Genomic DNA, 140,617 nt, shown 5'->3' with positions numbered 1-140,617 from the left:
AGCTGGACTTGCCTGCTTCAATGGAGAGAATCCATCCGGTTTTCCATGTTTCTATGTTGAGAAAATTCGTGTCAGATCCGGGCAAGGTTCTTAGTGAACCTGATGTGGAGATCCAAGAGGATCTCACCTATGTTGAGCAGCCAGTACGGATCTTAGACACCCAGATCAGAAAGCTGAGAAACAAGGAAATCCCGATGGTGAAAGTCCTTTGGAACCACCACAATATTGAGGAATGTACTTGGGAGACACGGGAGTCCATGCTCCAATAGTATCCCCATCTCTTTTAAGGTTAGATCTTTATGTGTTTATGTATGTATGTTATGTTGATTGTTATGCATGTGCTAGTTGAGGAACATTCGGGGACGAATGTTCTTAAGGGGGGGAGAATGTAATACCCGGCTAGACTCCGGTATCGGAATTCCTACCGTCCGGTGGAACCTCGGATGTCGGAAACCTCTAGAAGGGGTAAAACTATGATTTTATGAAATGTTTTCATGTATTTCATGTTTTTAAGTAAGAAATTAAATGAGTTTTTACATGAAAAGTGTTTGGAGGAAAACCCAGGTTCGGCCGCCGAAAGTCAGGTTCGGCCGCCGAACATGCATGCGTTTTGGAGGCACGTTAGGCCCCCGAAAGCATGAGTGAGGGAAGTCAAGGTTCGGCCGCCGAACCTCAAGTTCGGCCGCCGAACATTGCATGGATGCGGAGGCACATTCGGCCCCCGAACGTGGTCTGGCCAGCCACTATAAAAGGGTCCCTTAGCCGAAAACGGGCGAGCTTTTTTCCCATTTTCGGCCAAGGTGAGCTTTCCGCCGTCCCTCACCCATTTTCAATGTTCTTCCTCTAAATCTTTCAATATTTTCACTTGTTTTCACTTGGTTTTGAAGATTTAAGCTTTTGAAACAAGTTTTGGAGCTTTGGGAACTCAGGAGCTCATTTTCGTGGATCTCCAAGTTTAGGTCGTCTCCCTCTCGATCTTCAAGAGGTAAGAGCCGATCTTAAGCTCCTTATGAGTTTTAAATAAGTTTTATGCAAGATCTATGGGTAGAAATGCATGTTAGGTTAAATGTTGATGTTATGGGTATATATTAATGTTTTGAACAATGTAGCTTGTTTGTGTGTGATTGAAGTGTTGTAGATGGGGTATATGTATGTTTGAGGCCCCTAGGAACTTGTATGCATGTTTTGGTTGAGATATATGCATGATTTGTGGGTTTGGGAGGCAGGAGGTTCATGTGAACCAAGTTTATGCCCATTTGGCAGAAACCAGGTTCGGCAGCCGAAGGAAGTTTCGGCCGCCGAACCCCTCTTGTGGAGGCAGCATTCGGCTGCCGAAGGTGCCCCCGAAAAGAGACTTTCGTCTCTGTCTGGCACTTTCGGCCGCCGAAGGTGCCGCCGAACCTAGCTGAGTTTCGTCTCTGTCCAGGACTTTCGGCCGCCGAAGGTGCCGCCGAAAGTGCCCTGTTCAGCCATTTCATGCATATTTTCTGTGATGTTTTCAAGATGTTTTAGGGGGTTTTTGGGGAGTATATTAGAGTTGTATTTACATATGTTTGGTCCCTCATTTGAGTCCACCGGTGTAGGTTCGGACCCGAGGAACCGAGGACCCCAGCAGTGAGTTCAGCTGCTTCGGTATTGTCAGAGTCAGCCAGAGGTGAGTAGGACTAACTCAATCTTTTAAAATTAAATGTTTTATCATGTTTCATGCATCATGATTATGCAATAGGATGATTGCATTAGTATCACGAATATGTCGCATTGCATCTATTATTGTTGATGTGGGTGAATGTAGGATGACCCAATTAGTCCAAGACAGGAAGACCAGGACCCCATGCTACGGCCTGGCACAGAGTAAGCAAGTCCAGGCCCCAGTCTACAGGCCTGGCACAGAGTAAGGTATGGTTATGGGACTCGAAGACCAGGAGCCCAGAGGAGGCCCTGGGAAAATGGTAAGTAATGTATGATATGACAGGAAGACCAGGCCCCATTCTACAGGCCTGGCACAGAGTTTACTTGGACTATTTGGTGATGAGTTCACCCAACCCTTATGTGAATTGTTTGTGTTATGATGCATTCCATTTAAGCATAGTGTTAATGTGTTTTACTAGCTCTACTCACTGGGCTTTTAGCTCACCCCTCTCCCTTTTCCCCCAGGCTTACAGGTACAGGATATAGTGCGGGAGTTCGGATAGAGAGAAGGAGTTATGCTTATGTAATAGATAGAAATGGACATGATCAAATTGTAATGTAAAAGTACAGTATTGTTATGTAATGAGTTTTATGGATGTTAGTATGTGCTTGACCATAGATTGTTGTATCCCTTTTATACATGATCTTAGAGATTTTGTAAATGCTTTTGTAAACCAACTCAACAGATGTATGTTACCCATTGAGGGCACAGATGAGATCCCACAGAGGGATCAAAGTTATGTTTATGTTATGCACAGGTTGAGTTTGGTTGATGTTAAATGGAAAGAAAAGTTTTAATTCTTATGTATATTGTTGATCATGTATGGGATTATACAGGTTTACAGGTTTTATGTCAAGCTTGCTACGGGTCCCGGCGGCCTTAAGCCGATCTGGATCCTAGCGCCGGTAGCGGTCCGATTTTCGGGTCGTTACAAAAATGCACAAGGGAGCCAAGTTTCTGCCCTTGGGCAGAAACCAGGTTCGGCAGCCGAAGGAGCTTTCGGCCGCCGAACATGACTGGGGAGGCAAGCCTTTCGGCTGCCGAAGTTGCCCCCGAAAAGAGACTTTCGTCTCTGTCTGGGACTTTCGGCCGCCGAAGGTGCCGCCGAACATGCATGAGTTTCGCCTCTGTCTGGGAGTTTCGGCCGCCGAAGGTGCCGCCGAACCTGCCTGACTTTCGGCTCTGGAGGGACTTTCGGCCGCCGAACCTGCCGCCGAAAGTGCCCTGTCCAGCCATTTCTTGCATGTTTTCATGTGATTATTCCATGATGTTTTAGGGGGTTTTTGGGGAGTATATTAGAGTCATGTTTATGTATGTTTGGTCCCTCATTGGAGTCCACCTGTGTAGGTTCGGACCCGAGGAACCGAGGACCCCAGCAGTGAGTCAGCTGCTACAGAGTTTGTCAGAGCTAGCCAGAGGTGAGTGGAATAAACCTTAAGTTTTAAAATAAATGAAATGTGAATTTTGAGCATGATCCATGCATCATGAATGCCATGAGATATAGTAGGTTGATGCATTAGTATTCACGAATATGTTGCACTGCATTTATGATGTTGATGTGGATTGGTTATTGGATGATCCTTTAGTCCTCATATGATATGATGATGTTATGGCATGATATGGTATGGAAGTCCAGGTTGTACCCATTCTACGTCCCTGGCACGATGTAAGAGGAAGTCCAGGTTGTACCCATTCTACGTCCCTGGCACAGTTGGACTGTATGATATGTTATGATTAAGAGAAAGACCGGTTGTACCCATTCTACGTCCCGACACAGTTGGACTATGTAGAGGACTATAGGTGACAATACCATCCGAGTTGTGATTTGTTGTGATGTGTTGCATTCCATGAAAGCATGAAATTTTAATATATTGTTTTCTACTATTCTGCTCACTGGGCTTGTTAGCTCACCCCTCTCCCCTAACCCCAGATGTGCAGGTACAGGGTAGACCAGGAGGTTAGCCAGAGTTTTTAAAGTATGTTGATGTAATAGTTAGATTGTGGACATGACAATTGTACTAATGTAATGTAAGAAATTCAGTATGTTATGTAATGAGGTATATTGAGGTTATAGATGTGCTTGACCCTATGAGTATTGTAATCCCTTGTTGATGCATGATCTTAGATATTTGATGATTCAGATGTAAGCCAACTCATCTCATGTTTACCGCCCTTTGGGGCATTGATGAGATCCCACAGAGGGATCATGATTATGATCATGACTATGTACATGTATGTTCAGGTTGAGTTGGATGTTTGAAAGAAAAGTTTAAATTTTTATGCATGTTGTTGATCATGTATGGGATTATACAGGTTTACAGGATGTATGTTTGGCTTGCTACGGGTCCCGGCGGCCTTAAGTCGACCCGGATCCTAGCGCCGGTAGCGGTCCGATTTTCGGGTCGTTACAACCAGCTCCTAGGGGCTTCAAACTATCTTAAGCCCCATCTACAACACATCAAATATGCATTTGCAAGCCACATTGTTCAAAAACACAACATAAACTCATAAACCTAACCATAAGCTAAACATGCATTCTACCCCATAGATCTTCATGAAACTTACTTAAAACATGCAATGAGCTTAAGATCGGCTCTTACCTCTTGAAGATCGAGAGAGAGACGACCTAATCTTGGAGATGGGAGATTTTTAACTTCCTTGGGTCTCCAAGCTCAAAACTTGCTCAAAACTTGAAAATCTTTAAAACAAGATGAAAACTTGTGAAAATCATGAAAGATTTGAAGGAAGAACTCAAAGATTGGTGAGGGACGGCGGAGAGCTCACATTGGCCGACAATGGGGAGAAAAGCTCGCCCGTTTTCGGCTAAAGGACCCTTTTATAGTGGCTGGCCAGGCCATGTTCACGGCCCCCGCATGCATGCTATGTTCGGCGGCCGAACCTTGACTTCCCTCACTTATGCCTTCGGGGGCCTAAGGCACACCCGAAATGCCTGCATGTTCGGCGGCCGAACCTGGGTTTTCCTTCAAGGTTGTTTTCATGCAAAAACACATTTTCTTTCATGCTTAAAACATAAAACACATTTAAACATTTTATGAAAACATGGTTTTACCCTTCTAGAGGTCTCCGACATCCGAGATTCCACCGGACGGTAGGAAATTCCAATACCGGAGTCTAGCCGGGTATTACATTGTTCAAGAAGAATGGTCATCTCAGTATCAGTGGATATACGGATGCTGATTGGACAGGAGACCCTACCGACAGACGATCCACTTCAGGATATTTTACCTTCGTTAGAGGTAACTTGGTGATATGAAAGAGTAAGAAGCAAAAGGTGGTGGCACTGTCCAGTGCGGAAGCATAATTTAGGGGAATAACAAAAGGACTTGCAGAGCTACTATGGATTATAAAGTTGATGTTTGAGCTTGGATTTTCATCAGGGGACGTAGCTAAACTTCATTATGACAATAAGGCAGCAATCAACATTTTCGAAAATTCTGCTCAACATGATCAAACAAAACATGTTGAAATAGACCGACATTTCATCAAGGAAAAGTTGAACAATGGTTTGATATCGTTACCGTTTGTTCGATCGAAAGATCAGTGGGCATACATCCTAACTAAAGCAGTTACTGAACGAATATTTCATGAAGTTTTAGGCAAATTGGGCATATTAAATCCATATGAACCAACTTGAGAGGGGAGTGTTGGAAAGAGTATTCTGCCATAATTGTAATTAATCAGTGATTAACATTACCATAGTTAGCATGATCCTAACATGATTTTAATCGATAATTGATAGTATAATCATAGGCATAATTGATCATATCTTGTACTATATAATTCTTATATCTTATTACACAGAAAGTAACAAAACACTTTTCTTTCTATAATTCTAGAGTCTGAAATTTTCGATTTGTTACGCAAGCTTCGGTAGAACTCTATAATGGAAATCTAGAATTCTTATTGTATATATTTTAAAAGAAAATGATTATTTTTTGTTTGGTTTGATTTTAATTTAATTTAAACATAATTAAAATTTTTTTAAATATAATAATATTTATTTAACTTTTAATTTTATATTATTATTTCTTTTGTTTTGTAATTTTTATTTCTTTTATTTATTTTTTATATATATTAAAAAATATAATTTTTTTATTAAATTTTTAATTATATTCATCGTGAAAATATTAAATTTTATTAGATATTAAAATATATTTTAAATATTTATTTAAAAATAATACTTAATAAAATATTATATTAAAAAATAAAATAAAATTATAATAATTAATTATATATTAATTATAATATAAAAATATATAATAATTTTAAAATAATAAAAAAATAAAAATCATGAGACCAGGAGGATAGAATGTTATTTTGATTCCAATCCATAGGTGATATTTGTACATTTACAGAAGTTAAACTGATTCAGATTCAAAATTCAAAGGCAATAATGGAGAATTTTGATTCCAACCCATAGGTGACATTTGTACATGTACAGAAGCTAAATTGATTCAGATCAAAATTTCAAAGGCAATAATGAAGAAACTTATTTTCCACATTTAACAGATGGCTGTCACCTCATCCGTCACTAAGTTCCACGTTTAAAACGTTTCGGGTACTAGCTTAGCATAGCAGCTGTTAAAGTTGCGTATAAATGAATTAAATTATTTATGAGTTATTTGAAATTTAATTTAATAAATATTTAATTAATTTTAATTTAATTTTTAAATAAATTAACTTTTAAATTCGTTTTAATGTATGAGTTAAATTTAAATTTTATAGTATTTAATTGGTTAAAACTTTTGAATTTAATTTGAGTTTATGAACAGATTTACGAATAGGTTTATAAACAGTCTTATTAAGTAAACTGAAATTATTATTATAAGAGAAATAAATTTAAATTCTGCATATGCGCCTATAAGATAAATTTAAATTTTTTAAAATTTAACTTTATATAATTTAATTATATTTTTAAATTTATATATATATTAATAATTAAGATTTAGAACTCATATTTATAAATATTTTACTTTTAAATTAAAATTATTTTAATTTTAAATTAAAACTCATTATACATATAAATAAATTGAATTATTAATGAACTATTTAAGACTAAACTCAATAAAAATTTGATTCGTCTAAACTCGTTTACTAAACGAATTAAATTTAAACTTTTTAATACTCAAATTGAGTTCAAAATGAGTAAAGTTCGAATTCGGATTGATCTAAAAAAATTTTAATAAATCAAATTTAAACTCTTTAAAATTCAGTTCGGCTTGATTTATTTACATATGAAAGAGAGTCACACACTTTATGTTGGGAAATAAAACATAGAAAGAAAAATAAATTTATTTTCATCTTTTTATGTTTGGTCAAGAAGAAATTGAAAAGGGCAGAAAATTTTAGAAGGAAATTCCATTCACTTTTTTCTCTTTAAATCGGGGAAAAGTGGGAGAAATTTTTTGAAAATGAATAAAACCTCCCTATATTTTGTAGATTATTTTTAAAATTTGAGATATTTATTATTTAGTCAATATATATTTTTATTATTTATAAATCAATATTTACATTTTAATAAAAAATTTATTAAAATATTTTTATTTTTTAGTCTATTAATAAAATAGTAATTCAAAATCTATTTTATTTATTTTTTCTGTTAAAAAATATTAAAAAATTAAATTACTCTTATTATTTAATTAATTTTTTTTTCACCGTCGTCTTTCTCCTCTTGATGATTCAATTTATTACCAAACAAATCACTCTCACCCATACCAAATTTTTATTGTACTTTGCTCTAATAACAATATATGCTATTATTTTAATTTTGAGAAAAAATTATTAGAAAAATTAAAATATTATAAAAAAATTTCAGAAAAAGAATTTGAGAGTTAGGAATTTTATTATAAATCAAAGAGCGAGGATAATTTAGGATTTTAAAATTTTCTCTATCCTTTTATAAGATTTTAATGAAAAAAAAAAGTTAAAAATGAATAAAATGAGTATTTCGTGAACTATTAAAAAAAATTAATAAATTTTTAAAAATATAAAAATTAATTTATAAATAATGATAATATCTAATTAATAAAAAGTAAATCTTTTATCATTTAAAAGATAGAATTATAATTTTATTATTAAAAAGATATTTGCTTCTATTATTTTTCTTCCTTTACCTAAACACACTTAAATAAATTATTTTTTCTCGTAATCATTATTTTTTTATTTTTCTTTCGTTATTTTTCCTTCTTCCTATTGTATTAAAATAGTTGGATAACTAAGGCTATATATTAACTCTTATTTAAAAGAGAAAACAAAGAGAAATATTTGTTTGTCTAGAAAGAAAATAGATTAGAATTTTCTATTTAGTCACTTTCTTTTTATGAAATTAGTAAGCACGAACAGTAAAATAAATTTGAGAGTAATCTTCTCATTAAAAGTTAACAATATAAATATTTAAGACGAATTAATTTTTTAAATTACATTGCATATTGTCCCCACCCATCGCATGCACTCATATTTTAATAATTACACGTTTTACATTAATTTTAAAAATGTCTTTGATAGAATTTAAAATAATAAAGTCATTTTAATAATTTTTTTATAATAATTTAATATCTCAAAATTATTTTAATAATCTTATCCAAAATTTACCTTATAGGTTGTGTATATGTATATTCCAAATTTAGAGTTTGTAAATAATAAATAAGATATTGATATAATAAAATTTTTTATCCAATTCATAATTCAAACATTATTGGTAATAGTTAAAATAATTAAAGATATTTTAAAAAATTCTATTATTCCTCCTTTTTATATATACAGTTTGTACATATATAAAATTGAAATTATCATTTAAATATTTTTCAAAAAATAAATATGTTTTGTAGTTATATTTTTATTTTAAAATATATATATTTTTTGTGCCGATTATAATATAAAAAGCAAAAAATTAACAAATATATTTATATTTACACGTCACGCTAAATATATACTTATATATCTATATTTTAGTATTTTTATCATTCAAACAACTCAATTTTAATCGTGACTTAATAAATATTTAATTTTTTTAAAAAATATTATTTTTATATATAATTTTATCAAATTTATAGTTTAAAGTTATATTTAAAAATAATTTTTTGAAATTATAATTAAATTCATAATTTTAAAGTTGTATTTAAAAGTAATTTTTCAAATTTAAATCCATAATTAAATTAATAATTTTAAAATTATATTTTTAAAAGTAATTTTTAAACCTATGGTTTTAAAGATATTTTTAAAGTTTAAGTATTTAAAATAATATTTTTTTAAATTTAAATATTCACAAGTAATATTTTTTAAAATTTAAATATTTATTAAATTAAAATTTTTATAATGTCTAATGAGTAAAATATTAAAATATAATTGTGTAAATATGTATTTTTTTTTCCTTTCATCATGTTTAAAGGAATACATTGATTCAATAATTTATTTTCGGATCATGTTTCATGAAATTTAATTATTTAATCATTGGTTATATACATAATGATTGATTTAATTTTAATTAATTTTAAATATATATAATTTTATAATAACATTTGAATTTAATTGGAAATTAATATAACTAATTCAAAAAATAAAATTTGAATGTTTGTATTATTTTTTAGCAAATCAAAATAAAATATCAATTTGTTAGTATCAAATTCAAACAAGGAGTAATTAGTTAATTCCATTATTCTCATTTTTATATATAAATAATAAAAACAAATAAATGTGAGATTAATTATTTAAACTTTAATATATTAAAAATCTTAATTAAGTAATAATACTTATAAGTATAATTATACAAAATACATATTTTTTATTTTTTTCACAAAACCAAAATATCGTTCAATTAATATTTTTTAATTGAATTCTAAAATAAATAATTAAAAAGTGTTTAAGAAAAAACATCATTAATAAATTTATTATAAATAATCTCTCCTAAACTCACTTTACATTTAAAAAATTTTAATAAAACTATTTATTTTTTAATTTATTTTTTTTTTATATTCTCTTAATCAAATAATATTTATTAAAATTTCTAGCAGAATCTAAATAATTTTTTATACCCATGAACGATAAAGAGTTTTTTTTTTTAAAAATAAAGGAATCTTATGACTTTTTAAAAAAAGAACACAAAATTATGATTTATTTAGAAAATTTTGTTTATAATAACTGAATTAAAACTAAGTTTATCATGTTTTAAAAAAAAACAATTTTATCACTATAAATTAAAATAATAACTAAAATCATAATTTCACAACAATAACAATTCATCCAAAGACTTTAATTTAAAAAAGGGCAAGGACTCCAAACACAATATTTTTTAATATTTTTTATTTGTCCATTACAAGCTTCACGTTTTTTTCCTTTTTTTATCTACAGCATTAACGTATAAAATAATGTATATCTTTACGTATGAATACACATTTTTAATATATTAAAGATGACTGTACATATTAATAATTAATATTCACATACCAATGCACATTTTGAGAGAAGTATTTTTTTAAAAATAAAATAATCATCAATGTTTAAAATAATTAAATTTAATTTTTATATTTTAAGAGTTAAACATTACAAAATCAACATGAGATTCATATTTAGCCCTCCCTCTCTATATATTAAAAAGGCCACTGGTAACGGTGCTTCCATCAATCGGTTATTTTATCAATTTGTTTTTTTTATATATGTATATTTTTAAGTTATTAATACTCAATATTTTATATTATAAATTTTAATTAAATTGTAATTGATCAAAATTAAAAATAAAAAAGACAAATTTCTATAGTTATAATAATAATAAGCACATTTACTTTTGGGCTTTTTAAAAGTGTGAAAAGATGAGAAATAATTAAATAAATTATAAATGTTTATTACAATAACGAATACTATTAACGTCGCGAGCGGTGGTACATTTGGGCTTTTTAAAAATTGTGAAAAGATAGAGAAATAATTAAATAAATTATAAATATTTATTACAATTTTATTTTAGAAAAAATTTATTATTTAATTTTTATATATTCATCAATCCAACATTTTCAAAAATATATTAAAATATTTTTATTTTTTCTTCCAATCAATAAAATAGTTTTTTTATTATTTTTTTCATTAAAAATAAATAAAAAAATTAGAGAAAATTTTTTTAAAATTTAATTTTACTATCAAATAAAATATTTTTTTTTATTTTTAGATATTTTTTTATTAATAAGTCAGTCTCTAAATTTTTAAAAATCTATTAAAATATCTTTATTTTTTTTTTATCAATAAAATAATCTCTCATTCTCCTCCTCAAGAGAAGAAAGAAAAAAAAAAAAAAGATAATGATAGAAAAAATAAGTCAGTTTCTATATTTTTATAAATTTATTAAAACATTCATATTTTTTTTTATATCTATTAAAACGTTATTATTATTTTTTTTCATCAACGAAATAATCTCTACTCCTCATTTTTTAAAAAAAACAAAGAAAAAAAGATAATAATGAAAGAGAAAAAGAAAAAGAAAAAAAGAATTACCTCCTTCTCTTTAAAGGAGAATAGAAGAATTGAAGAAGAATCAGCAAAGAAGAAAAAAGAAGAACTAGAGAAGGAGGATGGGTAATTTAATTTTTTGTTATATTTTTAACGGCATAAATAAATGAAACGATTAATTTATTAAAGGAGAAAAAAAAATATTTTAATAAATTTTTAAAAATATAAAAATTGACTTATTAATAACAACGATAATATTTAAAAATTAAATTATAAATATCTTTTATGTTATAATAATCAAATGGATAAATATCCTTTTATGTTATAATAACCAAATATCCATTAATAAAGCGACGGTCGTGAGAGGTGGTTTATTTTCTTATTTCGGCAATGTGTAAGGTTATTCAATTATTTTCTTAATCATTAAAGCTAAGTAAAAATCTTTAGAAAGCATTTGAAATTAGATGCGAAGATTACATTTTTAGTAAAAATTTAAATAGAGAAAAATTATTTTAAGTAATGTTATTTTTAGTTGAACAATATTATAAATTAGAAAATAAAATTTATTCTTTTAGTTGAAAACATTTTTTTAATCTATATGAAATAAAAAATAAAAATTATTTGTGTGATGGAGAGAATAATATGTTTCATTTACACACAATCTTAAATTTAATATTTAATATTTAATAAATTAATATACATGCCTAAATGTAAATGTTCAATTTAATAACTCTCAAATACATTCTTATAGAGGAAGTTAAGCTCTCTCTATATCCTTCTTTATTTATGTGGGGATTTATCGTTTTTTGACCTTTTAGTTCAAGATTGTAAACTGCTCCTATCTAGTTATGAGGAAGCAAAGTGTGTTTTTGTTCATAGATCTGCGAATGATGTCGCTCATGTTCTAGCAATATCGGCTCATTTTGAGTCAGGTCAAGGAATTTGGATTGATATCCCTTCTCCTCACATTGTTTCTTTATTCTCCTTTAATTAATAAAGTTTTCTTGTTATTTCAAAAAAAAAAAAAAAATTTATGTGGAAAATTGTCAATAAAATTATAAAAATGCTATAATTTAGTAGTCATTTGCTAAAGGATTGAAAGAGAAACACACTAATTTATAATTAAAAAAACGTGTTTAAGATTGCATTTGTTTCATTAAAAACCATCAAACCATTTTTTAAGAAAATAATTCATTTTCTGCTTTTTTGCAATATCAAAACTTTTAAATTTTTTTTGATAAAATGGATATAGAAAATCAAGGGATATTATGGGAGTGTTTTAATTTTCTCTTAATTTTTGGTTATAAAAATATTTTTAAAAAAGTTCTTTTTTTAAAAAAAAAAAAAAAAAAGTTTACTCTATGATGAGTCTTGGCTGGCAGGCTTATTGGGCTTGGGCCAATTGAAAGATCTAGATTTAGATTCTGTGGAAAGTTTAGCCTTCTAGGGTTTAAGACTTGGAAGCACCGGAAAATATTCAAAACGGAGAAACCTCACCTACAGTTACCTTAAACCCTAATTCTTCACTGGAAATGGAACTGCAATCAGTTTGTCGTGGGTTTACCGCTCCCAAATTCAGATTAACACCCAATCGTCTGTTATATAATCAAATTGTAAGTAAATTTTTACACTCGAATTGAATCTTAGGCTTCTCATTCTTGCATTTGTTTGGCAGAGTAATCCTCATCTCACTTTCTCTGTTTCTGGTTCCAATTTTACAAATATTTAGGTTCATTCAAAGCTTGGAAGCGCCTCAAAATGTACGTTTTGCTCTTAAATATATATATTTCTTTACCAGTTTATTCGAATTCGAACTCCAATTCATACACCATTTGATTGTTGAGGGAACTGAAGAAATCAAGTAAATTTAATTTATGTGATATTCATTATTATATATTGTATTATTAGGTTCTACTGAGTTCAAATTTATATAAATTTTACATTTTGAATGGACGAAACTACGTTTAAGGTGAATATGGTCAGCTTTTGTGCTCTAACTTATGGTTTATTCTTTCCCAGCATTTCTGATTGCTGGCTTCGATAATGTGTTTAAGGGGATTCCATCGTCAAGCTTCAGCAGAGGACTTATCATACGAGCTTCTAGTTCCAATTCTAGCGGAAACAGAAATTTGAAGCTTTTGGGTCGAGAAGATGCTGCTGTACCTGCTGATAGTTTTTATTATTTGGAACCATTTAGAGGTAAATCAGGTTCTGCTTCCTTTTGTGGGTTGACTCACCAATCAGTGGAGGAAGGAAAATTGGTGTCAACTCCTTTCGCTGAAGAAAAAGGATCACTTCTTTGGGTTTTGGGGCCAGTGGCGTTGATATCTTCACTGATTGTGCCCCAGTTCTTCCTTGCAAATTCAATTGAGGCTTTCATCAAGAATGAGGTTCTTGTAGGTACTTACTCATTCCTTCAACCTCCTTAATCCACCTTCTTTCATTCCTTAGCTTGTCTTATTATACTTTTGTGCTGCTCAATCTTGAAAAGGTTGAGGCAAAAGATAAAGTGTTATTTTCTTTGCTTGGAATTATATTTTTGTGTTGTAGGACAATTTTATCATGAGTCTGATTTTCCATGTTTAGTTGTCTCTCTGAATTAGTTTAGGTCCCAAATTTAAGTAGTATTATGTAATTTGAGATTTGTGAATGGTTTGAATTATTCATTTCTGGTTTGTGTTTTGGAAAGAATCCTTCAATGCAATGAACTGAGAAAAATTCACGTAGATCTATAAGTTAAAGTTTGAGAAATGTTCCTATTACAAGTGCCATTGTCATGATATTAAATAATGAGCTACCAGGTCCATGTTATAGGACAATGTATTTATAAATTGAACTTTTCTTCAAATAAATATGTGTACTAGCTACGTTTGTCATTGCTTTAATTCAGTAACCGGCTATTCTGCTGCCTTTTTTTTTGTGTTGGGTGCAAGCAATAAGCTCATGGTTGGCATATGTGCTTCAAAAGAAAGTTATTTGTCATCTTTTCAATCAATAATACTGTGTTTGTGTATAAGCAATTTGGCAAAAAGGAAGCGTAACATATTTGTGATGATTATTATGCAGAAATTGTGGCCTCATTTTCTTTTGAAGCTATGTTTTATGTTGGTCTTGCAATGTTCCTGTTTGTAACTGATCGAATTCAGAGGCCATATCTGCAATTTAGCCCAAAGAAATGGGGTCTTATTACTGGCCTTAAAGGATACTTGACATCAGCCTTCTTTGCCATGGGCCTGAAGGTCATCATCCCTCTTTCGGTTGTGTATGTAAGCTGGCCAGTGCTTGGCCTGCCTGCTTTGGTTTCTGTATTTCCCTTCCTAGTCGGCTGCATTGCTCAACGTGCTTTTGAGATTAGTCTGGACAAAATGAGGTCATCTTGCTGGCCTTTAGTCCCTATTATATTTGAGGTATGCTACTGCAATCCATTGCCATCTTTTTATTCTGAAGCCAGAACTTAAGTTTGATGATTTGAATTGGCTTGCAGGTTTATAGAATATATCAATTAACCAAAGCTACTCATTTTATTGAGAAATTGATGCTATCGATGAGGGGGCTTCCTGAGTCTGCACAGTTGTTGGAAAGAAACAACGCCTTAATTGTTATGATAGTGACCTTCCAAATTCTGGGTGTGATTTGCCTCTGGTCATTGTTAACCTTTCTTTTAAGGCTCTTTCCTTCTAGACCTGTAGCAGAGAACTATTGATGTCTGCAATGGCTATTGTATATTCTGTTTCCATGGGTTTCGTGCTTATTTAATATCTGCACAGCACGAGATAACTAGAAGGTTGATGGACACAAGTTTAATGATTGTCATCCGTTATCATTTCTATTAAATCTTGGTTACCAAATCAGGCCCTGTCTTGGATCCAAGGAATCCGTCGTTAACGGCGTTCCTTTTGGCACAAATGTTTCATATGCAGACAATCATACGCGCGCACACACTCATAATCCAGTTAGGTCAATTTCCGTACACAATTAACTATGAGCATTCGTCTTCTATGTGAGCTTCTCTAGGATTTGACAAATTAAACTAAGTGCTACAATAGCCATTGCTGAAGAGTCGGGAGAACTAAGCAATGAATCAGGAATCTTTCTTCTTCCGCCCATCCGCAAGTTCGCCGACTACTATTTCTTCGACGCAACCACACGAGTTCAGGTTTGATTCGGGTCACAATGAACCAAAGGAAAATATGCTTCCAAGCCCGCGATTGAAAAACGGAGCAACAGAAAAAGGATGCGCCTTGCCACGTGTTAGGCTCAAAACTCTTATGACCCCACGCGTTTGTGGAAAAATCCTCACGTGGGGTTAAATTTTCAACAAATCTAAGTCGGACCACCTCTCCAAGAGAAAGTTAGAACTGAGAAAAGTGTAATTTACCATAAGATTTAATGAAAATTATAATTTAGTTCATACATTTTTAATAAAAAAATTAGTGCATAAATGTATATTCTATTAATAAATAAGCATTTTATTAATTTTCATATTAGATTATAACAATTTAAATTACTTTCACTTTTTATAATAATTAAATCTATATAATTAGTGCCTTAAATTTGGATAAATTTTATGATCTATAGTTATTAACAGTGACTTTCACACAAAACTATTTTGTTATTAAAATGAAAATTTAAGAACTAAATATTTTTTATTTAAAAAGTAGAAATTAAGTATTATACAAGAAAAGAAGAAAAAAATGCAATTTTAATTAATTAGTGAATTAGTATTTATATTTTTAACAGTCCTCATATTTTTAAAAAAAAAAAATCAATAAATTAGTTTATCCCAAAAAAAAAAATAAAGAAAAAACATCACTGTTATGTTGTTTTTTAAGGAATAATTTGTTGCATGTATTTGGATTATAAAAATTGAATTGTTGGAATGGAATATAGAAACTAAAAGTAATTTTGCTGTTTAAGGAGTAATTTGTTAGTTTTTAAATTACAACAATTAAATATCTGACTTTTAGAAGAACAAAAATTAATGTATATAATTTTCTAAATTATATGGACAAAATGAAATTTCATCCTGAAAAAAAGCCAAAAAAAAAAAAAATCCTCTCCTCTCCACTTGGCGACGCTCTCAGCTAATATGCTTCTCTTCTTCACACTGTCCCTATAAAGGCACGAGAAGTCACCAAGCAAATGGCTAATACTTAAAAAGCCTAAAACACAGAAACTCCAAAAGGCAACGCAAGCACAGGCCAGAAAATTAAATTAAATAAGAGCAATGGCAACCACAAGATCTTTACGTTCCCGTAGGCCTCTGGGTCACGTTCCTCCTCCTGGTTCAGCTTCATCACCTGTTACGGCTGTGAAATGTATCGGCAAGAGTACTGCAGGGTTATTGGGTGGAGAGAAGATGGTTTCAGGAGCCGATGATGAAAGGAAATCAACGGCGACTGCTGTGAAAGCATCCGTGGCTGTTAAAGAAAGCTTGATCAATGCAGAACCAAGGGTTGATGAGGGAATAGATTTGGCTTCTTTGCTTGCCAATGTTGGTAATGCTTTGTTTAAGGTGTTGAGGCCTGCTGTTAAACGAAAGCCCTGGAATTTACAGGTCCAGATGTTGGGCTTTTTGTAAATTTAGGGGTGGAATACTTTTTATTTGTGAATTTAGGGTTAGGATAAAAATATTTACGGATTTGGGGTTGGGGCGGCAGGTGGCAGCCGAAAAGCTTGTTTGGCGCCTGTTTGACAGGCGCCAGAGCCTGGCGCCACTTTAAGTGGCGCCAGGCCATTATTTTATTTTTTTTAAATGATCTGGCGCCAGACCATTATTTTTTTAATTTTTTTTTTTTTAAAAATGGCCTGGCGCCACTCAAAGTGGCGCCAGGCCTTAATTTTTTTTTAAATTTTTTTAATTATTAAAATATTATAATTATATTAATTAATATATTATTTTTATATTATATTTTTATTATAATAATATTTTATAATATATTTTATTAATTTTAATATATTTTTATAATAATATTATAATTAAATAATATTAATTATAAATTTATTTATTTGATATTAAATATGTATAAAAATATTAAATTAAATAATTAATAAAAAAATAAATTAATAAATTAATATAAATATTTAAAAGTATAAAAATTAAATTTATTTTTATTAAGCTGATATTGTGCCGCGGTACATAATTACAAAATAATATGAATTTTATGATAATGTATATAATCACATAATAATATTAATTTTATAATTACAAAATAAAAATATTAAATTATTTATAATTTATCAAAAATAAATAAATAAATTAATTAATTTAATCACATAATAAATTAATTATCTGTATAATTTTATTTTATCTAAATATTAATTTATATTTTATATATTAATATTTAATATATTTTATTATTAATATTTAAATTAAAAATATTAGTGACTCTATATAATTTCAGTACCATAAAATTAATATTATTTTGTGATTATGTACGGCAGCACAATATCAGCTTAATAAAAATAAATTTAATTTTTATAATTTTAAATATTTATATTAATTTATTAATTTATTTTTTTATTAATTATTTAATTTAATATTTTTATACATATTTAATATCAAATAAATAAATTTATAATTAATATTATTTAATTATAATATTATTATAAAAATATATTAAAATTAATAAAATATATTATAAAATATTATTATAATAAAAATATAATATAAAAATAATATATTAATTAATATAATTATAATATTTTAATAATTAAAAAAATTTATAAAAAAATTAAGGCCTGGCGCCACTTTGAGTGGCGCCAGGCCATTTTTTTTTTAAAAAAAAAATTACAAAAATAATGGTCTGGCGCCATTGTGAGTGGCGCCAGACCATTTAAAAAAATAAAATAATAAAATAATGGTCTGGCGCCACTTAAAGTGGCGCCAGGCTCTGGCGCCTGTCAAATAGGCGCCAAACAAGCTTTTCGGCTGCCACCTGTCATCCCAACCCCAAATCCGCAAATACTTTTATCCTAACCCTAAATCCACAAATAAAAAGTTTTCCACCCCTAAATTTACAAAAAGCCCCCAGATGTTCATTGAAAAGGTTCGTTGGTCATCTTCTGTAATTATGATTTACTGTTAATTATTATAAAATTTTAGAATAATTATAAAACTAGATATAGCTAGGCAGTTAAAATAATTTAATTGTTTCTTAATCAGTGCCTTGAGGGCATTTGTTATAAAAAAAAATCTTTTAATTATTCTAAAAATGGACAAATTTTAATCACTTAGCTCCTGTGGTAAATATGGATCTATGCTTATTCTATTGCAAATTTTTTTGTCCTCATGCAGGCCATAATTGGTTGTGGGTTCTTTACATTGTTTGCAATTGCAGGATCCTTGCTTAGTTCAGTATTGTGTTTTCTGGAGGTAATTATCATTTTCATTATTGAAAATAACCTAACTGAAAGAAAAATCACTTGTGTTTTGTTTAAAATTTGCTCTTTTTTTATCATTCTCTAACAAAGACATTTTTCACATCAAATATTGCAGGGTTGCTCTCTCATTCTGGAATCATACTTTCACTATTTTAGTTCGTTATCTCAGAGTTCAGATCAAGGACAAATGGTGCAGTTGCTTATAGAAGCCATTGGTATATATATTCTACCACCTTATAAACATTGATTGTTTTCTTTCACCATCTCTATGGTTCAGTTCACTGAACCATAGAGTTCTTTCTTTTATGCAGACCTATCCTTGGTAGGCACAGCCATGCTTATATTTGGGGTTGGGCTGCATGTCATCCTTGTAGGACCAAATCATTCAAAAGCAAAAAGGCAATGGCTGCCAGAATCAAACTTTTTTGGACTTTTCTATTTGAAGGTAAGCGCGAGTTTGTTTTTATCTTTGGCTCTGATATTGCTGAATATTAAGGTTTTGACTGAGCACCGTGTCTGTTTCAGTTTCTTCCATCGTGGGTGCAGATGGAGTCAGTTACCCAAGCAAAGTATAGAATTGGGTATGCTGCAATTATGATCCTTCAAGTGGGATTGTTGGAAAAATTCAAGAAAGTACCTCTGGTTACGAGTTTGGATCTTGCCTGTTTTGCTGGAGCTGTGCTTGTTTCCTCTGCGTCTATATTCGATCTCTCAAAACTCTCAGTTGGTGATATTGGCGGAGAAGGCAGGTAACAGAGGAATGTGCATGTCATCAGTGCATATATACTTGGCACCCATGAAGGCCGTTGTATATGTACACACAAGGGTTACATGAAATAATTTTTCTTATAGTAAGGATCACCGTGCACCGACAGAAGAGCCATTGTCATCAGAAGAAAAGGATTCAAACAGACTATAATTACAATCTCTAACAAGCTTCTATTTCCCTACGGATTTTAGACTCATCAACGAACAGAAGATCATTAAATTTGCTGCCTCATCTTTCGATATAGAGAGGACACTAGAGATGTCAGAGATATCTTCTTCCATGCGTTGGCGTGTATCTTATTGCTTAATGATCCTACAGTTTTGTGGCTTGAAAAGCTCGTAGGAATCATGATTATTATAATAATGATCATGAACCAAAAACATATAGATGATTTTCCTTCATCCATGAATAACTTTTACATGCATCCAAGTATGTATCTACTAATGAATAAACAGGAGCTAAAGTCATAGTATGACATAAATTCAAATTAATAAAATGCTATTTTGATGAGTATGCATACAACTCGGTATAGATAAATATTTCTTTCATGTCAGCACAATCCATTTCAATATTACAGCTGTAGGTCTGGCCATGGTTTGCTTCAAACTGTGAATGGAACGAAACTGAACCTTTCAAATCTGGGATCCAAACTATACATATGTAGATGTGGTTTATGTTATCTATATTAGACATTTGAGTTTCTGTAAATATATAAACAAGAGTGATTGGTAGCAGAGAAAGAGGAGGAAAATGGGGAAAACCAAGAGAAACATAGAGAACGGAAAAGGGAGAGCTGATTAACAAACTCTGCCTAGTCTTTACTCTCATCTCTGAATACCTAACGTTTCATGTGAACACAAAACAGGAATCAAAATTAATTAGAATACAAATCACCATAACATATATTCCTTATAAGGATTCAAATTGGTTAAGTAGGTTATTTCTAATTGATAAAAAATAACCAAAAATAGCAGCGCTCATTTCATTGTGCAGCTCATGGAGTTTAAACATAAATAGCAAGTCTTTTAATGGTGATGCTCTTGTCCACCTAGAACTCCCAACACAAACCTACAGCCCCAATTTTAAATGTTTTTGCTTTCTTTTTTCCGACAAGAAATAGAGTGCACTTAAAAGTCTAGCATTTGAGTCGTAGTGAAAAACTAATGAAATTTGGAAAAAAAAAAAAAGAAAAGAAACAATGGATGGTGTAGCTATGATTTTTCTAACACAAATGAAAAAGCAGAGACAGAATTTCCATAATAAATGGGAAAAGATCAGAGATAGCATTAATACCCATTTAAATTTCCCATGATCATTGAGCACATCCAAATTTTGTTTCAGATGACTGTCCTTTTGTTGCCTATCGAATTCCCAGTTTTGGGAAAAGAGCAAAAGTGTTAGAAACGAATTTTAAGCAGAACAGAACAAAAATAGAAAAACATTAGCTCTTGTGGGCAAACTGGAAAAGCATTCAAATTGCTGCAAAAGGCAAACTTAAGGAGGATAAGTATCATGTAAATCTCAGAAACATATATTTAAATTTCAAAAGATATCAATGAATTTAGAGATGACTTGCAATATGGATTGCCAGAAAAGGACTGGGGTTCAAGTTTACAAGATTGCTCATAAACTTCACTTGCTCAATGATAAAAATTGGGGTGAAGATAATATGAGCTTTATGCAATTGCTTCTAATCTAAGCATAGTTGATTAGCAGAGAAAAATTGGATATATGCTTTCAGAATTTGTGCATGCCTGATCAATCAAATACCTCCATTATTCCTGGATATTGCTACATAAGTTGCAAAATTTAAAATCTTGACAGAAGCATGAAGAATATTTTAATATGGCAAAATAGAAATGGTGTTCTGAGCATATACAAATATATATAGGATCAGTAACAAAGGCACAAGTTATTCCTAAAGGCACAGGTTATTCCTAAACCTGTCTGGCCAATCGAGAGTGAGACTACAGAGAACTTAGCTAATCTAAGTTGCGCATGTATCTTGTACTGAAGAATCTTTATCTCTAAACTTCATCTTCATCAAGCGAGACACACATCTGGCATTCCAGGACAGACCCAGGATTGGCATAAGTGCAAAGATCACAAAACCAATAGTCTTCTGCTTCCTCTGGCGAGCTGCTAGCCCCGTGAGAGACCACATCAGATAGGCCATTCTCCAATACTCTTACCAGCTTCTCAAAGTAGTCTCCAGTAACAACGGTAAGAGTAAGTAGCATTGTCCGGAATTTAATGAAATCCTTTGATAGGCCATCAGAATCAAGAAACTGTTCCAGCTCTTTTTCTGCACAATCATGAAGCTTTTCCAGTCTAGACTCTGCCTCCCCTTGCAAGTACTCAAAAAACTGTTTCTTAGCAAGCTCATTTTCTGGCAGGTAGTATCCATATGCATAACTCCATTCCAGCACTCTCCTACATTCAACCACCTGCAGCCATGCCTTCGTTATGAAATCCATATTGTCTTCAGGTATGCCTTGTATCTCACTAAGCCTTTTAAATTTCACATCCTTTATATGTTGAAAATCTGCAAGTGCTTTTAGTTTTGACTTTCGATTGGCATCCCATCGTTCAAAATAATGTGTATATTTCTCTAAAGATTGCTTTGCCATCTCTTTTTTCCTCACTGCATTATCCAGATATCCATTACATTGTCCATGATTTTCATATGGAGCAAGACATAACCAGCAAAAGCTATACATACAGACCCTGCAAGTCATGTGCATACAACCCTGGTTCTTTTCAATTGGTCTTCTGCAGTTAGGACAAGGCTTGCAGTAAGTTAGTATGTAATTAACGTTTTCAGATTCTGACTGGTTCTTGGAAATCCACTTCTTCACAGTCTCACAATCCACAGGACGGTGACTTTCATCATCGCAATTCCAGCAAAAACTAGTAAAACAATGGCAAGTAACATCAAAGCCTGCATCCCCATCAAAAAACTCGATAGCACAATCACAGTCACGACCAGGACACCACTTAATCTTCTTCTTTTCTAGGATGTAAGACCTAACAAAGCACCTAGCATACTTGTTTCTATCTTCTCTGGACACCAATAAATCGACCATGTCCTGACCCACAGCAACACGACAAGATGGGTCAGGACATCTAAGCATCAAACAACCAAGACCATCATTATTAATAGAAGTGCTAATATAACTAGACCAGCAAGCGTTGCAATAAGGGTGGCCACAGGCAGCGGAGCTGATACTATCAGAAGGGTAGGAATCGAAACAAATACCACAAGTGATGATTGCAGGATCAATTGAGAAAATTTCATGATGCAAAAGTGGTTTATGAAACAAGCCCACTTTTTCTCGGACACCAGACTCATCAGAAAACCAAGAATCATGGAGTTTAGTGGGGGACCAATTGAAGAAACAGAGTAAGATACTTGCCTCATGTTTGGGAAGAGAAAGCACAGAAGAGACTTGAGCAAGATCATCCTCCATGCGTTGATGGATATCATCCTCCTTGAGAATCCGGTAATTTTGATGCTTAATAATAATATGGCTGGAACTGGAATGACTGGCATGATGATCATGATCATGACAATCATCAGCATAATTAGATTCCAAGAAGAGATCATCAGTGCTAACGGCATCATCGAAATAAGCATAATCGAAGCCATCGCTGAAGCAGTCAACGGAAGTCTCCTCCTCCTCTTCTTCTGGAGCATTAGTTTTAGCGTACATGGCTTATGGTGATCAGATTGATGGGCTCTGAGTGAAGATGGAGTCTTAACTCGTAAGATATTCAATAATTCCCAGCACTTGCTAACTACGCAATTATAATATTTTCTTTAGCATTACCACTTTTCAATTTTTTCTAAAAAAATTCAATTTCTTTTTGCTAAAATTAGTTCCGTAGGAGACTGAAAACTCGAAATCTCCTATAGTCTAAGAAACTTCTGAAGGTAGAAAAGAAAATTCAACGACACTAGAACACACCATATATTATTTATTTATTTATTTATTTTTGAAATATTAATAAAAAAAATAAAACTATTTAATGTTAATAAAAGTATTTATAGGAAAATTTTCTTTCCTTTTAACATAAAAACTAACGAATTATTAGTGGGGGCTATGGATCCGGAGCAGATAAAATGTAATTTCAGTGAATTGTTGTTCAATTTTTAATATTCCATATTAAAATTCTCTAGTGCAGCGTGTCTGTCAATATAAAACTAACTTGGTAACCATGCAACAAGCCAACCGAGTGCGAGTATTAAAAAAAAAAGAGACAAGTCCTCTTTTTTTATTCTAATTGATTTATTTGATTTATATTTCCTTTTATTCATTAAGCATTTAAGCTTTACTCGCCATTTACCATCGTGGCGCCCCGGCAACCAGTGGCACTGGCCACAGAATCGGAAAAAAAGTCGCCCTTCTCTAATTTCCTAACACCACCACCACCACTAAAGCATCAGAAGTTGATCTAAGTAAAGCATAAATTCAAAAGGGCAATCGAACCCATTCACCAGACTCATGACGGCCGGATATTTATGGGTCAATGAGGCGATAGCCCATCCTACATACAAAATATTGTATTTTTACATATCGAATATGCTCGGTTTATTCATATTAATAATGATATTATTATTATCAAGAAAAATATGACGCACGAGACGACCAACTCAGTTTGAAGCAACAGAGTCAATCCGGTGTTGGGTCCCACATCAAATACTACTCCTTTATTTAATAAAAATATTGTATTTTTCTTTTTCGACAAAAAAAAGTTGCAGTCAGTCAATTTGAAAAAGTTTACTAATATTAATATTCTCTTAACTCTTAATCATTAATATACAACCAAAGTGTTTAGTCCTTTATTTTTATAACTTAAAACTCTTTTTCTTTTTAATTTTATTAAAATGTTAACTATTTTATTTTACACATTAAATCATATAAATAATTACATTACCAATATTATGCATTAGTTGTTGAAAAAGAGAGAAAGGGAGACGAAAAGGCTGTAGTCGTTAGCATTATGTTTGGCCGATGTCTTAACTGAATGCATGTCCTCGTATACTGCAACTCAGAAAACAACATTGGATTTTACAACTTTTTACCTCATAAAGATAATTACTGGAATCCAATATGAACATGTTAGGAAATTTTACATCATTTACTCTCATCCAAGAAGAAGCATTCCCTTGGTACTTCCATTATATCAATAACAAGTTCCGCACAGTGCAGTTCTGCTATGTAAAACTTGTCCAATGAATTTAATAATGGGGAAAATTTTTTAACGGCCAACAATAAAGAATAATTACATCAGGCTAATGCAATTCTATACTAAAAAAAAAGAAAAGAAAAGAAACAAATAGAAGGAAACAAACTTCTAAGCATTATACAACAGAAAGCCCTCTTTACAAAGTTTACATGGACGCCAAAAGATCTCTCATTTCTGTCGCAGAAGGGATGGTTTCATTGGGGTAGATCTTCGTAACCAGCTGGACAAAACTTTCATACTTGTCCAAAAACTCCTTCTGTCGAGTCACAATAATATCAGATATGTTATTGTAACAAGATTCCTTTCTCACTATATTAATCGTCTTAGAACATTAGACACCATACAATCAACATTACTACAAAATCATAGGAAAACAGATTGTTGAAAAAATTATGAAGCTGTAACAAGCTGTGCAAAATCATTCACTTGGTAAACTTGAAAAATAAAAGGGTCATTTTCATTTTGCACTATTGGGCTCTTCAAATCATAGAGTTCAGACCAAAACCAGTTGAGTTTTGAGTGATATAGCTACCATGTTTTGAGATTTAATGGTTGAGTATACCTTGCACTTGTCCCATAGAGAAGGTAACAATTCCTCTGAAGTTAAGTTCTTCTGCAACTTCTTATACATTGCACTAATAGACTTGTCAACCTGCCATACAAGCCGAGTAATTAACAAGTCTCAACACTACCCTAAGGACCAGCGCAATACATTTTGGAGGCATTAAATGACATACCCCAGATAAACTAGACTTCAACATCTTCCGCAGATCCATTTTTGACAATCCAAGCTGGAAAGGGATCTGAACAAAAAAAGAATAAAGCCAAGAGATGGAGACAAGTTAATACTTTACATACTAAGCAAAAGTAAACAGAAGTGGCAAAAAGAAAATATATAAAATTAACATATTCATGTTTCTTTGTATTATTTATTCTGAAAAATGAACTTACATTGCTCAAAAACCTATAAAAAATTCACATTTCTGTGAAATTTCCTTGGAAACTGGACCTATAAGTTTATTGCTTTCCTTATTTAAATCTGTTATAGAAATTACCAGATGCATAAACTGTGGCCATAAGCGTAACTTTAACATGTGAATAACGAAAAAGAGATTGACAAACCCACCATCAACGTGAATGACAAATGTGCCCATGAAACAAGAAGGTGAATAAAACAATTATGGCTGTCCCTTGCTGCCGCCCCCACCCTCCCCCCCCCCCCCCCCCATCCCCACAACAACCAAAAAAAAAAGGAAACTCGGGATTACTTCCTATTTCAATTTCCACGAGATTTATTCAAAAACATGTAATGGTACTGCTATTATTCATCTCATTCCAACTCTGCCATACAAGAGACAAATTTGACAAACTCCATCAGTCACCAACCAAAATTCCTATAAATAATTATTATCATTTAACTTGAATCTTTCACATTTATGTTAACAATGGGAAAAAGGAACAAGTTCCCATGCAATAAAACCCAATGCAGAGAAATCTACATAATGTATTTAAATATGAAATTGTCAACTAAGGATGTTGTTGGCCAAAACACTAACCTCTTCTGGTGTAATTGTGTACATCAAATCCTCAATCCTGCGGGCAAACTGGAATAGCCGTTCGAATTGCTGCAAATGGCAAACTTAATGAGTACATACACAAATAACATAGAAGAACAAATTAGTGTTTCATGAAAGGGTCAGATGCAGGAAAAACTATAAAAGAACTAGAATTTATTACATAATAAATGATCATGCTGATATGACGAGTACAGGCTTGCTCATAAGCTTCACTGGCCTGGTGATAAAATTTGGCTAATGTCGGAACTACATTGGCCAGGTCATACAAGCTGCAAGCAACAGCTTGTAATCAGCAGAGGTAACATCAAAAGGAAAAAAGAAATAGGTTGATAACCTAATAAAATTTCCACGAGAAAAAAAAAAAAGAATACCTATTCTGAAATGCTGCATAGTTCTCCAAAAGAAATATGTCCGAATATTTTAGATCTGTCTGTGCAATTTTCTCCAATGTTACAAACATTATGCTAACCTGTCCAACAATATTCACAAAGTAATTGGACCCACAAAAACAAGGGGAAGAAAAAATATCTGGCACTGTTTCATGCACTAACACTATAACTACTCAAAACAAGAACACGAGCACATGCTCAAAACACTACTCACAAATTTTGTATAAGCCTGATCAACCAGATCCCTAGATTGTCCCTGAATGTACTGTTCCATGCGAGTTGCAAGAGTTGCAAACCTGTGAAAAAAACAAGACCAACTTCAATATGATTTAAAATCAATTTTATACATACATAAGTGCAGAAATGTATGCCAGACTTGTATCAATGCCCGATTAACCCAGAAATTGCACAAGTCAACACCTAATGATAAGTTAATCCAATCAAAGACATTTGCACTTATATTACTATTGAAAAGCATAAGCTGGAAGTTTACCCAAAAGAACAGACATCAGATATATATTACCTTGGTATGTATGATAAGACACCCATTTGCCGCACATTACGCTCATTTCTCTCAATCTGATGGCACGCTTCATCAACAAACTGCAACACACATCACTTGATAAATATTTTCTAACATTGAAATTGCTCACCCATAACTCATTTCTATTGAGAGCGAAAACATACTCGGCTGAACTGCATAGAAATTCTTGACTCTAGATCACCAAGTAAGAGACGCACAAATCCTGCGGCATCAGCTTTCTGACCAGATAGATATCGCTCTGTAATCCCATGCATTGATATGCATCGTAGAGGATCTATCTTGTATGCCCAATCAACAACAGCATAAAAATCTTCCTACAAGTCATTAAAAGGAAACCTCTTAAAGTTAAAACCAATAATTTTGAAGTAACCTAAAAAAGTGCTCTCCATATCACCAGCAATGCCTAGTAAACAATAAAAAAACCCTAGACAAGATAACAAATATATGTATCATATATTATATATATCTGAGTTAGTGCCACGACTCATAACCCTTTTTTCTCTTATAGAGTGCTTGTGAAATTCATTTTCTACATTCTTCCTGTGGACTTTGGATGACAAGTACTTGTTCCCATGACCAAAATAATGACAACATGAACATAACACATAATTATCTAACTCATAAGACTAGTATGTGGACCATCCTAAGAAATTTATCAGATCCTGCAATAATTAGCATGCTTACAAAGGAGATTCTAATGGAACAAGCCATAGGTGGAGGGTTACGTTTCAGGAAAATTTGTCCAGTCTAAACTTTCATGTCTCTGCATCCCTCATCATTTGAGGAAAGCTTGCATGAACTTAGCATCAGTATAAAACGAGTTCTGAACATAGTGAACAGAACATAACATGAACTTCAAAAATACGCCCATTTTTTAAGAAATAATACTCAACCCAAGAATTTATGGAGACCTTTTTCCTAAGTGGAATCTTATATATGGAGTGAATCCAAGTGCAGCACAGAGAAACAGTGAAAGGATAAATTACTTGGATTCCATCAAGCAAATCCTGAAGAGCTTCATTCAGAGCAGCCAGATCTGCAGAATTTTTACCTGCAAAAGCAAATATATTTACTAAAATCATCTGCAGGAGAGGAGCGGCAAAGTTACATGATCACATGCACAGATAGAATTGCATTGAGGGAATATCTGAAAGGATTACCAGCCTTATTGTCATTCTCATCAATGTCCATAATACCCAAATCATCATCATCATCATTGGCACTGTCATTGTAATTTCCACTCCTATTACCATTAGCAATACCACCCGGGGGAACAAGTGCAGGAACTTCAAAGCACATGAAATGTGCAAAAAAAGAACTCTGCAGTTTGGGACACCACAGGATAAAGTCTCACTTCAGAATCTAACAATAGTTGCAAATTTCCAATATTCCTATGTAAAGTAACTACCTCATCCACAAGCAGTGGGATAAAAATTGTCAGCATTTTGGCATAAGCATCAGAAACTGATGATGTATCTGCAGCATGTGCACTTTGATTGGAGGCCGTGGAAGCTTCAAGCCAGACAGTTGGATTTCTTGATGTTTTTGTACTAGCACGAAGCTCATTAGCAAACTCGCGAGCCTGCAAATGAATGTGAAAACATTCAAAACAATCTTAGAAAGCAACTCCTAATAATATGCTTTCTAGCATCAAGTCATCAACTATTAAAAAACTCCAAAGAACCATCTACAAGTTGAGCGCATGAGAAAAAACTTCACATGCATCATGCATAAATAGTTAAGGAAGTAACTCGATGATTGTCCAGTAAAAAGAGTCTGTTGCCTGACCTCTCGACGAAGAAGCAAGTTAAGGGAGCAACAATATGCTTTCCTCAAAGGCCCCAAGCAATTCTTATCAAGACTCTACCAGCAAAAAAGCAAAAAGGCAAAAAGAAAAGTTTAGAAAGGGAAAAGTGAAATGCACACTTATAAATTTTACTTATGCCAAAAAGACAGGAAATCAACCTTCAAATGTTGCAATAAGCGAGCATATGTTCTGCATTTGTACCGTAAATCTGCATGATCAGGCCTCTTCAACTGTCCCCGCTGTTTATGTGATCACATAAGCAAATCTTATAACCACCAGCCCTAATATTCATACTATTAAGATGAAAGCAAAACAAAGATTAATTATACCTGTGAAAAGTAACTCTTGTCGCTTATCATGAAATCCACCAAACTGGCAAAGTAGTTTCTCAAGAACTCAGAAGCTCTCCTAACAAATGTAGCTTTTATTATTTCAAGTTCTCCCCTCTTTTCTTTAACCTGTAAGACAGTCTCTACATTAGAAAGACAATTCTGCCAGCTGAATTTATATAACCTGTAACTTCCTAAAGCAGCTTTGTGAGAACGTTTAATTCACAAGATTTAAACCATATAACCCAAGGCAACAGGAAAGGGTCAGTCCATGAATTTGTGTTCTTTGGTTTCAGTGTCATGAAAAAAGCAAAACAACATATTGCTAAACATAAGGGCCAAACTATGAAGACATACAGCTACATATTTAGTTATTAGAAATAGAAGCATTACTAATTAACTCCTTACATAATCTTTTTAACAATCTACTTTCTCATTAAGTTGGTATGGAACAGTAGAAGAAAGAGTACATACAGCTCGCATTTTTGCAAAGGTAGAATCCAGTGGAGGCACTTGAAGCCCCTGTAAGCCAGCAGCCAACCATTCACATGCTTCAATATTTTGAAGCATGTGTGCCTCATCAAATGAACCTCCAGTTAGGCATGCTGAATACTATAGCCAATGGAAGTGGAACAATTATAAGAAGAAAAAAAAAACTCAGAACACTTGGCCTTGATTTGAAAACACAAAAGGAATAACATACTTCAGAAGGAACCCGCAGCCGTTCAAGAAGCTTATCAAGTTCTTCAATGAGTGCTTTATTATTTACAGACTGCATCTCCAACTTGTTATTGCGAGTTTCTATCTGTAAACCACGAAAGCAACAATAGCATGCAATTGATCATCAGGCATTAAATTTAAAATAAATTTAAATCAGAACATTCTCCCTCTTAGAGGCAAAAATCATCACTTAATTGATCTATACAGTGAGCCATTATCATCACAAGCTGTAGGTGAATAATCTCCTCCTAACAGATCTTCTAAAGAACATCAATTCTAAATCCCAGATGGCATGAACTCCTTTTTCACCTTAAGTAAGAAATAAAAGCAATAAACTAAAAATGAAAGAGAATAAACACTTCACAAATACCATTTTGTGCAATAAACAAGCCACGTGCATCAGGGTGGTGGTTTAAATGAATTTAAAGTATGATGTGTATTTAGAAGAGGAATCATGTACATGTAGGTGTGCAACAGTCAAAACAAAAAAAATGTAGGTGCGCAACAGTGAAAACCAAAAAAATGTAGGTGTGCAACAGTGAAAACAAAAAAAAAAAAAACTGCTACAAGAACCGGCATAACAGAGATGTCAAGACATGGGAGATACCCCAGGAACATGTAATTTACTACTTTTATGCAAGCATGTACTTACCGACTCAATGTCTTCTCTCATGTGTCTAAGTTTCACATTGAAGATGCCTAACCATTCATCCATATCATCAACACAATTTGTTGCTACCTCAAGCCCTTGCAGCACCTAAAAGAACCCAACAATCAATTATGGATGATAGAGCAGTCTACTGGGCATAAATTTTCAAGCAATACTACCAAGTAGTAAGTAAACAAAATAAAGAATATCACCAGTAAATGAAGCTGTTAAATGTAAAACGATGTCAACCACAAGGGAGGGGAAAAATCCAGAGTGCATAATTAATTTCATATCAAAAACTCAACCAAAAAATTTGGATATCAAACATAGTCAAAATAAAAAGACAGAAAAATAGAATAACACAATAGAGCCCAGTATAATATTGAAAAGAGAAGTTCAAACTCCTGCATGCAATTATGTTATCAGAGGATATACCTCATCTATCAAAGGTTCACTTTCCAATATAGCATGCACATTTGCAGCTTCAAGGGCAAGAAGTTCACGCTTTAACCTTTCAGAAAATGCCTCTGCTTCACCAATACCCATAACATATGTATCAAGCAGGGCCTCCATATCCTCTTCCTCAGCCTGGGATACAAGTTCTTTTTCAACACTGACTTTCAAATCACTTTCTGCCACTCTAGTGGTAACAGGCCCATCTTGTTGATGCCTTTCCTTGGTAACTGCAGGTGTATTTTCCTACATCAAATTAACAAGCAGAAAGTAATTACAGAATAACTCGTGCATAATGATCTGCACTATCCAATTTTGTTGGGGGAATTTTAACCCTATGAGTTTCTACCTTACCAGATCCCCTCCCCCACCCCCCACCCCCCAAAAAATAAAAAATAAAAAAGGAAAAAGAAAACACACACACACAACAACTTTCTCTTACAACCACACCGCTAGATTGCCAGCAGTTACATTTGAACCATGCACAATCTGTTGTCCACATGAAAGTGCATACTAACTTCATAAGCAATACATATATAGAACAATATTAATGTAAATACTGTCCAAAAGTCACATGCGCAAATTGATTGGTTTAACCATAGTTGTCAAATCAAGAATTGAAGTCCTCATATTTTTAAATTGAGAATCAAATCGAATTGTAAGATTCAATACTACTTTTTAAAAGATCAATAGAAAATCATACATGTACATTTCAGATGTTTTTTCCTACGAATTTTATCAAAAGATATTAAACCCTCAATTTAAATAATGTCTATATTTTAATTGCAAATCATATATTAAACAATATCAAAGTGAGCCTAGCAAGTTAAGATTTTAAAACAAAATTAACTAAAACTATCTTAGGCCGTTTAACCCTTCTTTTTCATTAATTTATTGTCCTCCTTTTGGATTTTGTCTTTTGTCTTTTCCTCTTCTTTTATTTTGAGTTCAGCCATTTGCTTTCCTTCTATTTGCGAATCGATGAATCTAATTGATTTCTAATGATTCTTACAATTTACCTTCAGTTCATGCAATTCTTGTTTGATTGTTGGCTTCTCACAATTCATCCATCAGACTTGTATCGTTTGACATGGATCTAAGATTCATTACGCAAATCAATAGGATTCTAATAACACTGGTTTTAGCCAAAATGGGTCATCAGGCTGAACAAACAAGAGTGAAATTTCATATCTTATGACCATACAAAAAATAGAAAATGAAAATGATAAAAATCTGTATATTCCAGCCAACTTATTTAAGATCGAAGAACTGGTCAAATCTATTGCACATATTTCACTTTTGACAAAAATATACAATTTAAAACAAGATGCTACAATCTAGAACCTAAAAATTATGGCTGAGCATCTAGTTTAGAATTCTAAAGGCAAATCAGGTCAACTCTACTTAGCAAGAATTTCATGCAGTTCTGCTAATTTAAAAGGTTAAAGGAATGCAAAACTAAAGCTATGCCCTTTTCCAAAATTATCTAACTTAGCAATTAAAACCCCAGTTAAAAATATAGTTTTTCATTGAACACCACGCCGTAGAAGATATTATACAGTTTTAGCATTAATAACAGTAGCTAACAAGCTTTTGAGAGCCAGCATTATTCAGGATGTTCATCAAAGAGTTCCTAAGAAAACACAATGAGTAGTAATAATACTAATACAACAGGCGAGAAAAAAGGAAAGCATCTTTGAAACTAGTTTTCCATTGAACACCACCCCATAGGAAATATTATACAGTTTCAGCATTAACAGCAGCAGCTAACAAGCTTTTGAGAGCCAGCAACATTCAGGATGTTCATCGAAGAGTTCCTAAGTAGTAATGATACCAACACAACAGGCGAGAAAAAAGGAAAGAATCTTTGAAAATAAATAGTTATATGCTAGTAGTAACAACACCCAAGGATAGTAAAGTACAAAGTCATTGCGTGTACCTTGGCCCAGAGTGCCATCTCCACAACGTCTATTCCAACTACCTTAGGCAGACGGCCGAGTACATCTTTGCAGATGTTTAAGATGCAAAATATAAGGCGATTCCTACAAGAGAAACTTAAATGAGAAAAGGTGAACTGAAAATAATCACTCCAATAAAGTAAATTCAAAAAAATAAAAAAAAGAATTACATCAGACAGAGATCATGTTCTTTTCGTGTTATTCCTTGTTCAGCAAAGAAAGAACAAAGAGTTGTGAAGAGTTAAGTTTACCTATCATCAACATTGCGCATAGTCCATTGGGGTGGAGAAACACTCTGGCTTCTAAGATTATCAAATCCCTGCAAGTTCAGTAAGAAACTGTTGCTCAAGGGATATATCAGAAAATTCAGAAATAAGAGAGAAACTTGTTTATCTTTTGGTCAAATGATTCTTTAAGTCAAATAGTCACTTGGCAATAGACTAAATGCAACATCGAACTTTTCCCAAGGAAATACCAAAGAAGCATTACCAGGGTAAATGTACATCCACTAGGATCATTAGTTATAACCTCCACCTTGGAAAGATGCTTCAGCTTGTACAACTTTGCAGGCTGCACAATTAAATCAAAACATAATCCTAAATCAATATATTTATGAAAATCAACAAATATCAACAAATTCTATAATGTCAAAACACTTTTTCGCTTTTATATCAGTGGTCCAATTTAAAGCTCTTGTTTTTCTTTTTCTGCAACACACAAAAGAAAAGGAACAATTTAAAGGATTTGCACAATCGACCACTTCAAATGAAAGCTTCATTCATAATAGGTGAAACACATCTCAGCTTGCAATGAAGGCCAGACCAAACTTATTTCCAACGAAAAATTTCTAAGACTCTAAATTACACCAAGAAATAAAATGGCAAATCTTGTTATAGTCAGGAACACTCACCGTTTACTGCTTGAGTTAATTTTAATAAGTCCCACAGTGGAGGTTTGGATAAGGTTGAAAATTCAATACCAAAGAATTTTGCTCATGCAAGACCCACAGGCCTACGGGCGAGCAGAATTCAATTTAAACAGAATGTGCCAACCAGACCAAGATAAAAATTTGGTTACATTTTTTTAGAAAATTCATTTCAGTTCATTTTGAGGAAAAAAAATGGAAGAACCAAACCAAATTGCAAAACACATCGACTATGCATAGAATATATAGCCTTGAGCCTTCCAAAAATTTCTTCCCCTCAGTCTTCACTTCAAAGTCTAAGACCTTCACAACTTCTCACCCATGAACCACCAGAGACTAAACACAGCTGGCCTTTTCATTTCTTCTTCTTCTGCTTCTTTTTTGCTGAATCTTCACACTCACCACCCTCTGAACCCATGGTGCCACCTACAGCCACAATCCCATGATTGATCCACAGCCTTCCCTCCACTCCCTCACTCTTTTGAAGCCTCAAGGCTCTAGATCTATCCAACTCCCTCCTTTCTCATCCTCGGTCAGTCCTCCTCTCTCTCCTACACTACCTCATTGCTAAGATGAAAGGGAAAGACCCACAGACTGCTTGCATCCTGCATTGCTCTCCCGGTGCCCCCTTGCACACCAGCTGCCTACATCTCAATTGTTTTGCTGGCTTGTTGTTCTTGGTATGTGCTTTTGCAGGATCTCCAGATGTGTGGGATGACTGGGTCTTGCTGAAATGCTAGTTTTCTATTTGACGACATGATGATGGAATAAACTGCAGTTTCCAGATCTGGGGTTGACTGGAATGCTGGTCTTCTTTGTAAATGTAATTCTTAGATTATGTTTATTTTTTAATCAATTATATGTTTAATTCAATTAATCATGTGATTGTTAATTGGTTTGATTTTGACATGTGTTATGGCTCTGTGATTGTGAGGTTGGGAATGGAGAAAGGGAGAAGCTGTTATTGATATTTGTGAAACAAATGGAAGCAGAAGAACCTAAGTTTTAAACAGAATAGAATCCATACATTTCAGTTTGGTTCAGTTTGGCTATTTTTATATTTCAATTCAATTTTTTTTTAAAGTTTTGATGAAATTCGATTTTTGGTTTATTCGGTTTTGTTCTGCCATTTGGACACCCCTACATAGGCCTATATGCGTGACCAAGGCCATTAAGGGTAACGCTGATTACAACTCTTTAGTTACCTGAGAAGCATGCTCAAATTCAGTACCCTACAGTTGTGCTTGGTTGAACTTTTTCACGATGCAAATACTTTGGCCAACTGAAAATACAAGCAAAGGTTACCTCAAGAACTCCTCCAGTGGAATATTTTAAGACTCGAAGAAATGCTTTAGTCCGAGTAGCCTTTGCTTTTGCTGCAAGAATTAAATTTGTCACTGAAACTGCCATGCAAATCAAATGACACTATATGATCTGTCATATGTTCAATTGAAGAAGAGGATCAATCTTATAGCATCTTATCAACTTCCTTGTGCAATTTAGCAGAGGGTAGCGAGATATGAAATTTCCAGACACTAACAAAGTACAGTAAACTAAAAATTAGAAATAACAAAATCAAATCTACAACAGAGCATGTCAAAATCTCCCATGTGCAATGCTAAAACTCTTTCCTTTACTGCTTCAACAGCATTCCATTAGCAATGCCAAGTCATATGATTAAAGCATCACAAGTATTTCCCCAAGGAAGAGTATTTGGCTATTTGCAGAAACTAATTGATACTAGAACCAAGAAAATAAAAATACTTGGACTATATCACGCATGCTGATAACATTTTTGTAAGTCATCCAAGTTTCCAATATAAGCACAGCATGCAAAATACATAAGTACATTATGTTGCCAGTTGTTCAAGTTTCTTAATCGTATTGTTCTTTTCATAAACCAAATCATTTGGGCATCCAAGCAATCAGTTAAAATACACCAGCCCATGATAACACAATAAAATTGAATCCCTCAGCAGCCACACATCCCAACCATTTAATCGAGTTCGGATGAATTTGGCTAACTTTTGTGTTTATTCATTAGCACCAAGTCCCGTTTTAACAGTAGCTAGACGTCCCTAATGGATTATCTCTATATTGCTTGAAATTTCCTTAACGCACAAGAAAACAAGTAACCACAATCCGAAAAGAAACAGATCGAGAAGATCACGTGCAAGCAATAATGCGAAAGAATGATCAGAAGAAAAAAAACGGAAAAGGAGGAATTGACATACTAGAGATAGCAAGAACCCTAGGCTTGGCCATTTGGCGACCCAATTTGCCAGATTTGCCCCAGACCCCTCGGCTCTTGGCGACGCGGATCGACATGACGATCCTCTGCTTGGTTCCTTCGATTGCTGCCTCGCAGGCTCTCCTGAGCTCCATATCATCGGCGCTTGATTTCGCCATTTCTGTTGTTCTTTGAGTTGCTTAGCTCGTCCAGGTATGAGAGATTGGGAAATAGAGAGAGAGGGATAGAGAGAGAAAAGGAAGAGCAGAGCAAGCGTGTTTTTTTTTTTTAATGTTATTTCTTATCGTTAGTTTTAATTGATTTTCATTTTTCCTAATCCTGGAGTCGGGACTTCAACGACTGTTTTCGGCTTTTCGCTTTTGTTGCGTTGTCTCTAATAATGTCCTCCGACTTCGGTTGGCTTTTTTGCATCCGATTTTCAACCGGATCTTTTATTGGGCTTCTTTGGGCCCGTCTGATGAGCTTCAATTTTTTTTTCCTTATATCTTTTTATACACACTTGTGCAGGGGTGTAATCGAGCCGAACCGAGCCGAATTTTGTAAAATTCAAACTCGTTTATTAAAAAAGTTTGGAAGCTCGAGCTCGAGTTCGAGCTCGACTCGAGCTCTAATATTTGATTCGAGCTCGGCTCGAGAATTAAATATTATAATCGAGCTCGATTCGAGCTCGACTCGTGAAAGGTTCGTTCGATTTAATAACGAGTCTAATTCAAGCTCGAGCTCGAAAAGCTCGATTAAGAAACTCGTTAATAAAACTCGAACTCGAACTCGGAAAACTCGATTAAGAAACTCGTTAAAAAAGCTCGAGATCGAGCTCAAAATTAAAAAGTTTAGTTTGAGCTCAAGTTCAGGCTCGAACTCGAATTAATAATTACACTTTAATCAGTTTTTAATCATCATTAATTTAAATAATATAAAAAAAGAGAGTGTACATAAAAAAAATTACGTAACACAATTTATAACTAAAATAACACAAATAAATATAAATTCAACAACATAATAAAATTAGATTACACACAAAGTTTAATATCAAACGAATAAAGTTGATTCCAACTTCTAACAGTTGAAACAAGCTAATATAATTTAATTATCTTCATAATCATTTTCATGCTTGTTCAATTAGTTAACTTGAATTTCAACTTCAACATTTATATAACCTTAATTAATTATTATTAATATACTTTGATAATTATTATCATCTTTTATATTGTATGCTTAATTATATACAAAATTTTTTTTGTAATTATACTTTAATTTTAAAATGTATATAATTTTTACAACTCAATTTATCATGTAGTACTATAATTTTAAAGAATACTTATTATAATAATTAATATTAATTATTTGTGATTATACATTAATTTTATGGAATCTTATTATAATAATTATATACAAAAAAATTTTATAATTTAATTTTAAAGAATATTACTTATAATAATTAATTTTAATTATTTGTAATTTTCAATACTATAATTTTCAAGTATTTATAATAGTTTAAATTTTATAACTTTATAGTTATTTTTATTTTTTTTAATAATATATGAACTTGTTCATAAATTTATTTAACGAATTGGTTCACCAATTTATTTAAACAATATTACTCACGAGCCTATTTAACGAGTCTGCTCGTAAGCCTTCTCAACGAACCTGCTCGTAAGCCTTCTCAACGAGCCTGCTCGCGAGCCTAAAAACGAGTCAGCTCGCGAGTCTTAACGAGCCGAATACTATGGAGCTCAAGCTCAGCTCGTTTAAGTGACGAGTTTCAAAATTGAGCTCGAGCTTGGCTCGTTTAAAAAACGAACCGAACTCGGTCGAGCTTTTATCGAGTCGAGTATCGAGTAGCTCACGAATAGCTTGGCTCATTTACAGCCCTACTTGTGCTTATAAATTATGATATATCAAAATTATGATTTTAATGATTTATGATAAAAAAAAATCTATAATTTGAATGAATAATTTTGTAAAAAAAAAAATTTAATAAATTTTTATAAAAATTATAATTTTAATGATTTATGATAAAAATAATTTATAATTTGATGAATGGATTTATAATAAAAAATTTTAAATAAATTTTTATACAATTATTTATGATTTTATTTTTATATATGATGAAAATTTTTAAAATTAAAAAATTTAAATTATTTTTATTTTAGATAAAAAATTTAATTAAATTAAATTTTTATAAAATTTTAGATTTGAAACGGAAAAAATATAAATAGATTTTTATATTAGTTTTAACCAAATAAAAATAGAATATTTATATATTATACATTCAAAAGAAAGTACATCAAACGTATGATGGAGGATGTACACTCCATCTGCTCGAACTTGCATAAAAGCAGCAGATTGGGTAAAATATAAGCACACTGATATACAAATTTTTTCACAAACTAATTATGTAAATACAAATAGTAAAAATAAAATGGTCTAATAAATTAATATTTGGTGAAGTAAAATTTTTAAATTTAAAAAATTAATTCATATCTTGCTAACATTTTTTTTCCATAAAATTTTATCTTTACCTCTTATGAAATATCAACCACACAATAATATTTGAAATTATATTTTTGTCGTTCTCTTTTAGCCACACCTCTTACCCTTATTGTTTACTCATACTCTCGCAACATACCTTTCGAGTAATATAAATTTCATTAGATGTGAAGTAATTGAACGTCTCAATTACTATTTTCTCGCGCGATAGTAAAAGTTTAATAATGAAGTTACGGCTTTAAGCGAATAGTGATAACAAAACCATTAACTCTTATTATTTTACTCTAAAATAATGATCATTCATTGCATTTTGCTCGACTGAAAATTATTAATTTGATCTAATTTAAACAAATTAAATTATGAAATTGATGTAACTGAACTAAATCTAACAGAATATGATCTTGATTTCAATAAGGAATTGGAATATGAAAAGGTCGGCAAGAGATAGTGAGGTTGAGTAGTAGCTAAGGGCATTAACGAAGTTAGCCAAATAGTGGGCAACTCCATTTTTCACATTTGTTGAGGCAGACCAATTAGGCATTTTTAGAAAAAGAAAGGAAACTTCTCACGGATAGAATTAATTCATACCCTGCGACACTTATTTTTTGCAAGTGCACTTCTCATTTTTTTAAGCTAACTGCAAGCAGAGTGTATTCGCACATTGTTTTGAAATTAAAGATTTCATTTTTAACTTTTCTAGAAAGAAATTCCTCTCATTTTTATATATCCATTTTTCCTTTGTGAAGATATGTAAAATAAATTGTTTTCCTTAAAAGAAGGGAGGGTTGGAACCTGTGTAGATATCGAAATCTTCTAAGTTTCCATTGTCTTCCCTTATATCAAATGGCTTCTAGCTTAGACATGAGTGAAATTTTCTCATGTTCTCCTTCTGGAGCTGATTCGTTAACAGTGGTGAAGCCTATAAATTAAATTCGTCGAGTTTGAATCGAGTCAACCATTGGTAAAAGTAGCTTGATTTCCCATGTGGCAGTCAAATAATTTATTATAGCCATTGCGTTGTCGGTTGAAGTGTAAATGAGGAACCAGCAGAGGTTGATTGTTTCCTAGGCTTTCCAATTAAGAAGAAATAGTTTTGGTTTAATATCTATGGGTTTACTTTTAGTTGGTTTAATTTAATCCGACAATATCCTCTTTAAGCAAACCAACCAATTTTCTGTATAGATCTCGTTTTTATTTAATAGGATGTACATATAAATACAAAATCAATGTCGATAAACTTGTACAACGACCGATAACCCAGGCCAGGAGATTGAGATTCAATTGAACTATTATACAAGAGCGCAATTGACAGGATAGGATCACGCCCAAATGAAAAGCTTCAACCAGGCAAATACCTTTCAAATATGTCATGCCATTACAGCTAGAAGAGATTAGCCGTGGATGGAGACATCACCAGGTGCTGCACACCATGTTGCGCTGCGCAATTCTCTAGAGTCACCAATCAACTTCAAATTAATTACAAGCCCAAAGCCGATTCCAACACTAAAAGACAGAATACAGACTGCTACTTGCTACTTAACCAAGCACAAGCAAATATGCAACCCCTCCTCCTTTTATCTGGGCTTGGGACCAGCTGTGTACTTGCGACACAGGCGGAGTTACATGCATTAAATAACCACACAAATGCTCAGGATAAAAAATAAGAAAAAAAAAAAAAAGGAAAAAGACAGACATGCTGGACGTTCAGTAAGCACATCAAACACATTCAAACAACATATATATCAACTATAAAAAGCAGGAAACCGATGAAGCTAATCATAAATCCCGCTTCGAGAAGGCATGTAAATGTCAGATTAAGAAGGCCGCATTATTAGATGACGTACGCCATTATCAAAGTGTGTCTTAAAGAAGTCTATGCAGTCTGAATAAACCAACAGTGCAAGCAAGTGGAAGATCATCAGCAACATCATTCAGCCAGAGTTATTAACATCAAAGCACTAGATCATCACCAAAACAATAAACCTCTTCCATCCAATTTTTCCCAACATATGTGCAACTTCACAAGAGCACCTGATTGAGAGACCAGATAGCCAAAGATCCATCTCATCATTACATAAAGAGTGTATACAGAGCCAAAAAGATCATTCCAATAATGACTAAAACATGTCGCCTTGAGATATTTGAGATGCACAAGGATGAATGTTCTGCCTTAGAGATGAGAAGCCGTACAATCAGAGAAGCAAAACCTAACGAATAGGTCACAGGCACAACTTTGAAATAATAACAAAGTTTTAGTCTGTCTCATCATCACCACTAATTAAAGAATGATGCAGACAAGATAACAGCTTAGATAGTCTCATCATCACCACTAATTAAAGAATGATGCAGACAAGATAGAGCGAGAAGAAGAAACGGCAATGTTCAGATAGATTACCAGCTTAGATTACCATCTCATAAACCAACCAGCTTCTATTTTCTTGCTGCCTTTTTTTCCCTTATCAACATCATGAAAGAACCTCCAGTGAACGAAATAATTGCAAAGTTGTCATCATCAGAAAAATAGGCCATGGCATGATATACATTGCTTGTAAGACAGAGAGAGAGATGGAGATGACACAAGCCAACAGATCCAAACCCGCATTCTCTTTCCAGGACTAAAATCAATATAACTATATGATAAAAAAACATACAAGATGTACCGTTCTACTTCCAACCCATCCAACAACTGCAAAAGAGCAAATTGTTCCAACCCATCCAACAACTGCAAAAGAGCAAATTGTGTAAACTTGAGGACCCAACAAACAGGCTCCATCTCAACCACTTCATATCTCACCATATCTAACAAAATTATGGAGAACAAAGGAAGGATGGATTAAAGCAACAACACTATAATCAATCCATCATAAAGCAGGATCCTCACGAGTAAAGAAATATTCACCGTATTCATCCGGTTCAATACTGGAAAGTGGAAACACAAGATCATCTATAAGGAACACACTGCAATTACTATAAACAATTAAGATTTTAAGCCCTATTCCCTCAGAAAGCTGGAGCACAAAATGCATATGAACTCAATTGCAAACATAAGGTGGGAAACCTGGGAAAACCAAGTACGTTAGACAGATGGCCAGAACAATCCTGCATCATGGAAGGAAAAGCTAAACTCAGAGAGGTCTTGAGGTTCCAACATGCCCAATTTATGCCAACAAAACTAATTATACATCAAATAGTAAAGCAGATTGAACAAAAGTTCAATCACTTCCTTGATCAATAGGAAGGACAACTAGTACCCAAAACAAAATAAACAGAACATCTGAACTATAATGTAAAAATAAGAGTACTCCCTTCTCTTCTTACCACAGATTAATCAAAACAAAGACATGAACCTGAAAACACATCAAGTTCATATTCAGTTTCTCATTCTTGTAAGATATATATATAAAGAGCAGAGAATCATAAATTTTAGATTCACAGAATACAGAAGCAAAATGAAAAGGGGCACCCATGTCATAACATCTCCCGACTCAATCTTAGTCCGTACACTTCAAATCAAATCACTAGTCCCCTGAAAAATAAGCATTATAAAACATACCAGCTCAAGCTCAAAATCAGTTAGCCTAAACAATAGGGATTTTCTGCTAGTAGATCATTAGATACAAAAAAGATGAGGAAAAAGAAAATCTCCAAAATTACTCTTTGTTGATATGTCTCTCCACAAGAAACCCTTGATTAAGAATCCCAATGCAATCCCTGAAATTTTGTAACCAGTACTCAGGATATACAGCTATCAAGGATGCATGAATTCATAATTAAAAATCAAGATCCAAGAACACCTTGATCAAATATCAATAATATACTTAAAATACGAGATGGAAAACCCTTCAATTAGCAGATCTTCGGTCTCAGCAACACTTGCAAAGAACAACATTGTTGAGAATCGACATTGAACCAGCTAGGCACAAAATATATCTCAGACCAACCCTTGCAAAATGCAAAATCGAATATTGAATCACAAACCAAAGGTAACTGGAGCCGTTAGAATCACCACCACAACTGGATATAATAACTGCAGAAACAGATCCAGAATTTAGGGATCATCAAAATCTCTTTCTTAGACCAACACCGAATACAATAAAACACTAAAGGACATTATATACTCCTCCCCATCACAAACTGGTATCTCCCTGAAACACAGAAGGGAACCTGGGCAAATACAAAAATGGAACTTTGATCAACACCTTAAACTTGCTATGTATGTCATGAACATTCAAAAGAACTAATGGACAACATATTAATTATTTAGCATCTGATATCTCCCCATAATACTGAAGGCCAAACTTTGATCAACAACTTAAACTTTCTGTGTATAAGATGAACTAACAAAAGCACTAATGAACTCCCTAGATTTGATGTCTCCCCGTAATACTGAAGGCAACCTGGGTAAATACAAACGAAGCTTTGATCAACACCTTAAAACTTGAGGGGTATAACATGAACTAACAAAAGCACTAAAGGACAAAATATTATTAATTATGTAGTGGAACAATCCCTAGATAAATCTTTGCCCTCACTATGTCTTTGATTTTCTCCATGCAGAAGAGCAGATCCTGAAAATATAAGAATCAAAATCTCAACCTTCTTTAATCATTTTGAAGTAAAGAATACTTAACCCATAACTAAAGACAGACTTATCAAACTAAAAAAATAAGACTAAAGGATATTATGTACTCTAGATCACAAGTGACATCCCCTGTAATACTGGAGGGAACCTGGGCAAATACAAAAACGAAGCTTTGGTCAACAATAACATAACCAACAAGATCGAACGGACAACATATATTACTTAGTGAAATAGTCCCTAGATCAATCTTTGACCATACTAAGCCTATGAATTTCACCATGCCGTAGTGCAGATCCTGAAAAGATAAAAGTCAAAATTTCAACCCCCTTTAATTATTTGGAGTAAAGAATTCTGAACCCATAGTTGACCAGACACCTCTCAAACCAATGATCCATGTATAGGCAGCATTGACCAAATTGCTTGTAGAACTATCAACCCCCCCCCCAAATCTTGATATTGGACAAGAAGTTTTAACCCGAAGGCCAAGAAATCAAACCTGTACAAGTACCCGAGAACAATGTGGCAGCAAGAACAAGCCCTAGTATCCAAACCACAATTGAGCGCCAAAAACAAAATAATGTTCAATATAATATTAAGAAATACCAATCTTCACCCACTACTTCCAGAAAGAGAAAAGGAGCAAAGGGCACAAGGGTTCCATATTAACAAACGAGGCAAAAGAGAGGGGGCCAACATTTCCATCATAGTCTTCCAAAATACAAAAGAATCCCGAAAAGGAAATGACCTCTCTATGCATCCAAACTTGCCATGTAAATAGCAATGGACATAAATACAAATAATGGTATTATGAGAAGAATACTATGGCAGCCAACAACCAACACATCAGGTCATCAATTTGATAATGAGCAAAAACAAATCCTGCAAAAGCAACCATCAAAAACTTATATTCGTATTTTGGTGCACGGAAACTTGATTAACTTGGGCATTTGAAATTTAAACCAATTAAAGCTATCTAGAAGAGCAAATCAATTAGATGATGAATCATGAAACTGTGGGTCATAGCTATTCTAAATTGAGCAAAGATCCTGGCTACATAGACAGAAGGCAAGTTCTCACTTGATCACCTAAAAATGGATAACTAAAGGCATAATAGGAAATAACAGCAAACATACTATTCTATCCAAGAACTTCCTACATCAAGCAGTGGCGCCCGTGAAAATCCCTGAATTTCCCAATGCATTTGGCTGCCCGGTAAAATTGGAAGTTCTTGCTTTCAAGGAAAAACATTTTTTGGCTGCCTGGAAAAACCGTAAGATTAAAGGAACAAACATATAACGTTGTCAATAGGATAGCAAATTTTAGGAAATTCTCAATACAATAAAGTCATAAGGACATAAGAAAACCAGTGATCAATCTCAATAGCTAAAAAGTAAAAAGGCAGGAAAAAGAAGAGGGGAAAAACAAAAATTAGTGGATACAAAGTTTTAGAAAACAAAGAATAACCTAATCAACCCAGTCCACCCTCTAAGAAATTGCAGCATTGGGAATGTGCAATGCATTCCAACCTGACAAGCAAAAGGCCAAATATGAGAATGAACAGAAAAAGTAATCAAAGGAAAAGAAAAATAATGACCATCCTCTAAGAAATAAGAAGGGGGTTAGGGGGTTCCCTCGAACATTGAAAAAAAAATCCTGAAAAATGAACTTCCCGATCATAATCATTCTTGCAAGTTGCAACCAATCTTAGGTTTGATTTTTCAAAACACTGGAAAAGGCACCCTGAAACACAAAGCACCAATTCTCAGAACATAAATCGACTTAGTGGTAGACGTTACTCATATAATGGGGGAGCCAATGATATCCAAACGGGTAAAATTAACTTCCCTGCACATTCCTAGTCAACGTATTCCCCGAATACAAAGCTGGAACACAGGGAAAAGGACAAACTCAGAAACAAATTCTGTGCCTAATAACTAGTGATATATTAAATAGTATCAAGACAAACAAAAACTGAAGAGGGGGTTAAAGAAAGCTCCCTGACTGTTTGCCAACGGGTTTCTCGATGCATATGGCATTTCAATCACAAGATCGTTCCTTGATCTGGAAAACCACACCACCAATACAATACTAAGAATAATTGATGACCGCTATTAGCAAATTCAAATAGAAGTATAAATGAGAAGATCTAAGATAAATCCTTTTCTCAATCTCAGTTCACGCCTCAACAGAAGGAAACACCTGGGAACATCCAAATCTGCCGTTTTAGTTCAGTTCGTAAAGATCACAGCTATCATACTGACCAGCAATATGCAAGGCGCATGTTGATGGAAAGGAGCTTCTGGAAGTGAAACATAAACAGAAGGAAACTTGAAAGAACACCACAGGTCGAAAAAAAAAACTTCAAATAATCCAAAAAATAAAATATCAATCACCGCCTCTACCGTATTTGCACCGTAAAAAAAAATTATCATTTTCTTTTTTCGAGAGCTGAAATCCATGAAAAACTCATCAAGCTTCGTGCGACAGACATGGAGACTAAAAATTCAATGACAAAACACCAACTCCCTCAATCAAAACTAATCAGCAAAAATAACTATTGATAGACCTTGGTCTTCAAGCCCGTAATCCAAAGCCAGAGACACCGATCGAACCATAAGTTCTCTTCTGTGCTCTTCCCCGATCTACCAAATCACAAACATAAATCTCGCACATCGATTCAACAACTATGAAACGAGCCCATATGATAACCTACAAATAGCAGATCTTATCTTAACAACTAAAGAAATCGCAGAAGTAATTAGAAAAACAACGTTACCGACTACACCGTCCACCGCCCCACGGAACCACAAACACACAAGACCCAGGGACGATTATGCTAGGAAGCGGTGCGGTGGTATTTATAGATGAGAAGGATGAGATGAAAGGCTGAGATTAAATTGTTATTGCGTACGTTCACGGCTGAGATTTATTTGTAAAAGGAAAGTCGGTGACGCGGTCTTATCTTAGCTTGAACTGTAAGCCACGATTTTTCTTTTATTATTATTATGAAGGCTAAAAACGATCAAATGCGAGGCTGGCTTTTCGTGGGCTACATGTTTATCGCATAGTCGGTTAGCGAGAAAAATAATAATAATAATTAGTTTGTGGATAGGGATTCACATGTTTTTAGAAGTATTTTTTTATTAATTTCATTTATTTTATAATTAAAACGTAATTCATTTTTAAAATTATTTTTTAATATCTTTAAATATATACATTTATCAAATATAATTTTATTCTAAATTTTCATAATTAAAAAACATTACATTTAATGTTAAAATAATTTTTATTTTTTTTCTGATTAATACATTTTATGTTTACCAAAAAAGAATTAATACATTGAATAATTTATATTTTTACACTTCCAGTTTATTAAATATAAAAATAGCCTTTTTAGTCAATAACGTCCTGCTAAAAGAAATTGTGAAGCAGGTCAATTTTGGATGTGTGGCCTTCCGGCGAAAATGTCTCAACCAACTGCCTAATGCCAGGCGAAAAATGATATCAATGTTATGTGTCCTATTTTGGATACCTTTTTTTTTATTTATTTTTTTCAATCTCAATATTCATTTTGATCTACGGGCAAAGAGTCCGAAACAAATTCCAGCCATGTCTAATTTCATTAAGAAAGTTAAAAAATACAGATTTTGTGAATCTGTATTTCTAGTTGGTGATGTGATGATCTCAAAAAATGGGTAAAAATAAAATTTGAAACTCTCGATTTTAGGAGTTAAAACATAAATAACTTGTATAAAAAATCATTTATATGTTTCAAAATACAAAATCATAAAATAATACTTCAAAGTTATCTCTCATATATAATTAAAATTTAGGATAATAAAAAAAATGTAAATTATTTTTTTGAAAAATATTTTCCAAGCCTTAATTTAAACAAGTTTATGCATTTCATCCACAGCCATAACTACCTTTCATATGCTAATAATGTCTTGGCATCATACTCCAATTAAACAACAGCACAGTCATTTGACAAAAAGAAAACAGCAGAATTAAGAAAATAAAGTTTATTCCTTGATATGTGTGTGTGTGTATATATATATATATATACACTGTTAAATATTTCAACAATATTTGCTAAAAGAGAGTTGATGACAGAGAAGGAAGACATTCCTACAGAAATAGGATGCGGCCAGACAGAAAGCCACAATTAAGCTAATGATGAGTAGCCTAATCCACTGAACACCTAGAAGCTGGGTGTTGATCACTCTATGAAGATGTAAATGATAAGTAGGTCATGAAATCTCCAATATCAGCATCAACAAAATCCTGACAAAACTTTTGACGCCGTAGCGTTGCAGCTAATGTTCTTCAGTGCTCTGAAAGTCAGGAACTTCTAAGCACACCTCTCGACTTGTAAGGAGCTATCCTATGATCCGACCACCCTAGAGAGCCCAATAAGTCATTCTCAATATGATCGTACCTGCATTCATTCAATAAACACACAAGAATTTTGTCAAAGTTGTGGGTTTCTAGACATGCATAAAATAAGAATTACTTGAATTCTTGTCTCCATAGAACCAATGCAATTTGTTTTGGAATTTTCTCACGTCCAGTTTAGATTCTAGGCTTCAACTACACGCCAACCAATCATTTACACATATTATGGACTTCAAAGGCAACAAATTGGAAAACTCAACAAGCTATAAGTGATTCTGGATTTTGGAATGCTCAAAGTTAAAACTTACAAATTTCGGCAGAGATTGTCGGTAGACACTGAAACAGCAATTATCCTCATTCTCAAATCCAAAATTTTATTATCATCATACAAATCAAATTCTTCTCCAAGAAACAAGGAGAGCTTCTCAACATTCCCCTCAAACTGCTGCTGCTGGTTCTCAAACAAATTCTTTGCAATTTCCTTTTCCTCATCCAGCATTTCATCTTTGAGTAACTCATCACCAAACATGTAATATGCAAATGGATAAGTAGCTGAAAGAATCCGCCTTGATCTGAAGAGTATGTCTACTCCATTCATTATCCATGTGAAATCTTTATATTTTGATTGCCTCTCTTCCAGTATTAAAATTTTTTCCTTCATGAATTCCCTAAGGTCAGATTCGAGCTTAAGAGAATCTAAATGTGCCTTGTATCTGTTATGGTAGTGAACATAGCGCGCCAGATTCTTTTTTGCACGCCCAGTTTTCTTCAAATAGTCTTCTTTGTATCGCCCACAACTGTGGTAAGCTATTGTTGTCCAGGTATGCTCTCTACCAGTAGCAACACCACAGAGCCAACTGCACAAACAGCACAAGAGATGGAGAATATGACATTTAAGTGAACTAGCAGGCAAACATGTAGCTCAAAGGGCATTATCAGATTACTAACTGAAAATTTCCTAAAAACCACGCCCTACTGTGATTTTATCATGGAAAATTCTTTGCTCCTGCCAGTGTATTATACCAAACAAATTAAAAATTGCCACGAGTAAATGAGTGTAAACCACACTGATCCCATGACAGTTTTTAATTGGCCATGTGCAAAAAATTCAGGGTATATGCCAATCATTAATTGGTTTGGTATAATATGCTGGGCCTGGGCATCGCAAAGTGTTTCCAAATATCTACATATTGCCTGCACAAGACAAGATGCTTAGAATGTAGTCTACAAGATAATTGTTCTAAATGGTTGAACAAAGCAACGAGGTAGGAACAAGACCAAATCAAGTTTCCAGAGTCATCATCAAAATAAGCAGGGTTAATCCCACTAACATGAAACTAGTGCATACAGCATTAGTGTGTAAATCAAAGTCTGGAATCCACCCCAAAATAAATCAGAACAGCGACGAACATAAAGCACAAAGTTTAGAAAAAAAGAAAAGAAAAAAGGCCAATGGTAAAATTTAAATATTTTGTCATCAATATCAAAGAAAGTAGCTGGACTACATCTGTAGGTCTGTGACATGCTAAAAGAAAAGCAATTTTTATATTTTAGCCTCTGGGGATTGAATCCCAATAGGTCGGAGTGAAAAAGTTAAATAACAAGGAGGCAGGTGGCACAAAAAATAATTCTTACCAAAATGCTTGTCCACAGACACAGCAGACTAGGTTGCATCCTCCATTCTTTTCAACTGGCTTGTGACATTTTGGGCAAGGCTTTGTATGGACTGCAATCCAATTAACAGTCTCTGATTCATCCTGGCATTTCTTGGACCAGAGCTCCCACATTTTGCATGAACAAGGCGAGTGTGCTTCAGACAAGCAACTAAAACAAAAGTGTTCACCACATGCACATTCAACCTCACAAGGTTCATCATCCTGAACTCGTATTGCATTTCCGCAATGGGGAACACTAGGGCACCATTTAACTCTTCTGTTGTCCTCAACATATGACTCAAAAAGAAAGCGATCAAATTTCTCTACAAGATTTGAATTGTGCATGCTAACTAAATGTCTGATTTTCACATCATTACAGACAGTGTTGCACTTGGGTGCCATGCACCTAATGCGTCTACTCTGGCCCTCATTTATCTTCACAATAAAATGATGAGTCCAACCTAAACAAAAAGATAAATATTCAATTACCTTCCCACATACCTATATACAGGTAGCATACTAAGCAGGATATTCCCATAGTTTTTTCCAATCACCAGAAAACTAAATAACATACATTTGCAGACTACAGAATATAAGAGAATGTAGCCTCCTGCTTGAGGACAAAGCGTATGAAAGGATCTAGGACCTGGAGAACTCTAAATTGTGTACTGAAGCAATATCAAAAATAACAAATTTTGCCAACATTTGCTATTAAGGATAAATGATTCAATATTCACGAGAATACCAAAAACAACAACCATGGAAATGATAATTTAAAATGCTTTTTGCTAGTTGCATCTTCATCATTTTGGGCATCATGATCATGCTGACACCTTTGTAACCATCAACAGTAACATCTAGCAAAAAAATAGTGGCTGCTGAACTATGAAATAAAAAAATTATGGTTCATTTGTTCTCGAAGGTTCTTCAAATTGATGAAATTCAGGTTAAGAAAGCCTCAGTGTATAGGGCTTTATGTACTGAAATGGAGAAACCGATAAAATCTAGCAGTGCACTTACAGCTGTTGCAAAACAAGTGACCACAGTCCATGGTAGTGACCTCACTGGGAGAAATATTATCAAAGCAAACATTGCACTCCACCACAGATGATAACTGGGGGAAGATAATGCCATAATGATCTACGATTGTCACGCCAGCTTCAGCATACAGTTTATCTTTCCCATCTTCTATGAGTAACTGAAGCACCTTATCAACATCCCAGCGATGATGAATGAGTAAGCACCGTGCCTGGTGCTCCTCCAATGATAGCAAGTCCATTAGTCTATAAATGTCCTCCCTCTACAAAATTTAACGCCCACAGTATCCTTCTGTTAATAAAAGCAATAAAAACACATATAGAACTAGGTAACGCAACCTCTACTAATAGTAGAAAATTTTACCTGTGCAGCCAATAGAGAATCTTTAGAGATCACCTGCAGAAAAAGGATTACAGATCAAACTAAGAAACAAATTGAAGTTTTTCTTTTTCTTATTCTATGCAAAATTCAATACTCTCCCTCAAAAGCATAAGATCTCCACCTAAGTAAATCGCAGGAACGAAAACGATTAGCAAATATGCAATTCCAAGTTTCCAGCTAAATACACGCACTGCGAAAGTAAAAATATATCACATTGCAAAAATTTGGAAATTTAATAGTTCACAGCAATCAATAATAAAAAATCAGCCTACCAGTTAACCATATACAGTAGCAATTCTAATGGCGGTGTTTGATTGCTGAGAAAACGCATTAGACACCAAAAGAAAAATAGAAAGACGTAATAATAGTTAGCCACTCAAAATTCCAAGACCAAAAAAGAGGAAACCAATCCTTACCATCGTAGGCGGACGACTATCTTTGGCTGCCAGTATCTCAGTGTCAACAAACCCATTTACAGAATCTTCATCGTCATCATCGTAATCCTCATAACCTTGATAATAATCATCATCACTAGTCAAATAATCCCCCATTCCCCTTAGCACGTATATTTGAATCTGAGTACAAATTGTACGAAAGCTATGGACTCAGTAGCAGATGAAACAGAGATCAAATTTCCCGGAAAAGAAAAGAAAAGAAAAAACCAAAAAAACACCCTGCTTGAAAAAGAGGGTCATAGTTATGTGGGTCTACATGCTTGGGATTTTCTACATGGTTGGGTTGTGTTTGGTGATGATCATGTCAATGTTGGTTGGAGTTTGATTTGGCTTCTGCTGCTTCTGAATTGAACAACTGTCCTTAACGCAAAGTGAGCTTAGAGTTTGAAGGTTGATTTGTGGAATGGTGCCGTTATATGATATCTAACGCTGTTTGCTTTTCCACGGCGAATTTAATGGTCTTTGACACGTAACCTCCGTTTAGTGCCTTTTAGTCCACAATTGACGTGTTGATTTGGGAAAATTATAAAGCTATAGCTTGGTGGCTATTAAAATCTCCAGCGAATGAATCATTTAGATCGGATATAAATGGATGTTAATTTAAATTTATAGATTTTATGTGGATTTTATTTTTATTTTTATTTTATATATTTACATAAATTTAATTTAAATAATAATATTTTATATTTAATGTTAGTCTTTTCTTTTAATTATAATTTTTTTATTAAATTTTAAAATATAATACTTTTTAATAAATCTGTCAGATATGAATCCAATACGTGAGAATGATAAATTACCAAAAAAGATCCTGTAGCAAAGATACGCAGGATTTCAAAAAACTTATTCTAATATAATTATTAATTTAAACTTTTATAAATTGATTAAACTTCCTAAACTACAACCGAGGATTACTTGTATCAGCTGTGGGATAGCGTTTCGAACAAAGTACGTGGCGTTAAAGCATTGGTTACATAGAAGTGTAATGTTCGCATTTGTCCTATTGCGTGTAGGTTTCATGATTCTATTTATTATTTTCCAAATATTTGATTACTTTAAGATTCTCTCTAATAAAAATACAGGATTACTTTGTCATTGGTCATGCTCCAATCTAATTGGAGAAGCAAATTGTAATTTATGATCCGATTTTATTATAAACTTATTTCCCCAAATTACATATTGATTGTGCCACAAGTTAACCCATTTTACCATATTATCATCGAAGAAAAATTTAAGATTTCTTATCCAATAAACAATTACAAAATTATCAGACTTAAATGTCTCAGCAGATTATGGGTCTCGCTGCCATTGTCTCTGCAAAAGCAACAATTGCTTCTAAACTTAATTAGCAATTCTAATCAGATCAATCCTCTGCAATTGATCCTCCCCATTTCCTAACACGGCTTTCAGCTTCTTCTGCCTGCAAATCCAATAATTAGACAATCAACATTTGCTAATAAATTAAACTGCTAAAAATTCTAGGCAATTTCATTTAGCTATTGAGAAATGTAGACACAGCAGATGTACTGACTTCTCTTTTCCAGTTAGTGACTGAAGTGACTATAATCAATATTATGGTCTGCAGACAAATTCCTCCAATCATCCCTGACCAAATTCCCTGCATCACAAAAGTAAAAACATAAGCATTAGGACAAAATTAAAAACTTGCGTTCGGATTTTGCAGAGTATATCAAGAAGTGGAAAGACTGTAGATTCTGCTAGCTTACCACAGCGCCAAATTTGAATGTGAATCCCAAGACTATTCCAGCGGGGAATCCAACAATATAGTAACAAGCAATGTTTATGTATGCAACAAGAGATTGCCACCCAGCTCCAACAGCAACGCCTTTGAATAAAAGCAGCAGAGGAAATTTAACAAATATGAGAAACCTTAAATTTTGTTTTATGGTGAAAAAAAAAATGTCATCTTGTCAAAATATTCAAGATTCTTATGGGTTTACCAGATAAGACAGGCTGAAGGCTGTTTAGAAGCACAGTGATTCCCAACAAGATAGCAAGTCTGGTAGTTTCATTAGCAACAGCCTCACTGGTAGTGAAGAGGTAGGGGAAATAGTCTCTTGTTGCAAATACCACAGCCATGCAAATAACCCCTATTGAGATTGATGTCACTGAGACCACTTTCACTGAGAATTTCGCCAGCCGAGCATTACCAGCCCCAAGTTCATTTGACACTCTCACACTGTAAACAAGCAAGTGTGTTATTCATGGCATCTCTCCATTTTTCTTGCTGATGATTGAGTGCACATGAGAACAATGATGCTTTTTGAACTATATTAGCAAATAAAGGAACTGAGAAACACAAAGGCAATCACCTTATGGCAGCATTGAATCCGATAGCAATCATTGCATCCCATCCTTGTATGTTCATGCTGCAAATAAGCAGAAATGAATAGTAGAAACTCTGAGCCACAACCCATTAAGCATGTGAATACATTTAGAATGGACACAGAAACTTTACCATATAGAAATAGCATCAACTGGTATCAGGGGGTTCGGCAACCGACCGGTTACCACCACCAGTATCATCAAGTACCAAAACTCCAAACTGCAAGTCAATTTTGCTCAGTAGCATCAGCGTTATGCCTTGAACCTTATATGATACAAGTCTAAGAGCGGTGAATTAAAGAGGAAAAGTTTACCATAACATAACAGCAGATGCTAAAGAAAGCTTGACAAAACCCCACAAGTCTGCAAATGCAAGCCATGAGAATCCACTCCAAGCCCCATCCGATTTGGTAATGAATATGTATAACAATTGTCCAATAACTATGAGCCACCATGAAGTGTTGAGGGTGATTGCTGCTCCAGTTAAGCCCCATCCAAGCTTCAGTATTAATAACCAACTGAAAATTGCATGCAACACCAGTACCACAGCGGATACCCAGGCCATCACAAACACTTTGCTCTGTGATTGCAAAAACTTTTGTATTGGAAAATTCAGCGCATATGCGAACAATTGCGGAAGCATCCACAGAGCGAATTTCCCTGCAACAAATTTTCCATTATATATACCACAAAATCATAAAAACCCATTAAATTTGTGGCGCTAAAATCAATTCCTGGACTATTTTTAAACTTCACTCTGTTGCTTTTCTTCTAAAATAATAGTAGTGATGAATAAGAGAAAAGGTAATAGCGAAACCTGCAGCCGTAGATATCTCGGTAGTCTCTCCAATGAGTTCCAGGATTGGCGGAGACCAAACATAAATTGGAACCAATAGGCAGGCAGTGGTCAACAAAATGACCCATGATCTCTGCATATATATACCCAACATTCTCAGCTGTCCTGCACCGAAGGCTTGCCCACAGAGCGTCTCCAATGCACTGCCCATTCCCAACTGCAATCCAACCCATAATATTAGTGAACCACAAATAAATAAATAAAACTGCAAGGCGAAAAAGAACTGACCATGACCCCGAAAGCAAGACCAGCAATAACAGAGTTCTCAACGGAAACAGCAGCAAGCTCAATTTCACCCACAAGACCAGCAAAGGTCTGAGTGAGTGCACCCAGCGAGTACTGGCATAGGGCAGTGAAGATTGCTGGTCCTGCTAGCTTCCATAGCCTCTTTGACTCTTCCCAAAATTCTCTAACAACGCTAATAGAGAACTTCTGCTCTTGATCGCTGCCATTGGGATGGTTGTCGAGAAGAGGAGCATCTATGCCCATCACTGCTACTCTGCTTGGTATAGCTCTCTCTTCGTCTGCTCTAATAGAAAGATTTGGTCTCAATCTAGTAGAATTTAAGACGTAAAGAAAAGGGTTTTATTACAGATTTAGGATCTGTAGTTCTTGAATAACCTGCGGCTGCAGCTACGGGTAGTTATGAACTAACTTTAAACCAGCATCAGTTCCCCAAATATGAAAGGTGGTTATACCAGCATCAGCTTCACATACTATGTTTTTGTCTGATCAAGTAGATGTGTAGTTGGTTGGTAAGAAGTGAGTCAACATTGAAAAAAAAAATGTTAAAAACTAAAGGGTGATTTAGGATTTAATTTTTGGATATTATTGTGGTTAATAAGTCATTTTTTATATTTTTAAAAATTTATTAAAATATTATTAATTTTTTTTTGTCAATAAAATAATTTTTCAGTTATTTTTTTCGTTAAAAATAAATAAAAAATAATAGAGAAAAATTTTAAAATTTAATTTTGTCTTCAAATAAAACTCAGTTATTGAATATTATTATTAATAACAAGTCAATCCTATATTTTTAAAAATTTATTAAAACATTATTATCTTTTTTTATATTTATTAAAATGTACTTGTCATTTTCTTTGTTTTTAATGAAATAGTCTTTCTCCTCTTTAAAAAATGAACTCTTTAAAAAATAAAAAGATGATGATGATGAAAGAGAAAAAGAAAAAATAAAAAAGAGAAGAAAATAATGATGAAAAACGAAGAAGAAAAATCTCCTTCTCCTTTATCTTAAAAAAAAAAGAATAAGAAGAAAAATTAAAGAAAAAGAAGAGGAGTAAGAGGAGGAATTTGAAAAATAAAGAATAAGAAGAAAAATTAAAGAAAAAGAAGAGAAGTAAGAGGAGGAATTAAATAATTAAGTTTTTTGATATATTTTTAATAATAAAAATAGATAAAATAACTATTTTATCGATGAAAAAAAAAATGATCGTTTTAATAAATTTTTAAAAATATAAAAATTAACTTATTAATAATGGTAATATATAGAGAATAAATTATAAATTTTTCTAAAATAAAAAATAAAACTTTTTAAAATAATATTTTTCTTTAAAAAAAAACAGAATCTAAATGTTTCTTTTTCTTTTTCCTAATACACACTGTATTTGATCATTGATCAATCAAAGCTGCCATTTGAGGGGAAAAAGGAAAAATATCAGAACGGAGGGAGAGCTGCACACTTAGGTATACCAACTAGTCTTATTTGACCAAATAGACTCTTCAATCCTCAACTTCACCGCATTTCGTTATCAATAAAGTTTAATTTTTTCCATTTTTAACCTTTTATCTAAATTTATTTAGATGTTTATATTTCTATATAATTTAATTTGAAATTAATATTTATTATTTAAAATTTCTAATATGTTGAATTAGATTAAAGAAGAACTAGAAGCTGAATTTTATAATCTTTTAACTAAATTCTCTGGTTTAGTCTAAAAGTCAAGAAAATCATTTTCTTAATTAGAACAATTTAGAAAACATTAAGCAATAATTGCTTTCTTTTTCTTACTCTACTCTATTGTTATCACCAAATGATTAATGATGCTGTCGTAAATTTTTTTCATGGCAGGATTTTTTTTTTATCGATTTAAGTGTTAATTAATATATTTTCAAAATATTTTAATATATTTTTAAGATTAAATAATTTACTAATAATTTTGAGATTCAGAAATTTATAAAATGGCAACAAGTGGAATGGCCAAAGGATTTATTGTAGTAGTCTATAGTAGTAGTCTAGACACTTAGTTTAATAAATGAGGATATTAATAGAGATGGACATATATTTTCGGATGGATTAATATTAGAATTGTTGATGAAATTACAGAATTACAAAATTTTAAAAAAAAAAATTTCGATAATATAAATAGTAGATAATATTAATTCATTTAATATGGAATCAATTAGAGACATTTTATTCTATCCTTAACATACACTTTATCATTAGAGTTATCATCATACATGCATTTGATTTTCATGTATAAATATAAAAGTCGAAGATATGATATTTGGAGGTTGAGAGTAAGAGAGCTTGATAGTTTAATAGGCAAAAGTGTCTTAGGCCTTCACAACTCATGCACTTTCTAAACACAGTCGAGCCAATGAGTTATCTTAACTATAATTAATGGGTTAGTTTGAATACACACGTGTTCTAATCTCAGAAGAATTTATATTTTATATACTATCAACAATCAATTTGATAACATAATAACGGTGGACCCTTCGAGATTATAACGCGTGTATAAGAAAGAGAAATAGTCTATACCAGTGCATCCGGTTCGACCACCTTGCAGAAGAATCGTCCGTCATAAAATATAGACCTTCTACATCTTCGATCTCATCTATATTCAGAATAAGCAGACCGATCACTTTAAGGCACGCAGATTTCCCACTATAATCATAATTGCACACATAACAGACTGATAAGCAAAATATGAGTAATAAATTAAATATGGACGAAGCGGCTCAACATTTATTAGTTTACTGTCTGCCATAAATAAGCCACCTAAAATTTCTGCTATAATATTTCATTGTCACATTTATTAGAACAATTTGTCGAAATGCCTCAAAATAATAAAGGTATTTGTAATACCACTGAACCAAACATATGGAGAGAAATAAAAAATAAATTCAAAACTCCAAAAACTCTCAACCTTTTAAAAATTAAAAAAATCAGCCTGATTCACGATCAATTCTCAACTACTTAATAATATTCATTAACTTTTTTGTACACCAAACCCTTTAATCACGTATCATCATTTCTTAACTTTGCTATGAATATATTATGATATAGATGTTATTGATCTATTTTTTTTCAAAAAATTATTAATTCATTTCAATTAAGTTTTAAGAAATTTGACTCTTCATCTCTCTCCTAGGTAATAAAGGAACATTTTCTATGTATCCCTTATATACTTAATATATATATATATATATATATAGATGCTTTATGATTGCTGACATTTACTATTATTTTTTCAGATTTAATTAAAAATAATTAACACAATAAATAAGGCATTGAGATAGTTTAAGCTCTAAGAAATCATTATTATCGTGACAATACATGGGTATTGTTATCTTTTATTTAGACTCACAATTGAGGATTTTTTTTTTTTTAAAGAAAAAAATTGAGGGTTAAAAAAAGTACTATTATTTATTATATTCCTTTATTTTATTAAAACAAAAGAAAAATTTATAATTTAGTATTTGAATATTGCCATTATTAACAAGTTAATTCCTTTATTTTTAGAAATCTATTAAAACATTTTTATTTTTTTTATCAATAAAATAATCTTTCCGTCCTCTTTTCTGTTAAAAATAAATAAATGATGAGAGAAAAAATTTTTAAAATTCAATTTCACCCTCAAATAAAATTTTTTATTTAATAATTGGATATTATTATTATTAACAAGTTAATTTCTACATTTTTAAAAATATATTAAAACGTTGTTATATTTTCTCATATATATTAAAATGTTATTATCTTTTTTTATATCTATTAAAATATTCTTATCGTAATAATCCATTATCCTCTTCCTTTTCCTCCTTAAAAAATAAGAATAAAAAGAAAAATTAAAAAATAATAAAAGAAAAAAAAAGGAGAAAGATGAGTAATTTGATATTTTGCTATATTTTTAACGGCAGAAATAAACTAAATGACTATTTTATTAATGAAAAGAAAAGATAAGAACGTTTTAATAGATTTCTGAAAATATAAAAATTGATCTATTAATAATGATAATATCCATAAACTAAATCGTAAATCTCCCTTAAAAAAATCACATTTTTATAAATTTACCATTCTACTATTTAATTTTGGTTGCTTTTATTGCATGGATATTCAAATTGAAAATGCACTTTTCAAATATGTATTCTTTATTTTTCCTTTTCACTTTAAAAAATAAAAATTATTTAGCATTTTATTTTTTTAATTTAATTTTTATAAATTTTGTATATATGTATAAAATCATGTGAGAGTTGTTATGAGAATAAATATAAAATTGTAATAACGGCTCCATAATCATTGCTCTTAAAAACAACTATCGAAAAGCCCTTTTTTAAACTACCAATAAAAGAAAAATGGCAGCTACCAGAAAATTCACATTCATTGCTATAAGCTTCTGCTAAAGAAGAGAAAACCTTCTCTGGGTTCTCCTCGCAAAAGAACTGCAGGGGGACCCCGCCTGCCTCTCCACCAAATTGGGTTTTGATGATCCTTCGTCAAACCCTTTTTGATTTATGATATAAATTTGTTAATCTTAAACCTTTTTACGTTTATTTTTTTCCAAAATTGCCTTTGAAATTGCGTACAATTCAAGCACTTCTTCGCTACCTACACTCTTTCCGTCCGTTTGTTGTTATCTTTCCCACTACGCGTCTATTCTCTAAGCTTCATTCTTTTTTGAACATAACCATTTTTCTGATTCCTTGTCCCTGCATTAGATTCTTCTTCCATACAGAAGAAAAGCTTGATGCCTGTTACCAAAAGATCTTTTTTTTTCCCCCTTTTATCTGTCTGACTCTAAATTTTGTGGCTTTTCGAGTTGATTGGATCTAATTTGATCTGGGTTTCTTCTCTTCCGCCATTCATTGCGGGTTCTTATTGATTTCTTATAGGTGAGTCACCCCATTACTTGGTTATTTACCTTTTTCTTTCTATCCAGAATCCGCAATCTAAATGTTATGTGTTGTGAATTTGGTTGGCATGTCGAGCTGGAACAACTTCTCTCTCTTTCAGTTAGATTAATTGAGCTGATGACAAGTTCTGGTAGCTTAAAAATTCCTGGTTAAAGATTTTGCTTGCTATAGTGTACCTGCTGTTTCCTACAGTGTCTGTGGTTTCCAGTGATTGCTATAGAGAAATGCAGTAGAGTTACAGAGTTAGTTATTATAGAACTGGAATTAATATTTGCATGTACATATGAAACGCCCAGTATTTGGATTGTCGGGACTCTTGGATGCTTAGGCTATTGCATTACTGTTGTTTAGTTGTGGATTTTTTTCTTTTTCAACTGATTTCAGTTTTCTGTTTTTGGTTGACTTAGACTTTTTTTTCTTTTTTCTTTTTGGTTAACGAAATTGTCTTTCAAACTTGCATTTTGAGTTGGGAAATGCTTGACGTTTGCAAATAATATAGTAAAAGGAAATATGAAGCATTGTCACTTTGGCTAGCATCATTTTATGAATGGTTTATCTTTCAGTTAAGGACTTCATCGACCATGAATAGATGGCTTAGCAAAATTTTTAAAGGCTCCAGTCATAATATTTCAGATGACCATTATCACGGAAATTATGGAGAGGATCCTAATTATTATGCTCCGTCTACTTCTGAGGTACTTACCAAGGCCACTTCTTTGCCATAAAATCATTTATGTTTCCTTTTCTGTGAAGTTGGGTTAGATTGTATCATTGTAACATGCATTAGATCATGTCTCTTATGTTTTTGGTTAAATCATGCACATTTTTCAGAAGACAGCTGATAGAGCTTAGGGAATGCATATATCCCTTATATGGAGATTGTAACTTTGACTTTTGTTACTAACAAGAGTCTCTGAATAACCTTGGTTGAAAATTTCAAAGTTAAATCTGATTCCTAATTTACTCTTCTTCCTTTGACATTTGTTTTAATGCTGAATATTGACTGTAGGTTGTGTGGTCAGAGCAGGAGAATGAAGGATTGTCAGAGAAGGAGAATGAAGACATTAATCGTGCTATTGCACTCTCCCTTTTAGAGGAAAATCATTATGGAAAAATTGTTATTGGTAAGTAATGTTGATGGTATATGATTCTCTTGTGTGCAGTCTAGATATATTCGCACTTTGAATAATTGCATCTTGATAAATCATTGCATCATTTAGTGCACACCTGTTCTCCAAAGTTTTTTACTTGGAATTGTAGCTTTCTTGTTAATCTCAGAAAAATAGAATGTGATCAATGATGGAAAATATCTGATTTGGTGGCTAACATGGCTAGGGATGCTGTCATCGATGTTCTTGGTATTTTCTATTGCTGATTGGCATTTTGCTTAATCCATTGTATTTTCTTGTTTGCAATTGTGTTCTTGCCACAAAATCCTCACATGATGTTTTGAGATTTCTTGTCAATCTCAAAGAAATAGTGTGTGATCCATTAATGCTAAGTGATGACACTAATGCTTTGATTTTATTGGTACTATGTTGATTTATTATGATATGTTTTCAAGATTGAGACTGCTATAATTGGGGGAAATTCTTCATGGGAAGGTAAATAATGTAATACGAATCTGGCTTTTACACAATATCTAAATTTGGCTTCAATGCTCCATATTAGGACAATGTACTTCAGTATTAGCACTGTTTCCAATTTAAGGCCTTGCTTGTACTTGCCATACATGATAAAACTGTGGAATTTCACATCAAAATGCTACCTTGTATTGGTTCTCTCAAGAGGTCTTATTATTCTTGTTTAGTGTTCATGCTGTATCTCTAATTTTGTGGGGTTTGTTATGAAAATACGGGAGCTTCAATTCAATTTTTGATGCCAGTCTATACTAATCAAAGTGAGCTAAATGAGTATATTGCGCTAATTGTTTTTCTTTAACTATATAGGTGATTGTTATGTGCTTCATTCTGCAGCTTGTGTTCATTAATGAAATGTAATGTGAAAGCAAACTTTTCCTACAATCAAATGTTGGAATAAGAGAAACAAATAATTGATACTCGTTTTTATCATGAATGCATTTTGTTTGGCATTCATATCCAATCTTCTGTTTCTGCAATAAGTTATAACTAGTTCTTTTATATGTCAAACAATTGATCTATTAGTATCTGACTATCTGTATCATTGAGAACCAATTATTTCTAGTAAAATGATTGAGCCTTTTCAGCTTCTTTTCTATGAAATTGTTTAATAATTATCTCATCATCTAACGTGCTATGATTGAACTATTACTGGACAGATAATGAGACTCAGCTGGAAGAAGATGAACAACTTGCTAGGGCTATACAAGAGAGCTTGAATGTTGAATCTCCTCCTCCTCAGTATGGATATGAAATTGGAAATAGCCATGGCTACCAAGGAAATGGCCATGGCTACCAAGGAAATGGCAATGCATACCAAGGAAATGGTAATGCATACCAAGGAAATGTATATCAACCCATCCCAGTTCAGTTTCCAATGGGGTATAGGTATCTCAGCCGTTTTGCTCATTACGTTTTTTTTTTTTAGTTTGTTGTCAATTCATTAACCATAGTGGTTTTAATTTCTTCTTCAGTTATTTATAGATGCATATATGTAACACACTCTTTTGAAACTATCATGTGTATATATGCAGTTCACCATAGTTCTCCCCACCTCCTAGCTTTTGGAAAATGAGACAAAAAATGTCTGCACCGGTGTTTTTATATTTTATTTCAAACAGTCTGCTTTGATCTATTTTGAGGCCCTTAATTTTTACAATAGATCTTTATATTGTTTGAATAAAAATGTTGTTTCTTCTAAATGACTAGTTTGATATTTTAATTCTTAAGGAATTCTGAAAATTAAATCATTGATTGGATAGTTTTCATGTGATGCATCAAGTGCATTAGCTTTGTGGAGCCTCCACAAAGAAGCTAATTTTTATTTTTAAGAAAAAAGCTTGATTTATTTACTGATTTTGTGTAAAGGGAACTTCTAGTATTCAAGGCTTTCACAGCATGGACTTATCTATTAAAAATAAATTAAATGTGAATATGTTTATTAGTATTGATAATTCAACACTATCTTCTGGTTTTGGTGTATATCACTTTCTTTCCAAGTTACACAACCTCATCTGTTACTGTGTTAGAATCTTCGAGAGATGACCCAAGAATGTCTTTATTTTGGCTAGGATTTGTGCTGGTTGCAATATGGAAATTGGTCATGGAAGATTTCTAAATTGCCTTAATGCGTTTTGGCATCCAGAATGTTTCCGGTGCCATGCCTGCAACCTACCAATTTCTGATTATGAGGTGCAAACTAAACTCCTGATTAGCTGCCAATGTTAATTAGGTTATGGCGAATTCCAATTGTTTTACTAGAATTTTGTTTCAGCGGCATGAAGTGGTTAACTTTAAATATATTCTTCTCCTACAGTTCTCTATGTCTGGGAATTATCGTTATCATAAATCTTGCTACAAGGAGCGGTTCCATCCAAAATGTGATGTTTGCAAGTGCTTTGTAAGCAACTCTTCTGTAACCAGCAAATCCTTTATTGATTATGATTTCGACCTTGTACGAGCTGTTTGTGTCTGACCAAGGATCAAAAAGAGAAGATTTCTATAACCATATGCCATAATTTATGGAAATACTAAAATTTCAGTAAAATTGGGGTCCAAAAAGATTTGTTAGTATTTGGCTTGTAAATAACAACTGCCTTGCTTATATGATAGATCTGAAGCATGAGTTTGTTCTTCTCAAGTATTTTACTCATTTTCAGTCATTGTTGGCTTTTCTTTTGATTATATAACTTTTGACAGATTCCAACAAACCCTGCTGGTCTTATTGAATATAGGGCACATCCTTTTTGGATCCAGAAATACTGCCCATCTCATGAACATGATGGTACTCCTCGGTGCTGCAGCTGTGAGCGAATGGAGGTTAGTTGAATGAATTAAGACATAAACAGTTTCTTGAAGCTTTCCAGGGAAATTCTCCGTGATCTGGTTTTCTAAAAAATGTTGTGATACATCTTCCCAACTTATACAGCCACGAGACACAGGATATATTGCACTTAATGATGGTCGTAAACTCTGCCTAGAGTGCCTGGAATCTGCAGTCATGGACACCAATCAATGCCAGCCTCTTTACCTTGATATACAAGAATTCTATGAAAGTCTGAATATGAGAGTGGAGCAGCAAGTCCCACTGCTCTTGGTTGAGAGGCAAGCTCTAAATGAAGCCCGGGAGGGGGAAAAGAACGTAAGTGTAAATTTGTAAAAGAAAACTTGTATTGCTTACAATAAAACAATTTTCCTTTTCCAAAATTGGCTTAATCACCTAAAGCCTGTGGTCATTTTCACCAAATACGCTTAAAAAATACACCACCTTTAATTTTCTTTGGAAAAGTGAAAAGTTTAAATGAATTATGAACTTTTTTAAATAACAAAAACTAAATTGAAGATTTTCAAAGTAATATTCTTTAGTTATGTATCTTCAACATATATTATACAAAGCCAAACAATGTATTAGTTCTTTTACCTAAATTCATAAAAACATTTGTTCTGCTATAAGATTGTTAGACAATTATTGCGCTGAAGAAATATCTATGTCTTGATGCCTTGAAAACAGTACATTATTTTATTTCAAAAAATTCAATAAGATTGTTAGATACCCATTGCACTACAGGGTTGTCTGTGGCTTGAAGCCTTGAAAAAGCATATTATTATTATTATTATTATTATTTTAAATAATGGTGAACTCACAAATATGCTTCATATCTAGACTAAGAGAGTTACCATGTCCAACTTTATTGAATGCATGGAAAAAGATGGTAAACATAAAGTCCATATGTTTCAAATAAAATCTAGCAATAGCTCTTGTTTTCCTCTGTGGACTTCTCATAATTGGGTTTTGAAACTTCTTTCTTGCACAGGGCCATTATCATATGCCAGAAACCAGAGGGCTTTGCCTGTCTGAGGAACAAACAGTCAGCAGAGTAAGAGATTCTGACATCATTTTTTGCATTTTGTGGTGCATTAGTTAAATCTTGTTCTAATATTTGTGTATTGGCTGGAAATTTATATTGTAATGGCCATCAATGACCAGGTATTAAGGCGGCCAAAGTTTGGGGCAGGAAACCGAGCCATGGGCATGGTAACAGAGCCCTTCAAATTGACACGTCGTTGTGAGGTGACCGCAATTCTCATATTGTTTGGCCTCCCAAGGTATGCCGTATACCTTTAGATCTCTATGCTGTTATACTTCCCTAAGAGGATGTAATCAAGAACAAGTAGATAATTGAATAAAAACAGATATTTAATTGTCTTTTTAACCTCTTCTTATGTGCATATTAGATACTAACAGTCAATTAAGTTAGAAGATTTCTTATTTTGGAATTAAATTATGTAAAATTCCAAATTTCTCTCAGATAGATCCTTAGAGAAATTGCACACTTTCAATATGCTGAACTTAAAATTTCTTTTGCACCGGTGTGGTGGAGAGTTTGAGACAGAGTCATATGTCTTTCATAAACTCTATGTACCATAGGACTTCTCTAAGATGTTGCATATTTGGTGCAGATATGCATGTTTACCATATAATATTGGATATGTAATTATTAGCTAGACGTTTGATGTGTGGCTGGAAAATCTCCTTTCATGCAGGTTGCTTACTGGGTCAATCCTGGCTCATGAGATGATGCATGCATGGATGCGGCTTAAGGGTGCAATTTCTTTTTGACTTTTAGCATCAATAAATCAGTTTATATCTTTCTCAAAATTCACATAAAAAAATTTTTTCAAGTCGATACATAGCAATTTATACATATGTTAATCAACAGAAAGCCCAGTAATTTTTATTGCAATGGATTTCATTTTGTGGTCTGTTTCTCTAGAGATGCTGAGATATTCTTAATTTCTACAAGGTTTCCAACATCTCAGTCAAGATGTTGAAGAGGGCATTTGTCAGGTACTTGCACATATGTGGTTAGAGTCACAGCTTCAGTCTGGTTCAGGCAGCAATGTTGCTTCATCCTCTGCTTCTCAAGCTCCAAACTGGGTTACAAGATCTACGTTTGAGAAGAAGCTTGGAGATTTTTTTAAGCATCAGATTGAATCAGACACTTCTCCAGTTTATGGAGATGGATTCAGAATAGGCCACCAAGCAGTGCAAAAATATGGCCTTCCACAGACACTTGACCATATTCGAATAACAGGGAGATTTCCGTATTGAAGTCCTAAGCCTCCCCTTTTTTTTGACAGAGTTAAAAAGCTTTGGTCTTTTTCCATATTACCCCAAGGCCAAAGCACACTGCAAATAGGAATTATTTTCTGTGGTAGATTTCAGGAGTTCTGTGATTTTGTTTTCGGTCTCAGGGCTATGGCGCCATTGAATATCTGCTTTTGGTGAATTTATTATTTAATGAGAAAATTTTCATTCTTTGATTTCAGGCTCTTGTTTCCATTTCTATTCTGGTACAAGACGCTCACTTCTTGAACATCTGAGTCTAGATGCCAGTGTCTGGGATCATTAATTAGCAAATGAGGTCGACAGTTCTTATTTATACCAATCCTTACTTGTCAATGCAATTCTAGATTGTTCAGTGCAATTATTCATTAACTTACTACTCTCTCCTTCCACTTTATCTGTCATTTATGATTTTTACATGGTGATTAAGAAAATAATTAAATCACCTAAATTATGTGGATAGAAGAGAAAGAGAGCTAAGATGACCTGACTTGAGTTTGAACTGGTTCTTGGATATGTTCAAGGACGATACATCACAGATTTACAGAACAGTGCAATCTACCCTTTCAGTAGACACAGAAATTTATGCATTGTAGACTAATACCTTGCTTAATTTCGTAGGTAATATAAATAGTTAGGAGGATATGCATTGATACAAGTAATGAAAATCAGAATTTTTGCCCTTGTTTATATACAGAAAACAATTATTTTGAAATAGCTTCAGCTCTCCAATTAGTTGAACCTATTGATGAATGCCATTTTGGAGCTGCTACATCAACAGAGTCAACTTCCAGTGGTTTTGTTTTCGCCAAACATTCCTGAATCTTTAACAGGGTTGATACAATTTCCCCCATGCCCGGTCTCTTTTCTGGTGCATTTACCAAGCAGGCTAAGCTTACTCTAGCCAGGCGGAGAGCCAATTTTATGTCATGGCTCCCGAGGAAACTAGGATGGATGAACAAAGCCAGCTCAGCTTCTGCGTTTTCCTTCTGCAGAATAGAAACTGTTGCTGTTGAAAGCAGAGTTTCTCTTCCATCCTGTATAAAAACAGCATCTTTTCCTGTGATCAGTTCCAGAAGCACGACCCCAAAAGCATAGACATCAATCTTGGGAGTTACTTGACCTGCCTGCACATACTCGGGTGCCATGTAACCTCTAGTCCCTTCAACGTGTTTTGTCACAGCAGCATTTGTTGTTGTTCCCCTTGCTGCTGCTCTTGCATGACCGAAATTTGCAATCTTGGCCCTTAACTTGCTGTCCAAAAGAATGTTGCTGCTCTTGATGTCCTTGTGCACGCAGGCAGGTTCAGTAAAGCTGTGAAGATAGTGAAGTCCATTAGCAACATCCATAGCAATCTGAATCCTCGTACTCCAACTTCCATGATATTCAGACCTTTCACCAGACAACCATTCTCGTAGAGAACCATTTTTCATATACTCGAAAACAAGATAGAAACAACCCAGATTCTCACAAACGCCACGAAGCTTAATCAAATTGAAGTGGTTGATCTTCTTCAAAATGTTCACTTCCTTTGATACATCTCTTCTCATCTTCTTGATAGCTAACATCTCTCCATCAAACTCTCCCCAGTAGACTGAACCATTTATTCTATGCTTGGAACTGAAATTTTCAGTAGCTTTCTTTACCTCTTTAAGTCCAAAAACTTTCAAGACTTGCTCAACGCTTGCTATCTCAACACGAAGATCTTCGAGCAAGACATGATTCCTTTCATGATTGCTCTCAAGAGCCTTGTTTCTTCTCTCTCTACAAAGGAGAAGGAGAATGGCTAGTGTGACACTGAGTAACAGCAGCGAACAAGCTGCTGCAATCCCAATCCATTCATAAAGTTTCCTCTTGGATGTTCTATCTCCAGGACTAGGAGCCGAAGGACGTGAAACATTTGGTGGGCCTTCGTGAATTATGGTGATTGAACTCGTAGGTTTAGCTTGCAAAGGTATCAGAATCGTTGTGTCTGGATAAATAACTGGATTTTCTTCCAACCCATTTGCATCAATTATACTTCTTTCACTTGTGTTGAATCTTTCAGCAAGAATAGCAAGAGAATCGCCAAAGTTAATAGGATAAGTAAGTAGATAATTGACAGCACTCCTGAGTTGGGTTGAGGTAGGACAAGCACATCGAAGTGGCACATGCATTTCCACACCAGACCCAAGATCAAATTCACCATATTCATTTGCTCTCTTAAGAGAAGCACAAGTAGAAAGTCCCTCGTAAGTTTGACTTGCTACAATGTAATACGAATAGCCACGAGTGGCATGAAACGTAGTGTTGGCTTGGTAGTATTGGCCAAAACAAGAACAATGCACAGGAACAATCACCTCTTTGTTGGGAGGGAACTTTGCTATCCTCGTGACATTGTTGATTCTTGCAAGTTCGTCTTGGTTGGCAGATGTGAGGGATGAGATAGTAGGCACCGAGTCATACGAAGTTTGAGATTTGAAGATGAGAAAGGCCTCGCAAGAGTTGTTTTGGCCATTGCAAGTGTAGAGAAATGCAGGAGATGGTCCAGTCTCATCACTGCTGTTGCAGTCCAGTGCAGAATTAGCAGAGTAGTTCTGTTGAGCAAAAGTAGTAGAAGAAGAAATGAAAAAGCTGAGAATGAGAAAGCCAAGAAAGAACTGATCCATGATGGATAGATAGTTCCAGTGAGGAAAACGAGTAATAGGTAGCAAAGAATTTCAGGATTTAAGACTGATAACAAAGATGAGTTTTGGCAAAATTAACGCGTTTTTTAGGATTAAAATAATAACATCCAAATGAGTATTAAACAGTTTGATTGACTTATCGGCCCAAAAATCAGGCTGTGTCAAATAGCTGCATTAAATTAATATGTGATTACAAAAACAAACCGGCCAGTAATCTTGACTTGACCTAGTTTTCGTGTTCATAATGCTGTTATCGTGGGGACAAGGGAATATTAGTAAGCTTGAGCCCCAAGCTGACAAGATTATGATTAATATAATCCCATACTTAAGCTGGCCCGTGATAATCGCCACATCATGCAAATGCAGAAAATTGTTCTCCTCTACTGGTAAGCACTACTTGACTTGACTTGGAATTTTGCAAACTTTGCATTAGCGATGGATTAACAACATAACAACAAGGCATCAATTTGTCTTTAACCCATTTTGAAGGCCAAAAATATCAGTGGGCCATAGTTCTCGGGGGTAATGTAGAATTGAGATATTTATATAAAAATAGATATTTTTTTATAAATAAAAAAAATTAGTTAGTTATCATTCTTTTAAAACTCACTCATTTTCTATTGGTTATATTTAATTTTTATTAACTTATTATACTGCTTGTCTAAGTGGTACACTGGGTTGGGGAAGCGTAGAACTGGTCATATTGTAGGTGGTGAGTGAGAATTAGTCAAATGTTGTAGTGCATGATCATTGGGCTAACACTCTGCAATTGCTGACAAAGAGAAAGTGCAGGTAAAATCTAATCAAGTTTGTCTAGAACAATGCAATCTCAATATTTAGTTAGGATCATTTTATTAAATTATTATTTAATTCTTAAATTTTCATAAAATTAATTAATATGTACCTTTTCTAAAATTATTTTATAGAATCTTTTGAAAGAAAAATATGATTTTCAATTAAATCGATATTAAAATCAGGAGGGAGATGAGCAGAGATAAATAAGTTAATATATTTAACACTAGATTAAATCCGTAAATATATCAATCATGCTGTAAATTAAAGAAGAGCCATGAGGCCCATGACATTGGCATAGGACATGGAAATTGACATTAACATTAACCCACAATCTAAACTATCCGCGTTCATAAACTCTGCAAACCAAAGCTGGCAAACATCTTGATTAAGCAGAAACTACTGCAGAACTAATTAATCATCATTTTGTGAAATTCATGAAAATCGAGCACCCCATTGCCATCAAGATCAAATACTCTAATCATAGCTGCACATTCTTGAAGTGACTTTGCTTCTCCTAAACGATTAAATGCCTGTTGTAACCCTTTTGCTGTAATGCACCCACCACCCTTATTCTCTCCTTCAAATACCTCGAAAGCCCTTCTAAGATCATCATCAATGTTGTCGTCTCCTTCCAACAATCGAGCGAAGTCATTAAATTCCAGCAACTTGTCGCCATCAGTGTCGAAATCTTTAATGACCCTTTGAACGTTTTCATTTGACATGGACTCTCCTACTGATGTGAAATAAGCACCGAGTTCCTCTCCTGAAATCTTGCCATCTCCATCTCTATCGAAGTGGCGAAAAACTATCTGAAGCTCTTCTTCTTTTGTGAGCCTGGATTGTTGTGAGTGAGAAGATCTGGGTTTTGAGCCAATGCGAGGGAGAGTTAGTAGCTTGAAACCTCGGCTTCTGGGGAGCCATTTAGAGGGCTTGGATACTCTAGTAGTTGCCATGTTCAGAGTTGTTTGTGAATAAGAAAGACAAGGTTGGCTTTGCTATATAGGCAAGTTAAGCGTAATACTAATACTGCTGGCAGATGAATATACTAAGACGATAAGATTTTCGTTGGGGATAAGCAACCAACTTATGATTAGAGGCAAAGAGGAGTTCTTGCAGAGAAATTGCCGGAGTGGGACACCAGAGACCGTGCTTCCTGGAAGTTGGAACTTGGAGGATACTGTCATTGGGTTGCCTCGAAAACTATTCTTGTCTTCAAGTGATCGGCTGATGCTGCTACGCATGTTCCGTAGTCCCTGAGGGCACAAGGATCCAAAGAGTGGGTCCACATTCCACTTGGAGTCTAGTACAAATTATTTATAAGAAAACGTGGGATTCATTTCCGTTTCGAATCCATGATTTCATGATTCAATTTAATTTTTTTATTTAAAATATAATATATATTTTTAACTTATAAATTTTTTTTAAATAAATAAAATTATATATAAAAATTTACTTATTTTTATTTTTCAAAATAAATAATGTAAAACGAAAAAGGAGAATTATAGCTCATGCCATGGAAATTTTTGCCTTCCTATACTTGTGTTTTTGAAATAGGAAAAAATAGGAATTGAAATTAGGAGTATTCAAATGCACTTACCGCTAGATATTAGGGAGTAAAATTTACTCAAATTTATTTATCATTAAACTAAATTTATAAGTAAAATTTACTTAAATATATTTATTATTAGATTAAATCTGTGAATACTACGATTGTAACAGCCCGAAAACCGAACTGCTACCGGCACTAGGATCCAGATCGACTTAAGGTCGCCGGGACCCGTAGTAAGCCTCCTGTGCACTCTGTGTACCTGTGAAATCCCATACATGATCATACATTTTCTGTAAAAATGTAAAACTTTTCTTGCTCCATGGCTTAACCTGTACATAATCTGTATCTGTGCTACAAACATCTGTCAGAGCTCTCATCTTTGCTCAAGACAGTGCAAACTCATACTATGTTAAGCCTGGATCTTTCATACAGAAAGCATAAAACATTTCATAAAATAGACCATGTACAAACAAAAAGGGATAACAATTCTTATACATCAAGCACCATCTATACAAGGTACATTATTCTATCTCTTTACATATACATGTCCATTCTAAGCTATTACATGTCTTTTCTTTTTCTGAACCCTGCTGACTTCCCGCTGAACTCTGAACCTGCAACACTGGGGTTAGGGGAGAGGAATGAGCTATACTAGCCCAATGAGTAGAACATGCAATAAAACAGGTGATAAAACATGCTCTCATGGAATGCATCACATCACAAGTATATCACATCATCTCGGCATGGACGGATCAAAACTCCCTCTATCTAAGTCCAGCCCGCTAGGAGCTCCTGGGACTACACATCATCTGGGGTACCGTAGTACCGATGGCCTGGTCCCCGTAGGGCTGTTCCAAGTCCACCCCTTGAGGGCTATTGCATCCTTTCTCATGTCCATCCCGCATATCAAACAATGTACAAGGACCGTGCCAAGTACAAGGATAATGCAATGCGTCATATTCGTGTACACTAATGCAATCAACCTATAATATGTTCATGATGCATGAAACATGATAACAATATCCATTTGCTCATATTAAAACATTAAAGTTAGTTCCACTCACCTCTGGGTAACTCTGAACTGACTCTGCAGGTTCTGAAGCAGTGCTCACTGCTGACCTCCTTGATTCCTCTGGTCCGTTCCTACACAGGTGGACTCAAATGAGGGATCACACACTAACTCAGAACAACTCTCAAAAACTCCCCCAAAAGCTCACTAAAAGATCCTAAAACAATCACATAAAACATGCAAAAGAAAGCTGGACAGGGCACTTTCGGCGGCAGGTTCGGCGGCCGAAACCCCACTCCAGAGATGAAACTCATGCATGTTCGGCGGCGGCACCTTCGGCGGCCGAAGGTCTCGTCCAGAGACGAAACTCACACACTTTCGGCGGCCGAACTCCCTCTTTCGGCGGCCGAAAGGCTCTTTCTAAACCGAAAGCCTTGCTTTCGGGGGCAACCTTTGGCAGCCGAACTGCCTCCACAAAGGGTTCGGCGGCCGAACCTTCCTTCGGCGGCCGAACCTGGTTTTGCCCGAAGGACAGAACCCTGCTCTGTTTCATGCAAACTTTGCCCAAAAACTCTACTCCCAACTAGCATATACACATAGATATGCCCAAAGGGGTCTCAAACTACCCTAAAACCCCAAACAAACATAGCACATAACACTTACACATGCTGGAACACCACAAATCACCAAAACCTCACCTAAACCTAAACATGCATACTACCCATACAAACTTTATAAAACCTTGCAAAATCATCAAAGAAGCTCAGGATCTTCACTTACCTCTTACACAACGTAAGGATGAAGGGTCCTAACGTGGAGATATGAAGAAAAGCTCTTCCAAAGCTCCAAGCTTCAAAACTTGTTTCTTTTTCTCAAACCCTTCATAAATCACCAAAACTCTTAAAACTCTTGAAAGATTTGATGAAAATCATGAAAAACATGAAAGTCAACGTGGAGAGGCTGAAACTCACCTCTGGCTGCAAGTGGAGGAGAAAATACCCTCCTCTCACCGACCTTTGGCCCTTTTATAGGTGGCTGGCCAGACCACCTTCGGCAGCCGAACGTGAAGCCGCAACCATGCAATGTTCGGCGGCCGAAAGTGACCTTCGGCGGCCGAACCTTTACATTTCTCCCTTGTTGCTTTTCTTTCAAAACTCAATGCTTTTCACACTTCAAAACATGAAAACAAGTGAAAATACCTTGGAAAACATATGCATTACCCTTCTCGAGGGTTCCGACACCCAAGATTCCACCGGACTACAGGAATTCCGATGCCGGACTCGAGCCGGGTATTACATTCTCCCCCCCTTAAGAACATTCGTCCCCGAATGTCCCTAACACAACATAAATACATAGAAAAGGGGAAAAACTAACCTTAAAACAGATATGGGTATTGCTGGAGCATGGACTCCCGAGTCTCCCAAGTGCACTCTTCTAGGTTGTGGTGGTTCCACAGAACTTTCACCATTGGTATCTCCTTGTTTCTCAGCTTTCTGATCTGGGTGTCAAGGATCCGCACTGGCTGCTCTACATAGGTGAGATCACTTAAGATTTCCACCTCAGGTTCACTAAGAACTTTCTCTGGATCTGACACAAACTTTCGCAACAGAGAAACATGGAATACCGGGTGAATTCTTTCCATAGAAGCCGGTAAATCTAGCTTATACGATACAGGCCCGATCCTCTGCAAGATCTCAAAGGGACCAATGTATCGTGGGGCTAGCTTACCCTTCCTTCCAAAGCGAACCACTCCCTTCATCGGAGACACCTTAAGCAATACCATATCCCCCTCCTGGAACTCTATCTGCTTCCTACGGATGTCTGCATAGCTTTTCTGTCTGCTTACAGCTGTTCTGATCCTCTCTCTGATGATAGGCACTAACTTGCTGGTTATCTCAACTAACTCTGGCCCTGCAAGAGTTTTCTCTCCTACCTCTTCCCAGCAAACAGGTGTTCGGCACTTCCTCCCATACAAAGCTTCATAAGGAGCCATCCCTATGCTAGCATGATGGCTGTTGTTGTAGGCAAACTCCACCAGAGGTAGATGCTGCCTCCAAGAACCGCCAAAGTCTAACACACACATTCTCAGCATATCTTCAATGGTCTGGATGGTCCTCTCTGACTGACCGTCTGTCTGTGGATGGAAAGCAGTGCTGAAATCCAACCTTGTGCCCATTTCGTTCTGCAGACTCCGCCAAAACCTGGAGGTGAACTGAGGTCCTCGATCTGATACTATCGACACTGGAACTCCATGCAACCTTACTATCTCGTCTACATACACCTGCGCCAACTTGTTTACAGAGTAGTTACTCCTGACTGGAATGAAGTGAGCAGATTTAGTGAGTCTATCCACAATCACCCATATGGAGTCTAGTCTGTTAGACGTCGCCGGTAACCCCACTACAAAATCCATAGCTATGTTCTCCCATTTCCATTCTGGAATTGGCAGTGGGTTAAGCATTCCAGCCGGCTTCTGGTGCTCTAGCTTCACCCTTTGACATGTCTCGCAGGCTGACACAAACTGTGCCACTTCTCTCTTCATTGCTGGCCACCAATACACCCTTCTCAGATCTTGATACATCTTGGTGGCTCCCGGGTGAATACTATACCGCGTATTATGAGCTTCCCTCATAATGTCGGCTTTCAAACTGCTATCATCTGGTACACATAACCTCTTACCGTGCCGAAGAATCCCCTCTCCGTCAAATCTAAACTCTGCACTGTTGCCCGACTGAACAGTCCTGGCAATCTTTACTAACTCGGGGTCTTCGTGCTGTTTCAGAGCCACTTGCTCTAGAAACACTGGTGTTACTCTCATCTGTGCGATCAACGCACCTGTACCAGATAACTGCAACTGTAACCCTTCTTCCACGAGCTTGTAAAAATCCGTCACCACCGGTCTTCTCTCTACTGCAATGTGGGATAAACTGCCAAGTGACTTTCGGCTTAATGCATCAGCTACAACATTAGCCTTGCCCGGATGATACTGGATTTTACAATCATAATCACTGAGCAATTCTACCCACCGTCTCTGCCTCAAGTTTAACTCTCTCTGACTTAAGATGTGCTGCAGGCTCTTATGATCCGTATAGATCTCATATTTTACCCCATAGAGGTAATGCCTCCACATCTTAAGTGCAAAGATCACAGCTGCCATCTCAAGATCGTGTGTCGGGTAATTCAGCTCGTGCTTCTTCAGCTGTCTAGAAGCATAAGCTATCACTCGGTCATTCTGCATCAACACACAACCTAATCCCACTCGGGATGCATCACAGAACACTGTGAAATCTTCATCACTGATCGGCAGAGCTAACACCGGTGCTGAAGTTAACCGTCGCTTCAACTCCGCAAAACTCTCATTACATTCCTCTGACCACACAAATTTCTGATTCTTTCTGGTCAGTCTGGTCATAGGAGCAGCTATCTTCGAGAAGTCCTGAACGAACCTCCGATAGTAGCCTGCCAAACCCAGAAAACTCTTGATCTCTGTCACTGTAGTGGGTGTAGGCCAGTTGGCTACTGCCTCTACCTTTTTGGGATCTACTGATATACCGTCCTCTGATACAACATGTCCCAAAAAGGAAATGCTCCTTAGCCAGAACTCGCACTTGGAGAACTTGGCATACAAGCCATGCTCTCTCAAGGTTTGCAGCACTATCCGCAGATGCTGGGCATGGTCCTCTGCATTCCTGGAGTACACCAAGATATCATCAATAAAGACGATCACAAAACGATCCAAGTACTCCCTGAAAACTCTGTTCATGAGATCCATGAATGCTGCAGGGGCGTTAGTCAACCCGAACGGCATCACAAGGAACTCATAATGCCCATATCTGGTTCTGAAAGCAGTCTTGGATACATCTCCTTCCCTGATCTTCAACTGGTGGTATCCAGATCTCAGATCTATTTTTGAAAAACAACCTGCTCCTGCCAGCTGGTCGAATAGATCATCGATCCTGGGTAATGGATACTTATTTTTGATAGTGACTTTGTTCAACTGTCTGTAGTCGACACAAAGTCTCAGAGGTCCATCCTTCTTTCTGACAAATAATACTGGAGCACCCCAGGGTGAGGTACTCGGGCGGATGAAACCCTTAGCTACCAAATCCTGTAACTGTTCTTTCAACTCTCGCAACTCTGCTGGTGCCATCCTATAGGGAGGAATAGAGATCGGTCTGGCATTGGGCATCAACTCAATCTCGAACTCTATTTCCCTATCCGGTGGTAGTCCTGGAAGCTCTTCAGGAAACAAATCTGGGAAGTCTCTAACAACTGGTACTGAGGATGGTTCCCTAACCTGACTGTCTAGCTCTCTCACATAAGCTAGGAACCCCTGACACCCCTTCCTTAACATTCTACGAGCCTGGAGGGCTGATATCAAACCCCTAGGTGTCCCTCTCCTGTCTCCTCTGAAGACACACTCTGACCCATCCTGGTCTCTGACACTGACTACCTTATCTCTACAGTTCAGGGTAGCATCATACGTAGATAACCAATCCATCCCTAGAATGACATCAAAATCTGTCAACTCTAGAACCACCAGGTCAGCTGGAAGGTATCTACCCTCTATGCACACGGGACTGAACCGACAGACTGACTCTGCCAAAGATGGATCACATTTGGGTCCACTGACCCATAGAGGACACTCTAACTCAGACACTATCAGACCCAACCTCTCTGCAGCTCTAGAAGAAATGAAAGAGTGAGAAGCACCGGGGTCCATTAAAGCATACACCTCGGAACACCCAATGATGAGATTACCTGACACCACCGTGTTCGACGTGTCTGCCTCCTGCTGAGTCAGGGTGAAAATCCGTGCTGGGGCTGACGGACCTGCACCTCGGGAACCCATCCCTGATGAAGAGGCTGCCCCTCTTCCTCTTCCTCTACCACTGCTTGGTGGTATGGCTGAAACTACGGGCTGGACTACACTGCCCGTACTCATCTGCTGGGATGGTGCAACCAAAGTCGCCTGAGGACATTCTCGTGCATAATGTCCCTCCTGCCCACATCTATAGCAGGCTGTGGATCCCAACTGACAAGCTCCTCTATGCTGTTTGCCACACCTCTTGCATACTGGAAACTCTGCGCCAGAACTGAAACTACTACTCATTCCCAGACCCGACTTAAGCCTGTTCCAGACCTTGCCTCTCTTTCCTCTGAATTTCTCCCATCTCTTCTTACTTGCACTTACTGTACTCTGTGAGGAGGAACCTGGTTTAACACCAGAAGACTGTGCCGTGACTACACCTTGACTTATGGCACTAGCCTCCATCTTTCTAGCAGCATCCACAATAGAGTGGAAACTTTCCTTCTCCGCATGAAGAATCAAAGAGAAATACCTGGGATGAAGCCTTGTGGCATATCTCTTTGCCTTCTTCTGATCTGTCTCATATGCCTGACCGACATATGGCAACAATTCCAGGAACTTATCTGTATATGCATCAACGCTCATCTCCTCCGTCTGTCGCAACTGCTCAAACTCCACAACCTTTAGTTCCCTAGAACTGTCAGGAAAAGCCCATCCAGCAAATTCGTTGGCGAACTCTTCCCATGTCATACTCTCAAGTCTCGGGTCCACATAGTTCTTGTACCATTCTCTTGCTTTCTTACACTTTAACGTGAACCCTGCCATCTCAATGGCTCTACCATCATCTGCTCCCAACTCACTGGTTATCATTCTCACTGCACTGAGATACTCAAAGGGATCATCTCCTGTATTGAATTTAGGAGCATCCAACTTTAAGTACTCAGTCATCTTCACCTTACTTCCCCCTGAAGAACTGGGTTGCTGTGCTTCCACAACAATGGCTACTGGTTCAGGAGGTGGTGGTGGAGGAACTGGTTCCCTCACTTCAGGCTGTACTGGACTTGGATGAACAGGTGGGGGTGGATACATGTGATATGGTGGATAAAAGGAAGGATAGGGCATATATGGCATGTAGGGTGGATATGGAGCAAAGCTGGAGTAATCCGACGTGCCTCCCATCGGATACTCTGGGCCCTGTGGAAAGGGTGGATAGCCAAATCCTGAGGCCTGCATGCCTCCCTGGGATTCCCCCATACCTTCTTCTGACCTTCCTACACCCATGCTTACATCTCTACTCTGACCCTCTTCCATCACACCTCTTTCTTCTACTGACCTTCCCCCTCTGTTTACTCCTCTCCTGCTCTCGTCAGAAGACCTTCTAGGGTCTCGTGACGTTCCTTCCCTGCTTGACCTGTGAGATCTTGCCAAGGGCAAGGCAGGTGGACGAGCAGCTGTACCCTCACTTACAGGTGGGACTCCAGTCAATCTCGCGGATCGACGAGTTCCTCGCATCTTCACTCTCTGGCAAACAACAAATCACATAACACATCAGCAACACATCAAAAACATGCACATGCATAACTCAGGGCATGGCACATCAGCATATAGACAGGACTAACATCCTATCCTAGTGGACATGTTTTTCCTATGGTGCTTGACCTACTAAACCTCTCTATGAGCCCAACTCTCTCTCTATAGGTCCGACCATGTGAACCTAGGGCTCTGATACCAATCTGTAACAGCCCGAAAACCGAACTGCTACCGGCACTAGGATCCAGATCGACTTAAGGTCGCCGGGACCCGTAGTAAGCCTCCTGTGCACTCTGTGTACCTGTGAAATCCCATACATGATCATACATTTTCTGTAAAAAATGTAAAACTTTTCTTGCTCCATGGCTTAACCTGTACATAATCTGTATCTGTGCTACAAACATCTGTCAGAGCTCTCATCTTTGCTCAAGACAGTGCAAACTCATACTATGTTAAGCCTGGATCTTTCATACAGAAAGCATAAAACATTTCATAAAATAGACCATGTACAAACAAAAAGGGATAACAATTCTTATACATCAAGCACCATCTATACAAGGTACATTATTCTATCTCTTTACATATACATGTCCATTCTAAGCTATTACATGTCTTTTCTTTTTCTGAACCCTGCTGACTTCCCGCTGAACTCTGAACCTGCAACACTGGGGTTAGGGGAGAGGAATGAGCTATACTAGCCCAATGAGTAGAACATGCAATAAAACAGGTGATAAAACATGCTCTCATGGAATGCAACATATAAGCACATCACCTCGGCCGGACGGATCAAAAATCCCTCTATCTAATCTGGGGTACCTAAGTACCATGTGCCTGGTCCCCGTAGGGCTGTTCCAGGTCTTTCTGTTGTGCCTGGTCCCCGTAGGGCTGTTCCAGGTCTTCCTCTGAGGGCTAATGAATCCTCACGAAGTCCGTGCCGTCTCACATAAGCAATGTACAAGGAGCAATGCCAAGTACAAGGATAAATGCAATGCGTCATATTCGTGTACACTAATGCAATCAACCTATAATATGTTCATGATGCATGAAACATGAGAACAATATCCATTTGCTCATATTAAAACATTAAAGTTAGTTCCACTCACCTCTGGGTAACTCTGAACTGACTCTGCAGGTTCTGAAGCAGTGCTCACTGCTGACCTCCTTGATTCCTCTGGTCCGTTCCTACACAGGTGGACTCAAATGAGGGATCACACACTAACTCAGAACAACTCTCAAAAACTCCCCCAAAAGCTCACTAAAAGATCCTAAAACAATCACATAAAACATGCAAAAGAAAGCTGGACAGGGCACTTTCGGCGGCAGGTTCGGCGGCCGAAACCCCACTCCAGAGATGAAACTCATGCATGTTCGGCGGCGGCACCTTCGGCGGCCGAAGGTCTCGTCCAGAGACGAAACTCACACACTTTCGGCGGCCGAACTCCCTCTTTCGGCGGCCGAAAGGCTCTTTCTAAACCGAAAGCCTTGCTTTCGGGGGCAACCTTTGGCAGCCGAACTGCCTCCACAAAGGGTTCGGCGGCCGAACCTTCCTTCGGCGGCCGAACCTGGTTTTGCCCGAAGGACAGAACCCTGCTCTGTTTCATGCAAACTTTGCCCAAAAACCTACAAACATGCATAGCAACTACTCCCAACTAGCATATACACATAGATATGCCCAAAGGGGTCTCAAACTACCCTAAAACCCCAAACAAACATAGCACATAACACTTACACATGCTGGAACACCACAAATCACCAAAACCTCACCTAAACCTAAACATGCATACTACCCATACAAACTTTATAAAACCTTGCAAAATCATCAAAGAAGCTCAGGATCTTCACTTACCTCTTACACAACGTAAGGATGAAGGGTCCTAACGTGGAGATATGAAGAAAAGCTCTTCCAAAGCTCCAAGCTTCAAAACTTGTTTCTTTTTCTCAAACCCTTCATAAATCACCAAAACTCTTAAAACTCTTGAAAGATTTGATGAAAATCATGAAAAACATGAAAGTCAACGTGGAGAGGCTGAAACTCACCTCTGGCTGCAAGTGGAGGAGAAAATACCCTCCTCTCACCGACCTTTGGCCCTTTTATAGGTGGCTGGCCAGACCACCTTCGGCAGCCGAACGTGAAGCCGCAACCATGCAATGTTCGGCGGCCGAAAGTGACCTTCGGCGGCCGAACCTTTACATTTCTCCCTTGTTGCTTTTCTTTCAAAACTCAATGCTTTTCACACTTCAAAACATGAAAACAAGTGAAAATACCTTGGAAAACATATGCATTACCCTTCTCGAGGGTTCCGACACCCAAGATTCCACCGGACTACAGGAATTCCGATGCCGGACTCGAGCCGGGTATTACAACGATCATGTACCCTTATTCAATATAATATTATAAATTTAAATTTAAACAACAAACTTGGAAAGATTTTAATTAGCATATTATTTATTTATTAGTCAAATTTATATACCAATTAATTATTTTGATTTAATGGTTAATTTTTTTATATTAAATTTATATTAATAATATAAAATAATATTTTATATAAATTTTTAATAGTTTCCATTATATACTTTCTAAATTAATAATGTAACATATTAAAATTATCTAAAATAAATATTTACAAAATGTTATAATAGAAAATAAAAAAAATTATTAAGGATATTTAAATTAAATAAAATAATATTTATAAATATTGTTATACATTAAGATTGATTTGATTAACTATTAATTTTATAAAATTAAAATTATATGTTAAACAGTTTTTTTTTTTGGAGATTTATGAAAACTTGAAGCTGGAATTTGATGATAATTAAATAAAATTAAGGAAAAGAAATGTAAGGTGAATTGTAGACATCATGGGCTGTCTGAATTGATATTTGGGCCGACTTGTCCAGGTAAGGTGAGCGGGTTAAACCCAACACTACATATCGTGTAATGTCTTTTACGGCCCAGGGCTGAAGCAACCAGCAAACCCAAAGCATGGAATGGAGGAGCTGTCGCCATCGACAGTGTGCACTCTACGATCTACGTAGATGCCATACCATTTCGAAACTGTGATGATCTGCCTCAAAATCTCCCCCAAGGCTCAGGTGCTTCCCAAACCGCCCTCCTTCTTGCTCACAGCTTACGGAAATCAATCCACCAGAAGACCCGCCAAGAACTCATCCACGGGATCTCCCGCCTTCTTATCCTTGTCGCCATGATGCCCTCAACTACCTTAACTTCGATTTCTCCGATGTTGTTCTCGACTCTATTCTTCTACTGCCTGCTTGAATTTCTTCAAATTGGCCTCGAAGCAACCATTTCTTAGACCGTTGCAAGCTTGTTCACATTTTGTGTTGAGCTTGAGTGTACGAAGAGACTATACCTTTTCAAATGAACTAGTCGGCCTTAATTTGTAAGAATATCTACTCTTTGTGTTGTTTGGGAGTTATTTTTCCGCCTTTTGTTTTTTATGTGATTTTGGAAGTGTAGACTGAGAAGGGAATGACAGTATGCACTGCATTTGTTTAATAATAATGGAAGGTGCGGTAGCGTAGTAGTTTGTTGAGTAGTTTGGTTCGAAGAGGTCAATTGACACTTCAGGGCTCGTTTATGATCAAATGAATAGCTTACAGATCGTGCCCGATGTTTTTACTTCTGCCATTATGGTTAGCGAGTACTGTAAGGAGCGGATAGACGATATAGCTGTGGATTTTCAAGGAAAGGAGAATATAGGTCTTCAATTGAATGTGGTGACTCACAATTGCTTGATTGATGAGTGTGGTAGTCTAGGAGATATTGAAAGAACCAAAAAGGTTTTGAGATTGATGGGTGAAACGGAGATTACGAAAAAGAAGTTCATATTTACTTTATTGCTAAAAGGTTATCGTAGACAATATGAGTTGGAGGAAGCGGAACAGATGGAGAAACAGGAGGTTGTGGTCTTGAATGAATGTTCTTGTGGATGCTGATAGATGGGTAACATGAAGCTAGTGAATTGGACGATTGAGATGAGATGTTAAACATAGGATTGAAGACGAATTTATTTGCAACTTACTGATAAAATGGGCATCATAAAAATGGTCCAAGTTTGTGAGGCAGACAGGTTGTAAACTAGTACGCGGGGTGGGAAATAAAGCCAGATTCATGTAGTTGTAGTAACCCCCATGGATGAATACTGTAGAGTTCTTGTCAGCAAGGCTTTCTGTGTTTGCAAATTAATGCTTCAGGATGGAACTGAACCTAATGTTGTTACCTAGAATAATCCTCTCAAGATATTATGCCATGTGGACGCCTTTAAGGATGCTTTGCACCTTTGGCGTTTGATGCTTAAGACAGGTGTAGCTCTTGGTGAGGTCAACTATTGTGCTTCGCTTGATGGTCTCTTCAAAATGAGAGATTTTTCAAGGGCTTTGGTCCTGTGAAATGATGTTCTAGGAAGTAGTTTTGGCAGAAATAATGTGCATACAATGCTTAAAGGAAAGTGTGAGATGGAGAAAATGATTGAAACAGAGGTGACTTTTAAGAGGAGGAAGGAACTGAGATGTGAACCTGATGGATTAACATATATAACTCTTGAATGATGGGTATTGTAAACCAAGGGATGTTGAAGAAGCTTTTAATTTTAAAGAGAATATGGAAAAAAGAAGCAATATCTCCTTCCACTGAATTTTGTAATTCTCTATTGTGGACTTTTTATGTTAAGGAAAAGTAAAGTCATGGCTTTTCTTCCTGAGATGAGCATTAAGGGATTGTTCACTTATGGAGCCCTTATTGCTGGATGTTGTGAGGAGAAGAGACTGGATAAAGCTTCAGTGCATATCTTAATATTGATTGAAAGGAGGTTTGCTCCCAATTTCATAATTTGCAGCAAAATTGTCAGTAGCCTTTATTGACTTGGACGAATAGATGACGCAAGTACGTTGTTGCAGAAGTGAATTTGATGTTTTTCTAGATTGTAAGAGTTTTGACAGGTTCCAGAACAAAATGATAGATGCCTCAACAGTCAGAAAATTTTAGATGCTCTTGACGAAAGTGCTCGAAATTTTTCTCTACCCAACAGAGTGGTGTACAATATAGCTATTGCAGGTCTTGCAAGTAGAAAATATTTCTGAGGCTTGTTGCCTAGAGGCTGCAGTCCAGATAATTTCGCATATGCACTCTGATTCATGGCTGTTCAGCTCCTGGTAATGTGATTGAAGCTTGTATCTTGAGGGTTGAGACGAAGAAATTGGTCTTGCTTTAAACATGGTTATATACAATACTCCAATGAATGGTCTGTGTAAATTGGGTAATGTGGACGGACATGGAGGTCTCACTAAAATTCACTTGAAAACGCTAATTTATGTATTATGTCAAAGTTGTGTGTTGATGAATTCTCAGTGAACTATGAATTTGTTCAAATGGTTGTTTTGTTTAATCTATCTCTTAGATGCTCAAGTAATATGCATGATAATTACATATATATTTGTCTCTTGTTCGGATAAATATTTTCTGGAATTTAGTCTCAGTGGTGCAGGACAATCAATTAGTTTTATCTTGGGAGTTTTGTTCTACAAATATTTTCATAGTCTCAGTCTGGATACTGACTTATATTTCATATATTAGGAAGTGAAAGACTGCAAGGATTGAGTTCAAATTGCAAGTGCTATTATATACATTTCTTGTTTGCGCTAATTGAATATGCTCTTGGATTGCTGCTAACCTTCGAAGCTGTGTCTGGTGTTAATAAAAAATATTGCCCCTTTTCCCAAGTTTATTTGGTTCATTTAATCGAGCGGGAGAGGGTTGAAGTCAGGTTGGGAAATGGACTTGTAGGAATTATTTGACCATGGTTTTGTAATTTAACTTGTGTCTTCGCCCTAGTGAGAATTTTAATTCTTATTGTAGGTGCTTGTTTGGGACAAAAAGAAAGCCACCTAGAGGCTAGAGCACACCATCATGTACTAGATCAACGAAATCCGGTGCTCAAGACTTGGGCCACTGTTTAAGGCCCATGCCTGGAGATGAAAAAGAATGTTGCTTCACTATCATTTGCATGATAGCCTGGATATGAGCCCATTCCTGGGGACACTGACATACTGTACGCTTGATGATACACGATTTGTCTCAGCGTGCATCCTAGCCAGGTAACTCTTTCTAGGATTCTTAAATACTCAAAACGTGTTCTTTATATGATAAAAAAGTAAAGAGAAACTATGGATCAACACAGGAAATTTTGATGCAAATATATCGTTGAATTCCTCTTGAACTTTCAAGCTTTTCCTACTTCATAAGTTAAACTTGAATAATATTTCAAAAAAAAAAAAAGAACAAAACTTGAATAAAGATGACATGCCACTTTTGTGAAATATAATGCATTTTGCCAATGGATTATAACGCATTCTGCCCATAAAGGCCCTAATGGACGGAAGCTAAAAAGGCTGATGGATAATGGCTTTTGTGACATACTGTATTTTGTTTATTATTAAACCAAAACTAGAACTTGCAGTATATGGTTATAGCCATTCACTGAATGAAGTAGCTAATCACCCGATTCACTTGTTGGGCATAAGATCAATATAAGATTAGTGCAGCACAATGACCCAATAATAAAGTGGTAAAGATAAGACACAGAAAAAAGCTATGTGCAGTTTTATGTTCCTTTGTTTTTGAAGTTACAGCGGAAGCTAAAGCTCTGTAATTTATTGCTTGGAATGTTGAAGATTCCTTTAGGGCCATCATCATCTTAAGACTGTCATTATAATCATTTTCATTATGTTGTAATGCTAAATACTTGCTATATTATTGTGTATATATGTGTGTATATATATAGTTTACTTGTTATATTGTGGCCACAGATGATGTATCAAATGGAGTACATTCTAATTGAAAGAAGCAGGCTGTAAAGCATTAAAATATATATGTATATATATTATTATAGGCTGAAATTGCATAAAATGAGCACTTTTAAATTATATCTCTTTAGTTTCACGATGCTTGTCATTGACCCCACGAAAGAGAGACACAAATGACTTTCTGAACACTAACTAAACCTTTAGGCGTCATAGAGGAATACCTGATACCGATGCTACAAATAATCATAGAACATTTTTCTAAGATTGTTGTTAATGTATGCTGTATTTCAACAATACTTTCACATTCCACCCTGATATTTGGATTGTGTATATATATGTATATATAGAAAGTCAAACGTTAAATACCTTAATTATAATTTTTTAACTAAATTTAATAAATTTTCATTAGTGAAACATAGAAATGTCTTAAATAATAATAAAAAAAGCACATTTTGGTTATGTCTGAAAGACATTTTTCAATAATATTAATGATAAATTGAACCATAGAAGGTATTTGGTCCCACGACTAGACAGAAACCAAAAGCCGACCAAGAAAGGTGCATGTAGATGTTAAATTATCGGTATTATGATTACAAGAAAATCTTAGAACTAGTACAAGATCAAACGTGGAGCACTTTATGTATATATTTTGTAAGGTACGCTTTGTCTAAGGTATAGGAGGCTTCTAATGTAAGAACATGTAGATGCTGATGTTTCATCCTCTCTTTTGCATATAGTTGAATAATATATGTGATTATAGGAAATTTTTATTCTAATGAGATTTACATTTATGAGACATGAAATCCGGCCTATAAGAAACAAGAGTTTAACAGCTACGAAATAAACCTTTCTTCTAAGTACTGTATACATAGTTGATCTATCACTGTCAATTGAGATGCAATCCATAGTGACTTCCAGGAAAATTGATGGCCGTCACTATCTGAAGGCATAAAAAGTTTCAGAAAAAAGAAAAAAAAGGTTTAATGCCTTGGATTATCTTTGAATTCTCGAACTCGGTAAGTGTAAAACTCAATCAATTCTCATGATATTAATCCTTTTGATATTAAAGTCAATTCTCATGATATTTTTATAATTCTTGGCAGGTTAATATCAGCAGTGGTGTTATGCTTAATGGTTGAAAATTCCATGGCAAAAGGATAGCAGATCATGAAGTAAGTCTATAGTAATTTCACCTGGTCCTTTTTCTAATTATTTTTTAAAAAAAGCTTGGTCATGTATTTTTACTTTGGAAGCAAATATAAAATTAATTACTGCGGCATTTTGAAGCAAGATTTTCTTGAAATGATATAAATTGAAAACTACTTCATAAACTATGTTAAAGATGATTTCAAGTGGACTTTTCAGAGCGAGATTGCATAATGAAGCATAAAATTAGTTGTTAATTAAGATGTGATTCCCATTTGATATAATTTGATATGGGCATGAGTGGTCTCATTTTCCTCCCCCAACCACAATGTATTAAAATAATAAGCTGAAAGGTGTGCCTGCGTGCAAGACACAGCAACCTTTTATTTTTTAACTAAAGAACTTACCATAATGTACATATGTGTAAATTTCAAACGCATCAGATGGTTGGTTAGAAAGGTATGTTGCAGCTAATTGCAGTGTTTTCTTAGGATTTTAGGTAATTACATATGAAATAAGACAGTAAGTTGTGCCTTTTGCCTGGCTAGGAAGCATGAAACACGTCAGTCTATTCTGATTTGCCACCCCTGAAATATAATAGAATTCTGTAGCAATTGAAAATGAAAAACTGAGACTTGAATTGACCAGTTTTTTTTCTCTCTCTCTTTCATTGGTTAAACTGAAGTTGCTCAAATTATAAGACAAGGGTAGAGGGAAAGGTTATAAAAATAATGTAGATTTAGAATGAATCATGACAATAGAAATTACATAAATACAGATGGACCCTGATGTTGTATCTTGAAATTAAAGTTTTTGGACTTTATTAGACATGTGAAAGTGAAATTTAATAAGGATTATGTAAGAGATAAATGAGATAGCACCACGTGTCATGACTCATTAAAAATCATTAAACATAATTGAAGGAAGAGAAATCACTGCCATTCACTACATACATTACATGTGAAGCTGAATGGTGATATGTAACAGCATCATTACAAGAACTTGAACTGCAAGATGGTCCTTTAAAACTTTCTTAATTCTCTGAAAATGATTGTTCTAAACCCATTAAAGAAAACCCAAGTCTACTTGTTCAAACCAAAAGGGGGAATTGGTTAGAGGGAAGAAGACAGAAGAAGTATGGAATTTGAGGAGTGATGTTCGGAGATTCAGAGAATAAAATTTTTGTGTGTGTAAACTTGATCCTTTTAGGGGTATTTCTTTCCTTTTATTCTTTTCTTCTTGCTTGCCAGTGGCGCCTAACGGCCTTTCTGCTACAGTGATGTTTGTCTCTGTCAGGCGGGCCCGTATCATCAGTTGCCATATCTATGTTAGGCGGCCATTTAATTTTTTCCATTGCGCATGTAAATAGGGCTATGAAAGGACGGGACTTGCTCATCTCTCCCCATGTCTCCTTTTTGGGCCGATCTCTTCTTTACTGGGTTTGGGCTCGCAAACGACCTGACCTATCTTTCATGCTAAATCCTGGGTTGAAGCCACTGAACAGGCCTGTCTAGGGGCCTTTCGAGCTCAAGGTCTGGTCTGTTTTTGTGGACTCTGATTCAGTCTAAAGGTGTGCGAGACCCGATAGTTATTAAGGAGGAATTATACTGTACTCTTTGCAGCATACATTTCCTTAGTTTAAATATTGGATTTTACTCTCTATAAATAATAAAAACTTATCAAATGAATTAGGTTGTTTTGAGCTATTCGAGGAGTAGCTCAATCAAAGCTGATTAGGCTCGATTTGAGTCCAATCGAGACTTAAATCGATTTTTAAAATGAATCTAAAGGTTTGTATAATAAACGAATAAATTTAAAATTGCAGCTATTTAGTTTATTAAAATTTGAAAATTTATTTGATTAGTAGGTTCATGATTTAATTTAGAAATAATTTTATTTAACTAAGTTATTTAATTTTAAATTAATTATTTAATCTAAAATTTATTAAGATCATAAATAAATCATATTGTTCAAAATTTATTAAGCGATCGAAGTAGACTTGTCTTTTAATTGATATTCATTTAGAATTTGAAAAAGTCGATTTTGAGTTTAATTTGAATTCAAAAAATTTTGATGGATGTCAAACTCAATTATTCAAAACCACACTCACCTTATATCCTTGATTTTAATTTTGTACCGAATGGAATATTGTTTTTTAGTGCTCTCCATTATTATATAATTAGTCAACTTGAAGATCAAACTCTACTTATTTTTAGAACCTAACTCTATCTGTCTAGGCTTGAAGAGGAAGGAGCCAAATTCTCTGTAATAATACTAAACCTTTCTAACAGAGAAGTCTTTTGGAAGGAAGCCTAAAAATTGAAAATAACATTGATAATGCAATGTGTGAATAACTACTCATTTAATTAAATAATATAATATAATAATAAAATAAATATTAACTCATTCCTCCTTCTTCTTCTTCTTTCTCCTAAAATACGTAACTTCCTTTTTCATCTTTGCTTTTAAACCTTGTAGGCATGGAAGAATTAGGAAATTTGGTATGGTGTGAACTGATACTGAATGAAAGAGGCATAGGCTTACCTACTTTCAGATGGGTTGTCCTGTTTGCTTTATGCTTGATAGCTATATAAAAATATATATATATATATATATTACTTTAGATATTTTGAGGAATATAATTTTGAAGTTATTTAATAATAGAATAAGTTTAATATAAAGTTAAATTTAAAATATATTTTTAAATATTATATTGTTAATAATATTTTTCTCCTCAAACAACAATGTAAATAATTTTTAATAATCTCTTACGTCGAGGCTTAATTAAAAGTCAAACAAAAATCATATCGATATAAATTGAAATCAAAATCAATTAAAATTAAAATAAAAAATGTTTTAATCCCTTTAGACTTCAAACTAAAATTGCCGGTTAGGTCCGAACCAGACACTGGTCAGACGAACTGATTCAATAATTAAAGAAAGTGGAAAAAAGAAAATAAAAACAAAAACAAAAACAAAAAATGGGCATCCACGATGTCCTGGTTGCTTATGTAAACGCGCATTCCTTTAGAAAACGCGTTCTCTATGATTTTTCTTTGTTCCTTTTTCACTCATTTATCTGGAAAGTCTAAAGGAGAAGAATAATAATAATATCCTTTATACTATTTATTTATTTATTTATTTCATGTATTTAAAATTCAAGAAAAGGAATTTCTTTTCACCAAGTGGTGTACCATTCAGCCAATATAATTACTCTGTCGTATTCAAATTCCGTTGGCTTTCTGCTTTAAAAATTGGACTAAACTTACCAACCAAATCCATTCCAATTTCAACTCTATGTTCTAAGATTGAGATAAAGGGTTTCTTATCTCTATTAATATTCTCTTAAAACAAATCAATAAATTGTCTATTAAAAAATTGAACATAGTCTACTAATACCTATTATAATAATAATTATTATTTATTCCCGAGTTAGTAAATTAAATTTGTAAATTTAAATTCAAGTATGTTTGTCTTATTATTGTGTATATTGTCCGATGTGGTACAACGATATAGATGTACTTGAAATTAGATTTATTCAAGTTCTAGAATTTTTTTTTTTTTTTTTAAAATATGAATTATGGACTTTAACATTGTAAATCTCTTATATGAGTTAATTTCGAGTGTTTTTCTTTGTTTCTGTTTAGAAATTGAAATTAATGGTTTGATCTTATTTACTATTTTCTATCTTAGCCAAAGTTAATGGGATTGATGCATAAAAATACCTTATTGATATAACTGCTTATAAATATGACAATATGTAGGATATTGGAAAAATTACACTATTCAAACCTAAATTCGATTAATATTTTTAATATTTAAATTTATTTTTTATGCAAAAAGAAAAAGAATTGAGAGATAATACAGAAATAAAATGATAAAATAAGGGATGTGAGTGAAATTAAATCGAAAAGGAGGGAGATAAGTTAAGGGGCATATCTTCATATCCAAAGAGTTTGAGAACCGAAAAACAGAAAGTAGGGTACACATGCATAGACTTAGCTAATTTAGATTCTTCTTCAATGTCTGACACGCGTCACTCACACAGTTACCCACCCCTATGTCCCTATGTTCATTCCTTTGCCCTACCGACACTTTTTATTATTATTATTATTATTATTGTAATTCATTTTTTATTACTTCAAATTTTTATAAATTAAAAATTATGTATTCATACAGGGTGGCATGGCTATGGCATATTCAAAGTCGTTGCTCAGTTGACAATTTTAGTACTATTTTTACTAAATTCAGTTTTATATATATGTTTAAGAAAAACGATGATTTTGGGATCTAGAAATTCAAGAATTAATTCATTAATTGGGTATTCAATCTAATTAATTTTTATATTTGGTAAGCTTTTGGATTGGAAAAAATCTTCATCGACTAAAATTAATATATATAATATTATTTTTATTGGAGGTAATTATCAGCAAGAGCTGGCATGAACCATTCTATAGTATAGTATAGGAATGATTGATGAGAAAAGGCATTGCTCAGTTGGCAACTCTTCATTTCCCATTTAAATTATAGCATAGTTCAGAAGATATTCCTGGAATTTGTTTAATTTCAAAAGTAGTAAATGATATTAAAAAGGAAAAATAGTGCACAGCTCAAATATTACATACAGTAAAAAACAAGTACAAAAAAACATGTACGGTAAATGCAGTAGAGATAGATTTTAGTTGCAGGACCTAGAAATTTTCCAAGAAAAATATATATTAATTTTTATTTTAATTATACAAAATCATTAATTATTCATGCTTCCTGCTCCAAAAAAAAAAATCTATGTATAAAGCATCCATATAATTAATGATACATAACCATCGAATTTATATTAGGAAAAAAAAAAGGAATTACAGAAAATATTTAGATTATTCTTATTAAACAAAATAATGATTCATGAAACTACGCAAAACAGCTCTCTTTGATACAATTAATTGACCAGCTATGGCGGAAGTTCATGAATCCCCCCTTCTCTCTTTTCTGGGTTCTTCCTTATTTGAAAGGCAGTAAAATTTTTCCTTCTCTGTACCATTCAAGTGATGATAATTTCAACATTCTTCATAGATGTATATGAACACCTCTATAATCATCTACAGAAGAAACTTACCTAATTAAAACTTGGAAACTGTAACATATCTGTATATATATCATCTTCATCTGTTTCAGATCCCTCCCTCTTCTCTGTGCTGTGCCGACGGCCAGATTCCGGAAAGAGCAGCATATATAGGCTGTTTCTATATGTCTTCAAGAATCCAACGCAAAGGGAGTTTGCAAGAGATCGTATGGAGCCCATAGAGCATCCAAAGGACATGGCCGGTTAGCGTCGAGTCTAGCCCATGGCTTCCCTTTACCGCTCCAATGCAAGAGACTAACAGGACCCGGATGTAAATCCCTACAGAGACCTCTAAAATTATCACCGCCGAGCCCGTGCTGGTTCCACCGGTGATCAACAGGTACAATATTCCCTGCAAAAACCAGCAAGAATGGTGGCAAAGACCCCAGTTCGTATATTCTCATTCTCTTTTGCAGCTCCATCCATTCTTCGATCTTGGTAGTGTAGTCTCCTGCCCTCCATCGATCGAGATCGATGACCATAACTCCAGTATTAAAGTAACAAGCTTTTCTATCCGCAAATGTGAGTGATAGAGAAGGGTTAGACCAGAAAGTTGGTGTGAAATAAGAAGTGAAATTTGCATTGCAGTATTCAGGAGCTGCAAGAATAGTTTTTTCACCCAGTGGAGTAGCGGCGAGCTTTGCAATGTCATCGACGAGGACGAGGTCTGAGTCAAGGTAGACAACTCGGCGAACGCATAAAGGAAGGATATTGGCCAAGTAGCTTCGAGCATAATTTAATGGGCAATCTAGTGCAGAACGGATAGAGGTGGAGATGAGTCTTGACACGGACGAGTCATCGAATGTGTAAACTCGGAAATTGAGGTAAGGGAAGGAGGAGGAGATGGTGGTGCGCAGGAGAGAGGCGTTGGCAGAAGCAGAAGCTACGAAATGGAAGGCAACATTCTGGGGACAAGAGGAGTGTTGAAGAACAGAGAGAATTGCCGCCATGGAACCACGTATATATGCTGTATCTAGAGTCATTGCTACATGGACTGCTTGATCGGAGCAAAAGATGGTGCCTTCACCGTCCGATTCTGAATCACTCTCATCTTGATCAAAAGAAGGGCAATCTGGGGAGTTATAGAACTGTGGAGCTTCTTTGAACTGTTGAGTAATGGCGGTGGCGGTGGCATTGGTGGTTAAAAGGTGAGAGAAGAGGAGGAGGAGGAGGAGTTGAAGAGTGAGGAGTCTAAGCATTGGAGAGTTTTGGTTTCTTAGGTGAAGATGTTTGAGTTTTTATGTGGGTATGTAGATTTGGGTTAAGAGTTTAATTATTGAATTAGATTTAGTTTATTAGAAATGTAAAAATATATAGGTGGATGTATGGGTGAGCTTGGTCAACAATTCTTCAAAGCCATAGTTTGTTGAATGAATTTACATTGCTTGGAATTGTAGAAGGAAGATTTCAAGCCTTTTTGGGTAATGGGTCCCCCAAGTCTCCATCTCTCTCCTTTGCTTGCTGTCATTTTGAAAAGTGAAATCTCACATTTTCTCTCCAAATCTAAAATGACAGTTGCCTTTTCTCTTTTGTTTTTTTATTTTTAATCTCTCTCTACTATGGAGATTCAATTACAGTTTAACCTGTTACAAGCATTTGTGTTGGCTTTGATTCTGAAGAAAGAAAAGCAAATTGCACAGAAAAGATAAACCAGGAGACATCATTGCATGGTCCTGTACTAATATTTCACTTTTCATAATCTTTTCTAATAAGAGTTCACACTTGTAATTCAAAAAAGAAAGACTGTTTCTTTTTTATATTTTTAATATAAAAAAAAAACTTAATTATTAAATAATCAATGTATACTAAGTTAAAGGGGGGGTAGTTGATGCTTCACTCTACTTCCCCTTCAGATGGGTTGAACAATCGCCTTCTGGGAAAACTATGCTTCATCAATGCTTTAAATCCAAGTCTTCCATTAATTACTATTATTAATTCTTAATTCTTCCTTATGTATTATTATTCATGCTTATATATATTTCTTAGTAATTATCAATGAATTTTGTCAATTTGTTATTGGACCTTTCACTCCCTGCCAAACTACTGTCTGTAGAACATAAATTATATAATATTTACAATTATTATTAATTAAAATGTCAAAGATGCTCTAATTGGCCAAATTTAGCTTGAAAAATTGTAGAGTCAGCCAAAAATGTAAGACTAAAAAAGCAGGTTCTGGTGGCAAAACTAGGACACTCACCTACATTTTTATGGGTCAAAATCCATCGATTTTAAGAAAATTCAATTTTTCTAATCATTATTATTTATTTATTTATCATAATTAGGAATATACAGAAATGAAACTAGAGTAGATGGTAAACCACCAAACTTCAAATGTATGCAAATCTCACTTCCCTTTTCCTTTAAGCTATGTTTTATTACCACAATAATTAAATCATCAACTTTAAGTTATATATTATTTATAATAAAAAAATCGAACATCATTTCTAAAAGATAAAATGGAATGTACGGATTATTTTTCTCTTAAGAATTTTATCTCTTTTAATAGATTTGAACTACACAAATTCAAATTAGCTCATGGCATTAAAACAGCAAGAAAATTGGCCAGCCAAAGCCAAAGTGCACGAGCAGAGAGTCCTGCTCTACTCGCACAAAATCCTCACAGTAAACGCCTGCCAGCGAGAAAACGTCCAATTCTCCAATTCAGGAGCATAAAAGCATTGAATTTTGAATCCATTTGAAGCATAACCTTGTTAATTACAGGCCATACATGCTTATTCAATTGCAGCCGTCGACCAAAACTCCATAGTTCCACAACGTTTTCGCCACATTCACCTTGCCAACTTGATCTCTCTTAATCAGCTTCTCCTGCTCTCTGCGCATGACTTCCCAACGAATTGGCATCATTCATTGGACTCACATTTGTTTATATCTGATCAATTAATGAAATTAGAGTCGATTCTACACTTAAATTTAAATTAATAAAATTTTATTGAATAGTGTTTAGTAAAAATTTTTATAAAAAAATTGGTAAGAAAGTATTCCTTGAATTAGGTTATGTATTTCCTTTTCTTTTAATACATTGAATTTGAATTATTTTTCTTTATAGATTAATTTAAATTATTTATTGATATTGTTGTATAAATTTATTTTTCTAAATGTCTTAAATGTTAAAAATATGAAAAATATTAATATTAATTTAAAAATAATTTTTATAACAATGATAAAATTTTAATTACTTTGTGAATTTAATTTTTTTAATGTTTCAATGCAATAATCACAAGTAAAATGATATCTAACAGAGATGATGACATCTCATCCTGTTGAAGAAAATATACTAAAATCCTTTAAGAAAACAGAAATACATATGGTCTATTAGGTCCACCTCCTATCCTTCACTAATGCGAATGTAATATTGCCATCATTACAACATGTGAAGTAGTAGGCTTACATAATATTAATATTTTCGAAACTAAAATAAAATATAATATAATTTTGAACCTCCAACTACAAACTAATTTTAGCTACTCATTGCAGAGGAAAATTTAAAGAAGCTTCAAATGAGCAAAGCCAGCCAGGTTCATTGCTCTTTCCTCTCACGAAATTGCCCATCACTAGCATTTCAGCACAACCAATGCAGCTAACACCCTCATTCAAAAATTCCTAGGCGCCTTTATGGCATTTCAAGTATACATATGCATGGAAATTTTTTTATTTTTTTCTTTTTAAACAATTGGCTTCAATTGTGGTTTGATGACTATGAAATTTAAGGATTAATAAGATGGCAAGACATGTATGGATTTAAGGTTTTAGGATAATAAATGAGCTAATTTAGTAAACGGAGAGTAGTAATTGAGTTGGATATCAAACTTTTAAATAGTTTAAAATTGGAATTATAGAGGAAGTCATGAAATTAAAAAAACACCGAATCAAATCCATATACTTAATAATGGAAAAGGTATATGTACTTCTCGATATGAAAATTCATCTAATACCTGTAATTTCATAATGAATTGTTGTATTTATATTAGACACTTTTTAATCGGCTCATTTAATGTTGAATTCCTAATACACATTATGTTAGGACCGTTATTGCAAGTGAATTTAAAATTTTGTACGGATTTTAAATAAGTAGAGTTATAATCTGGAGAGGTGAGAGTTAAAAGTATCCAATTACATTTCAGTCTTTGATTTTGAAATTTTTTTATCTAAATTTTTAATAGCATGAACAAATTTAAAAGCTCCTTCCGATTCTAATTAATAAATTAGAGTAGTAATATATACATATCTTAATTTTAAAAGAGCCACATTTTATATACATCATAATTTAAACTCAATTTTAAAACCTATTCAATGACATGAAAGTCATTACTTACATGCATGGAATTTTAGTCACCGACATGTAACCCACGACCCCACAGTCATGAAAGTAATCAAAGTGTGGTTAAATGAGGGGCATGTGCTGATGACTTGCTGTATATGCTAAATTTATTACACTTTACTAAGTAATTCACGTCGGTGGTCAGTACAGAGATTGTACTCCTTGGGTCAAAGCTTTCACATTAATCTATTATCTGTTTGCTTTTTGAAGAAGAGTCTTCAGTATTTTCTCGGAATCTTCTTCATTATGTTTTATTTTGGTGACCATTTGTTTAATTTTCCATGTAGATCGTCTCATTCCAACCTTCTCATACGCTAAAAACTCTCTTCTTCAAGTCGTACAGTTTATTGACTGGCCTGTGTCATTACATCTACCAACATCCCTCAAGATTTTAAAAGAAAAAAAAATATCTAATTAAGACAAATTAGTCATACAAAAAAATTTTCATTATCACAAAAGAATTACATCGAAAATAATGTATTTGTCTCAAAAAAAGAAACCCTCTCCTGTAAATATAAACCATTCAGTTAGTTTCAGAACTATTATATGCATGTATAATAATTTTATTTTTTATTCACTTTAGTTCAATGGATATTAATGGGAAAACTTTGACACATGGGTACTTCTGGCTTGTTGATTGTATATTAGGACTTCATTGATCAAACTCAAATTATACAAACAATAATCCCTGTTTTAAAAATCATATGTAAAAAAATGTCACATATGGATTTTGCTAATTTTATATAAAATCCTATAAAAATAATAAAAATAATGAGCAAGACAAGAATCTTCAAAGGTGGCTAAATCTTTGGATCTTCTATACCTATTTTGATTATTCAGGAGCTAGTACTTGTGATGTAACGAAAAGGAGTTGAACCATTAATTCCACTAATAAGCTAAAAAACCAGGCTCCAAAAAAAAGAAAATTAACCTATATAAACCATATGATCCATAAACTGCATATCTACTTTTTTTTAAAAAAAAGAAAAGAAAAGAAAAGAAAAAGCTCCATACAAGATGAAAATTAAATCCAAATCCTTATTCATGAGGCAAAAAAACATTTAATAAATTAAAAGGGAGAAGCTACTGCTAGCAAAAACTGGCAACACCGCCACAAACAAAACCAAGAAACAATTCCACAGAAATGCGAGGGACTTTTCATGTAAAGAGAGAAAAAGGGGGGCAGTTAGACAATTTGAAAATTGTAATTGGAAAAGTTGAAAAAGTTAGAAGGAAAAAATTAAAATTTTAAACGTTGAAAAAAAAAAGCAATTCTTTAAACTAGATGTTGAAAAAATAAGTTAAAATATTATACTGTTGTTTTGAGTTTGATGATAAAAATACTAATTTTAAAATTTTTAATTAACGTATTTAAAATTATATTTAAACTTAAGAACGGTAAAATTAATATTAAATAGTCTTTGAAAAAAAAATCAACCGGACCTCTTGTGTATGTATTAAACAGGCCCATCGTGTGGTTTAACAATGGCCTCCAAGCTTTCGACAAAAAAACAAAAAAAACCAATGGCCTCCAAGCAAAGCATTATGGCATGCCATGGAGGGCCAACCATGTGCTCCCCATCCTCAGCAAACCGGCAAAAGTTGCGACTTAAGAATCAAGAACATGTTAGCTCCCACATAAATATAAGAAAAAATTGAGAGCCTTAATAAATATCCATTTTCAATTCAGAAAGCTATCTGCTTCAGCACTCTTTCTTTATTCATACAATTAATAAATGCAACGCAGTTTATTTATTTTGCTTTTTTCAAGCCAAAACAAAATAATCTCTTGAAATTTGAAAACTCCTATTGCCGCCGAGTTCTCCTATTCCATTCTTTTTCGATTGCATAAAGTAGGGAAATAAAAAGCAAAGGAACACAAAAGCTTCAACTACGAGTTTGCATGTTACCTGATGCCTCAATCTCAATCAAGCAACCCATGTGCTAAAAATAAAAATAGTTCTTCAGTTTCTCTTTTCTATATTTTCAGCATCAAGGGGCCACATCAGCAAGCATCTTCAAATTGGCAGTGGGTCAGGCCATTGAAGAACGCCCATTGATTGATTGCTCATCTGGAAAATCAATTTAGGACCACACATCTTGCGAAAGAAAAAGAAGCACATCGACAGTTCATGCTCCAAATATCTTCAGCAAACCTATACTAGTTTTCTTTAGGTCCTACAACCTTCAGTTATTGGCATTTCTTTGTAGTTCCCAATTCCACAAGTTCTGCTTCCAATTTGAAAGAAAGTAATGCGAATGCATCCATATAGCATGTCTTTTGGGGTTGAAGCCTCTTCGTTATATTCACCTCTACTGTGGCAAACTAACCAAGCCAAAAGTAGTAACCCCTCATGGCGTTACACAGCCTAGATCCACTATGCTTTGTTTCCTCTTTCGCTTGCCTTCTGTAAGGAGAAAGTGATAGATAACCAAAGAGAACACTAAATGAAATACCATTCACCTAAAACCTTCAAGCAGTTGTCCATTCCACAAATAATACAAACTCCTTTTGCATGGTCTTAGATCAATGCGCCTCAAGTTACAATATGAAACTCTCCCAGTAGAACTGGCATTCGCCTATGATTGTTGATCATATAGGTATGCCTGGGTCTCAAGTAACTTCTTGTGGGTGCTGAATCCACATGTGAATCCATTCTGGATGGGTCTCAAGTAACTGTTCAAACGTCAAAGGAACATTGACAGGATCGAGCATCAAGCCAAGTAGAGGACTAATGAGAGCAAATTAGCCAAATGGTTCCAGATATACCAGTCCACTAGGCACGTGCATCATTTACTACAATGATACGTCAGAACCCACAAGTCTGAAACAAATAGGCGCCTTAAAGACAACTGTATCAAAATGTCATCGTGGTTGAACCACTGCCTTAACTTAGCAGATATCATCATGAAAATACAATCTAAGATACTCTGAAGCACCAAGTATAACACATGACTTGAGTTGGTCTAAGTCCATGAACCATGACATTCAAGAAAATAACCATAATATTAACGATAAACATTAATCTATAGCACAAAAGCGAACTCCAAATATATTTGATGAGTACACTAGTTCCACTTAAGGCAACAAGGGTACCAAGAAATTTCATAGCATACGACAGCCCATGTCTAGGAACAAATTTCATAAATTGACAAACCATAGATACCATCGAGACGAAAACTATAATCACATAAATTCCAATTAAAATAACTCATCTCAAGTGTAGCTGATAACCTTACCTCCCCAGGAGCCTGACCAACCACCTGCATATTTGATAGCTACAGAAACAGACTAATCCAAGAGTGCTATTCTCATTAAATCTCATAGGCCATTTCGACTCATGAGGCAGAAATAACTTCTATTACCAGGACTATGACAATTCATAGCAAATCCTCGTTCATAAGTTTGCCAGGCATTAAACCAGCACCAGTAATCACATAACAGTGAATCGTCTGCCTTACTAATAGTAAGGCACTCATTTATTGCTACATAAATACAGATTGTCCAAGAATCATATGTCACTTCCTTCTCTAGTTGAGACAGAAAATTTACAGTCTATATCTTTTGCTACATATTATTATTACCTGATTGGTCAAATTAGGCAATTCTTTCTGGCCCTATAATCACACTATCAATAAACAAGTTTCCTCAAATGAGAAAAGAGCAAGAGTTTGAAGCTACACTAGTAAACACATGATTAGGACTGAAACCATGAGGGGAGCAAGTATTTTGGTTATCAGGAAAATGTGAATAAAGGAAAACTACTATATACTTTAACTGCATTGCTTCTACTATGTGGTAGCTAACTTGCCATAAGGATCCACTCAATCCATGTTTGCACATGGATGCCAAAGAACTTACAACATAACAAGAAAAAACAATCAAATCACATTCCACAAAGATGACGAAAACATACAGGAGCTACAAGAGTTCTGACAGTGTACGATATGGACAATTTCCCTGGTACCAAAAAAATTTAGAAAAAAAAAAAGGTGCACTAACGGCTTTACAAAGACGTGAGAATGATGAGCCCTAAACATCCATTAACAGGATGTGAAAATAGATTTAATCTATTGCCAAATGAGAGCAAGGAGAACACAAAAACCAATAAACAGAAGTAGCCTCTTCAGATAATAATCTTGCTGTCCTTGCCCTTGGTGCGGAGGATATCCATGTGCATGACCGCCATGAAAAGAGTTAGAGAACCCATAAGGAAAGCCAGCAGCCGCCCCATACATGGCAGGATCAGGAAATCCATGCAATTGAAGGTTAAAAAGAGAAGGGATGAGCCCACCAAAAGCTGCAGACAATGTAAAATTCCCAAACCTAGCTGTTGCCATTGGAGCAAATCCACCCAGCCCTCCCATGAATCCAAATCCATGTTGAGCAAAATGATTTGGTTCTGGCGGAGGAGCTGTTTCAGGCCTCTGCCCAGCTGGGCGGTTAGGAATATTAACACCAGGAATGGACTTTGATCTAGGGTCCGTTGATGTTTTACCCCTACCATACAGGGGAACCAATTTCTCCTCCTCCACCAAAGCCTTACAAACAGGGCATTCCTTAGATTGTGAGTGAAAGTGGAGCCATTTGTAAAGACAGGGCCAGCAGAAAAGATGGCCGCACAGAGTTACTATGGGATCCTGAGCTAAGTCAAAGCAAATATTGCATTCAAAGTTACCAGCATCACCATTACTGTTGCTAGAAAATGAGGGGTTTTGGGGTGGCCTGCTTGTTGATTCCCCAAAACCACTTGCCATCTCCCGATTTAATCCTCAATCAAACGCCTATAAATGACATGCAAAATTATATCAACACTAGCAATAACAATAGTAATCTGGCATTAATTGACGACGAATAATTAGAAACTGCAATACCATTACCAAATCGTCCCAAGTATATTTAAACTTGCAGGCCTTAAACATGAGTTCTCAAGGAAGAACCGTCCACAAAAGACTGTCCTTAAAGCCAATGAAAGGAAGGAAAATTTTATAATAACAATGAACCCTCATGGCTCCATTTCCAACAGTAGAACGTGCCAAATAAAAAAGGGCAACGGGAGTTTTCCAGGGCGGACTTATGCAATTTGAATTCTACAGTTTTGTGATTTCTAATAACCAAACAGTTCATTTAGAGTTGAAAAGTAGTATTTACAAACAAAAATTTCAAGCCCCCAAATTAGAATCAGAACTCCAAATAACCAACAAATTGAAAACACCCAATCTTCAGATCTCTCTCCAAAATCGTAATTGCGTGGGACAACATGCAACAACTTGATTGAGGGCAATTACTTCTAGAAGATCGAGGCAATAATTAACAAATAAAAGATTCTTATCAACAAACAAAATTAAATCCAGAATTCAAAATAATTTGTTACAATAAGAACGATAACGATATGAAATTGAGAAAGTAATTACTAACCTTCTATATCTAATTATATAGAGAAATCAAAAAGATCGATCGATCCGATCGATCCCAATAGTCAAATGGATAATGCGGGAAGCTCTGAAAAATCCACAGAAATTGATTTGACTAAGAAGAATTATTTTCTTTTCTCTCTCTTTTTTTTCCCCCTTTTTTGTCTTTCTATTTCCGAAATTTCGACTCCGAGTTGCTTTCTTCCCATGTTTAGCGCGTACCGGTTGGTTTTGGTTTCTCCCAGATTTTCCCAGCTGTCACGTATCTACCAACCTCTTGAACCTTCTTCAGGATTGACCGTCGGATTTGTGAGGACTTTCCATTTCAAATGATTGAACGAGAGAAAAACGACGATTTTGCGAGTCCATTTTCCTACGATGTACTCGAGCACTGTTGTAATATTACTTGTTTGGCAACGAGAATAAGGTTAGGATTCAGTAATTGTACACCAGAATACCGATTTCTTATTTGCGGGTATTTAGTGACCCTGGCCCATCAATTCAAAGTTGGAGATAATCTATAATATTTTAAATTTTATTTTATTTTTTTAAACATTTAAAATGTATTATTTATTTATTTATTATATTTTTATTATTATAAACAAATCTTACTAAATAATTTATCAATTTAGTTATAGTAGATTATAATATACTTTTAGTTATATAAAAACATTATTTTTTATTTTCGTACAATTTTTTAAGATTAAAAATGAACCATAAACTTCAGCCAGTTTATTAGTTTAATTCATATAATTTAATTAATAATTCTTTTCATTTTACAATCAATGAATTGTTATGCAATTAAAATTTTAAATAAGTTTAAATATTTATAAATTAAAAAAAAACCTACTTTTGTTTGGTTATATATATATATATATATATATATATATATATATACTATAAATGTGGTGAGTTGAGGAAGAATAATGGAATTTGTCTTTTTTATATTATTTATTATTTAATTTATTTAAATAAATAAATATTAAATATTAAATTTATTTAATATACTATTTAATTTAATATAAAAAATAAAAATAAAAATTAAAAAAATTTCCTATTCAATTAAAATTTAGTCAAAGTTTCCTAAATGATGCTTAATCACATTTTAAATATTTATTATCTAAAGCAAATATAAAAAAAATAATTTTGTTAACATCTATATCTTAAAATAAATATAAATTTTATTTATATTTTTAATATTTAATTCTAATTTATTCTAAATTTAATTTGATTAATCCATTACACTAAAATAATTTCGATAATAGAAATTATATCAAATTAATATTTTATTAAATTTGTAAACTCTTTATTTTTTATTCTATATAAACATATAATAAATATGATATTTTATATATGTGATAAACTCATCGCTCATTATTTTCACTTCAATGTAATACTTAGGATAATGAACTCATGCATATATAAAATATTATATTAATTACATATTTATTTATATAACTGATAACGATAATAAAAAATAAAAAGCTTATAAATTTATAAAAAATTACTTTAGGTAATTTATCCTTTCCCTTCTTATTGATTTAGTATATATAAATTTTTATCCAATCTCATACCAGAGATTTAACTCTATTGAATTTCAAATTAATTAAAATAGAATATTAAAAATAAAAAAAAATTATATTTATTTTAAAAAATAAATATTAAAAAAACTCACAAATATTTTTTTTTAATATTTCCTTTAAACAATAAATATCTAAAACGTGATTTATCGTTGTTTACAAAATTTTCACAATGTTTAGAAAATTTTCAATTGAATAAGAAATTTTTTAATATTTTAATACCAAATTAAATAAAATATTATTATAGATTATAGATATATTTTTTCACCACACCAATTTTAATAATAATGCCGGCTCTTTAGTTTTACTCTTTTTTTGTTTTTCCCTTGTACATCTTCATCTAATTACGCCAGAAATTAATAAAAATATTGAAGTTTTAATAATTTTATCACTAATAATATATAATTCTCAATCATTTTACATATTTATAACATTTTAATTATATTTTGAACAATAAAAGTGAGTGAGTCTCCATACAAAAATAATTTTTTCCACTTCAAATCTGTGATATTGTCACCCGTTCTTTTCTTATAAATATAAATTTAATATATTTTTTACAATTAAAATATAATACATAATTAAAACTCATCATATCTTTAAAAAATATATATTTTTTAAATAAATAAATTTATGAAACAATGAAAGAAAAAGATAAGTGACAACATTTTAAATGTGTGAATTAAATTTTTTTCATACACGTTTTATTATTTCTGCACAATTTAAACGAATTTAGTTATATAAAAGAAGTTCTTATTTTATTTTATTTTTCTCTATTTATCACATAAAAGAAACTTCCATTCTCAACCTTTGAGCTTCACTCAATTACAAATGTCTAATCGGGAATTTTATTTATTTTTATTTTTATTTTTTTTCTTATAAAATTTTTGTAAAACGATTTGCAATTAACGGTAAACATCGACTTCCAATACAAATTGGTCACGACCAGTAAAGGAAAATGGGCCCAACTTAACCAAGCCCATCGTATGTTTGAATTTTAAATTCGGGAATTCATGACTCGTCTATTTGGTCCCCATAGGCCTGAATATTAAAAAAAATTAAAAGTATGGTTTGTACCATTATTCTTAACGAGAATTAACTCAAATTGAAGTATAAATTGATTTTAATCCAGAATAATACGATAACTTAATCCATAAAAGTTCGTACAATTTGACGATAATGAATCAATCGTCTAGAATATTAATAAATTTATTAAATAGTAAAATTTTTTTATAAATGGTGATAATTGCTGAATTTTTAATATTTAAATTGAGATTTAGTTTCGAAAAAAGAAATAGATCCAAATCTCACTGAACCCATTAAGCAAGTCAATCCGTCGATATTCCGTCTAACTCGCATCTAAAGCAAGTCGGCTGCCTAAAGGCCCAGACCTGCTAAAAGAGAATTTATCTCGTATGATGTGACGAAAAATAGAAGCAGACTCAACTATATTGTGACTTTACCACCACGCGTATGAAAAATTAAGTACGAAAAATTAAATAGCCGTTTGACGATAATGAATAAGTAGATATACCGTACGTACAATTTTACATAATAAAGACAGATAACACTGTAATAAAATGATGATTACGTGTCACTAAAGAATAAATAAAAAATAATAAAAGAAAAAAATATAAACTTTCAGACTAAATTTATATACATTTGAAAAATTTTATCTTTTTGAAATTTTAAAATATTAAAAAAAATTTATAGTCGCCGGTAGATTGACTTTAAAGAAAATGAGTTAAAATTTAATTATGATTTTGATGATTTTAGTTTTAATTATAAAATATTTTGGTAATTATTATTTTTTTTTTTCTAATATTTGAATGAAACTAAAATAGTCAATTTTGTTCGACTTAGGAAGAAAAGGATTGCCCTCTAAGTAATCTAGTTTATAACCGATCCACTTCATTAAACTATTAATTCAAATCAAACTGGATTCAGTTAGGGCTGGGCCAAATCAACCCGTGGCTACCCCATTGTACTTTCAGTGAGATATCGTCAGGGTTGAATCAGTTGATCGTCAACAAACTTAAAAAGACCGTCGAGTTTTGATCTATTAAAAACAAAAAGACACATGGTAAGCACATGGAATTGATTTTTCTTCAAATCATTACCCCTCTAGAAGCCAGACTTTGCATCCAAATCCCAATAGTGATTGGGTAAACGACAAGCTGCATAAAAGTCATATGGAAACCAATACAGCAAAACTGATTCCGGATGTGTCTAATATAACCCGCTGTCATTAAACTAAATATTTTTATTAAAATTTAGATTATTAAAAAAATTCAAATATTTACTATTTTTTATATTTATATTATAATCTTAAAATAAAATCAATTTTTTTAATGATTGACTCAATTTTAATTATTTATTTTAATCAATTTTAATAAAAAAATTTATAGTTTAAGTATCATAATTATTCTTTAAAAGATTTTTAAATAAAAAAATCTAAACATTTATATTAATTCATATTTATATTTAAAATTTAAAATTTTAAATAATAAAACTAAACATTTTTCTATTTGTCACAATTATAATTAAAAAATTAAATTAAATATGAAAAAATTAATGATAAATTATAATATAATCTCTAAATTTTAAATTAATAAATATATATTTTTTAATTTAAATTTTATATTAAAAATAAATTTATTTTATATTTATCATATATAATATTAAATAAACATTTATTACAAATAATTTTTAACTCCATAAAATATTACATACAAATAATATTATATATTAAAATATTTCAAAGTTTATACTTACTATTACTATTATAAAATATATATGTATTTTTAATATATAAAAATTATATTTTATATTAATAATATTAAATAAAATATTATATATTTTATAACGTAAAGTCATTTTTTATAATTTTTATAAAAATTTAAATATTTTAACTATATTTTATCAGTTATTTAATATATTCAATATTTTTATTTTGATCATCTATATAATAACTAAATTAATAATATATATTAATTTATTGATTAATTCGATAAAAAATTATATTTCATATTAATAAGATTAAATAAAATAAAATATTATATATTTCATTTTATAATTTTTTATATTTTAAATTTTTATTAATAATAATAGAAATAAATAAAAAAATTGTTGAAATAAAAATATATATTTTAAGTACTATTTTATTAGTCAAATAAAATATTAGGAATTATATTATAATTTTTTAATAATTTTTTGTATTCAATAATTTTATTATTTAAAATTTTAAATTTTAAATATAAATATGAACTAATATAAATATTTTAATTTTTTTATTCAATAGATTTTTTAATATACATAACACGTGGATTATAAATTTTTTTATTAAAATTAATTAAAAAATACTAAAATTGAATGAAAGAATTAATTTTATTATTTAAAATTTGGATAAAATTTTAAAATTAAGTTATAAATATAAAAAATGATAAATATTTAAATTATTTTATCTAAAAAAACTTAAAATTTATGTATATTGAATTAAAACGTATATAATAAATTCACGAATTTAAATATAAATATTGAAATTTAATAGTAATTGTTAAATTCTTCCTCTCGTGAACTCGCGGCTTTCGCATGATCGCATCCCCAGCGTTGGCCATTTTCTTCGTTTCCACCAAATCCAAAGGAGTCAAGCGCGAAACTTCTCTGCATTGCCCTTTTTGAAATATTCCTTTTTTTTTTTAATTACTAATTTTACTTTTTTAGCCGACGAGGTCCAAGTAATCAAAAGTGATGGGAGTTGGAGGGAGCTCTTATTAGGAAAATTATCTGCGTGCGATTTATTCTGCTTAATATAGATTCAAATTCGCTATTGGATTGACCCTCCAGTTTTTGAATATATGGAGAAGTCTTCATCTTCTTCTATTCCAACCAGAAGACTCTTCATCTTTAGGCCAAAGACACAACCTCATCTTTCTCGCTTCGTATCTGGAGACGAGGTAACACCACTGCAAACTTTTTTTTTTTTATATTCTATTTCAATTAGCTCTTCCACTATTCCTTCGGGATGTTTTCCCCCGATTTTATGTTTAAAAAAATCATTCTTCAGAATTTTCTATGTTGGGCATTAGTGAGTAGTAGTTTCTGAATCTCTGATCGTTCCTGTCATAGTTAATGTTTTTTCTTTTTTCCTCGCTTCGCTCTCTGCTTAATTTCGCCAATAGTAATTAATTTTTAACTGTGACTAAATTTCAGTTTGTATCATTTATGTATATTTATTTATATCTTCAACAGAATAATTGTTGAAATTGAATAACAGTGACCATATGAAATTGGGACAATTTGCCCATAATAAAATTTAACTCGTTTATCTTGCGTATTATAACTCAACATCGATCGCAGTTATTGTTTTGAGGAGAATTGCTTTAGCTTCAGAGAATAGACTAATAGTTGAAAAAGTTTTAATTTTGTTAAATCAAACCCAATGGTTGACAATGTGCGTAAAACCATTTGAGAGTACTTTGATTAGTTTCCGCGGCTTTGTGCTTGGAGAGAAGTTTTTGCTGCTAATAATGCAGAGTGCTTACTTGGCATTCTTGTGTAGGTTTCGGTACTATTGAAAGTTATAGAGTGTAGGTGGTTCATAGTTGATAGGGTCTAAATGAACCAAATCTTTTGTGAGTTAATTAATGTTCGGTTCTATAAAAATTCAACCGAGTTTAACTCGATTTTAAATGAGCTAAATTCGAGTTTAATTTTTAGATTCATTTAGTAAACGAGTCAAGTTTGTACTCCATGTTATTAGGCTCGTAAATAATTTCATTAAACAGACTGAAATTAACATTATCAGTGAAACCTTGCATATACATTCACGAGCCAAATCTAAATCTTCTAAAGTTACAGCTCTATATAGCTTAACTACACTCTTAAAACTTATATATATTTTGAGCTCTTTTTTATAAGTTTACAAGCTAATTTATATATATATTTATTTAGTTTTAAATTTATTAATTTTAAATGAAAAGTCATTATACATATAAATAAAATGAACTATTTGATATTAAACTCGATAAGAACTTTGACTCGTCTGAACTCATTTGTTAAATGAGTCAAGTTTGAACTTATTAATATTCAACTCGATTTTGGAATGAGTAGTTTAAGTTCTACTCAAATTCGAAAAAATTTTAATGAAACAAAATTAAACTCTTTAAAACTTGGCACGGCTAAGTTCATTTAGACCCCAATTGTTTACTCCTTCTATTTGTAACCCAAGGAGCAATTCCAACTTTTGGGCTACCATATTACTGGTTCATTTCCTGCTGAGAGAGCAATAATACGTTGGCTTAATTGATATGCTGTTATTTTTTAGCATTAGCGCTAGGCAACTAGTAGCTTGTTGACTTTTCTTGTTATCAATTTCTTTGCTTAACCCATAGTGATTTACTCTTCCTCCAACAGGGCTGTTAGCTTGAGTTATACACTACTTAGTAGACATACAACTGTAGTTGGTTGTTTGAAAATGAGTTGCTTCATTTGTTTTTTTTGTGCATTATAATATTTCTATAAAATGATGAGGACATCTCGAGTAACTCTAATGCACATTGTGTTGCAGCTGGCCTTAGGAGGAAGGGAGTTCTTTATATCAGATCCTGGAAAGAGATGGAAGTTTTTCAGCCTATTAAAACTTCTAATACACAAAAACACCGTCCCTTAACTCCTTTTAGGTTCATAAGGGGTCTGATATGTCTGCTGGTGTTTCTTTCTACGTCTTTTATGTTTTTAGTGTATTTTGGGCCCCTGGGCGTGATAAGCCGTCTAGCCAGCTTGCATTATCGCAGAAAAGTAGCCTCGTTCATCTTTTCCATTTGGCTAGCTTTGTGGCCTTCTCTATTTGAAAAGATAAATGGGACTAAAGTTGTATTTTATGGGGATGCTGTCCCAGCAAAAGAACGTGTTTTGATCATCGCCAATCATAGAACCGAGGTTGATTGGATGTACTTGTGGGATCTTGCATTGCGGAAAGGGTGCCTGGGCTCCATTAAGTATATCCTCAAGAGCAGCTTGATGAAACTACCTGTATTTGGTTGGGGCTTTCACATTTTGGAGTTCATTTCAGTTGATAGGAAGTGGGAGGTTGATGAACCTGTCATGCGTCAAATGCTTTCAACCTTTAAGGATCCTCAAGATGGCTTGTGGCTTGCACTTTTTCCTGAAGGGACTGATTTTACGTACAGCCTTGTTCCCATATTTCTCCTTAAATTTCCGCATTCTTGCTTTCTCATGTTATCATTCTCAAAATTTCCAAAGCCTACTAAAAACCTGGACTAGTTTGGTTAGCAATTAAAGAAATTTATAGTAGAGTAATCCATGATTTTTCTGAGCATTCTAGGATATATTTTTCACATTTGGTATGGTGTTTTTATATAAGATTATATAACGAGACCATTGAAGAGGTTTACCTTTTGCTTGCATTTTTACACAGAGAACTCAAATGCCTAGGGAGTCAAAAGTTTGCAGCTGAAGCTGGACTTCCTGTGCTGACCAATGTACTGCTTCCAAAAACAAAGGGTTTTTGTCTTTGCTTGGAAGTTCTTCGCAGTTCCTTGGATGCAGGTTATCTTCAACTAATTTCTACTGTTATATATTTGATTGGAAGGAACATTATAGCATTTGAATGGAAAATTTTCAAAAAGCTAAGAATAGCAAGTTTTAAATCAAAGCAACTCTTGCAACAATTAACCGCTATACTTGCATGATTTGTTAAATTATATACTTCTATCTTCATGCATCCTGACATTATCGTACACTTATCATGTCTCTTGTTTCACTGCAGTTTATGATGTAAGTATTGCATACAAACATCAATTTCCTACATTTCTGGACAATGTATTTGGTCTGGATCCTGCTGAAGTTCACATTCACATTCGACGTATCCCAATGAAGGATATCCCAGCCTCTGATAGTGAGGCTGCTTCTTGGTTAATGAATACCTTCCAGCTCAAGGATCAGTTGCTCTCAGATTTTGGAACTCATGGTCATTTCCCAAATGAAGGTACTGAGGAAGAACTTTCTACATTGGAATGCTTGGTAAATTTTGTAATGGTGATTTCCTTGACTGCAATATTTACTTATCTCACCCTTTTTTCCTCCATTTGGTTCAAAATTTATGTAAGTTTAGCATGTGTTTTTCTTGCCTTGGCTACTTACTATAAATTTCAGCCACTGCCAATTATAGGCTCTTTTATACCAATGTTTAGTTGCAGGAATATCTAGTGATGAATAGCCTGTTATAGAAGATGATCAAATATACAAAATAGATCTCATGTAAACCTTGTTGGAAATAGATAGGAATTTTCATTTTAATAATTTATTTCCATTGTTAATGGGTAAAGGATGAAAAATCTATTGGAACTTAGTACTTATTCCCTAGGGTTTTTAAAGCAATTTAAGTTTATATGCTTTATGTATTACTTATACCATGAAGAATATATAGCGATTAGCGAGTACCTCTGATTTATTGTTAAAAGGTGCAGTGTGAATACCGTTGGAGCTTCACCCGAAATTTATAATAGCGATTAGCAAGTACCTCTGATTTATTGTTACAGTTCATTTTCATGTGCTAATGTTTCATCCAAAACATCCACCTTTATGTAAAATGATATCTTCCTCTCAGTAGTTACAGCCCAGTCCCAGGTTTTCAAACTGTAGTCACAAATCTATAGCATAGGTTGGGCTGGACCAATGTACGATACTCTATACAAACTCCTAGTTTAGATCCACACAAATCCATGATTGGGCCTGATGTGGCAACCGGACTAGTCAATAGTGCTAGACAGCGTTGGAAAGTAAGTCTTTATATTGAAACCCAATCGAAATCTCATGGCGGTAATAGACAATAATAGTTGCAAGTTGCAACCTGAGATACTTGACCCAAGTGTGTTGCTGGTTTGGGTTTATTAACATTCACAGGTTCACCAATAAAGCTAAAATCTTAAGGGGTTCTGAAGGTCCCACCCATGAATAGGATGGTAACAGTATTAGATCATTGTGGGATAAGCGGTGCATTACCATCTATTATGTTGTTGAATGCTATCCTTTTCTCCGACTCTTTTTATCACTTGCATCATCTTGTCAGCCCCTCAACGAAGCAACTGAAAATAGGCATATAAAAAATACCAGACATGTGTGGTCCTTGCTACGTGAGGATGATGTGGAAGATAAAAACAGTTGCAGTTGATAGGGTTTCGTCACATATGGATAAAAGATTATTTTTTTTCTTTTTTTTTTTTTAAAAAAAAGATTGATCTTGTCAATGAAGGAAGAAACAAAAAGTGAAAGGCAAGTAGGTAGCTTTTATCAAAATCACCTGAGTGACAAAACAATGCTTCAGTTGTCATCATAGATTTTGGAAGTTCAAAACATGTGGTTGCAACATACAATAGACACTTTATATCTTCCTCTAATTTTGTTATTATTATTAAGCGTGTATTAGGTTTCCTTTGGTGATGCTATCTTGGATTTTTATCCTGTTGGGTAATGCCGCTGTAATGACGTGAATGTGGCATCTCTTTTTCATTTTAAAACTTATTTAAATCTGGAATATATGAATTTGTAACGGAAATAATTTTTTTTCAACAAAAATTGGTTAATTTTTTATTTTATCCTATTAATTTTAAACTAACCGCGGAATAAATGAAGAATAAAAGTGAAAACTGGTGTGGACTTGTGGAGGGCAACGGTAGTCAAAGATCTATTATTTCTAAACATTTATAGTGGCAGAGGATTCGATTTGGATGGTTCTTTGAAAATGGAACCTTGTTTTGGGTGGATGGTGAAGGAGGGCAAGAAGTCTCGGTGTTTGGTGGTCGCAATTGGAGATAGTAAATTCCGACATGGAGTAGGAGACAGTTGAACAAAAACGCGAAATGCATGAGCAAAACACAAGATTATATAAGGTGGTATGTCGTTTTACCAAAACGGAGAGAAAAAAGGTGATGAATTGATTGATGGGTTAGGTGGAGCAAGAGCCGTCTATAATCTAGTTTACCGACAGTACAGTGTTGCCTATTTTCAATCTTCCTTCCAAAGAAAAGGAGGCAACCGATTTGCCAAAGTTATTTAATTTTACTAGGACTATAACTAATACCAAATTTATTGGCCAACAGATCTAGTTAGTGGGCATTACAATGTTGATTCTAGCTGTGTGCTTATTACTTGCTCATTGGCTCATTTTTTCAACAAATACGGGTCGCCCACCGTCAATTTCAATTCTCAAAATTGAGAATATGGAAGGCAATCAATCGCACTTATTGCTCATTTATTTTATAGTACCATGTAAATCACCGAATTAGGAAGGACAATGCCAGATTAACTACTCCCACCATTTCCTGAGAGAAAAAAAAATACACTGAGCTATAATCATATTTTGGTCTGCGTGAAATTCATTAAACGTGTCGGTTCCAATAATTACTTATTCTTTCCACTCGCCTTACATGTTATTTTTAAAAAATTATAGTATATCACTTTGAAAATATTAATTTTATTTCCATTAAGTATAAACCTATCTAATTATTGAATTGGATAATGGAAGCGAATCTAGTGATCTAGGGGAGTCGAGGGAAGCAGGTGCGATGTTAAGTTCCTCAGAACGTGCGAGAGTGGGAGAGTTGATGTTTGCCACGTGACTGGTCACCCTTGTAATTTCAAAATTCCTCAAATCTCAATGCTGATTTGAAAACTGGCTGTTTGTCTTGGACAAGGAGAGTTGCTCACATGACCTGATACCATATCTGCCAACCTTAATCACAAATAAATTAAACCAACCCATTATATGTCATCTAAATCATTAATCATTAATTAACGTTAATTTCATATTTAAATCACTTGAATTTTTTTTTTACACCCTCTCCCCAGCTGGAGACGACCGTTATGTTTTTTTTTTTTTTTTTTTTCTTTTTAATAAGAAAGGTATTCTTTTGGGAACACCAACCAATCAAATTTTTTTCCAAGCTTCATTGGATCCTTCACTTGGAGAAATTATTTGTTTGTTGGATGAGTTGGAACATTAATTATGTGAAATTATTACTTCGTTTCATAATGTAACACAAACGGTTTAAACCCCACATGTCCACAAATTACTTTAGCTAGATGAAGGAAAAATATCAGTAATAATCTGAGTCTTTAGAATTTTTCCTTCTAATTATTAGACATGGCCATGGCTTGAAGAGATTGGATTAAAATAAGTCTAATCTCTTTATTTAAAATCAATTAGAAACTGATGCATGCAGCTAGCGCAGGTCATTAGTGGCTAATCTGGTTAATTCGAAAAAGAAGCTGAGTTTGATGAGAACTTAGTTTAACCATGATCACGAAAAGAAAGGGCAAATTAATAAAACAGGAAAATACGTAATTTGCAAAGAGAATCAAAAGTCTAATACTGGTCATGAAAAGGAAGTAGAGAAATTTAATTATTACTTATTAATGTGAAGGTGGGCGCCCCAATATAAATTCAATTCTCTCCATAATAACTTCCACGACTTCAACCATAACCACTCTAACTTCTTCTTCATCTTTCCCCACAAATCTCAAGCAGCCCTCTTCTCTTCTGTTTCTTTCTGTGATCCTCGTTAAACACAAATGGCGATATGCTCCTGGTGTTTTCTTCTCCTTCTTGTCGTTTCTTTAGGTAACTATTGCATTATTTGCACACACTTGTCCATCTTTTGAGGTCTATGAACATTGTTTCTGCGCTTAAAGCTTGATTCTTGTTGTGATTTTTAGTTATTTGCTTCTCTCTTCTTGTTGGGTTTTTATTTTTGTTATTTGAAAAGATTATTCGAAGATCATATGTGCAGAAAACGGCACCATGAACCAACTGAAATGTTATGGTAATTTAACCCAGAAAAGCAAGAACTTGATTACGTTTCTATGAAAAATTTGCAGGCAATCTAGCAAATGCCACGGTTTTCACTCTCCAAAATCATTGCAGCTACACTATATGGCCCGGAACTCTCTCTGGAAACGGTGCCGCCACTCTTGGTGATGGTGGTTTTGTATTGCCACCCGGTTCATCAATCCAGTTTCAAGCTCCACCCAATTGGTCCGGCAGGTTCTGGGCTCGAACTGGGTGCACATTTGATGATTCAGGAGTTGGAAAGTGCGCTACAGGTGACTGTGGTGGTACACTAAAGTGTACAGGAGGTGGAGCTCCACCGGTGACCCTCGCGGAGTTCACTACCGCCGCGAACCCTGCTGAAAAGGATTTCTACGACGTTAGTCTGGTAGACGGATACAACGTTGGCTTAGGTGTAAAGGCATTGGGCGGGTCCGGTGATTGCCAATATGCGGGTTGTCTGGTGGATCTTAACGTGAACTGCCCAGCAGAGTTACAAATGGTTGATTCGGGTTCAATTGTCGCCTGCAAGAGTGCATGTGCAGCATTTAATTCACCCGAGTTCTGTTGTACCGGCGAGCATTCGACACCGCAGACTTGCTTGCCGACGAAGTACTCTGTGTTGTTCAAGAATGCATGCCCAACAGCGTACAGTTATGCTTATGATGATGCATCAAGTACTTGCACTTGCTCCGGGTCGGACTATATGATCACATTTTGTTCCAACGGGTCTGGATAATTTTGTTGGTTGGTGGGTAATTGTGAAATGTGAATGATAGTTTCATTTGATTTAAAGGGTAATTTATATACATGATGGAAATGTATTATGAAAGTTTGTTATATTATTAATTATGAGTAATAACAATGGAAGGGGGTATTTTGTATTTGCTGGGTCCTGAGCCTTGAGCAAGAGCCAAGGGCTAGGTGAAAGGTGGAGATCAAATAACTAGATGGGTTGAATTGCACTACTGACAACTGAGGTGGATCCATCAATACAGTTCAATTTTCAGATTATTTGTTGAAATTTTCAAAAATAAAAGCAAAAATTTGAGAGAGCAAGGCATCATCAAAGGCAATGAGACAGAGATGTCATAGCCGTGGCCTTGATTGCCATAACAGGGAACAAAAGGGACTGAGCCTTGTGGCAAGTAAGTTTGTCAGAGGAAGCAGAGAGGTGAGTTAGGATCTGTGAATCGACTTCATTATCCATAGTTTATTTTATTATTAAAAATTGCTAAAACGTTGATGATCTTTTCCATAATTTTTATGCCCTAAGAGAAAAAAAAGGATAAACTATAATTTAGTCTCTCTAGTTTAGTGAAATACAACCTTTCGTCTCTCTGTTTTAAAAAACTTTCAATTTAGTCACTGTAATTTTTAAAAACTATGTTATTAGTCCTTCCCGTTAGATTTTCAGTTAAATCACCGTTAATTTTAATTAGAAGACTAAAATACTCATAACAACTTTTTCACTCTTGACCTCACCTGCTTCCTCCCAAATGGCCACTTCGACATTCAGATCCACCACCAAGCGAACCCCATTGCGAAATCCTCTGCTTCATCCATTGATATCTCCTCTTCTTCTAATCGATTGTTTTTTGCTTGTGTTTTTAGTTTTGGGTGTACATGATATTTTACAGCTACTGTCCAGGATGCCAATGCTGCTCTTGAGGTTGTTGCTTTCATTAGCTTATTTGTACAGCTGCTTGCATGAAATCAAACACAGGAGGAGGAGGAGGAGGAGGAGGAAATTGGGAAGAAGAAGATCGAGAAGAAGAAGAAGAAGATCGAAAAAGAGAGAAGAAGAAGAAGATCAAAAAAGAGAGAAGAAGAAGAAGAAGAAGATCGAAAAAGAAAAGAAGGAGATCGGGAGGGAGAAGAAGAAGAAGAGGCAGGAGAGAGAATGTGTATTTTAGTCTTTTTAATTAAAACTAACGGTGATTTAACTGAAAATCTAACGGGAGAAACTAATGGCATAATTTTTAAAAATCACAGTGACTAAATTGAAAGTTTTTTAAAACAGAGGGATAAAATGTTATATTTCACTAAATTAGAGGAACTAAATTGTAGTTTATCCAAAAAATAAAAGTATAAGAGGGAAGCAAGAAAACTCGAGATTTTTCATTCTTCAAAAGGCCTTCGGCCCAACCTCTTTAACTCCTCAACAACCCTTCTTCGTCCTTTCTTTTTTTCTCTCCCTATCTTTTTACATACATTTCCAAATCTCTACAAGCTGCTTTCATCTTTGGAAGCTTCTCTCACCCAAAATTTCTTAAATGGCATTTGGGATGAGTGAAGGACAACCACCTAAATCTACAGACCTGCATCGCACGCCGCCATTTTCCTAAAATGGAGCCCTTGAATTAATTACAAGCCAAAATAAAAATTAAAAAAAAAAATTATAGCTGCCTATATTTTACAGATGCCGATGTCCCTTTGAGAGAAGCACTACTTGAAAACAACCTGATCCCCAGACGATTCAACCATGATGCCTTCATCTCTCCAGAGCCCGTGCACTGACCCTCGCCTTCCTCTTCACTGCTGAAGAGGGTTTGGTCTGAGCAGTCCAGTGATGCTCCACAAGCTAAATTATATGACTCACACGCCGAATGGCACACTCGAAGTCTGTCTTCACCATCCTTGTCACACTTTTGTATGGAGATCTGCTCATTTATGGCCAAAATTTTTAGTCAAACAAGATAGACAAATCAATCATTACCATGCAAAGTTTAGAATGTTACTCTCGAAGCAGAGATAATAGACAGGCAACGTACCCAGCAGGCTAATCGCTTAGCGACTGTATCACAGTAGCTGCTGCCGAAGATATTAAACAACTTTCGGGCACCACCAGGGAATAGTCGATGGTAGTTGGGCATTACAACTACTTCTTCTAGTTGCTGCAATATACTTGATTCGCTGGGCGCACAATGTTGACTAGACATATCACTCTTCAGCACATTTCTGCAAACAGATAGGCTAGAGAGAAGTGCGGAGCTATTCTGACATGTGTAGCCTGCATAATCTGAGCATCGGAATTCGCAAACTCCATTATCACAGACCCCACCGTGAAGGCTGCATTGTTCATCACAAGCAGCTGCATATAACACAAAGATGCTTAAGTAGAGAATGGTAGACCAAACTAAGTCAAGGACTTCTATCTCATAGTGTCTGCAATCAGCCTCTACTTCAGTGATTTGAAACACAAATCACACGGGAACAAAAACAAGAAAAACCTTAACAATAACAGTGATCAACTGCTAGATCAAACTTCACACTCATTTGGAATCCTAAGAAAACCCATGAATAGAAAGAAGATTTTGCTGCAGACAGTATTCATTTGATTTATTCAACCTTGAAAAATACTAGAGACATATTTAGAACATTCTAAAGTGAAATTCAGGTACTTTGAAAACTAACAAAAGAATGGGAACGTTCTCAGAAAAGCAGTATAAATCAAACATGATCCACTACATTATCCTTAGCACTTTATTTTCCAGCTTAAACATAATTCAGCACAAATGAATAGGAATGCTACCAGTAATTGAATACTTGTTTGCCTAATTCAGTAAACATGATTTTCCACCGAAAAAGGGGTTGGGTGTATCAAATTACCAGTAGAACAGTCAATTCCAGTAAAACCATCTTGGCATTTACAGATCCCATTTGAAAGGCATATGCCATGCCCATTGCAATTACCAGGGCAGGAGCCTACAAAAGAAATTCAAAGAATGATATCTCCAATAAGTAATCTGAAGCATCCAAACAAATGTAGCTCACAGGTTTAGACGTCCATAAATGATGTTTTGTCCCATCAATTGACTAAAAGTGGCATATTGAAGGATGAAGGAGCTCACGTTTGCTACAATCATAACCATGAAATCCCAGGAAACAATGACACTTTCCATCAACACAATCTCCATTAAAATGGCATGCACTAGGACAATGTCCAGATATAGAAACTGTTCCTATACTACACAGTTCATGGTAAGCAGGGCAAATCAGCTCACCTGTAAACAAATATGCAAAACAAGGAAAAATATGAACACGAGGATTTCATATGTAATACAATGAATAGATATCTTAATAATAATAATTACCATTGAACCCATGGAACTGAATTGGCCCACCAGCTTCAGGACAAACTTTCCAAATACCATCCACTGCAACCTAAAAGAACATTATCAGAAATGGGTAGATCATTGCATAAGGGGAAAAATGTTAAAACTGACCAGGCCAGACGGGCCTAACTCAGTTCCAAAAAGCACCTTGTAAGGGGAGTATTATCCAAGTCATAAATGAAGCACTTTTACCTTATACCCAATCAATGTGAAACAACACCTCCCTCCCCTTCTCATGCCCATGAATAGATATCTAGAGCATGAAGTTTGTAAGACTGGACATTTCTGGAGCGCCCAATATCAAAACAAGAGTTGGCTTTTATATTTGATAAAATAGACTAGGTCTAGGTCTATCCCAAAAGACACTTTGTAATTAGAGGACTGCCCAAGCCATATATGAAGCACTTTTAACTTATATCCGGCTGATGAGGGACAACAGAAAGCAAAAGTGATAGACAAGTTCATTTGATTGTTTTGCATAAATGTCATTTTACTAAAGAACATATTTGAATTATGGTGTCCTATTTTCAAAAAGTAATGCTTGAAGAAAACAGGTAAGTTGCTGAAGCAGATGCATACAAATATAATTTTGGCATGTTAGGGAACATCAAATGCATCAGTGCTCCAGAGCATACCTCAAGAGAGTTGTTTACACATCTGTGCTGATAACAACCATTTCCTTGGGTCACAGAACCCCGCACAAAGCCAGTGCGTACTAAAGATGATGCCATGCACCTATATATGCATTTAAACAGAAAACATATTACCATAATATGCCAAATATATATATATATATACACACTAAGAAAGTTTCAACCACAAATTTCACCTGGAGCTACTCCCTCGAACTTCACCCAACATTCTGTCAGGCGCCCGCGTGCTGTTAGAGTCTGTACATGACCCATCAGAGTAAGCCACAAAGTAGGTACAATAATCAGCCAAAGAGGACTGCCCACCTACAAGGATCAGTACAAGAAGTTAACAGAACTTCAAACTATGGGCTAATCCAACCGACTCATTAAGATTACACAACTAAAATGACATGATCAATGGGATTTATGGACAAGGACAAAGAGCCCTAAAACATCCTGCTCAAGAACACACCTTTATTTGGCTGTGGAAAGTAACGAGCCCACTGAGGGAGGTCCCCACTATAACTTACAATAGGGCAGTAACCCTCAGCCTCCCTGTTATATGTACAGCCTGATAACTGAGTTCTATTGCAATGGTATGCCCCCTTCCAAAGATTGCAAGGGGAGGTCACAAAATCAGTTCCTTGGTTGCGACCCCAATCAAGATGGTCCGCCATGCTATAGTTAGCCTGGTACCAACCGCTGTCCTCCAATAAAGCCAACGTCATCTTTGAAACTACAGATCTTGTATCCACAGATCCTGTCATAATCTCATTCATTAGAAGCCTTTTTTCCCAGTGTGACCCTGCAGGTAAGTTATCAAATAAAATTATTAATTTTTTAAAGGTTTCCATCACTATATAGTTTATAAAACAATTTGGCATTTATTTGACTGCCATAACATGTCATTGAAGCTTAATTTGGCTAAAGCATTTTGCATATGTTATTTTCTCAGTAGTTCTGTCTCCATACTTCATATAATGTACTACACCAGTTTTCTTCAGAGGATAGGTTCAACTGTCAATAGATCTATTTATGGCCAACTTGAGTAAAATACTGCCACTTAGTGACTGAGAAGGAAAAGCAAAAAGAGAGGTCACATAGAAAAGAGGAAAGACCTGATGTGCCACGTCCTCCCCCATCTTCAAGTTCTAAACCCGTAAAATTCTCAGAAAATGCCTGCCAATAAGAGAACCCATTAAAATGTTGTTCATTTTGTGGCCTGTAACAGTCCGAGATTAAACCCCATGAAACATAAATGAATAATATTTTGAAATGTAAAACGCCCATTCAACTCCCAAAATATTAAGAAACAGAAATTGTGCATTCAACAGGAAAGGTTTGCTATTATGATGATTACCCCATAATGATGCCGTGACTGCATGACAACACGTGGAAGCACCACTCGTGTTACCATCCGCCCAAGCTTTTCATCCATGACTTGTTCAGTAACCTAAAAAATAAACTTACCATGAAACAACTGTCCTTGCAGAAAAAGCCTTTCTTTTTCTCCTTTTTTAAAAACAAGAATGATACTCTTTCAGGTTCTGGTATTTCAATTTTAACAAAGCACTCCTAATGATAGTGTATGAGTTGGTATTACTTTTAAAATAATAAAAATACTCGCACAAAATTGTGAGTAGATGAACAACATATAAAAATCTGAAAGCATCAAGAAAAATCATAAATTCTACTGCACCATGTACTTCTTACAAGTTCTCATAGATGCACACGTACTTTTTTCCCACTTTTCATCTTTTGATAACCATTGCAAGCACAATTGAATCATAAGAAAAAGGTTTTCAAACTTGCAAACAAGGAAAAGGGAAGTATTTGTTGGGGATAAAGTCACATTTGAAGAATTGTAACAGTTCATCCTAAAATACGTAGAAAATCACATTCCTTTTCTGATGGACAATTCAGATATTTGCAGCCTATTCAACATAACAAGTCTTCTTGGATGTTGATAAATTTCATTGACCGTGAGTAAGAGCATGTACCTGACCACGCCTTCTTTTCCTCTCATCCCTAAAGTGCGCAAATGCATGGGGATCAAAACCAAGAACATGCATCACCTGGAATTCATTGAGAATGGTAATCAGTATAAATATATAGAATTCCATTCTTTTCCATTCTCTTTAATTTAAAATGTTATGACCTCGTGAATTAGTGTAGCTGAAAGTAATGTCTCTGCTTCAGCTGTCAAATGGCGAGGAGCAACATTCACATGTCCTACAAAAAGAAACATAAAACTCAGAATTCTACCACACTATGTGCAAGACATTGCTATAATTAATTTAAAACAAGGAAGAGCTTGATGAAATAATCACCAGCAATTGCACGACCCCATTGATCACGTTCACATGCAACTGCCCATGCAAGAGTGTTGGCTGTGGTAGGTCTCGTAGTCACAAACAAAACCAAGTCTGCTTCAGCAACTCCCTCTGGAAGATCCAAATAAATATAACAGCAAACTTAGAAATTTTTAATAAAACAAAAGCCACAAAATCAAGAATAGAGATAAGCGATTCAACAAGCCAAATGATGCTTAAATGCCTTGATGATACCTTCAATATATTCATGTGGAAGTTGCACACCTCCATCTTGTCCGCAAGCAGAATATCCACTTAACTGCAAGTTCCCCTTCACAGGCTCAACAGCCAATGCCCTCCTAAACCAATCAACTGTCTGCCCCAAAGCCTACACGAAATTAATTTCAACAATGATGTCTCTGCTTGTTTGAAATTTCATTGTTCAAAGCATTGTCATTACGATTTTGTGCTACATTAAGAACCAATAGCCATCTCAAGCTAAACATAATATTTACATGGTTATTAAAAGCAAAGTGGCAATGATGAGGAGAAGTACTAACCTTGTGAAGGCGACGCCTTTTGTCTTCCCCTGATATATCATCCAAAGTGCAGTTATACCAGCAGTCACCATAAAGTGGAGGATTGCAAGGAGGAGTGCCAGGAAGAGAAGTCACAGCTGGTTCCCCAAGCTGATAAACAAGACGGAACAAGTAACAACATACCAGTTACTTAGGCATGACTAAATTTAAGGACCAGAGCTTTGCAAATTACTTATGACACCAACCTTCACAATGTCGCCCACTTTTTGACAATCTCTATCAGGTGAGAGTCCAACGGCATCATAATTTAAAAAAATCCTAATAGGTTGCTTTGCATCCTTTTGCCGCAGTTGCAATTCTGAAATTCCAAGCAATGCCCTTCCTTTATGATGAATGAACTTTGACATAATAGACTGATCATAAACCTGTGGGGTAACAGAGTACACCTTGCGACCAGGTCGCCTCCTCTGTTCAATTATCTGGTCGTGAATGCATGAATGTGAGACGATGTTTCCACCTTCACTTTCTGATCCTCGCCATTGAATTGGGTGTTCTTGGGTGTCCGCATAAGCAGCTTGAAAACATAAAAATAAAACTGCTATCTGTTTCAAGAAATAAACACGAGTTGTTGAAAACTCTCAAGAGTTTGTATCATCAAAAACAAAACGACCATCAAAGATAATGATAAAATACAATTTGCAATAGAACTTTTGCTAAGAAAATCAACAGATCTAGCAACACCAGAATCACTTAGATAATACCAGAAAAAAGATAAAAACTTTGGACTCCATAAGCTGAACTGCGCTTAACTGAAAGCTTACAAAGCAACCAAATGTTATAGTCGACCCAGAAGTCATTTCTCGCTAAACTGAAGCTCAGATATATCAGGTGCCCAGCTTATTTTAAATCACGACAGATAAGATATTATTTCTAAAAGAATCACCAAAATGAAAAGTTTCGATAAAGTCACCTCAAAAAAAAAAAAAGGGAAAATTAAGAAAAGGAAAGAATGGAAAGATGGTGACCAAACAGAAGATCTTTGGCTCAATTTTTTTTTAAATTAACAAAAAAAAAAAGGAAATCCAAGGCAATAACACTAACGATTATCGAAACAAGTAACCCCGCTTATATAAAACCGAAGCGCCGTTTGCTTACCGAGAAACATGATAAAATAAAATAAAAAAATAAATCTCATAAATCTGATAATCACTAGAGGGTTGCAGTGCAGCAGCAAAATTATAGATTTTCCCATATATTTCCGAAAATTTTTCAGGAGCTAAATGAATAGAAAAATTTCTACATTCTTCACTCAACTAAAACCCCCAAATCTCCCATTTCTAGTGACAAACCAAACCAGAAGAAAACAATGAATGAGTAAAATTAACCAACCCAAATAGGGAAAAAATCACCTCAAAAACAACAACTGCAAGTCTGAGCTTAATATCAAATCTAGTGAGCAAACATGGACTGCAACAAATTATAAACTCCATGAAATGTTTAAAGCTCCAGCACTAAAGAGTGTCGATTCCATCAAACCGCCGGCGATTTTCCGATCGGCCTTAACCCCATGAAAAACCGCTGGCTGTTCAGCATTTCCAATGCCATCTAAGGACAAATAAATGTATACTTCTCAGAGAGAAACTTCAATTATTTATTTTTCCTGTGCGATTTGTGAATGAGAGAACAAAGGAGTGAAAAAGAAGTGTCCTTGGATTTTAATATGGGAGCAGCTTCTCTCAAACAGATTCAAAGTGATTTAATGTTCAAACATAACATTCAAAGTGACTTGAAATTGAAGGCTCTGTTTGGCTCAGTAAATTTTCCTCGGAAAATGAGAGAAAAACAGTGACAGTGAAGACGGAAAGAAGCAGAGGGAGAGAGAGAGAGAGAGATTGAATGGGTTGGGTGGGGCGGGTAGAGTTGTTAACTCTATATTAATTTTTTAATTAGTAATTTTTTTATTTTGTAAGGTTTAAAAATGATAAATTATTATGAAATGGTTACTATTTATTGTAGTTAGTTATATAATCTCTCTAATTTTTAAAAATACATTGAATAATTTCTACTTTTCAGATTATTAATTATTTAATTTATATTCTTCATTAAGTGGCTTAATTTCATTAATAATAAATACAAAATTTATTATTATTTAAATAAATTTAAAGAGATTATGTCTCTGTTATAATTTTTATTATTTTAAATTTATTGTATTTTTCTTTTTAAAATTATAATAATATATAAATTAATTAATTATTCAATTTTATCTTATTTTAAAAAAATTTCTCAAATTTTTTTTATAAATTATAAAATACTCACAAATATATTATAAATGATAAAATTATTTTTATTGCTGCATCTATACTTTATACTTTGAAATTGTATTATTAGTGGGATATGGTCCCTGCCTCATGTCCCACCACTCTCCTCATAAGATTTCAATTCATATCTCCTTTGACAAATCCCATGTTTTCTAATTGAAAAAATTATTTTTTAGTTCATGAGATTTAATGTAATTAATAATTTTATCTCTCTATTTTGACGACCCAACACTTAAGTCATTTACTTTCTTTTTTGTTCAAATTCGTAGTTATTCCGTCCAAAATAACCGTTTGGGACACGTGAATTGACAAAATTAACCCTCACTAAAAATCCCGCTATTTCAAAATCACAAAACCCAAACCCAAATTTCTCCTCTTCTTCTTGAGAGAAGGATATTTTTGAAAAAAATTATCACATCTCACCTTTGACTCTTTGACCAAACGGTTTAAATGGATGGAAGGACTACGAATTTGGACGGAAGAGAAAGTGAGGGACTTAAGTGTTGAGTCGCCAAAATAGAGGGACAGAAGTGTTAATTACATTAAATCTCAGGGACTAAAAAATAATTTTTCCTTTCTAATTTTATAACAACTAAACTAAATATAGTAACTTTTATATATATATATATATATATAAATTTTGGGTTTTATTAAAGACCATTTACTTGATAATTATTATTTGGTAAATTGATTTGCATCAAGGATTGAATCTTTGAACTGGGATATAAAATAAAAATATAAAATATGGATAAATTAAGAAAAACATGAAAATGAAAGGGCACTGAAGGAGACAGGTTTGCCAAGTTGCCATGGTCAATGTCTTGTCTCCATGAAATGTTTTGCTCCACGAGGATTTGTCTGAGTACTTTGTTACTTGGATTAAGCTAATTAAATGACTCTGCCCACATATTTCAATTCAGGCATGATTAATAATTTTGTACCTTTCCATAATTTTTGCAATTATCTATCTCTTTATAACCAATAATTCTACTGTATTTTATTAATTTCATATTATGATCAAAATTGAATAAATAAACTACCATAAAAAAAGTTTAACCATTAAATTTCTCTTATAATTATTTGACCATGTTAAAGTTTACATATGCTTTTATCTTAAATAAGAAATTTTCAGCTCGCTTTTGCAGTTGTTAAATTAAAATCTGAATCATGAAAATAGCACAAATCTTGCTAAACTAACTTTATCCCAATGCTGATCTAAGAAGCTTCCTTTTAGTTTAATCACAGATATGAATTGAAATTACAAAAGGAATTCAGCAAAATTCATGAAAATAATACAATTTTCAATTATTTATAAAGTAAAACAACATACTATACGAATTAAATTTAATTAGTTATAATAAAAAATGACGAGACTTGCCCATAATGTTTTGGAAATAAATAATAATAATAAACGGTAATGGATCATGACTTTTTTATGATTGATCATACCAGTGGGCCAAACATAATGAATATAATTCAATATACCCACATGATCGATGTTGATTATAATTATTAATTCACTTTTTAAAATTTTTCATATGTTTCTGATAATTTTCAGAATAATTTTTTATTTTTTTACAATAGTGCAATGAGAAAACGATGTTAGCAAACCGTGCAAGACATTCTAATTAATTTAAATTTATTTATTTTACAAAATAAGTGCACTACCAAAAGATTTGATTTGATAGGTTAGGAGAAGGCCAGAAGGGAGTGGTTAGAGAATTAATTGGGTTAACTTCTGGTCGAAAGTCTCTATTTTCATCTGAAACAAGGAAGTATGAGGTCATTGTTATATGTTTGAAGAGATAGGGCAATTTTGGAGAGTATCAGCTGAGGAAAATGATTGAAAAATTGAAATGGGCATGGGCTGTGATGCACTTTATTAATGAGGGACCTGACCTGAATACAAGACTCCAGTACAAGGAAAAAGAAAAAAGGAAGAATGAGTGGCCACTAGAAGTAGAAGTATCAAATATCCCAGATGTGTGGGTCAGAGTTAGTTGTGGAGATATATATAAATCGCTTTTGGGATGAAGTGGAATGTGAGCCAAATCATAATGATTATCTTCTACTCAACAGGAATGGTTGTGTGAACTAGAGTTGGGGCATCTTTTTCTTGATTGGGGCATTCTAAATTTTCCTTCAAAAACAAGCACCGGGAAAGCTGTTCAAAAATCAAACCTCTAATCTTTGCTAGAGCTGCTTGTGAAATTCTGGTTAAAAGGTGTTGCGAGATCATTCAAAGTAAAGGGTTCCTCCAAAGAGCCGAAAGACCCCGATTTAATTATTTATTGTTGGCTTGCTCAACCGTTCAGGATAACGGGCCCGGTGATCTATTGTCGCTAAGGTTGAAAACAAGGGCATTATTCTTCATGGGCCAAAATTTTGTACGGTTGCGCATTATATCAAACGACTTACGGGCAAGCCTTTACTGGAATTTATTGCATGCTATTGCTACGTGTAACACTCGCCCACTGCTTCTGTCTACGATACGGGGAAATAACACCAGCTACATTATTTTATTGTCTGGAAAATCAACCAGTTGGATGGAAATATTATTTTTATTTGTAAGTGGTTGCTTTGGGAACTCTCGTTTTACATGCGCAGATCATATGCACAGAGATTGAAATAATTAATCCTCCCATGTTTGGTTGCTGAATCATTCTGCTTTTCCATTCAATTAGCATTCATCAACTCCTAAATAATGGCTTCCACCATATATGTGTTTGGTATAAAATATTGAAGATAATATTTTAAATTTATTTTTTTTTTGGTGAGAATTCCTGATGAAATTCTTCTCTACGTACCTAACAACGTGTAATTGCTCTCAGGATGCACATAGCTCTTTTCCTTTTTTTGACAATTCTGTACGGAACTCATGCATGCTTCAGCATCACATGCAAATCAAGAAATTAATCTTTGTGAGACTTCTTAAGCAAAGGGGAACTGCCCATGACTAATGGGAAGCATAATTTAAGCAAAGATAAAACCATTATAATCCATGATAACATTATTTTAGACATTAATAGTGGATGGATCGCATATCTTTATATGCTTTTATTAAAGCTTGCATCCATAAATTAATTGGGTATCATATTCAAGCTTGGGAGGACGTTAATGGTGATGAGGTGATCGTCATGGGGAGGTTTGGATTCTAATATCAAGTGGGGCTGCAGAAATTCTTAAACTTAAAAAAAAGCTGGAGAATTTTTATACAATAGATGGATGACTAAAGAAGCGAAACATAAAAAGAATCCATCAAAGGAATTAATGATCACATAAAATTTAGCCCTACAGACTACAAGAAGAATCACTGTTAATTCAGTGAATAAGAATTAAAGAATCACAATAAATTGGGGGCTGTTGAGAATCATATTACACAGAAGGGCAGGCGCTGTTGGATTCCATTATTTGCGTTGTGTGTGGGTAAGGAATTCTATGGACACTTAGTGGGAAGTCTACTACCGCCATTAGCAGCACCATTTCAACTCTGTCTAAAACCATACAACATTGTGGAACTTTACATTTGAATATATAAGACATTACAGTATGAATTTCATCCATAAATCCAATTGATTTTTTGGATTCCTCTCTTGCTCTACACTAAAAACAGACAGAATCCCATCTAACTAGCTTTTCCCCAAGTTAGGGGGTGGGTATCCTCCATGGAACTGCAACAATTTTCTCTCTTAGCTCAACACTAGACAATAATGATAATGGCCTATGATCGTATTTGTGTAATACATATCACATTTTCTTGTGCGTCAGAAAGTTTGACTTGGATTTTCCTTCGTGGATGAGATTTTATTAAATAAAATCTTGCTTTTTCACTAAAATGGTTCTACGTAAGCCCACTGGATATAGTGTTGTAGGCTTTTGATGGAAGCTCTTTATATATGGAGACTGACCTCAGAGAAATAGCGACGGCACTTTGGTGACAAAATCTAGCTTTTATCCTCCTAGGTCCACTTACCCAATACACATTTCAGTTTACCATCACGTAAGAAATAACTAGACAAAATACTATAAATGTAAGAGAAGCCACCTAGTTCGATTGTATAATTAATTAATTATTCAGCTTTTACCAGGAAAATAAAATTCTAGACAAAATTAAGGTACTTGAACATGGGCATGTATGCTTTACAGCGCTGTACAATTTTCAGAATCTGTAGCAGAGGAATATAATCCATATTCCACAATGGACATGCAGATACAATTGATTTTGGGGGGCTAAGACCAAGAGCCTGTCTAAAATTACTGAGAACTTAGGCCCAAAGGACACTGCCCAAATATAAACATGTCTCACTGTTAGATCCTATTCCTCCATTACGGTATTTAAGGAAACACTTACGATGTCTATACAATCCGAGTTTGTGCTATATTTGCGTCTTGGAAAATTTACAATCTCATATTAGTAGTGCATGGATCTAAGAAATTCTCCCTCCTTGCTGTTCAATGGCTTGTAGTGTTCCGAGTGCGGAAACCCATAACCCAAGTTTGGATAAAATGCTTTTCGAAGTTCGTTATATTTTTGCAAATCGAAGCTGTGGATTTGCATGAGTTTCTTTTGCTTGGCTTTGAAGCGGCGCCGGAAGTAGCCTTCAAAAGATGGTTCAACGGATGTCCTAAGAAAGAAAGCGTAGGCAAGGGCGAAATGAAGTGAGGTGACGAAGAAGCATATTGGCTCCATTACATCCCAACTTAGTTCCCAGAAAGTGAGCCTCATGAACCCGAGTGTTTGGACCACTAAGAAACCTAGTCCACAATAAAGCTCACCCCGAACTTGGGCTTGAGCCTTTTTGTCAATTATAGCCTTTTGCTGCTCCATCTGCTCCAGTTGTTTCCTTCTCGGGTCATTAGGAAGAGCCATGGATTGAGAGATTATGCTCTCCATTGATTTGGCCACCTACAAAACCATGGAAAACAATTAGATGGGTTAAGCATATTCATGCATGATTTTCGGTGACAAAGTCAAGAGAAAATGTAACACAATTTTATTTTTTTAACGTTATTATCATTTTAATTTAATACCTGCTCGGGCCGAAGAAAGACAGTGTTTCCCAGAATGATGACGTTTCCGGATTGATCCAACGTCTTAGCAAATTCAATTCCTTGATGTTCATTGCCGCATTCCTCCACACATAACTGAATAAACTCAGAGTACGAAATTGATGCCTTTGGAATCTCCTTGAACTTCATTTTCAGCTTCTCCACCTGCGAGAGTCTCAAAAGCTTCCTCGCATCCACAACTGAGATTCCAAACAGATTAGGATCTCCGGTAGCTGTTTCTTGCGTTGTTGGAGGAGTGAGTGCATTTAGGTGGAGACGTTCTCCATTAATATTAATGCCTTTAAGCTTCTCCCTCAGCTTCTCTCCAACTGGCACGGAGAGAAACTCAGGCAACTGGTTCATGGCATTTCGGTGAAGGAATCGTCGAAAAAATCCTTTATCAGAGGATTCTGGCGAGGTCAGGGACTCTCTATGAAAGTTGGTTTTTGCTGCATTTGATGTTAGTGAGGGTTGAAACTTAGTAGGAGAAAAGATAGGTGAGTGTTGTAAAGTCCCCGTCGATGGTGCTATTTTGTAATTATCAGAAAGATGCTTCGAGAGCAATTTACGAAGCGCCATTGATGGAGAGGAGAATGAAGTTTCAAATGAATGGTCTTTGAGTGTGAAGATGGAGGTCCAGGGGTATTTATAGGGGTCCAACAATAAAGGAGAATCTTGCAATCTCCACTTATCTTTTGTTTTAGGGGCAATAAAAGAGAATTTGTACCATAATTTCTACTAATACGTAGAGGAGTTTTTCTTTTTTTCTTTTTTCCAGCAAAGTCACAAACTTCCTTATCTTCTGATTTTGTGCCAACTTTTACATATGCAGAGAGATCAGAGATAGAGATTGAAATAATTAATCCTCCCATCCCATGTTTGGTTGCTGAATCATTCTCCTTTCCATTCAATTAGCATTCATCAATTCTTAAATGGCTTCCATCATCCATGTGTTTGTTGTATATATAACATACTGAAAATATATATTTTAAAAAGTTTTTCTTTCTGAGTCAGAATTCTCTACCTAACAACTTCTAATTGCTCTCAGGATATACAAAGCTCTTTTTTCTCCCTTTCTCTTTGACAATTCTTCACGGAACTCATGCATGCTTCAGCATCACATGCAAATCAAGAAATTAATCTTTGAGAGACTTCTTCAGCAAAGGGGAACTGCCCATTAATCAATAATATAATATTATACCTTATACGTCTTCTTTTTTCTTCAGTAACTGAAAAATTATGGATAAAATTAATTTCCAAGATATTTTTCTTTACTTTAGATGTTATACGTATCGCCATGACTAATGGGAAGCGTAATTTAAGCAAAGATGAAACCATTATAATCCATAATCACATTATTTTAGACCTTGATAGTGGATGGATCATATAGCTTATTTGTAGGTTTTTATTAAAGCAATAAATTGTGGGTATCCTCTTCAAGCTTAGGAGGACGTTAATGGTGATGAGGTGATCATGATAAGGATATAATTTTGGATTCTAATATCAAGTGGGGTTGTGCATGCAGAGATTCCTAGCCTTGAGAAAAATCTAGAGGGGCATCCAAACATAAGAAGAATTCATCAAAGGAATTAATGATCACAAAAAATTAACCCCTACAGTATTAAAGAATCCCAACAAATTGGGGACTGATGGGAATCATATTAGGCAGAAGGGCAGGGTTGTTGGATTCCATTATCTGAGTTGTGTGTGGGTAAGGAATTTTATGGACACTTAGTGGGAAGTCTACTACAGCCATTAGCAGCATGTGAATCCTCCAAGCATTTCAACTCTGTCTACAACTACAACATTGTATCCATTTCATCCATGAATCCAATTGATTTTGTTGATTCCTTTCATCCTCTACACTAAAAAAAGACAGAATCCCTTGTTAGAATTATGAATGGAAATTGCTGTAGCAAACTAGCTTTCCCAAAGTTAGGGGGTCTCAGTCTCAGTGGGAATCCACCATGGCGTTGCACCAATCTTCTCTCTTAGCTCGACAACACTAGACACCCCAATAATTGATAATGGCAATACTCATGTCTTGTAATATATATATCTCATTTTCTTGTACGTCAGAAAGTTTGACTTGAGTTTTCCTTCATGGAGGGGATTTAATTAAATAAAATCATGCTTTTTCACTAAAATGATTCTACGTAAGCCCACTGGACACAGTTTTTGATGGAAGCTCTTTATATATTGAGAGTGATCTAAGAGAAATAGCGATGGCACTTTGGTGACAAAATCTAGCTTTTATCCTACTAGGTCCACTTACCCACTACACATTTCATTTTTTCTTTAAGAGAATATTGGATGATGGAATGTGAGTAATTAACAAATCTTCCAATCACTGATGGATTTGCCAGATGAGAAATGCACTATGTATCAATTTCTCTTTTGTTTTATATTCATTTGCCAATGACATCATTTGAAGAGGCTCTTTTATTAAGCATTTTAATTCATGATGACTAGTATTTTACTAATGATTAGGCAGCTGACCAATTACAGGATAATATAATTTTCAGAAAAAAAAATGATGCTTCGTAAAAAATAAGTTAAAAAAAAAAAAGACAAAGATGAGAAAATAAGGGTATAAAAGAGAAACCAATGAAGATAAAAAAAAAAAAAAAACATTACATCAACTTCATCAACAGAGAAGATATGGTTTCCTCAGTGGCGCCCAAAATGAGGGGGTATTTTGTTGTGTATGCTAATGGTGAGATGATGATGATGCATCCAACCATTAATCATGATGGATGTTATATATGTTCCATTGATCAATTATTGACCATGATGGATGTTACATTAATAATATAATTTTTTAATGATAACACCATAAATCACATAATTTAAAAAAATTATTTATCATTTACAGGATTTACAGTTTTGATCTGATAGTAAATATATTTGAATAAATATGAAACGTTTCAAGTCCTACTCCTTCAATTCATATCTAAAAAAAAAATTATTAAAATTAGTTTAGTCATCACATATTAGTTTAAATTTATTAATTTTTTTATTAAAATTATTAATCATGTTTTGTTATTATTGGTTGGATATATTTCTTCCAATGAATTAATTTATATTATATTCTTGATATGGGTTGACATTTTTTTTTTATGCAATTGGAGGAAATTAACAAAACGTAGGATTTTGAGCATATCAACTAGCAGCTTAATGATGCCCACATCTGATATGGGGAATCCAAATCCTTTTAACTTTTCCACAATTAATATTTAATTAATTAATATTCAAATTATAATAGTTTTGATATTAAATTGTAATTTTTCATATATGTACATAAAAATTTTATAAAGAAAGAAAATTATAACTATTTATATTTATAGGCAGCTCTAATTGAGTTTAGGAGTTAATTAGAATATTTGCCTAATTAGAGAAGGGAATTGGATATTGCTTTAATTACGTGGCAGATTCCTATTCACAACAAGCAGATCACCTAGCTAAGGAATTTATTCACTTATCACTTCTTTAAATTATTTGATTTGCTTACGCATACATATGACAAATCAGATTATTATTCTTTTCTATTGGAATCAATAATTTAATTTAATTGATTTTTTTTAATAAATTTTTTATTGAAAATAAAAAATTATTTTTTTAATTTACAAAAATTTCATTATAAAAAGATGAATTCTAACATAATTTGTTTTTTTAAGAATTCATTTAAAATTTTTTATATGGGATATTTTTCTTCTGATGAGCCTACAGGTTAAATAAATTCAACCACACTTTGTCGTCCTTTTTCTTTCTTTTCTTTTCTTTTCTTTTCTTTTTTTCCAGAATATCACTCATGCATAGAGAATTTGTAGGATAAATGTTAATTTTTGGGAATTTGTAGAAAAAAAAATGATAATGGAATAAAGGCTAGAACATGGACTTAATTGAAAATTTTATTAAAACAAGGGACTATAATGGAATTTTAAATGGCAACTAATCAAATTTATTACTTCAACTATAAAAAAAATGGCAACTAATCAAAAACCTAATTAATTAGGAACTGAAATTAACTAGGGTGAAACAGCTTGATTCATACCGTACATTGAAAATTTTAATGATTATTAGATTAGACATATACATTTAATAATTATTATATATTTTTTTAATTTATACTATTATAAAAAAAATCAGATACATAAACAAAAAAGTCTCAACTAATTGCATTGGTTAAAGAACTTAATTGGAAATGCATTGAAATTATTTATAAAAATAAAAAAGAATAAAAATTTTACGGTGCAGATATCCTATTTTCATGTATAAAAATTTGATTGAAGAATGGTATGGATGCCATTGAATGTAAGATATTATCAGTTTGGCTACAAATCCAACCTACGAAAAGATTTGACCTCTCTGCTTCGAGAGCTCTTTGCAATCCGCTGGGAGAAGTAAAGGAAAGTGAATATCATTTTGGTTCGAATCGAAAAAATGGATTGAATTAAATTAAATTAATTTTTTTTTAATTTGGTTTATTTTTTATTTTTAAAATTTTGATTATTTTAATTTAATTTTAATTAGATAAAAATTAAAAAAAGTCAAATCCATTAATTACAATAATATATTAGTTTTTATAGTATATAAATATTAAATTATAGTTGATATTAAAATATTTTAATTAAATTTTAAAATATTAAAAATAAAATAAAAAATAAAAAAATTATTAAAAAAATTAATTAATCAAATCCAACTGAATCAAATTAGATGATGCGATTCACATTGATTTTTAACTAAAATTAGTTTAATTTAATTTTTATAAATATTAAAATTTTAATTTTTAATTTATTCAATTTAATTTGATTTTGAATTTAACTAGCTTTTATTTGAAAATAAGAAAGAAATTTTTTTTTTTAAAAAAAAAAAGAGGGTATTTTCCCTTGTTTGGGGATAAGAAAGAAAATAGCATGGGATGAAAAATAACTTAGAAGTTTTCATCCGGTACCTTTCTCTCCCTTTTGGAGCAAGTATATTTCTTTTTTAGAATTACATAAATATCCTCATATTATTAAATTTGTTTTTTTACTTATGCATAAAATATTTATCATTTTCGTAAAATCACATTTACTGCTTTAAAAAATATATTATTTGCAGTAAATTCTTTATCTAAATTTATTTTATAATTAATTGCTATTATTAAATAATAGGTCTTTATAGGTTAAAGCGTATAAATATAAATTAAAAATAATATTTTTATTCTCTCCACTTTTTAAACAAAGCCCAACCAAACAAGATAAAGGAAAATAAATATATTTTCTTTCACTTATTTTATACTCTTTATTTCCTTTTCTCCCTTTACTAATCCAAACATAGTGTAAGACTAACAAAGCCCAAAGGGAAAAGGTCTCTTGGGCAGGTGAAGGTGAATGAATAAATTAGGCCTACAACTACAATCGGCAAAATTTATTATTTGAAAAGAATTTTAAAATATTCTCTACTCATAATATTCATAATCATTAATGTTTATTATTAAAATCATAATGATGATTGAGCAGTTTTTCTTATTCATTATGTAGAAATAAATCAATTTTGGGGAAAGCAAATCAATATGTTTCTTAATATTATAATTAAATAATAAAATATTTTCATTTCAAGTTTCAACTATGCTTTCTGAACATAAGCAACGAAATCCATATCAAAATCAGTACAGTAGAAGCGTTAGGCCGAGGAGCAGACAGATTTTCAGTACTGGGCAAGAGAATTTATGAGTGGGTCCCTTTTAGATACATCAAATCCTCCCACTTGAGACTTTATTGGACTGCCTAAGATTCTGATTGTATAAATATAAATTTTCTTTTATAGGAAAAAGGCTTATTTTACTAGGGCTACACAGCTGAATATATTTGGTAGACTATACAACCAAGTAAAAAATGAATATCTACTAAATATCTCAAAAAAATAGATGAGACTTCCATGGAACTAAACTCGAATCCTCACCCACTCTCATTAAGATAAACACAAAATTTACCCAGGCAGTATTCCACTGAGTTTAGATTAGAATGGCCTAAGAAAGAGAAGAAAAGCAGAGAACATAGAATATATATACATTTTTCAGAAGTCCACTTCCCCAACGTCAGCAATACATTAAACCAAAGCTTAGAAGAAAATGCCACAGGGACTTCTTGGAGGTCTAATAACCAGTTTACATAATATCTACATAACTACACTACCAAAAAGGGCAGCAACAAGAAGAAGAAAAAGAAGAAGAAGAAGAAGAAGAAGCAGCAGCAGCAGCAGCTCTATAGCTGGGACATAATAGCAACTACCACTACCAGCCCCCGCTAAATACTAACATAAACGATAATGATAAACAAGCCATACATATGTTACAGACAGGGAAGGGGACATTTAGGTACCAGTATCTGTTAGTATTTGAGATTCAGTACATCTCAAACATTGTGACTGATAATCATGTCTTCACTTGCAGACGGTCTTCAGTCTCTTTGCAGCCTGAACAAATCCCACAATCACCTGCAGCTCGTCCATTTGCTTCAACACCAAAACAATATGATGGTTTCAGTCAACTCGCACGTTTAATAAACTCCCAATTACAAAACCAACCTCTTCAGTTTTAAAGGTGTAAAAGGATTGGTTTTGCAAGTACCTGGGACATAAAATGCCTCTGAACAACATCTACTAGTTGCTCTTTAGATGGGTTGGGGATAGCATCCACCTAGAAACATTTATAATGTATATAGTTATTAATGAATGTGCCGCACAGACAAGGAACCAGTCATCAAAAGTATCTCTCAATAAATAAAATAAGAAACGCACAAGATTGAAGTGTCTCCAATATCTCCACAAGGCAGCCATCTCTAATTTGCTGAGGTCAACTTTCTGTGATGGAGATGTTCATGGTAAAATTAATTTATTTCCTTGCACAGTAAACAAATGAAAACAATATGAACAAGTAAATAGAGTGGCTAAAGATTTATAATACCGCGGTCCCACGAGGTGTGGAAACAGAGCCCTTAGACTGCGAGTCACAAGAGAGGGACCTGCTCATAGTCTTGTGAGATGACCCCGTTGATTTATGCGTCCTATGCCTTGATCTATGGGACTTTTGGGTGTCATCGGATGCTGGAAAAATCAGGAAGAGCACAAACAGAATTAAAAAAGGGTGGTGGGTGGGTCCAATTAAAAGATAAAGATATCAAACAAGGGAGCTTTTGCCATAATGAAAGTAAAAGGTGAAAGACAGAACGGATCCTATGTACCATACTTGATCGCTTTCCACTGAAAAAAAGTAATACTCTTACAAACTAACAATTTGGGTCTAAGCAAATACTTAATTACATCCTGACATAAGAGTTTGTTCAAGGCCGGAAAGCTCAAGAAATAGAAATATCTTTCCAAATCAATTCATTAACCAGTCACCATGTGTCAACTAAAATTGAGGACGACATTTAATAATGAAATTAAATAACCAAACTCACCCATGTCAGATCCATTCCACTGTACATTATCAAATTCCAAATCATCGTCATCCTCATTCCCGGTGGGAGCCTCTATCACACTAAGGGCATTCCTCTGTAGCTTTACTTCTATGCCATTTGTAAGAACCTACAATTTTTAGTAAAAGGACATTCCAAATATCAGAACCAAAACAAAATCATATGAATAATATAAGAGATTTACAGGGACAAGCATTGGAATCCAATACTAATAAGTTATCAAATAAGTTTCTGTTCTGGATTTCAGGCAAACCATACATAACTACATAGTTGTTCGCAATCAAAAAAAAATTTCTCCAAGTCAAAGATTAAGATGCTTTCTGAGAAGATAGCACAATAACTAGAGTGGAGTAAAATAATCCAAATCATGGGCTTTATTGTCATCAAAAGATATGCTAATTTTCATTTCAGATTACATATTATATAGAAATTCCCAAGACAAATGAACAGTATGTCAGACACTTCAAAGAAAACCCGGCAAGCAAAACAAATTTCAAATGAGTTTATGTTAAATAATCATCCATGCATAGAAAGCTCAAGACTAAGCAAAAAGGAAAACTAGCAATCCGATCTTGAAATCAAAATTTGGGATAAAGAGAGAAGAAAGCTAATTCAATACATAATTCAATCCAATAGAATATGTATTGAATTTTCATACACTTCTACAAATATGTGAATAATTGCGCACAAGCCCAAAACCCCATCGCGTGGAACTAGAAAGCATGAAAAAAAAGGCATAATCAAAGAGGGAAGGCAATGAAAATAAACTCAAACAAGTTGCAAAACCACATCAAAATGCCAATTTAAAATCCCAAAATAGTAAAATCCCACTCAAACACCAGATCCATTGGTTAAAAAGCGCATGCAATGAAACCATTACCCAGTCCCAGAAATTGTAAATTGAAATCAACATAAAGCACCTTAATTTAGGAAAATTTACACAATATATGTGCCTCACAAATTATTATCGAATAATAACTATCTACAATGAGAATTGAAATTAATTTTAAAAAAGGACACCCAAATTTTAACTTATGGATGATCCCAAATTTACAAAATAAAAACCGAACCCCATAATGAGCAAAGTAAAATACACTACCAAAACCCAAATCTTAAACTGCTAAAATTGACCCACATTGCCAAAACACACCATTTAAACACAACAAAATACCTTTTTTTTTTCAAGATAAAAGGTTCAAAGCTGAGTAAAACAACATTATAACCCAAAATCAATCCGAACCAAACCAAAACAATGAAACCCAATTACTGAAAGAAGTCCAAACGAATACCAGCCAATGCCAGCCACCAAGCCCAACAGCCTTCTTGACCACTCCTTGAAGACCCACAAGCACCGACTTGGTCCTGTTATTTCCGGTCACCACCACCTTAGTGTGACGAGGCAACACGGAGAGCTCCTCCTCGCTGCTGTCTCCACAGCTCTGCAAGTGCGGGAACCCTCCATTGACTGAACTTTCCACAGCCTCCAGCATTATTTCTATTCCAACTCAGTGAGTCAATGCAAAGCGGATGCAAATTAGAGTTTCAAAACTCGAAATTGGAATTAAAATGAAGATCATGCATTGCTGAGCAAGTATATTGAAATTTCGGAAACAAAAAGAAGAGAAATTGAGGAGAAATTTCGGATTTTCTGAGAGAGAAAAAACACAGAGGGAGTAATGAGAGAGAAAAGAGTGTTCTTTAATGTGAGAGAGAAAAGACGAGAGTGACTGGGTTTTGTTTATTGGTTGTGTTGCTATGAATCCCGACGAGGCGAAATGAGCCAGTGGAATATCGCCACGTAATGATAGAGAGAGGTTTCGTTAATCATGCACTTGGATGAGGGGACGTTAATGAGTTGCGAAAAAATCACTAGCCGGTTTTCGAAATGGAGTTGTTTTACTTGTTTATACCGGTTGGGCTGACCCTTTGACCACCGGTTCTAGTGGGGTGATGGGCAAATATCAAATGACCAAAATGCCCTTCACCTCGCCGCTTCCTAATATATTTCTTTTAAATATAGTCTTATTATAAATTTGATCCATATTAAAATTAATTTAATAAAATTATGCAATTTAAGTAAGATTTTATTTTAAATTGCTTTACTTTAAAATATTGTATATTTTAAATAATTTTTTACAGTAAAAAATAGCGCGTGGGCGGTTGGTAATTTTGTGAAGAAAGATAACGGAGCTTCTTTTTTGGAAGGATATGCATAGATCCAAGGAACTACGAAAGCAAGTTTAGTGCAGGAGAGAGGAAAAGTAACGCCAGAATGGAACGTAACGGAAACTCCCGCAAATTCATCTGTGGGGTCCACGTGTACACAGTCTCTACCTGCCATCAGTGCTGTCTTGTCCGACATGGGATACCAAATTTTTTATTTTTAGTTATTTCCCATTCCTGAACGATTATTTTAAAAAATTAAAAAGAAAACATATTTATCTGGCAGTCTTTCCCACCCGATTTTCCCGCCACAACAGAGCAAAATCAACCGTCGATTTTGGATTATAAAATTTATATCCGTTAGATCGTTTAGGGACTCGATCAACCGTTGGATTGAGAGGCATTGGCTACACACAGACGTCATGATCACACAGTAGAAATTATAGTGGACCCTTTTTAACATTTCTATCACGTGAACAGCAGCAGCAGCACAAACCATGCACATGCACAAATCAACCAGAATTAGTCCGTCAAGTCTGAACAAAACTTCAATGGAATGGTTGATCTAGTGTGTGCAGCATCATGGTTTTAATGTAGTTGGGCACCACAACATCACTTCCATCCGAGTGAATACATTTAACAAAAATTAGAAATGTGGAGCTTTAGCTGAATTTGTTGACTTATTGTGCTAATTCCAAGCCTGCCTTTTGCTAAAAGTGGGTTATGTTTGGCACTGGCACATCTTTACAAATATCAAATACTGATCTTTAATTTAAAATTAAATTAGATATAATAATTTATTTATAACAACATAAAACAAAATTAATAATTTTCAAATATTTTTTTACAACACTTATTTTTATTTTCAAAAAAGTGCTTTTTCATCCAACCTCAATTGTGAATAAGCTTATAAGATTTTTCCCAATAGATAAGAGGTGATGGTGGTGGTACTGGGGAGCAGGGTATGAACCCACAGCAAGCAGTGATAAGTAAAGCAGCCAGAACACTGGGCTCCACCTTGTAAGCACCTCGTTGCTTCCTTTCTCCATATTATTTCATCTAATTGTTACCAATTATCTTTATATGAAATCTCCATAGCCACAAAATATCAGCATCCATCTCTCTGATCTTTAATTTCACTGCAAAAGTGACATCCCAATATCGTCAGAGAATGATCTGTTTCATGGAATGCAACGCACGATACAATAATCATAATAGTAAAATGGAAGATTGAAGGTGGTAAAGAATATAAGCGTTGATGCTCCCCTATGAGGGAGCTTGACTTCAACCAAAAACTAAAATGAAGCTAGATGGGCATGTGCATGAGGATAAATTAGGTGAAGAGTCTATTTTGGTTTCTTTTATTGTGGTCACAGAATTTGGTTCCAAGTTTTATATATGTAAATATTTTGTTAGGTGGAGTGAGTTGGGTTTAATTTGGGAAATTTTTGTTAGAGGCAATATCATGAGAAGGACGCACTGGTCCCCTTACTGCTGTCAAAATATCTTCATCACTCCCCCCTACCCAAAAAAAAAAGAGCCTATTTTTTAGTCCACCAAGCAGAAAGCAGTTCATGTGTTTCCAGTGCCCTTATTCTACAGATAAATTTTAGTATTTTATGAGAGGTTATAGAGGTCAACAGTTAGAATTCTGCATTGGAAACAAAAATAAAAAAATAAAAAACATTGTGCTGTTCTCTTAATTGAAAAAGGAACAATTTGAATTCACATTCCAGTCAATGGCCGGATATAATTTCTAGTTGTCTCTCTAAGCCAGCCTAGTGACCCAAAAAGTGTTTAGTTAAAAGGTCCAGCCCATCATCCAAAAAGGTCAAATTCATGAGGACACAAGCCTATCATTAGCAATGCATCCAAAAATACTTCTCCAAAATATCTGTTTTTTTTTAAATTAAAAATTTTTTTAAGCATCTTTAATAAATATATTTTCTTCTGATGCAACTGAAACTTATTGATCGATCATGGGGAAAAAGGCCGACATTCCCATCCGGTCGTTGTAGTATAGTGGTGAGTATACCCGCCTGTCACGCGGGTGACCCGGGTTCGATCCCCGGCAACGGCGATTGAATTTCAATTTTCTTTTTCTTTTTCTAATTGCCATCTGTAGCTCGTTGGACCATCGCATTCGTACGAACGCCATGCGAGCATAAATTAAACAGCATGCCTGATTGTACAGTCATAATTAAAATGGTGCCGACAATCTCATTCGGTCGTTGTAGTATAGTGGTGAGTATACCCGCCTGTCACGCGGGTGACCCGGGTTCGATCCCCGGCAACGGCGATTGAATTTTAATTTCCTTTTTCTTTTTCTAATTGCCATCTGTAGCTCGTTGGCCCACCGCTTGCACCATCGCATTCGTACGAACGCCATGCGAGCATAAATTAAACAGCATGCCTGATTGTCCATATGCATAAGAGAGCAAGTCAAATAGAATAGTGACATCTCCTGCTCCAAATGGCCAAAGCCAACAAACATATCCCTCCTATACCAAGCCTTTTCATTACCCAAATTCTTCTTCGCTTTTTTATATATATGTTCTCTGGGTACTTTCCTCGAGCAGTTTACCTTCCTTGGCTCCTTTTTTTTTTGCGCAATTATTTTGTTTCCAGTTTACA

At 34.1% G+C, this 140,617-nt stretch overlaps 16 protein-coding genes, 1 long non-coding RNA gene, 2 other non-coding genes and 1 pseudogene across 32 annotated transcripts; 8 read left to right on the top strand and 12 right to left on the bottom strand.

The window, feature by feature from the left end:
- Positions 1-12,583: 12,583 nt before the first annotated feature.
- On the top strand, positions 12,584-14,991 carry LOC110606028. The gene is made up of 5 exons (XM_021744744.2): positions 12,584-12,756; positions 12,873-12,903; positions 13,163-13,543; positions 14,210-14,550; positions 14,628-14,991. Exons 1-5 carry the CDS (start codon positions 12,676-12,678, stop codon positions 14,844-14,846), a joined length of 1,053 nt encoding a protein of 350 aa, XP_021600436.2. The 5' UTR covers positions 12,584-12,675; the 3' UTR covers positions 14,847-14,991.
- A 1,209-nt stretch (positions 14,992-16,200) lies between these two features.
- Positions 16,201-22,206, top strand: LOC110607169. 6 transcript variants are annotated; one of them, XR_006349344.1, is made up of 9 exons: positions 16,202-16,706; positions 18,178-18,192; positions 18,441-18,518; positions 18,642-18,741; positions 18,838-18,971; positions 19,052-21,518; positions 21,692-21,783; positions 21,953-22,090; positions 22,171-22,206. XR_006349344.1 is itself a non-coding variant. In XM_043952950.1 (6 exons), the coding sequence occupies exons 1-6, from the start codon at positions 16,371-16,373 to the stop codon at positions 19,277-19,279; spliced, it is 891 nt and encodes a 296-aa protein (XP_043808885.1). In that variant the 5' UTR covers positions 16,202-16,370; the 3' UTR covers positions 19,280-22,206. The 6 variants fall into 6 exon arrangements, 1 of the variants encoding a protein (XP_043808885.1); XR_006349343.1 differs by having other exon boundaries at positions 21,692-22,090; XR_006349342.1 differs by having other exon boundaries at positions 19,052-21,783.
- LOC110607168 (probable E3 ubiquitin-protein ligase ARI8) lies at positions 21,115-23,204 on the bottom strand. The gene has a single exon (XM_021746257.2). It carries the CDS (start codon positions 23,006-23,008, stop codon positions 21,323-21,325), a length of 1,686 nt encoding a protein of 561 aa, XP_021601949.2. The 5' UTR covers positions 23,009-23,204; the 3' UTR covers positions 21,115-21,322.
- Positions 23,205-24,450: 1,246 nt separating this feature from the next.
- On the bottom strand, positions 24,451-36,490 carry LOC110606698 (exocyst complex component SEC3A). Of its 3 annotated transcripts, XM_021745630.2 has the most exons (24): positions 36,131-36,487; positions 35,202-35,272; positions 33,461-33,541; positions 33,223-33,290; positions 32,953-33,055; positions 30,996-31,259; positions 30,564-30,668; positions 29,895-29,996; positions 29,666-29,803; positions 29,192-29,320; positions 29,021-29,101; positions 28,844-28,918; positions 28,464-28,637; positions 28,216-28,375; positions 28,042-28,106; positions 27,199-27,369; positions 27,035-27,114; positions 26,726-26,807; positions 26,494-26,591; positions 26,283-26,391; positions 26,102-26,170; positions 25,283-25,348; positions 25,108-25,197; positions 24,451-24,801 (listed from the first exon to the last, which is right to left on the bottom strand). In XM_021745630.2, exons 1-24 carry the CDS (start codon positions 36,303-36,305, stop codon positions 24,691-24,693), a joined length of 2,667 nt encoding a protein of 888 aa, XP_021601322.1. In that variant the 5' UTR covers positions 36,306-36,487; the 3' UTR covers positions 24,451-24,690. The 3 variants fall into 3 exon arrangements, 2 of the variants coding, with proteins under 2 accessions (XP_021601322.1, XP_043808884.1); XR_006349340.1 differs by lacking the exon at positions 26,283-26,391 and having other exon boundaries at positions 36,131-36,490; XM_043952949.1 differs by lacking the exon at positions 28,844-28,918 and having other exon boundaries at positions 36,131-36,489.
- A 3,299-nt stretch (positions 36,491-39,789) lies between these two features.
- Positions 39,790-46,164, bottom strand: LOC110607119. Its single transcript, XR_006349466.1, has 2 exons — positions 43,327-46,164; positions 39,790-43,205 (listed from the first exon to the last, which is right to left on the bottom strand). It is a non-coding gene; the product is annotated as an uncharacterized LOC110607119 (long non-coding RNA).
- A 1,062-nt stretch (positions 46,165-47,226) lies between these two features.
- Positions 47,227-51,606, bottom strand: LOC110606670 (probable E3 ubiquitin-protein ligase ARI2). Of its 4 annotated transcripts, XM_021745589.2 has the most exons (8): positions 51,105-51,246; positions 50,961-51,005; positions 50,810-50,878; positions 50,671-50,703; positions 50,290-50,569; positions 49,250-49,730; positions 47,923-48,471; positions 47,227-47,657 (listed from the first exon to the last, which is right to left on the bottom strand). In XM_021745589.2, exons 5-8 carry the CDS (start codon positions 50,546-50,548, stop codon positions 47,561-47,563), a joined length of 1,386 nt encoding a protein of 461 aa, XP_021601281.2. In that variant the 5' UTR covers positions 50,549-50,569; positions 50,671-50,703; positions 50,810-50,878; positions 50,961-51,005; positions 51,105-51,246; the 3' UTR covers positions 47,227-47,560. The 4 variants fall into 4 exon arrangements, with proteins under 4 accessions (XP_021601281.2, XP_021601280.2, XP_021601282.2 ...); XM_021745588.2 differs by lacking the exons at positions 50,810-50,878; positions 50,961-51,005 and adding an exon at positions 51,400-51,606 and having other exon boundaries at positions 51,105-51,263; XM_021745590.2 differs by lacking the exon at positions 50,961-51,005 and having other exon boundaries at positions 51,105-51,244.
- A 737-nt stretch (positions 51,607-52,343) lies between these two features.
- On the bottom strand, positions 52,344-54,991 carry LOC110606671 (protein DETOXIFICATION 33). Its single transcript, XM_021745591.2, has 9 exons — positions 54,571-54,991; positions 54,304-54,499; positions 53,801-54,146; positions 53,620-53,706; positions 53,474-53,530; positions 53,102-53,340; positions 52,868-52,986; positions 52,672-52,758; positions 52,344-52,560 (listed from the first exon to the last, which is right to left on the bottom strand). The coding sequence occupies exons 1-9, from the start codon at positions 54,829-54,831 to the stop codon at positions 52,504-52,506; spliced, it is 1,449 nt and encodes a 482-aa protein (XP_021601283.1). The 5' UTR covers positions 54,832-54,991; the 3' UTR covers positions 52,344-52,503.
- A 3,936-nt stretch (positions 54,992-58,927) lies between these two features.
- LOC110607102 (protein DA1) lies at positions 58,928-65,965 on the top strand. 3 transcript variants are annotated; one of them, XM_043953403.1, is made up of 12 exons: positions 58,928-59,475; positions 60,060-60,191; positions 60,506-60,620; positions 61,796-62,018; positions 62,708-62,828; positions 62,953-63,036; positions 63,336-63,455; positions 63,565-63,777; positions 64,451-64,513; positions 64,624-64,742; positions 65,181-65,239; positions 65,441-65,965. In XM_043953403.1, the coding sequence occupies exons 2-12, from the start codon at positions 60,078-60,080 to the stop codon at positions 65,746-65,748; spliced, it is 1,539 nt and encodes a 512-aa protein (XP_043809338.1). In that variant the 5' UTR covers positions 58,928-59,475; positions 60,060-60,077; the 3' UTR covers positions 65,749-65,965. The 3 variants fall into 3 exon arrangements, with proteins under 3 accessions (XP_043809338.1, XP_043809339.1, XP_021601852.1); XM_021746160.2 differs by having other exon boundaries at positions 58,929-59,475; positions 61,796-62,024; XM_043953404.1 differs by lacking the exons at positions 62,708-62,828; positions 62,953-63,036 and having other exon boundaries at positions 61,796-62,024; positions 63,371-63,455.
- Positions 65,966-66,121: 156 nt separating this feature from the next.
- On the bottom strand, positions 66,122-68,521 carry LOC110607101 (lysM domain receptor-like kinase 4). The gene has a single exon (XM_021746159.2). The coding sequence runs from the start codon at positions 68,409-68,411 to the stop codon at positions 66,468-66,470; it is 1,944 nt and encodes a 647-aa protein (XP_021601851.1). The 5' UTR covers positions 68,412-68,521; the 3' UTR covers positions 66,122-66,467.
- An 899-nt stretch (positions 68,522-69,420) lies between these two features.
- On the bottom strand, positions 69,421-70,301 carry LOC110606929 (probable calcium-binding protein CML41). The gene has a single exon (XM_021745939.2). It carries the CDS (start codon positions 70,175-70,177, stop codon positions 69,632-69,634), a length of 546 nt encoding a protein of 181 aa, XP_021601631.1. The 5' UTR covers positions 70,178-70,301; the 3' UTR covers positions 69,421-69,631.
- Positions 70,302-70,310: 9 nt separating this feature from the next.
- Positions 70,311-84,425, top strand: LOC110606834 (annotated as a pseudogene).
- A 6,468-nt stretch (positions 84,426-90,893) lies between these two features.
- On the bottom strand, positions 90,894-92,535 carry LOC110606646 (probable galacturonosyltransferase-like 1). The gene has a single exon (XM_021745550.2). It carries the CDS (start codon positions 92,403-92,405, stop codon positions 91,338-91,340), a length of 1,068 nt encoding a protein of 355 aa, XP_021601242.1. The 5' UTR covers positions 92,406-92,535; the 3' UTR covers positions 90,894-91,337.
- A 6,879-nt stretch (positions 92,536-99,414) lies between these two features.
- LOC110606647 (E3 ubiquitin-protein ligase RNF185) lies at positions 99,415-101,232 on the bottom strand. Its single transcript, XM_021745551.2, has 2 exons — positions 100,968-101,232; positions 99,415-100,333 (listed from the first exon to the last, which is right to left on the bottom strand). The coding sequence occupies exon 2, from the start codon at positions 100,304-100,306 to the stop codon at positions 99,620-99,622; it is 687 nt and encodes a 228-aa protein (XP_021601243.1). The 5' UTR covers positions 100,307-100,333; positions 100,968-101,232; the 3' UTR covers positions 99,415-99,619.
- Positions 101,233-106,141: 4,909 nt separating this feature from the next.
- Positions 106,142-109,861, top strand: LOC110606362 (probable 1-acyl-sn-glycerol-3-phosphate acyltransferase 4). The gene is made up of 4 exons (XM_021745134.2): positions 106,142-106,496; positions 108,110-108,725; positions 108,980-109,110; positions 109,331-109,861. The coding sequence occupies exons 2-4, from the start codon at positions 108,157-108,159 to the stop codon at positions 109,768-109,770; spliced, it is 1,140 nt and encodes a 379-aa protein (XP_021600826.2). The 5' UTR covers positions 106,142-106,496; positions 108,110-108,156; the 3' UTR covers positions 109,771-109,861.
- Positions 109,862-113,021: 3,160 nt separating this feature from the next.
- LOC110606658 (pathogenesis-related thaumatin-like protein 3.5) lies at positions 113,022-114,273 on the top strand. The gene is made up of 2 exons (XM_021745569.2): positions 113,022-113,182; positions 113,440-114,273. The coding sequence occupies exons 1-2, from the start codon at positions 113,134-113,136 to the stop codon at positions 114,126-114,128; spliced, it is 738 nt and encodes a 245-aa protein (XP_021601261.1). The 5' UTR covers positions 113,022-113,133; the 3' UTR covers positions 114,129-114,273.
- Positions 114,274-115,489: 1,216 nt separating this feature from the next.
- LOC110606833 lies at positions 115,490-122,894 on the bottom strand. Of its 2 annotated transcripts, none has more exons than XM_043953427.1 (17): positions 122,400-122,894; positions 121,236-121,592; positions 121,012-121,140; positions 120,707-120,839; positions 120,470-120,583; positions 120,298-120,371; positions 120,140-120,214; positions 119,500-119,592; positions 119,258-119,318; positions 118,612-118,944; positions 118,337-118,463; positions 118,143-118,242; positions 117,487-117,556; positions 117,244-117,396; positions 117,002-117,097; positions 116,164-116,483; positions 115,490-116,052 (listed from the first exon to the last, which is right to left on the bottom strand). In XM_043953427.1, the coding sequence occupies exons 1-17, from the start codon at positions 122,478-122,480 to the stop codon at positions 115,789-115,791; spliced, it is 2,580 nt and encodes an 859-aa protein (XP_043809362.1). In that variant the 5' UTR covers positions 122,481-122,894; the 3' UTR covers positions 115,490-115,788. The 2 variants fall into 2 exon arrangements, with proteins under 2 accessions (XP_043809362.1, XP_043809361.1); XM_043953426.1 differs by lacking the exon at positions 122,400-122,894 and adding an exon at positions 121,752-121,916.
- Positions 122,895-127,360: 4,466 nt separating this feature from the next.
- On the bottom strand, positions 127,361-128,993 carry LOC110606656 (calcium uniporter protein 4, mitochondrial). Its single transcript, XM_021745568.2, has 2 exons — positions 128,340-128,993; positions 127,361-128,214 (listed from the first exon to the last, which is right to left on the bottom strand). The coding sequence occupies exons 1-2, from the start codon at positions 128,934-128,936 to the stop codon at positions 127,720-127,722; spliced, it is 1,092 nt and encodes a 363-aa protein (XP_021601260.2). The 5' UTR covers positions 128,937-128,993; the 3' UTR covers positions 127,361-127,719.
- A 5,385-nt stretch (positions 128,994-134,378) lies between these two features.
- On the bottom strand, positions 134,379-137,567 carry LOC110605819. Its single transcript, XM_021744466.2, has 6 exons — positions 137,110-137,567; positions 135,803-135,929; positions 135,307-135,446; positions 135,141-135,203; positions 134,971-135,039; positions 134,379-134,855 (listed from the first exon to the last, which is right to left on the bottom strand). The coding sequence occupies exons 1-6, from the start codon at positions 137,308-137,310 to the stop codon at positions 134,784-134,786; spliced, it is 672 nt and encodes a 223-aa protein (XP_021600158.1). The 5' UTR covers positions 137,311-137,567; the 3' UTR covers positions 134,379-134,783.
- A 2,424-nt stretch (positions 137,568-139,991) lies between these two features.
- Positions 139,992-140,063, top strand: TRNAD-GUC. The gene has a single exon. It is a non-coding gene; the product is annotated as a tRNA-Asp (tRNA).
- A 147-nt stretch (positions 140,064-140,210) lies between these two features.
- TRNAD-GUC lies at positions 140,211-140,282 on the top strand. The gene has a single exon. It is a non-coding gene; the product is annotated as a tRNA-Asp (tRNA).
- The last annotated feature ends 335 nt before the right edge of the window (positions 140,283-140,617 follow it).

Source organism: Manihot esculenta, chromosome 18 (assembly GCF_001659605.2).
Source record: "Manihot esculenta cultivar AM560-2 chromosome 18, M.esculenta_v8, whole genome shotgun sequence".
Taxonomy (NCBI): domain Eukaryota; kingdom Viridiplantae; phylum Streptophyta; class Magnoliopsida; order Malpighiales; family Euphorbiaceae; genus Manihot; species Manihot esculenta.
The sequence above is the reverse complement of the archived record's forward strand: the minus strand, read 5'-3'. Positions and strand labels throughout refer to the sequence as shown.

What these genes read in the sequence shown, in the direction of transcription:
- LOC110606028 (XM_021744744.2), top strand. Translation starts at nt 12,676, where the DNA reads ATGGAACTGCAATCAGTTTGTCGTGGGTTTACCGCTCCCAAATTCAGA. An exon ending in GCTTGGAAGCGCCTCAAAAT is followed by an intron (nt 12,904 to 13,162) that starts GTACGTTTTGCT and finishes ATTCTTTCCCAG; the next exon opens with CATTTCTGATTGCTGGCTTC. An exon ending in CAAGAATGAGGTTCTTGTAG is followed by an intron (nt 13,544 to 14,209) that starts GTACTTACTCAT and finishes ATTATTATGCAG; the next exon opens with AAATTGTGGCCTCATTTTCT.
- LOC110607169 (XM_043952950.1), top strand. Translation starts at nt 16,371, where the DNA reads ATGGCAACCACAAGATCTTTACGTTCCCGTAGGCCTCTGGGTCACGTT. An exon ending in CAGTATTGTGTTTTCTGGAG is followed by an intron (nt 18,519 to 18,641) that starts GTAATTATCATT and finishes CAAATATTGCAG; the next exon opens with GGTTGCTCTCTCATTCTGGA. An exon ending in TTGGACTTTTCTATTTGAAG is followed by an intron (nt 18,972 to 19,051) that starts GTAAGCGCGAGT and finishes TGTCTGTTTCAG; the next exon opens with TTTCTTCCATCGTGGGTGCA.
- LOC110607168 (XM_021746257.2), bottom strand. Translation starts at nt 23,008, where the DNA reads ATGTACGCTAAAACTAATGCTCCAGAAGAAGAGGAGGAGGAGACTTCC.
- LOC110606698 (XM_021745630.2), bottom strand. Translation starts at nt 36,305, where the DNA reads ATGGCGAAATCAAGCGCCGATGATATGGAGCTCAGGAGAGCCTGCGAG. An exon ending in ACTTGCTTCTTCGTCGAGAG is followed by an intron (nt 28,638 to 28,843) that starts GTCAGGCAACAG and finishes ATTCATTTGCAG; the next exon opens with GCTCGCGAGTTTGCTAATGA. An exon ending in TGAAGTCTAGTTTATCTGGG is followed by an intron (nt 25,198 to 25,282) that starts GTATGTCATTTA and finishes CTTGTATGGCAG; the next exon opens with GTTGACAAGTCTATTAGTGC.
- LOC110606670 (XM_021745588.2), bottom strand. Translation starts at nt 51,239, where the DNA reads ATGGGGGATTATTTGACTAGTGATGATGATTATTATCAAGGTTATGAG. An exon ending in TCACTTGTTTTGCAACAGCT is followed by an intron (nt 49,731 to 50,289) that starts GTAAGTGCACTG and finishes CTTTTTGTTTAG; the next exon opens with GTTGGACTCATCATTTTATT. An exon ending in GTCTGTGGACAAGCATTTTG is followed by an intron (nt 48,472 to 49,249) that starts GTAAGAATTATT and finishes CTGTTTGTGCAG; the next exon opens with TTGGCTCTGTGGTGTTGCTA.
- LOC110606671 (XM_021745591.2), bottom strand. Translation starts at nt 54,831, where the DNA reads ATGGGCATAGATGCTCCTCTTCTCGACAACCATCCCAATGGCAGCGAT. An exon ending in GTTGATGCTATTTCTATATG is followed by an intron (nt 53,531 to 53,619) that starts GTAAAGTTTCTG and finishes GCTTATTTGCAG; the next exon opens with CATGAACATACAAGGATGGG. An exon ending in TCACTAACTGGAAAAGAGAA is followed by an intron (nt 52,561 to 52,671) that starts GTCAGTACATCT and finishes TTGGATTTGCAG; the next exon opens with GCAGAAGAAGCTGAAAGCCG.
- LOC110607102 (XM_021746160.2), top strand. Translation starts at nt 60,078, where the DNA reads ATGAATAGATGGCTTAGCAAAATTTTTAAAGGCTCCAGTCATAATATT. An exon ending in GCAGCTGTGAGCGAATGGAG is followed by an intron (nt 63,456 to 63,564) that starts GTTAGTTGAATG and finishes CAACTTATACAG; the next exon opens with CCACGAGACACAGGATATAT. An exon ending in CCCGGGAGGGGGAAAAGAAC is followed by an intron (nt 63,778 to 64,450) that starts GTAAGTGTAAAT and finishes TTTCTTGCACAG; the next exon opens with GGCCATTATCATATGCCAGA.
- LOC110607101 (XM_021746159.2), bottom strand. Translation starts at nt 68,411, where the DNA reads ATGGATCAGTTCTTTCTTGGCTTTCTCATTCTCAGCTTTTTCATTTCT.
- LOC110606929 (XM_021745939.2), bottom strand. Translation starts at nt 70,177, where the DNA reads ATGGCAACTACTAGAGTATCCAAGCCCTCTAAATGGCTCCCCAGAAGC.
- LOC110606646 (XM_021745550.2), bottom strand. Translation starts at nt 92,405, where the DNA reads ATGCTTAGACTCCTCACTCTTCAACTCCTCCTCCTCCTCCTCTTCTCT.
- LOC110606647 (XM_021745551.2), bottom strand. Translation starts at nt 100,306, where the DNA reads ATGGCAAGTGGTTTTGGGGAATCAACAAGCAGGCCACCCCAAAACCCC.
- LOC110606362 (XM_021745134.2), top strand. Translation starts at nt 108,157, where the DNA reads ATGGAAGTTTTTCAGCCTATTAAAACTTCTAATACACAAAAACACCGT. An exon ending in CCTGAAGGGACTGATTTTAC is followed by an intron (nt 108,726 to 108,979) that starts GTACAGCCTTGT and finishes ATTTTTACACAG; the next exon opens with AGAACTCAAATGCCTAGGGA. An exon ending in TCGCAGTTCCTTGGATGCAG is followed by an intron (nt 109,111 to 109,330) that starts GTTATCTTCAAC and finishes GTTTCACTGCAG; the next exon opens with TTTATGATGTAAGTATTGCA.
- LOC110606658 (XM_021745569.2), top strand. Translation starts at nt 113,134, where the DNA reads ATGGCGATATGCTCCTGGTGTTTTCTTCTCCTTCTTGTCGTTTCTTTA. An exon ending in CCTTCTTGTCGTTTCTTTAG is followed by an intron (nt 113,183 to 113,439) that starts GTAACTATTGCA and finishes AAAAATTTGCAG; the next exon opens with GCAATCTAGCAAATGCCACG.
- LOC110606833 (XM_043953426.1), bottom strand. Translation starts at nt 121,847, where the DNA reads ATGACTTCTGGGTCGACTATAACATTTGGTTGCTTTGTAAGCTTTCAG. An exon ending in AAGTGGGCGACATTGTGAAG is followed by an intron (nt 121,141 to 121,235) that starts GTTGGTGTCATA and finishes CTTGTTTATCAG; the next exon opens with CTTGGGGAACCAGCTGTGAC. An exon ending in GGAAAAGAAGGCGTGGTCAG is followed by an intron (nt 119,593 to 120,139) that starts GTACATGCTCTT and finishes TTTATTTTTTAG; the next exon opens with GTTACTGAACAAGTCATGGA.
- LOC110606656 (XM_021745568.2), bottom strand. Translation starts at nt 128,936, where the DNA reads ATGGCGCTTCGTAAATTGCTCTCGAAGCATCTTTCTGATAATTACAAA. An exon ending in TCTTTCTTCGGCCCGAGCAG is followed by an intron (nt 128,215 to 128,339) that starts GTATTAAATTAA and finishes ATGGTTTTGTAG; the next exon opens with GTGGCCAAATCAATGGAGAG.
- LOC110605819 (XM_021744466.2), bottom strand. Translation starts at nt 137,310, where the DNA reads ATGCTGGAGGCTGTGGAAAGTTCAGTCAATGGAGGGTTCCCGCACTTG. An exon ending in GTGGAATGGATCTGACATGG is followed by an intron (nt 135,447 to 135,802) that starts GTGAGTTTGGTT and finishes TGATTTTTCCAG; the next exon opens with CATCCGATGACACCCAAAAG. An exon ending in ATTGGAGACACTTCAATCTT is followed by an intron (nt 135,040 to 135,140) that starts GTGCGTTTCTTA and finishes AAATGTTTCTAG; the next exon opens with GTGGATGCTATCCCCAACCC.